General features: G+C 44.5%; 2 protein-coding genes and 1 pseudogene across 8 annotated transcripts; 2 read left to right on the top strand and 1 right to left on the bottom strand.

Annotated features, from left to right (window-relative positions):
* Positions 1 to 4,897: 4,897 nt before the first annotated feature.
* Positions 4,898 to 5,844, top strand: LOC128574538 (histone-lysine N-methyltransferase SETMAR-like; annotated as a pseudogene).
* Positions 5,845 to 25,665: 19,821 nt separating this feature from the next.
* On the bottom strand, positions 25,666 to 112,794 carry GGTA1 (glycoprotein alpha-galactosyltransferase 1 (inactive)). 6 transcript variants are annotated; one of them, XM_053564498.1, is made up of 7 exons: positions 112,689 to 112,794; positions 50,534 to 50,622; positions 46,554 to 46,589; positions 37,433 to 37,498; positions 36,812 to 36,928; positions 30,201 to 30,338; positions 25,666 to 26,513 (listed from the first exon to the last, which is right to left on the bottom strand). In XM_053564498.1, exons 2-7 carry the CDS (start codon positions 50,611 to 50,613, stop codon positions 25,820 to 25,822), a joined length of 1,131 nt encoding a protein of 376 aa, XP_053420473.1. In that variant the 5' UTR covers positions 50,614 to 50,622; positions 112,689 to 112,794; the 3' UTR covers positions 25,666 to 25,819. The 6 variants fall into 6 exon arrangements, with proteins under 6 accessions (XP_053420473.1, XP_053420498.1, XP_053420463.1 ...); XM_053564523.1 differs by lacking the exon at positions 112,689 to 112,794 and adding an exon at positions 112,360 to 112,533; XM_053564488.1 differs by lacking the exon at positions 112,689 to 112,794 and adding an exon at positions 112,190 to 112,532.
* Positions 112,795 to 128,435: 15,641 nt separating this feature from the next.
* On the top strand, positions 128,436 to 129,486 carry LOC128564116 (proteasome subunit alpha type-2-like). Of its 2 annotated transcripts, XM_053559717.1 has the most exons (2): positions 128,436 to 129,061; positions 129,242 to 129,486. In XM_053559717.1, the coding sequence occupies exons 1-2, from the start codon at positions 128,447 to 128,449 to the stop codon at positions 129,329 to 129,331; spliced, it is 705 nt and encodes a 234-aa protein (XP_053415692.1). In that variant the 5' UTR covers positions 128,436 to 128,446; the 3' UTR covers positions 129,332 to 129,486. The 2 variants fall into 2 exon arrangements, with proteins under 2 accessions (XP_053415692.1, XP_053415691.1); XM_053559716.1 differs by lacking the exon at positions 129,242 to 129,486 and having other exon boundaries at positions 128,436 to 129,077.
* The last annotated feature ends 14,693 nt before the right edge of the window (positions 129,487 to 144,179 follow it).

Raw genomic sequence — 144,179 nt, 5'->3', positions numbered from 1 at the left:
GTAGTCTACTATGGCAACAAGCTCACAGCTCACAGCAACCTCCAGCTCTTGGGCTTAGGCGATTCTCTTGCCTCAGCCTCCCTGTAGCTGGGATTACAGGTGCCTGGCCACACGCCCAGCTATTTTTTTGTTGTAGTTTGGTCAGGGCCAGGTTTGAACCCAACATCCTTGGTATATGGAGCCAGCACCCTACTCACTGAGCCACAGGCGCTGCCCATTTTTTTTTAGTTTTTTTAAAGAAAGGTTTTTTGAAATAACAGACAGACAGAAAAAAAAAATGAAAAACAAGAATTTAAAAAAATGAAGAAAACCTATAGAATTTATGAAATGTCATTGAGTGAGGGTGGCTCAGTGAGTAGGGCGCTGGCCCCGTATACCAAGGGTGGCGGGTTCAAACCCGGCCCTGGCCAACCTATAACAAAAAAATAGCTGGTGGCTCACGCCTGTAGTCCCAGCACTGTGGGAGGCTGAGGCGGGTGGATTGTCTGAGCTCAGAGATTCGAGAGCAGCAGTGAGCCAGAGTAAGACCCCGTCTCTACTAACAACATCAAAAACAGACTTTGTGGTGGCCGTCTGTAATCCCAGCTACTGGAGAGGCAATGGGAAAGAACAACGCCAGAGGAAGAAGAAAATGAACAAAAAAGGAAGAGTACTTCAAATGAAAAATGAACAAGCAAGCTGAAATAAAATAAAAAAAAATAGCCGGGTGTTGTGGCAGGCACCTGTAGTCCCAGCTACTTGGGAGGCTGAGGCAAAAGAATTCCCTAAGCCTAGGAACTAGAGGTTACTGTGATCTGTGTGATGCCACGGCACTCTACCGAGGGAGATAAAGTGAAACTCTGTCTCTACAAAAAAAAAAAAAAAACATGTTATTAAGTGAACAAATATTCATATTTTGGGCATTTCAGATAGAGAAGAGAAGGGAAAAGATAAGGAAAACATATTTAATGAATTCATATAAAACTTCCAAGCCTTTGGAGAGAGAACTACATCCAGGTACAGGAAGCTCAAAGGATTTCAAATAGATTCAACTCAAACAGGTTCTCTCCACATCACATATAGTCAAATTGTCAAAAGTCAAAAACAAAAAGAATTTTAAAAGCAGCAAGAAAAAAGCATCAAGTCGTATATAAGGGAATCTCCATTAGATTAACAGTGGATTTCTCATTAGAAACCTTATAGGCCAGGGAGAATGGGATGATACCTTCAAAGTACTAAAAGAAAAATACTACCAGTCAATAATAGTATACTCAGAAAAACTATCCTTTAGAAATGAACGAGAAATAAAAATATTTCACAGACAAGCAAAAAGTAAGGGAATTCATCATTACACCAGCCTTACAAGAAAAGTTCAAGACAGTCTTACATCTGGAAGTGAAAAGACGAAAAGCACCACTACTATGAAAACATGCCAAACTATAAAACTCATTGGCAGGGCTTATGCACAAAGGAAAAAGAGAAAGAAACCAAACCTTATAACTACAGGAAAACACCCAATCACAAAAATAAACAATAAGAGAAGTAGTAAGCAATGGAGGATATACAAAACAAACAGAAAACAATCAATAAAATGGCAGTAGTAAGTCTTTACCTATGAATAATAACCTTAAATGTAAATGGAGTACATTTCTCATTTAAAAGATATAGATTGGCTGAATGGATAAAAACAAGATCCATTTTATATGCTGTATGCAAGAAACTTGTAAGAACACACATAGACTGAAAAATTGAAAGCAAAGGGATGAAAAAAGATATTCCATGCAATCACAAACCAAAATGAGCAGAAGTAGCTGACAAAACAGATTTCAAGTCAAAAGTTGTATAAAGAGACAAAGAGGGACATTATATACTAATAAAGGGATCAATTCAGCAAGACAATATAAGAATTATAAATACATATGCACCCAGGTTGAGTGTGGTGTCTAACACCTGTAATCCTAACATTTTGGGAAGCCAAGACAGGAGGATTGAGGTCAGGAGGTGGAGACCAGCCTAAGAAAGGGTGTAACCCTGTCTTTACAAAAAAATAGGAAAATTAGCTTGGTGCAATGTCACACACCTGTAGTCCAGGTACTTAGAAGGCTAAGGAGGAATGATTGCTTGAGCCCAGGAGTTTGACTTGCAGTGAGCTATGATGATGCCACTGGACTCTAGATGGGGTGACAGAGCAAGAGTCTCTCTCTCCCTGTCTGTCTATCTATCTATCTATCTATCTATCTATCTATCTATCTATCTATCTATCTATCTATCTATCTATCATCTTTATACACATACACACAGAGGGTGCCAAAATTGTATCTACATTTTAAGAAAGGTAAAAACTGTATCAAATTTGTAATACTCAGTTATGCTTGACAACTACAATCGTAAGAGGTGCTCAATGTGACTTGTATTCATCTTTTGTTATTGGCATATATTGAGCATTACAATTTTAACTTAATATCCTCAACATCAGAGCACACAGATACATAAAGCAAATATTAGATATAAAAAGGAGAGATAGACTCCAGTACAAAAATCATTGGGGTTTTTAACACCTTACTCTCAGAATTGGACAAACTGGACAAAAAACATAGAAAACCAACAAAGAAATATTGGAATTAAATTGTGCCATAGACCAAATGGACCTAACAGACATTTATAGGACATTTTTATCTGACAGCTGCAGAACACACTTTCCTTTCATCAGCACATGGAATATTCTCTTGGACTTATCTCAGCCACCAAACAAGTCTCAACAAATTTAAAAAAATCAATATATTAGATAAAGCCTCACAGCATAATAGAATAAAACTAAAAATCAATAATAAGAGGAGATTTGGAGACTGTAAAAAATACATGGAATTTAAACAACATGCTCCTGAATGACCAACGGGTGAAAAAAATTATGAATTAAATTTTAAAAATTTATTGAAACAAATGAAAATAGAAACACAACATACCAAAACCAACAGAACACAGCAAAAGCAGTATTAAAAGGCAAGGTTATAGCAATAAATGCCAACATAAAAAAAAATTAGAAAGATTTCAAGTAAACAACCTAATAATGCACCTGAAGGAACTAGGAAAACCAGAATAAAATAAACCCCAAATTATTGGAGGGAAAGGAATAATAAAGAAAAAACCAGAAAGAAATGAAATTGAGCCAGGTGTGGTACCTTATGCCATTAATCCTAGCACTCTGGGAGGCTGAACGGGGTGGATTGCTTGAGCTCATGAGTTCAAAACCAGCCTGAGGAACAGCATCATTCATCTCTAAAAATAGCCAGTCATTGTGGCAGGCACTGTAGTCCTAGCTACTTGGGAGACTGAGGCAAGAGAATCACTTAAGCCTAAGAGTTTGAGGTTGCTGTGAGCTGTGACACCACAGTACTCTACTGAGAGTGACAAAGTGAGACTCTGTTTCAAAAAAAAAGAAGAGAAGAGAAATTGAGACAAAAAAACAAATTACCAATAAAACAAAAAGTTCCTTAAAAAGATAAATAAAATCAACAAACTATCATCTAGACTAAGAAAAAAGTAAGATCTGAATAAATAAAATCAGAAACAAAAAGGAGACATCACAAAGACACTACAGCATTACAAAGATAATTAGAGAGTACTATGAACAACTATAGGCTAGTAAATTTTAAATATAAAAGTCTGAACACAATAAGAAAATGCCATGAAGGCTATGTTAACCAGTTCATGAAAATATTTCAAACTGTATATAAAACCAGTACATTGTACCTCATGATTGCATTATTGTACACAGCTATGATTTAATAAAAAAAATAAAAAATTTAAAAAATTTAAAAACCTAGAAGGAATGGATAAATTCCTGTATACATCCAAACTATCAAGATTGAACTAGAAAGAAATAGAAAACCTGACTAGACCAATAACAAATAATGAGATTTAATCAAAAATAAAAAATATCTCAATAAAGACAAATCCAGGATTGGATTGGCTTCACCACTGCATTCTACCAAACATTTAAAGAATAATTATTACTAGCCCAGGCTCGGTGACTCATGCCTGTAATCCTAGTACTCTGGGTAGCTGAGTTGGGTGGATTGCTTGAGCTCAGGAGTTTGAGACTAGCCTGAGCAAGACCGAGACCTTGTCTCTAAATAGCCAGGCATTGTGGTGGGCACCTGTAGTTTCAGCTACTGGGGAAGCTGAGGCAAGAGGATTGCTCGAGGCAAGAGGATTGCTCGAGCCCAAGAGTTTGAGGTTGCTGTGAGCTATGATGCCATGGCACTCTACCAAGGGCATCAAAGTAAGACTGTCTCAAACAACAACAATAAGAATAACTAATAAAAATTTTTCTCAAACTGTACCAAAAATTGAAGCAGGGAGAATTTATCCTACCTCATTCTATGAGGCCAGCATAACACTGGTACCAAACCAAGGACACAAGAAGAAAACTACAGACCAATATTCTTCATGAATATAGATGCAAAAATCCTCAACTGATAAATTGAATTTAACAACAATATATAAATTTTTTAATCATCTATTGTGATAATTATGTAGTTTTTGTCCTTCTATATATATAGACAAAATATAATAATTTTTGTCTATATATAGAAGGACAAATTAACTATAATAATAATATATAATGACAAAAACTATGATTATCACAATAGATGCAGAAAAACTGATGAGATGCAGAAAAACTAATAAAATTCAACATTCCTTCATAACAAAACAATTGTCAATAAATTAGGTATAGAAGAAAAGTATCAGGTTGGTGCAAAAGTAATTGTGGTTTTTGCATTATTGAAATTTGCCATTTGACAATGGAATACATTGTTATAGAAATGTGATTGTTATACATCATTTTAATATGGATTTCTCACTTTTTTTGCTAATGATTTTTTACTTGCTGTTTATTTTATATGTATTTCAGAGTATGGAAATGATGTTAGACAAAAAGCAAATTCAAGCGATTTTCTTATTTGAGTCTAAAATGGGTCAGAAAGCAACAGAGGCAACTCACATCAATAATGCATTTGGCCGAGAAACTGCTAATAAATTTACAATGCAATGGTTGTTCAAGAAGTTTTGCCGAAGAGATGAGAGCCTTGAAGATGAGGAGAATAGTGGCCAGCCATCAGAAGTTGACAACAACCAACAATCATTGAAGTTGGTCCTCTGGCAACTACGTGAGAAGTTGCTGAAGAACTCGACATCCACCATTCTATGGTCACGAGGCATTTGAAGCAAATTGGAAAGGTAAAAAATCTTGATAAGGGGGTGTCTCATCAGCTGACCAAAAATTAGAACAATCATCATTTTCAAGTGTCATCATCCCTTAGTCTACACAGCAACAAACTATTTTTTGATCAGATTGTGACATGTGATGAAAAGTGGATTTAGGGCGGCACCTGTGGCTCAAGGAGTAGGGCGCTGGTCCCATATGCCAGAGGTGGCAGGTTCAAACCCAGCCCCGGCCAAAAACCACAAGAAAAAAAAAAAAGAAGAAGAAAAGTGGATTTAATACAACAACCCGGTGACAACCAGATCAATCAAGAAGAAACTCCAAAGCACTTTCCAAAGCCAAACTTGCACCCAAAAAAGGTCATGCTGTCTGGTGGTGCTGCTGATCTGATCCATTACAGCTTTCTGAATCCCAGTAAAACCATCACGTCTGAGAAGTATGCTCAGCAAATTGATGAGATGCACTGAAAACCACACCACCTGCAGCTGGCACTGGTCAACAGAAAGGGCCCAGTTCTCCACAACAACTCTTAACTGCTTGTCCTACAACCAGTGCTTCAAAAGTTTAATGAATTGGGCTGTAAAGTTTTGCCTCATTGGCCATATTCACCTGCCTCTTACCGACTGACTACCACTTCTTCAAGTATCTTGACAACTTCTTATAGGGAAGACACTTCCACAACTAGTGGGATGCAGAAAATGCTTTCTAAGAGTTCATCAAATCCTGAAGCACAGATTTTTATGCTACAGGAATCAACAAACTTATTTCTCGTATACATTGTGTTGATTGTAATGGTTCCATTTTGATTAATAAAGATATGTTTGAGCCTAGTTGTAATTATTTAAAATTCATGATCCAAAACCACAATTACTTTTGCATCAACCTACATCTCAACATAATAAAGGTCCTATAAACCCACAGCTAATATACTGAATGAGAAAAAGCTGAAAGCTTTTCTTCTAAGAACTGGAATGAGACAAGGATGCCCACTCACCACTCTTACTGAACACTGCAAGTCCTAGATTGAGCTATTAGGTAAGACCGAAAAAAGGGCAACAAAATTAGAAAAGAGGAAGTCAAATCAATCCTGTTTGCAGATGAGAAGAGGCTAAAGATTCCACCAACAATCTCTTAAAGCTGATAAAGAAATTCAGTAAAGTCACAGGATGCAAACAAACATACAAAAATCAGTAGCATTTCTATTTATGCAGAAAAAATTAGCTGAAAAGAAAATCAAGAAGGCATTCTCATTTACGATAGCTATAAAACAAGCAACCTTAGGAATAAATTTAGCCAAGGAGGGGAAAGATCGCTACCAGGAAAATTACAAAGCACTGATGAGAAAAACTGAAGAGGATATAAATAAATAAAAATCATCCCATGGTTACAGATCAGAAGAATTAATACTTTTAAAATGGCAATGTTGGGGCAGTGCCTGTGGCTCAGTGGGTAGGGTACTGGCCCTATATACCGAGGGTGGCAGGTTCGAACCCAGCCCCAGCCAAACTGTAACAAAAAATAGCCAGGCATTGTGGTGGGCACCTGTAGTTCCAGCTACTCGGGAGGCTGAGGCAAGAGACTCACCTAAGCCCAGGAGTTGGAGGTTGCTGTGAGCTGTGTTGCCATGCACTCTATGGAGGGCAATAAAGTGAGACTCTGTCTCTAAAAAAAAAAAAAAAAGTAAATAAATAAAATGGCAATGTTGGCTGGGCATGGTGGCTCATGCCTACATTAATCTACTCACCAAACCAAGAATTACTATCCAAAATATACAAGGAACTCAAACATCTTGACACATAAAATCTGATTTAAAAATGAGAAAACTGGCCTCTGGGAGGCCAAGGCAGGAGGATTACTTGAGGTCAAGAGTGAGATCCCATCTCTATGAAAAATAGAAAAATTAGCCAGGCATGGTAGTACACACCTGTAATCCCAGCTACTCAGAAGGCTGAGACAGGAGGATCACTTGAACCCAGGAGTTTGAGGTTGCAGTGAGCTAGGCTGAGGCCGTGGCTCCTAGCCCAGGTGACAAAGCAAGACTGTGTCTCAAAAAAGAAAAAAACCTGAGGAAAGTATCTGAATGATGTATCTCAAAAGAAGACATAAAAATAGTCACCAATATATGGGAGAAATACTCTCCATTATTAATCATCAGAGAAATGCAAACCAGAACCACAATGAGATACCAGCCATTGGCTATTAGGATGACTATTATCCAAAAGACAAAAAATAACAATTTCTGATGATGATACACAGAGGAGGGAATTATTACACATTGTAGGTGGGAATGTAAACTAGTACAGCTACTATGGAGAATAGTATGATGTTCCCTAAAAAAAAAAAACAAACAAACTACAAATAGAACTACCATATGATCCAGCAATCCCGCTCACAGGCATTTATCCAAAATTAATATATGAAAGAGACAGCTACACCCCCATGTTTATTGTAGCACTATTCACAATAGCTAAGATGGAGTCAGCCTGGGTGTCCAACAACAAATTAATGGATAAAGAAAATGTGGTATAGGGTGATGCCTGTGGCTCAAAGGAGTAGGGCGCCAGCCCCATATGCCGGAGGTGGCGGGTTCAAACCCAGCCCCGGCCAAAAACTGCAAAAAAAAAAAGTGGTATATATACACAATGGAATACTATTTAGCCATTAAAAAGTGAAGTCCTGTCCTTTATGGCAATACAGATGGAACTGGAGGATATAGTGAAATAGGCCAGAAACAAAAAGTTCAAGAGCACATATTCTCACTCATATGTGGAAGCTCAAGAAAGTTGGTCTCATGGAAGCAAAAAGTGGAACAGAGGATACTACAGACTGGGAGGGATATGGGGAGGGAGGGATAAGGAGAGATTTGTTAAAGGATGGAAAATTACAGCTAAAAAGGAGGAATGAATTAAAGTGTTCTAAAGCACTGTAGAAGGACTATAGTTGAGTATATTATATAGTTTTAAATAGAGGGAGGATATTGAGTGTTCCCTATTCAAAGAAATGATACATATTTGAGATAATGGATATGTGAATTACGCTGATCTCATCACTATAAATTATATGTATTGAAAAGTCACTATGATGTTTCATGGATATGTATAATCCTTTTATCTAGGATATCTAATTTATTGGTGTGTAATTGTCATATTATTCCTTTATCTCTGCTCCTATTTTTATTATTTACTATCTTTTGGATAATTGAAACAGAGAAAAGAAAATAGATTCAATGAAACCAAATTTGGGTTTTTGAAAAAAAAATCAACAAAATTGACTAACGTTAGCCAGCCTGGCCAAGAAAAAAAGAGATGACTCAAATTATTAAAATCAGAAATGGAAGCGGGGAAGTAAAACTATCTCTACTAGTAGATGATGTGATTTCATTTATAGAAAATTCTAACAAATCCATGGATCTTACAGAAATAAAAAAGATTATAAGGCTCGGCACCTGTGGCTCAAGGGGCTAAGGCGCCAGCCACATACACCTGAGCTGGCGGGTTCAAATCCAGCCTGGGCCCGCCAAGCATCAATGACGGCTGCAACCAAAAAAAAAATAGCTGGGTGTTGTGGTGGGTGCCTGTAGTCCCAGTTACTTGGGAGGCAGAGGCAGGAGAATCGCTTCAGCCCAGGAGTTGGAGGTTGCTGTGAGCTGTGATGCCACAGCACTCTACTCAGGGTGAGAGCTTGAGGCTCTGTCTCAAAAAAAAAAAAGATTCTAAGAGAATAATATGATAATTATACACCAATAAATTAGATATCCTAGATGAAATGGGACAATTCCCAGAAGTATACAAACTTTCTAAATTGGCTTAAGAGGAAATAGAAAATTTGAATAGATTTATAACAAGTAAAGAGACTGAAGTAGTAATCAAAAACCTTCCAAGAAAGAAAAGCCCAGAACCAGATGATCTTGCTGGTGAAATCTACCAAACATTTAAAGAAAAATTAACACCAATCATTCTTAAATAAAGTCTTTTAAAAATTAGAAGAGGGAGGAACACTTTCTAACTCATTATTTGAGGCCAACATTATCCCATTACCAAAGCTAGACAAAGACATCACAAGAAAATGAAACTACAGACTGATATCCCTTACAAATATAAATGGATAATCTCCAACAAAATATAGCAAACTGAATCCAGTAGCATATTAAAATCCCACCATTTTAATATTAATTACACAAATATTAATGACACAAATATTAATCAATGTAGAACACCATATTCATAGAATAAAGAACAAAACAATATGATCATCTCAGTTGATACAGAAAATACATTTGCCAAAATCCCATCCCCCTTCCTGACAAAAATATTCAACGAACTGGCAATAGAGGGGAACTTTTTCAACAAGATAAAAGGAATCTATGAAAAACAACTAACATTGTTCTTAATGTGAGTGACTGAGTTTTCCCTCTAAGCCCAGAATGAGATAAGGACGCTCACTTTTACCACTTCTATTCAACATTTTACTGGAAATTATAGCCAGAACAGTTAGACAAGAGAAAGAAAATACATCTGAATTAGAAAGAAAGAAGTAAAACTATCTCTGCTAGTAGATGATGTGATCTTATGTATAGAAAACTCTAACAAATCAACAAAAAATCTATTAGAGCTAATAGATATTTCAGGATACAAAATCGACATGTGAAAGTCCTGGGTTTCCTCCATATACTGGAAGTGAAAATTCCAAAAATAAAATTAATAATAGCTTTAAAAAGAATAAAAATGTAGGGAAAAATTTGACCAAAGAGGCACAGATTTGTATAATAAAAGCAAAACAAACAAACAAACAAACAAACAAAAAACCCCCATTATTGAAAGAAGTTAAAGACATGAATAAATGGAAAGACAGCCACATTCCTGGATGGCAGTGCACCACCAAAGTGATCTACAGGTTTAATATAATCCCTGCATGTAGTGGATTGAATAGTGTTTGCACAAATCCACCTAGAACTTTGGAATGTTACCTAATTTGGAAATGAGGTCTTTATAGATGTAATTAGTTAAGATGAGGTCATACTCAATTAGGGTGGCCCCTAATTCCAGTGATAATTGTCTTTATTAGATGACGAAAAAAGACACAGAGGAGAGATAGAGAAGAAGGCCATGTGAAGACAGAGGCGAAGTTAAACCTTGAAAATATGCTAAGCGAAAGAAGTCAGGGTATTCATGCATATGAAATGTCCAGAATAAGCAAATCTATAAATATGGAAAACAGATAAGTGTTTGCCAAGGACTGAGTGAATAAAGGAATGAGGAGTTACTGCTTAATGAATATAATGTTTCTTTTTGGTGTGTAAAGATGTTCTGAAATTAGATGGTCATGACAGTTGCACAATGTTGACAACAGACATACTAAAATCCACTGAACTGTACATTTTTGAATGGTTAAATGGTGAATTTTATGTTATGTGCATTTTACCTCAATTAAAGCAATAGTAAGGTACAGAGAGAAAATAATCCATAACATGAATAGCTGACAATTGGATTGTATCTAAAATATAGAGAGGACTCTTTCAAGTCTGTAAGACAGAGACAATCCAAACGGAAGAGAAAAACAGGAGATCGGAACTAACACTTTACAAAAGTGGATATCAAATGGCCAATATTCACGTAAAAAGGTGTTCCGCGTGGATGGTAATGAAAAAAAATGCAATGGGAATTGAATTTTCTCAGCACCCTATTAGGAATCTATTGAAATGATTAGTTTTCTCTTTTGTCCAGTTGTGATGAATCACAAAAGGAGTTGTGTGATACACCTTACTGATCTTGTTAGTGGGATGCTGTGCCCAAAATTAAGCCATCGTCTTTCATAACTAAACCCACAGTGGTACAATATATTCTGCTTGAATATTCTGGGGCTAGAACTCTGAAACCATGTTTCTCCTTTGCCAGCTGGAGGCTGGTAGACTCTGCCAAGAGAGGGCACCGAAGGACAATTACAAGGCTGGGGGAGGAAGAAACTTGCTCTTTTCCTGTTTTCTGTAAATTTCTTGTCTGCTTCCTGTTCCGCAAATTCCACCCCAGCAAATGCTTCTTCACCCAATGACAGAGGTCCATTCCCAGAGCAGCAGATGAATCTAATTTTTAGTTTTTCCAACATTTAAAAAACCAGGCTCGGGCGGCGCCTGTGGCTCAGTCGGTAAGGCGCCGGCCCCACATACCAAGGGTGGCGGGTTCAAACCCGGCCCCGGCTGAACTGCAACCAAAAAATAGCTGGGCATGGTGGCGGGCTCCTGTCGTCCCAGCTACTCGGGAGGCTGAGGCAAGAGAATCGCTTAAGCCCAGGAGTTGGAAGTTGCTGTGAGCTGTGTGAGGCCATGGCACTCTACCCGAAGGGCATAAAGTGACACTCTGTCTCTACAAAAAAAAAACAAAAAAAAAAACCAGGCTCAAGGTGTCTCTCCAGCTCCAAGAGGTCTCTACAGGGCTCACAGCCACCAGTACCAGTTCAGTGGAATCAAAGTTTAAGCTCCATGAGCTTCTTCTCTAATTTTCTAAAGTTTGACAATTCCAGTCTCTTCTGTTTGCGTCCTCAGTCTTAGAAGGAATAGTTAGTTCCTATAGTTACTTCCATGACCCCTTAAACTTAGTGTTCTCATTTCAGTCCTTTCATTACCTAGTTAATAACGTTAAACTGGTAATGGTTAACAATTCTCTGTTTAAATAATTGGTGTACTTTCTATGCCCTGGTTGGACTATGACAAATCTTATGAGATAAATCACGGGCTATTATTTGGTCCTGATCTGAACCTGGACACCTTTCAAAGTATCAATTAGGGGAATTCCTTGAAGCCTAGAGCCTTTGGGTGAAAGATATGTGGATAGAGGGAGAATACGAAGCAGAGAGGAAGGCTGTTGGACCATAAACAGGAAGTGCATGGACAGCCCACCTATCCTCCTGGGGCTTCAGTTCTCTCATTGGTGAAGTGAGGAGAATCAATCAAATCTATCTCAAATACATTCTCACACTTTTGGCCTGCCATCCTCTGGGTGAAACATTCCACCCTGAAATCTGGAGTGGGTTATGGCCCTGAGTTCCATCTCCTCCACTGTAATGCATGCCTGTGATGGTGAAGGGGGGTTGGCATGTCCAGCAGAGTAGATAATAAAATAGTCTGGGAAATGTCTAGTTAGAGTTCAGCAGCTTAGAGACGAGGATCTGAATAAAACTGGAAGTAATTGACAGTTGCTCCTGCAGATACTCCAAAATATTCTTTAATTGGTAGGTTAGTACTGCCTTGTCATTCAGCCTGATAACTTTCTTCCCTAGACAAAAAACTGCCTGTTTAATTGAAGCATGAAGCTGTTACCTTTTCACTTTTTGCCTTGTATAAACATTACCCCCAACTTTCTAAATAAATAGCCCCAAATGCTGGGCTTGAGATGACGCCTGTTAGCCTCATGAGGGGCTGGTACGGTGTTGTTTCTCATGGGTCAGAACTGTGTATGTGTGTAATTTTTGCAGCCTTTATCTCCCTTTGTCTGCCAGATCCCAGGCAGTTGGGTAAGGTTCCTGTTTAAGGAGGAACCCCTTTCCACTTGCAGCTTGGTTACAGGGTTGCTTCCCCATTCTTCTTGGACTATTGAGTTTATGCAATTTGAACTCCTATGAGAGGATGTGCATCCAGATGTCCTGGCCCAGGGGGTCTTGGCCAGTGCTTACTTTTTGAAATGTTGTAATCAAAGACCTATCTACTCTCCAACATTTGGAATGCCAGCAGTGATATTGTTGTCATCTATTAACATCTATGGATTAATTGCACACTTGCAAGATTTGGATTCTTACATGGGATAAAACCAGTCTGACAGCTGTAATTCTGGTTGATTTTTCTGAGACCTACAAAGAAAAAGAATGCAAATAGTCATATTATATCTGCTAGAGTTTGAAATCATTAAGTATTGAGTCATGAGCTTTATTATAACAAGATGCAAAATTAAAAATGAGAGAAGCAGTGAGAAAAATAATGACAAACATTGCTTCCAACTTAAACTTAACTCTCTGTGCTGCCCAGAAATATTTATGGGTTCCTGTAGTTCTAATTCTCATTCTTCTAATTCAGAGGGAAAATAGCAGCCATCAGATGAACACTCTCTAAACTTTCTGCAGCCTCTCCTGCAAACTTACCTATAGTGCCAGGATTTTTTCCTTCTTTCACACTTTACTTTCTGTCTAAGGTTAGGCTTAAATATCCTATTTTCTTAGCAACCTTAATCTGACATTTATTCTCGGAAGGATTTCTCCTAGCTCTTCTCTTTTATCACATGATGCTCTCTTCTGTCACCTTCCTGTGGCTTCAAAGTTTATGTACAACTTAGATTTCTTCCATGAACTTAAGGCTCAAATATACAACTGTGTTCTAAAGTTCTTTACTTGGTTTTTGCAGACACCACAAAATGAAGATGTTTCATTTTAGTCAACATCTCCCCCTAAAAGTGTCTGCTCTTAAATGGTACATTATCTTACTGAATCCACCTGGATGACCAAGGCAGAAAGAAACACGAGAGTCTTTCTATACTCAGAGCACTCTCTAAATCCTGATATCAAATCCATCATCAAATCCTGCTGGTGTTTTTACCTACAGAGCATCTCTCAAATCTATTATCTCCATTCTCTGCCACTCATGACTTCAAGTCACCATTGTCTCTTGTCTGAACTATTGGAATAGCCTCCTAATTGGTCTTATTGTTTGAATGCTTAAAAAAAAAAAAAAGACTTTGGAGTATAAAAAAATCTCGAAGGTTCACAAGCAAAAATAGACGATGTGTCTATGAATCTCCATAGTTCCATTATTCAGAATTAGCAAGGTGCTTCCCTCTCTGCCTGTCCTTACATTTGCTCCCTTTTAACCCACTCTCTATATTTCCACTCTGCTTTCAATGTGATGTTTCTTAAGCTTCGGTGTTGCCACATCTTTATCCTGTTTAACAGTGTTCGGTGGCTTCCTATTGTCCTGGGGATCATGTCCACATGTCTTGCATGGCCTGGGCCTTTACACTATTCCAACCACATCTCCTACCAAGCCCTTATCGTTATAATTTTCCAGGCTCACTGACCCTTTTTTTATTTCCTTAAGCATGCCGCAACTTCAACCAGCTAATTCAAATCTCATTTTATTTTTTTTATTTTTTATTTTTTTTGTAGAGACAGAGTCTCACTGTCCCGCCCTCAGGTAGAGTGCCGTGGCGTCACACGGCTCACAGCAACCTCTAACTCTTGGGCTTACGCGATTCTCTTGCCTCAGCCTCCCGAGTAGCTGGGACTACAGGCGCCCGCCACAACGCCCGGCTATTTTTTTGTTGCAGTTTGGCCGGGGCTGGGTTTGAACCCGCTACCCTCGGCATATGGGGCCGGCGCCCTACTCACTGAGCCACAGGCGCCGCCCTCAAATCTCATTTTAAATACCTCTTCCTAAAGGAAGTGTCCTCCACGCTGCCAGAGGAGGTTAGATTTACTGTATTAATATTTAATACTTGCTGAATACTTCCCTAAGTATTACCTGATTTAATCTACATAGCACCCATATGAGATTGGTAAAATTATTATCCCTGTTTTGCCAGATAAGGAAATGGAGGCACCAAGCCTCAGAAAAGAGAGTTGCTCTTCACTACACTATGTGGGTTCCCATGAGTAAAGGAAGAATTGAAGAACATATTTTAATATTAAATCTTGTATAATCTTTGGGAATATTTTCCTCCCAGGACAGTCTTTTTTTTTTTTTTTTTGAAGTAGTAGTAGGCTTCTATTTTTAATACCTATTATGCCACAAATTCATAGGGGAAAGGTTCCAGTAGCTCAGGGAGGTGCCTTGCCATTGAACGTGACAAAGCTTTGTATGACTATTATGCCATGAATTCCTGGGGAATAGGTTCCAGCACCTTGAATTACCTAGGGTTTCTTGGTTATTCTGTGTGCTATGCTGTACACCTATTATGCTATGAACTTATGGGGAATAAATAGGTTCCAGCATGGTTGGTTATCCTATGTGCTATGCTATATGCCTATTATGCCATGAATTGAATTCATAGGGAATGGGTTCCAGAAGCTCAGGCTCCTTTCCATTGGTTCTCACAAAGTGGGCTTCTCTGGGTGGCGCAGGCTGGCGCTTCAGTTGAACCCAGGTACCTTTCTCTTTGGCTTCCTTCTCTTTCTGATCATTTTCATTCATGCATTTCAGGAAGCTATCTCAGCTCTTAGAGTGCTTAATATGCTCAATACGAACATTAATCCCCTTGGCCAGAATCTTGCCCTTAACTTGTTTGTTTACAACAATGCCAACAGCATGCTGGGTAACATTGTAGACTCTTCCAGTTTTGTCATGGTTACATTTGTGTGGCATGCCTTTTTGAACAGTACCCATTCCCTTGACGTCTACAATATCACCTTTCTTGTTGTTTCGCGTGTATGTGGCCAAAGGAACAACTCCATGTTTTCTAAAAGGCCTAGAGAACATGTATAGGGCTCCTCTCCTCTTTCCCTTTGTGTTTGTCATTTTGGTGAATTACTGGAAGATGGCGTTTCCAGCCAAAAGGCCCAGGACAGCTTCTGATAGTATAATTTGTATAAGGCATGTGGATAATACAGTCTAAGGACATGTCTTTACTCCTCTTTATTTGCCCAGAGCTTTAAAAGACCCAAGGCTCCTGGGGGCTATGTCCCGGCTTCTCTAATTTGTTCCCTTTAACGATTTCTCACCCTTCTATCAGTGATGGGACTCTCCAGTCTACTCTGGCTTTGGTTCCTAGCACTCTGACCTGAAGCGGATTATCTCCAAACTATGTTTGTAAAATTGCTTTGCTTTACTCTGCCTGAAGGAATCAAGGACCCACAGACATTCTATTCCTTCCAACTGGTTTTGTTCTCAAAGTGTCACAACATACTTGAAAATAAAGACTTACCAGCAATGATACATCTTCCGTAGTTTCTGTGTGCTTAGGATAAATGAAGAACATTTTATTACTTTTAAATGTATATACAGGTTTTTCACATATAAGGTGACTAGAGCTAGAATCCATCAATCCATCCATTTTATTCCCTAATATTACCAAATATTTCTTGAACACATACTATGTGCCAGGAACATTGTTGGTTATAGGGACACAGTAATGAATATGATATGAAGCATTACAGTTTAGGATCTCATATGCTGTATCTTAAAAACAACAACGTCCACAACCTAATTCTTTGGGACCCAAAGAGAAGCTTAACATCCTTAGAAGAGTGAAATTTGCTAATTGCCAATGAGATCTTTTTACATGCCTCTAATTTGTAGGACAAATAACTACATGTAGTACCTAAAGTCATCCAATCAAGGAGGTTTCTTAAAGAAAATGCCATTTTAAAATGTCAGTTTCTCTATAACATTTACTAGCATTACACGGCCGCCGTTAACTACTGGCTTAATATTTCTTCTCCTCATTCATATGGGGCTACAAAAATTATCGTTAGCCACAATCCCACTAGAAACAAAGGATTTGGATATGGAAAATTGTGTTTTGCTGATGTATTTGGATTGATATATTTGGATGCTTATTTATTCAGGGGTTGAGCTCATCACCTTTTTGACATACCTTACCAAACATCAGAAAAAAAATTCATTAAGATTTTATAATTACCTGAAAGAATACTCCCTAGGCAAGGCCCATAGAGACAATAAAATCAATAATAATAGAATTATGTTTCTTTTGTATATCATTCTTTCCTGGGAGGAAAAATAAACAGAAGAAAGTAGATTAAATAAAAATGCAGTGTGTACAGAGTAAGTTGTGGTAAAGCCTGCTCTCTCTGTGACTTAAACTAGATGATTTAATAGTTACTGACTAGTAATTAAGAGACTGCTACTCTTTAGATGTCTCTATGAAAATAGAATGAGTCAGTGGTGGCACCTCGTTATATTTGAGCTAGCTGAAGAAAGTCCTAAGACATTAGGCTGCAAGAGATCTCACAACTTTCATTGGTCTTTTCTAAATTCCAAAGGGTTTTACCCACAGAAAAGAAATGTACAAATGCCACTTTCCAGCCTGAGTTACGGGGCTGGGGCTGCAGGTTGTCAGTAAAAAAGTATTTATGAAAATACTTACCTGGACTTTAAAGAGTTGTATCTGTATGAAGGAAGATGTTATTCTTAGTTACATGGTATTATGAAGTTGATCATTCCAAGAAAGATGATAAGATTGATAGCAGCATAAAATATATGTCCTTTATCAAAAGTATTTGAATATACCATTGATTCAGATCACAGACTGAAGGCTCAGCTGTAAATTTTAGGTTATCTGTGCACTGACCTTGGATTTTTTGCCATAAGGGTTACAAAACTCCTTTGTGTTATTGAATCTATGCTATTAAATTGTCTACGTGCAGAAAAGGAAGTGGATTTGGTTGAAAGTAAGGACAATATCTTACCTTTTGTTTTCATAAAATCACAAATGAATCTCATCTAGATCCTTCATTGGAGACTGTTAACATTATGGTATAGTAGTTTAAGGAGACATGTGGAGCCTCTCCTTATGTTTTCATAAGGGAAAAGGGAAGTTTTCCGGCAGGACATTTTGAGATTCTTGAAACATCACGAATCAGATACCCAGTAATTGTTCCATGACTCTCTAGCTTGTATGTTTATTATTTCAGCCTTCTGTGAATGACGATGTCATCAGATTCTCTTTTGATGATGAAATAACTAGATAGTTGCATTCATAGCAATGCATATGCCAGTAGCTTCTCTTTGTCATTACCAGGGGACTAGATTATGTCCTCTTTTTTAAGCTCCTTTTGTTTGGGGAGTTTTAAAAGCTTTATAATGAATTTTAAATTGAATTACAATTTATGTGAAATATTAATAAAACATAATTTAAGTGCATATTTTGTTGGGTTTGTTATACATGTATATATAAGTGTAACAACCACCTAAATTAAGACACAGAACACTTAGCTAGGTGTCGTGGTGTGCACTGTAGTCCCAGCTACTTGGGAGGCTGAGGCAGGAGAATCCTTTGGACCTAGAGGTTTGAGGTTGCTGTGAGCTATGTTGATGCCACTGCACTTTACCCTTTACCTGGGCCATAGAGTGAGACTGTCTCAACAAAAAATCAAATGCAAAAGCAAAAAAAAAAAAAAAATCAGAACATATCCATGACCCCAGTAATTTTCCTTAAGCCCCTTTTAGTCAATATTCTATCCCCCAGGAAACCACTATACCCCAGATGTTGAAAGTGATCAATAAGGAAAATATTTAAAGCCACTATTATGAAAATATTTAAGAATTTAATAGAAAAATTTATCTAAATGAATGAATGAGGCCAGGCACGGTGGCTCATACCTGTAATCCCAGCACTCTGGGAGGCCAAGGCTGGTAGATTGCTTGAGCTCAGGAGTTTGAGATCAGCATAAGCAAGAGTGAGACCTCCATCTCTACTAAAAACAGAAAAATTAGCGGGGCATTGTGGTGGTCCCTGTAGTTACAACTACTCGGGAGCCTGACACAGGAGGATCACTTGAGCCTAGGAGTTCGAGGTTGCTGTGAGCTATGATGCCACAGCACTCCACCCAGGGATACTGAGTAAGACTCTGTCTAAATAATGATAATAATAATCATGAATGATAGGAATTCTCAGCAAAGCAATGGAAGCTATAAAAACAATGAACATTTTAGAACTTTGGAAGTACCATATTTGGAATAAATATATTATTGGATGGATTTACAAACAGATTGAACTCTGCAGAAGAAGATGTCAGTGAAATGAAAGATAAATCAATATTAAGCATCCCATGTGAAAAATGAAAAAGAGAAGTGATTGATAAAATAAATAAAACCTCAGTGACCTAGGAGACAATATTAATCAATCTAACATGAGTGTAACTAGATTCCCAGAAATAGAGAGAAAATGTAGCAAAAATAAAATTTAAGAAAATTATAGCCAAAAATTTCCAAAATTTGCTTTAAAAGAAAGGTATAAGGTTTACAGATCCAAGAAGTTTAGCAAATCCCAAACATTAAAAATACAAAGAAAAGACTCTACCTAATAAATATTGTGACCTGGTTGTTTCCTCACATTAACCTGAAACAAAAAACAGAAAATTAAAAAAAAAAAAAATGAAGAAAACTATACCTAGGAAATCACAGGGCAAATTGCCATCACCTGGGGAACTTGTAAAACTCCCAATGTCCAGTTTTACCTCATGCCAGTTGAATCAGAATCTCTGAGTTGGGCCCCAGCCATCAATATTAGCTGCCCCAGTGACGTACAGCCAAGTCTGAGAGCCAGTGCTTCATGTCACTACCACCAAGAAAAAGGCATCTATGGGTGTCTTTGGATTTTGGAGGCAATATCTCACACGTGTGGGCATCCAGCTGCCTTCCATTTATCTGATAAATATAAAAGCAGTGAGCTTCCAGTGGGACCCAGGACAAGAGAAAGTTCTTTGACGGGTCCAGGTTATAGGCAAGTCACCTGGCCATGACCCTTATGACCAGCTGTATCTTACATAGTTCAGTGGGTCTGAAGTAGAATGGGATGGTGGATAAAGATTGGAATAAAAATATTACTGGATGGATTTACAAACAGATTGAAGAAGAAAATGTCAGTGAAATGTGAAGATAAATCAATATTAAGCATCCCATGTGAAGAAGGGAAAAGGAGGGAAAGAATTCGAAAAAATAGCCACGACGGAAAACTTACTGCAGAGGATCACTAATTCCAGAGCAAGAGAATGCCCTTTGAGCCGGTAACCATCATTTACCTCTTTTAAATAGCAGTTACTGTTAATATAATTCGCCCCCCTTCTTTCACTATTGACTGTAGTGTGTTGGGGTGTGCACTAAATTTACTATTTATTTAACAGATTGCAGAAGAGACAGATGAGTTAAAAGGCCAAAGGAGAAATGGTGGTTATCTGGAGAAGTAGATTCTAAGCAGGCTGGCCCTATGACCTTATCTGTGGATTCAGCCATCTCCTATTAGGAGAAGGGGCCAGGCTGGAGTAGTTTATAACATTTTGGGTCATGGGAGTATTTTAGATACATGGGAAGAAGTGATTGGCAGCCTGTGAGCCATAGTGGAAAGAGGTCGACACTTCTAGAAGGTGACTCACAACCATATATTGTCCTCTGAGAACTTCCCCATAGCATAATCACCCTCCAGTAAACCTCCAGCTAGGGCACAGCGGCTGAGAGCAGGCGTGAGAGGTGCTGTGCCATTTGGGTGTGCTTTCAATTTAGAGATCTGAAGGAAGAAACCCTGAGAGTGGAGCTAGCTGGAGCTGGGTCATATTAATGGCAGACTTCTGGGAGGAGTTCCTAATTGTCAGCTGTTGAGGCCCCTGAGCTTCCCTGCTTCCCTGGTTCTTGCTCATGGCCTGGCTGCAGTGGTATGCTGGCAAATTTTTAACAACTGACTTCTAAAACAAGAAGAAGAAGAAAAAAAAAAAGAAGCAAAAGAAAAAGAGCCCTCTTTACTAACTCTGGTGTAAATACTCCCATAGTCTGTTCCGGGCTAGTACAATGATGTCATTGAACAGGGAGTGGGGAAGAATTGCCCCTAAGCTCTGACAAGCCAGCTCTGACATGTTACTGCCTGCTTGTCAACTCTGCTTTGTATTCAGTGGAACTCTTCGGTAGTCTCCCAACATACTCCTTTTGTGTTTTAGACAGCTGGGGCTGAGTGGGTGGGGAGCAGGTTCTGCTCCTTGCAATTGAAAAATCTTTAAAGCACCTAATCACCTCTTATCCTGAACAGTTACAGCCCCAATTCACTAAAAGTATGTTCTAATTTTGGCTGATTTTTCACAGGTACACGTTTGAAATATTTATAGCCATTTTCCCTTATATGCAAAATTAATATCCATTTCTACAAATGGGCATAGTCTTCACTAGCTGCAGAAAATGCTTTAAATCTCAGCATTTGCTTAGGATAACAGGGTTATCTTTGAAAATTTCTGCCCTCTGGTGCCCAGGCCAAGGAACTACTTTTGTGTCACTTGTGAATGTTTTTTATTTGGATTTTCTTTATTTTGGATTAATTTGAGGGTACATACGATTATATGCCATTGTTTACATTAATATGGTACAGTCAGAGTTGTAGCTGTGTCCTTCACCTGGGAAGTGTGCCGTATACCTCATCCCCATTAGGGGAGAACTTACGGAGCTCCTTTCCCTCCTTTCTGAATTTAGTTGTGTTTTTTGTCATGTGGGCCTATAGTACATGGGATGCTTGATTTTTCATTCCTGTGATGTCTTACTTAGGAGGATATTCTCCAAATCCTTCCACGTAAATAAGAAAGATACAGAGTCTCGGGCGGTGCCTGTGGCTCAGCGGGTAGGGCGCCGGCCCCATGAAGCTGGAGGTGGTGGGTTCAAACCCGGCCCCGGCCAAACTGCAACAACAACAAAAAAATAGCCGGGCGTTGTGGTGGGTGCCTGTAGTCCCAGCTACTCGGGAGGCTGAGGCAAGAGAACCGCCTAAGCCCAGGAGTTGGAGGTTGCTGTGAGCTGTGTGACGCCACGGCACTCTACCAAGGGCGATAAAGTGAGACTCTGTCTGTACAAAAAAGAAAGAAAGAAAAGAAAGATACAGAGTCTCCATCTTTATATGGCTGAATAGGATTCCATGGTATACGTATACTGTGATAGGAAACGTGACCCTCAGGGCGTACTGCATTAATACCTCCACCCTTGTACGCTTCTTTAGTTTGAGCCTCAGCTCAGCCACATACTAAGTGGGTGGTTTAACCTTTCTGAACCTCACTTCCCTCATTTATAAAATGAGAGTAATAATGGTATACATATACCACAGTTTATTAATCTATCCATTAAAATACCCCAATATTATCTTTGAAGAAATTAAAGAAGTAGTTCTTCATGTTGTATGGAATCAAGAATTCTGAATAGCCAACGCTATTCTACAAAATGGGTGCAAATCTGGAGCTGTGAATGTTAACGGAGGACAAGGTGAGTTAGAGCTCTTGCCACCTGTCAAAGGACAGTTCCCAGGGTACAGGTGGCAGATGTCATGCGTATTGGTTCCCAGTGTTTCTTTCTCAATGAAGCCCAAGAGGACTTTACGCCAGAGTTTCTCAACCTCGGCACTAATGACATTTGAGCTAGATAATGCTTTATTGTGGGTGCTGTGCTGTGCATTGCAGGATGTTTTACAGCATCCCTGGGCTCTACTCATGAATTGCTAATACCCTTTCACCAGTTGTGACAACCAAAAATGCCTCCAGACACTCCATTGTCAAATGTCCCCAGCAGTAAGGAGGAGAGTGATTCCCAGGTTGAGAACCACTCTCTGTGCTGATGGAGCAAATGTATTCCATGTGTTGCTGCCCTTGAAACATCCTTGAACTTAGTAGGTTATGGCATGCTGAGTTGGAACCTAAGCCTGAACCCCAGGATGCAACTCCTGAGTTCTCATTCTATGTACGACAGGAGGAAAAGTTCCAGGTGCCAGATATTAAAACATCTGCTTTTTAATAGACAACACAGTTCACAATCAAAAACTGATTATTTAAAAAAAAAAGGCAATTCTTCTTCTTTTTTTTTTTTTTCTTTTTGAGACCAAGTCTCACTATGTTGCCCTTGGTAGAGGGCCTGGCATCACAGCTCACAGCAACCTCAAATTCCTGGGCTTGAGCGATTCTCTTGCATCAGCCTCCCAAGTAGGGACTATAGGCACTTGTCAAAACGCCCCGCTATTTTTTGGTTGCAGTTGTCATTTTTGTTTAGCAGGCCCAGGCCGGGCTCAAACCTGCCAGCTTCGGTGTACGTGGCTGGCACCCTAGCCTCTGAGTACAGGCACCTATCTAAGAAAAGCAATTCTTCTAAGGCATGATGAGAGTGGATGTTGAGGCCTGTGTGAATTCATTCCTTTAGTCAGTATTTGTTAAGCAGTACCTCTGAGATAGGTGATGTAGCAGGTGCTGGACACAATGCAAAGGCAGATTATGGTCTCACCTTTAAGGAACTAACTATCCTAGAGGGGTTCAATGGGGGATATTTTCCGTTATGAGTAAGAAAAAGCCCAAGAGAGGAAGGCGGAGGCACGGTTGTCCCTTCCACCTACACCGTCCGCCAGCAATAGCTCAGCGCACGCCTACAGTGCTTACATCAGCCTTCCACATACAAAGTAAAGAATGATAACCTAGTCTTTTATTCATTTTTTGCATGGTGCATTTTAACTTATTTAATGCATTTGGGGACAGGTTTGATGCGTAAAAAGTGGAAGACGGTACAGGCCTGGGAACATACCCAGTTGCTGACCTCTCTGATACGAAACGTGACCCTCAGTGCGTACTGTATTAACACCTCCGTCCTTGTGTGCTTCTTTGGTTTGAGCCTCAGCTCAGCCACTTACTAATTGGGTGGTTTAACCTTTCTGAACCTCACTTCCCTTATTTATAAAATGAGAGTAATAATTTACCATGAGGGAATCAAGTCCTGTTATAAATTCAAGGCATTTTACTAGATCAGCCCGGTCTCCTTTAAATTTTATATTATGAATATTCCTACTAGAAATCCAGACTTTCCCCTTGGCCCGATATATTCCCCAGAGTTCAGGATTAATTACTCCCAGATTTGGTTATAGCATTGTTTTCCTCCTCTGCCCTGGAGCCACACCCTGAGCTTCGGGGATAAACCAGTTCTCCTAATGATTCTTCCACTGGCAGTTAATTATCAGTGCATTGTGTTGGAAAGCTCCACGAAAGCATTTGTTACTTAAGAGTTGGAGACTCTCAAGCTTGTCCTCTTTGTGATCATGGACACATTTTCAGAAGAACATGAGAACTTTTCTGAGTCTAAACTTAAAATTCTATCACTGATCATTTTGAACATCTTTAGGAGAAAATGCACACTCCATGAGCAAACCCAAACGTACTGAGAAAATAATTTATTTAATTGTAAATCATGAATTTTATTTTTATAAAACATTTACGAAAACCCAGAAGAGACCTTAAATTTGTCCACTGGGAATGGAAATTTAAGTGAATTCGAAAAAAATCAAGAAATTCCCTCAAAAGCAAACGCCAGCCCTTTTCTTTAAACTTGTCTCATTTCTTTGGTTCAGGACTTAAACCTTTAAATGCTCAACTGCCGATGGAGTCTAAAACCATGTGAGTCATAGAGAAATTCTTAACTGATGTGTAGCTGCTTTTTCAAAGCCCAATCATTCCATTTTTCTTTTCTTTGGTTTGGTTATGTTGAATGTGAGAAATTTTGGCAAGAACTGAAGAGTAGGAGGCACAGTGAAGTGGTAGAGAAAAATACAAGTTTCATTTTCTCAAAGAAGCCCATTGCACTGTACATCAAGCCAGCGCAATGGCTTTTCAGATAAAATGCTTGATGAAAAAAATGACCCAAACTGGAACACGAGCAAAATTTAAAAATTTGTGAATATGTGAATGTTGCCCCTTAACTTCCTTTACATTATCTTGCTTTAAATAATATGTAGGATTTCACAGCTTCTCTTGAATGGTAAGCTGTTATGATTAGACTTCCCGTTGCTACCCCTCATTATAAAATCAATGAACCATTTGGTCAAGTACATCTGATTGTTACACGTCCACAGGGCACATGAACAGGTTACTTGACAGAGGGCTTTTTCTCCAGTCCACTCCCTCACATCAGCCCTCCAAGGTGGGGTATGATGGGCTGAGAAACCCTGAGGTTTAGATGAGCTGAATGGTGGAACTATCTGGTGAAGCCCACGTCCTGGAAACAGAATCCCTTGCAAGCCTTTCCAACCCACTTCAGGCCTTTGCCTTCTCTGACACCATCTATATCTCCTCACCAAGGATCTGAAGACACAAATTGCTGAGTCTGATAGACTGAATACAACTTGGACAAAACAAGAAGTGACTTCCATTCAAGTCCCTGCTCTCTACTGCCTCCCATTCAGCACCTGCATCCATGATGAAAACACCAACCCCAGGCCCTGTGTCCCAGCTGGGTGGCACTGCCCCTCAGAGATCAGCTCTTCTCTTCCACTCTCTACACGATTTCATGGCAAACTTACATTGAAGCTTTGTTTTCATGCCACACTGAGCACCCACTGGCTTCTTTGGGTTCCCTGGAGCTCTAATCATGAACCCCCATGATATCTCCTGGGAATTTCCCCCAATCTTTCACACAAGGAAGCCAAACATCCTGAATGAGGAAAAGACAGGAACTAAAAATGGCCTGAAGCAATCCATTGTTGGAGCCTTTTGAGGCTTGAGTTTTCCTGCTGTAAAGCAACTCTGGGTTGCTTTAGACCCCTCAAAAACAGAAAGAATTGGAAATCAAGGGGACGCTCCCCCCATACCGTATCTTGTTGCCAAACACTTCCCTTAGTGCCTTTTTCTCCAGCATGTTTTATGGCAAATGTAGAGTTTCTGCCTTTTTCTTTTTCTATCATGGGTCCTTTTTGATTCAGCTGATAGTATTTTCCCCAAACCCAGAATAGAGGAGAAATCACTGGGAACTTACATATAATTATCATACATTTCACTCACCCCTATTACAAGGCTCAAAGTTACAAGGAGGAATAGTATGTGTTTGTCATCTTGCTTTTTTGTTAGTATTTTTTATTAAGTTAAAATTAGGTGTTGCTTTTCGGAGACAAATATTGGCACAATTTGAAGTCAGACATTATTTCTAACCAAATTATATTCTTTTGTCTGCCAAGATACCTTGACAATTTTAATATCTGAAGGCAGGCCTATTTGGTAATCCCAGCAGTATTCTGGGGATAAGATTTTAGATGGTTTGTTGACAAGGAAATACTTATTTAGATGGCTTTCATCATGCCAATTAGCTTCTATGTCATTTTTCTTGTCCTGGAGGATTCCCTTAAAGCACTCCTGGGTGATATTGAGAACCCGAATGGGCGTTCCTCCAAAAATAGCCGCGTGGTAATAAAAATCCCCCTGGCCGAACGGGATGTATGCTGCTGACTTCTCACGCCTCTCGTAGGTAAATTCGTTAGGATCTGCCTTGTACCACCAGGCCTGCAGCTGAGCCACTGACTCACCCAAGGTCTCGACCCCAAAATTGTCTTGGAAGACCTGGTCCACGTCCATGCAGAAGAGGAAGTCAACCTCATGCTGGATGTGGGTCAAAATGTGCTCCCCGATGATCTTCATGCGCATCATACTGATGTCCTGCCACCTCTTCTCAGCCTTGATCTCAAATACTTCAAAGGAACGCAGAGGACCCAGCTCTAACAGAGGCATCCTGGAGACATTATTCACCATGATGTAAAATATAACCTTGTGGCCAACCATGAAGAACCTATCAGCAGACGCTATGAACTCCTCCAAGTAATACTCAAGGTACCTGAAACAAAGAAGAAAGGAAACACTTGACTTCTGGGATTCCTGAAGGAGACCCCATGCTATTGTAATCATGCTGTGTGTATTTTAGAGGAGGGAGGGGAATGATTTCTTCTTATCCCAGATGTGAGTTTTCATGTGCAGGGAGATCTGTTAGTTAATGCAGCACTCTGGGCTTCAGTTCACCACTCAGTCCCTCATCTGTGGTGGAGGAGGAATGACTTATCTGACTGTCAATTTTGGAACAGTAGCTGGGCATGCACAGCCCTGTCCCTCCTCTCCTCTTGCTCTTGGATACCAGCAAATCTAGGAGTATGTGTTCTCAACTGCTCTGGGCCTTGCAGGACGCTTAGAGGTACAAGCTCTGTTCCCGCATCCAAAGCCCTATAGTTCTAATGTTGTAGGTGCCTGGGTGCCTAAGTCTTTCTAATTCTGTTGTTCAGTATTTAGGGGGCCCAGGAACCCCAGATATAAGCCATATTCCCTACCAGCTTTAACTGTAATGAAGTTGATATTTATTACCATCTGCCTTACATACCCCTTTGTTTTGTTTATGGCTTGGTTCAGACTTTGGCCAAAGAGGGTGCTAGTTCTTGAGCCTCCCTCAAAAACCCCAACACATCCCCTACTGTTGCTACCACTGGACCAGACATAAGAGTGATATGTGACCCTTGGGTCCACCAGGGATGCATTCAGCCCAAACAGCAGTGTTCTCATATCCCCCTCTGTGATACGGAGAATGGGTTATGGGACACAGCTCTCCTTTCAAGTTACACACTCATCCTGTGAGCCTCCCAATAGCCATCCAAAATACCAATCCATTATTTACACACCATCATTATAAAATCCGGGCAAATCCTATAGTAAACAACCTTTGATTTAACCTTATTTTAACAGTATTTTGTCTTACAAAAAGACTTTTTTAAAACACAAATTTTAGATTCATAGCAAAATTGCACCAAAAGTATAGCAAGTTCACAAATACTTCCTGCCCCCACTCTTGCACTTCCCAGCATTGACGTTCCTGAACCCAGGTGGTACACTGGTTACAACTGATAAACCTACACTGACATGTCACTATTAGCCAAAGTCCATTTTTTACATCAGGGTACGCTCTTGGTGTTGTACATTCTCTGGGTTTCGATAAATGTATAATGGCATAAATCCAGCATTATAGTAGCATACAGGATAGTTCCCATGCCCTAAAAACCCTCTGTGCTCTGCTTATTCAGCCTTCCTTCCCTCACAACCCCTCACAGCCACTGATCTTTCACTGCCTCCATAGTTTTGCATTTTCCAGAATGTCACAGAGTTAGAAGCACACAGTATGCAGCACCTCCAGTCTGGCCTCTTTCACTTAATAATATGCATTTGAGATTTGTCCATGTCTTTTCATGGCTTGGTAGCTCATTTATTTTTAGCACTGAATAATATTCCATTGTACCACAGTTTATTTTTTCATTTACCTGCTGAAGGACATCTTGGCAATTAAGTGTTGGCAATGATGAATAATGCTTCTATAAACATCGAAGTGCAGATTTTTTGTGTGGATGTTTTTAACTAATTTAACCAAGGGGCATGGTTGTTGGATCACATGGTGAGAATATGCTTAGTTTTGTAAGAAGCTGCCAAATTGTCTTCCAGAGTGGCTGTTACCATTGTGCCTGCCCACCAGCAATGGATGAGAGTTCCTGTTGCTCCATGTTCTCGTCAGCATTTGAGGTTGTCAGTGTTCTGAATCTTAGCCATTCTAATAGGTGCATAGTAGTATTTTAACTATTTATCTATTCATTTAAAAGCCATTATAATGATGTCTTCTGCAAGTCCAAATTACAGTCTGTCTTATAAAGCCATGCTATGGAGATTACATAAAAAATAAAAAGAAATCAGATGGCTTAATACAATGCATCCAAACTTAAAACTCATGGGCAGTGACTATGGACTAAATTTAATTATTGACCACACTACTGGTCAATCATGATGTTTTGTAAGAATGACTGGTACTTCTCATCACTTTTTGTTAATGTTTGGATCTCTTTTCTTTGCTAACAGAATAAAATGCGCTTTTAATATTGGCAACTGGAAACCCAAGTGTTTGCAGTAATGATTCTTTAAAAGGAGGGAAAATATCTGAACAATACAAATTTGATATGGCTGTGGCTGATAATACTCTGGAACTTTAAGAAAAGTCTATTGTGCTCTGAATCTAGAAAAACAATACTAGGGTGTGTGGAGTTGCAGAGGAGAGTCATTGTGAGGTTTAACATTGTTCAGAGATTAAAGCACAGTAGTTGGCTCCATGCGTTGTTGCTTGAAAACAACCCAGACATCACACCTCCTAAGTCCAAATCCACTTGTAGGGATTTATTGCTGCTGAGTATAAACAGTCCTCTCTTGCCTCAGAGCTGAGAGCACAGAGCTTTCACCAGGATGTCCAATTTATAGTTTAGTTCTGCAGAGCTGCAGTTGGATGGTTGAAGCCATTGTGGGCAGTGGGCAACACCCTGCTCTTTTTGGAAACACCAGGATCAAATCAATCTGCAACGTGGCTGGCTTATCCCTTTTGTACCAAAGGATTATGTGAGCCAGGCATTGGCTCCCAACCCATACAGTGCAGATTCTTCTAGTAAAAAAATGTAAAAACTCCACTGTTACCCTTCTCTATTAGAGGTGCCACGGAGGCCCCTGGAATCAGCACATTCAGTGATGTTGGAACACGACTGGTATTGTTAACGACAGCATCAGTGATGACTCCTGGGCTCTGGGCTGGGACAGGGTATCTTTGGAGACTATCAGATCTTCGCGGAGCTCTCTTTTAGGTCCTACCTTGACAAAGTCCAAGCTCAACTCTCTTTGTATAAGGCAAAGGGATCAACTTTCCATGAGGCTTTTTCAAAAGAGATATAAGTGGAAAGGCCCAAAAGACAGGACAAAAACAAAACAAAACAATTTTTCTGTTTTGTTTTGGGGAAAAACAAACTGGAAAATGTTCCATAAAAGCAAAAATCGGTTCTATTTAACAACTACTATTACAGCTAGGACTTTCAAGTAAGAATGACTATAGTGGTTTTCTTCCATCATATGTTCCGAAAAGGGAGATGGAAACTGAAACTAGAAACCTATGCAACCTTTGGAAGAGGAAGTCCTGACCAGCTAAATCTCCCAGGGCCAAATCCTCCAGAAGGATGAGGTAGAAATGACCCAAAGAATCCATGGAAGATTGCTCATCTGTGTTCCAACATGGAAAATCACTGTGCTTAGGTCACTTTGTACAAGGTACATAGATTTTGCAATAAATCACTTTGTCCTTGGAGTGTAGTAGAAAGAATGATGCCTCCTGGGGTGTCTAGAAGTTGGCACTTGTGGAATTTCCAAAGGGAGCCATGGAGATCAGGAAGGCAGTGGTTGTGGATTTCCTGCTGACTCTGGCTTCTGGGTGTAGTGGGCATTTTTGCCTGCAGTGCAAGACCATCACTTTGAGGCAGGAATGGGTCCCCTCATCTACTACTGTTTTGCTCCCAGGCTTTTGGGGCATCAGCAGAAAGGAGACCGAAACCATCCTTCTTAAACAGTAGCCTATCTAATAACTCAGACAAGTCATGGACAGCCTTGCTGAGTCCAGGGGTTCCCTCACAAACATTTTGCAGTGGAACAGGAAAAAGTCAACGACAGTTTTATCAGTGACACCTACTTTCCGATAGCAAAAACGGTCAACCCCACGGTAATTTTCTGCCTGGCATAATAATTTTCTAAGATGGCGCTGTTGTAAGTGCCTTCCCACACAACCGGTGCCTTCCAGCTGGTCACTGTCACCACCTCCGGGCGTTTCCTGGTGATAAAATATAAAGCCCTCTGTTAGAACAGCTTTGTTAAGGCAGGGCAGAGATTGTTTAAGAAAAAACAGGTCAGCTGTAATCTGTAATCACTGTCCTGGAATCCTAACTGTAGCTTAACCCCATGCACTTGGCTGGGAGATGTGCATTTGCAGGTGCAGCATCTTCTGGGTGAGGGACAGGAGGCTTCCATGCAGGTGCCTCTGAGGGCTGTCTTGGGGGGCCCTGATGGGGATTTTTTTTTTTTTTTAATGAAACAGTCTTGCTCTGTTGCGTGGGCTAGAGCAGTGACATCCTCATAGCTCATCACAACCTGAAACTTCTGTTCAAGTGATCCTCTTGCCTCAGCCTCCCAAGTAGCTGGGAGTACAGGTCCATAAAACCATACTCAGCTAATAAATAGATTATATATTGCATTTTTAAAGAGACAGGGTCTCACTATCCTCCCATCTTGGCCTCCCAAATTGCTGGGATTACAGGCATGAGCCACTGTGCCCAGCCCCTGGGAATCTTACCTATACTCTCATACCCTCTTTTCCTCTCCTCCTGCTTTCTTGGTTCTCCTCCTACTTCTATATCCCTTTCCTTATCTCCCCAGCCCCATCCTAAGCTGCCAGCAGCATCTTTGGGTATTTTATCCCTGTGGGTGCCATCTGAGCCCAAGAAAACTTGATACAAGGGGATGAGAGAGTGATACTAGGCTAAAAGAGAAAAAAAATTTTTCAGTTTTCCTTTTGCCAGAAAGGAATATCTGAGTAGGAACCTGATTGTTGGCCAAAAAGGGCCCCTGACTAATTGGATCCTGGTGTTACCACCCATTTTACGAACAAGGATACAAAGGCTACCAGAAGGAAAAGGACCTGATAGAGGCCCAAGAAGGTCAAGGCTGCAACACAGGGCTGTGGCAAAAACCTTGTCCCCAGAACATGTTGCTCTTTCCTAGGAACACAAAAGGGTGGGGGTAGGGTAGGTTTTCTACACTCGGTGAACTTTAAAGGGACTTGGCCAGGCCAACACAAACACAGGAAGTGACATAGAACCAAGGACACAGCATAAAACCAACCCTGTGATGTGGGGTGCTCCAGGCGGCTGGAGTGATGGACTCTCAGCTCCAACCCCCATTTGCTTGAGAAGTGGCCACATTTCCCCCACTGGGAAGTGGAGACTGGCCCATGGTTGTTTAGATCCAAACTCCACTATGGGCCCAGCACCCTGCATGGCGTATTCTTACATTCCACTGGGGGAGCACCTCACTCAACTCTGTCCTAATCAGTGACTTCCTCCTGGCTGTGAAGCTGTGACCCTGGTGAGGCCATGGGGGCAGGGTTATCAGATATCTCAGCCAATGAGAACTTCCCTGGCCCTTACATAGTTGGCAGAGGGCTGGGTTTTCCTAGAACTGCCTCTACTCATCAGCAAAGCTAGGTGATGGGCATGTTTGGATCATCCCCAGCAGGGAATAGGAGTCTCAGGAGACTCTCCTCATGCCTCTTGTCCCTTGTCACCAAACTCTGCACCCTGTAGTTCTTGAGCTGACTCTGCCCTCCCCTCCCCGCCCTGGGGCGCTGCTTCTGGCCTGCTTCCTAGTGAATCCGCACAAGTGGAATCAGCCCCAGGTTGGTCCAGATGGCAGAGTGGAGAAACATGCTCGGGCTGCTCTCAAGGCCTGCCCTATCTTGTCTGGAGTCTCAAGCTCAGACCTGACTCTGCCCCCAGCGCTCCAGGTGTGTGTGGTGCATGGAGAATATGGCTGTCATCAGTTTCCTTCCAACACGAAGGAAGCTGCCATCTGTGCCAGGCACCGGGGTACACGCTTCTCATTTCCTTGCAACAACCCTGAGATGTATCATGTCCATTGTCGAGGCAACAGAACCAAGGCTCAGAGAAGCTCATTCATTAATTTGTCCACACAGCTAGCTGCTGCTAAGGACAAAGCAATGAGCACTTGCTATGGGGCCAGGCACTGTGTGAAGGGCTTGCGCTCCGAGGAAGGTACTATACTGATTCCTCTTTTTGGCAATGAAGAAACTGTAGCACAGAGACGTTAAGTAACTTGCCTGAGGTCACACAGCTAATAAGGGCTAAAGCTGGGATCTGAATCCAAATAGTCTGACTCTGGAGTATGCACTCTGAGCTGCCACCTATATTGCTCCTATATAGACACTTACTTGCTATGCTAATGAAGTGGGGGTTAAAAACCCAGGTTTTTCCTGATCTAAAGGTAACAGTATTTCCATTCAACTTAGCTGCTTTGGCATTTTCATCAGTGCAGACTGAGAAATGATGAAGATTTTTGTTGTTTTTAGAAGCTTACATGATATTTTTAATTTTATAAACCCCCAGCTCTGTTGAATAGCAGAATTTTAAACCAAAAATAACCTCATAAACACACCCACACCCAGAGCTTATACTTCAATAAGCAAACTTTCTAAGCTTAAACTATCTCATGTAAATGATCTCACCCCATCCACAGCAGTTTTAGTTTTCACCTGTCAAGGTTCTTTCATATAGTACAAGAGAACCTCCATAGTTGAGGTTCTCTCCGCATTGACCACCTCCTTAAGCTGACCTAATTTTCACAGACTGGACGTACACCACATGTAGCTGTCGGTACATGTTGGCCACCTCCGTATTTTGACCAGTTTGTTACAGTCCCTTGGGTGGTCAACTTACAGAGGTTCTGCTGTAGTTCTAACCCAGCCCACTATCTAAGGCTTGCAGCTACGCACCAGCTGGACATTTGGTCCACTTACTATGCACCAGAGGCTACGTACCTGACTTCCACTCTCTCATTGAATCTTTGCAACCCTTCTTTGAAGTGGGTGCTGTCATCACCCCACTTTACAAATATAGCAGGTGGGAGGAAAGACGAAGGAAATGAAGTCTTTTGCCATTTCGTTTACACAAAGGGCCAGATTAGGGTATTCAGTCCTTCCACCAGTCTTTCCCCTAGGTCCCTGCTCTGTACTGGGTTGTCTTGCTAAGCACTGACATCAGAGAAATGACACCCTGTCCTGCCCCTTGGGAATCTCACAGTCCCAACAGGTGGTCAGCCTGCTACACGCTCCTCTACTGCAAGAACACTCAGTCCACGTCTTCTAGAAAGAGGGAGTTGGAAAACTGGTGTTCAGTTTGGTTACTTGATGGGAAAGATTCCTTTGAGCAGGAAGAAAGCATAGCAATATTAAAAATTAATGTTTAATTAAAAATTAAAATGTTCTATTTACCAGCTGTTAATTATTCAATTCCACTGACAGTTCCAACATGTTGGTGCCCCTGGCCAAGAAGACAGACAATAGCCTGAAAACACAGGTAGAGGGGAGGAGATGGAGGGAGACGGAGGGAGGGAGGCTGAGACTGAGGTAAGTTTCCTGGATGAACCTCTGCGTCAAGGAGTCTTTGTTGCCCTCTCCCCCCTCTCCCCTCCTCTCTCTCTGTCTCTCGGTCTCTCCCTCTCTCTCTCCATCTCTCCCCGCCCCCCTTTCCTCTCGCTCTCTTTTCTCCCTTCTCTCTTCTCTCCTCCTTGGTGCTGCTCTGCAGCATCCCTCCCTCGCCAATAAAAACCTTTCGTACAAAAAAAAAGGAGTCTTTGTCATGAAAATCCATAAAACTCCCCCCAAAAGAGGGGTGATAGAGCAGCCCACACATGAGCAAAAGTTAGTCTTTGACCATGTCAACTGCCAGAGAGACCCAAGATCACAAAGGTGGGGCTCTAAAAGGAGAAAAAAATGCCAGGAAAGAGCTGCTCAGATGCCTGCCTTCTACACAGGGCAACCAACCGCAGGATGCCAACATTCACACTTCCTCCAGTGCAGGCCAAACACTTCTGGAAAAATAAAAGGGCCTCCATAACCAAAGCACACACCTCTCTAGGTTATTGGCAGCTTTTAAATTTTATGTATTTATTTATGGGTACATTGTGGTACCCAAAGGCTAGTTAGCGGAAGTAGTAAAGTTCTGTGAATCATGCAGTAGGTTAAAGAAAAAGATGTGACATTCATACAGCTCACTGCCTGAGCTCCTTCTAAGCGGCAGCATGTATGACCAGGATCCAGGGAAGAGCTGATGGTGACAGGAACAGGGATGGGGCTGCAGAGTGGAGAGAAGAGCATGATGTGGGAGGGATTTCAGAGGAGGAATTGGCCCAACATAACTAATGAATTAGATTGTAAAGGAGACAACAGAATAGGTCTCCTGGACTCGGGTTTGAGCCACTTACCAAAGTGGGAAATGAGAAGAATAAGGACGAGGTGTCCAGGCACAGTATCTCATGACTGTAATCGCAACACTTTGGGAGGCTGAGGCGGGAGGATCACTTGAACCAGGGAGTTTGAGACCCTACTTCTAAAAAAATAAAAATAAAAATAGCCAGGCATGGTGGTACATGCCTGTAGTCTCAGCAGCTCAAGAGGCTGAGGCGGGAGGATCACTTCAGCCCAGGAGTTTGAGGCTGCAGCGAGCCATGATTGTGACATTACATGCCAGCATGGGTGACAAAGACAAAGACTCTGTCTTACAAACAAAAAAGAATAAGGGTGTGTGGGATTGAGAAATCTATATGGGTCCCGTGAGACATGCAGAGATGTTAGATGTGCAGGCAGAGCCAAGTCAGGGCTCAGAAGAAACATCTGGGCTAAAGATATATACGTAGGAGACTCATTCTCTCACCAGTGGTATCTAATGTCATGAAAATGGATGAGAGCACATTGGGAAGGGGGTGTAAAAAGAAAAGAGAAGAGGCTGCTGGACTTAGCACCCAGAAACTCTAGTCCCTGATGGCTGGGAAGAGGGAACGACCTCCTTCAAGGAGACTGAGAAAGAGAATGGAGAAGTAGGAGGAAAATGAGGATGTGCTGTCGGGGAGAGGAGGGGCTCTCGATGCAGACGATCTCTTCATTTGTGAACAATATAGTGTCACAACATGTGTGCACAATATATTGCCATGTTTTAGGTAATTTGTAGAAAAGGATACATTATAGAAAATACGTTTTATTTGTTCATTATTTCCTCCAATCATTCATTTCTGCAAGAAATAGACTTTGGTGCCCTGAGAAGACTTAAATGTGGTGCTGCTTCAAACCAATAGTCTTTAAAAATCTGCTCGCCGTTCATTTGGAGGTGACGCCATGCGTGGGGAAGGCTGAAGAGAGCGAGAGCTGACAGCCGTGGTCTGTCCCTCTTCACCTCCAGGAATTCATCCCTGGCCCTGCCTTCCAGCCCCACTCGGCAAAGCACAAGTGTCACAGTAAGACTGCCCCACTCTCCTGAGAAGGCAGTAGGTGACCATCTCCGGCTCATGTAGCCTGCCCCTTGGGGATCTCATAACTCTAGGAATACTCTTCCTGCGTCTTTTGAGACCAGCTCCTAAACGCTGCTGTCAGACAGTTCTACGCTGGGTGTCCTCACCCAGGCCCTCACATCCTGCTTCTACCTATATTCTGATAAGTCTCATTCCACAATCCCAAAATACACCTCTGCCATGCTCATGGGCACCCTGTGACACTCTGCCCAGATGACCCATAGGCAGCTGAATCCATACGTACATTCTTCACCTCCTCCGAGGTCTGTGCCTGCACCTCAAGTCCCTTTCCTGATTACAGTCTCTCAGGCCTCGTAGTCAGCCTGGACAGTGCCCATGTCCTCACTCTCCAATCACATCCCTCCAGTTGCCTGGATCACTCACGCCTCCTTAACAATCTTGGCAAAAATTAGTTTTCCCTCTACTGCCCTTATGAGATCGTGAACTTCCCAAATCTAACCATATTGATGAACGTCTCCTGTGCCTAACACAATGCCTAACAGTGGCTTTTGACCATAATGCATAGTGAGAAATACATTTTCCATCACAACCAAATTATAAGCATATACACAAAACAAAAATTCCACTAAACAATACTTACTCTTACTTCATGGGATACCCTGTGATAGTCTATTCTATGTCAATGGTTTTTAAAAAGCTTGTTTGAATCCCTTAAGCTAGTTTCTGAATACATGAATGGCTAGTGACTTGCAGTTTGAGAAACAGCAGCTAACACATCATAAGTTTCAATAAACATTTGTTGTATACAGTACACTTGCTTAATGAATGAATTCATGGGCCCCATGAGAGTTTAATTATCATTCTCATTTTATAGTTAACTGAACTGCAGGGAGAATTTTTTTGCTATGACTCCAGATCCTTTCTACAATACTCTGTAGTCCATTTAGACTCCTTCTAGCCCTGATATTTTGTGGATCATCTTCTACCATTGGCCAATTGCTGTCAGAATCACTGTGTTGCCCGATCTATTTGATTCCAAATATCCAGATGTCAGTTTCTCATCTAAAGTTTATTGTTAAAGATCTAATGTACTAAAACTCCTTCTCCCACATCAGGTATGTTCTCAGTGGCGCTACTGTCTACACTGCCTCTGCCACCTCCTGCTAAATGACGGATTTACTGCACAGGGAGCCACACTGCTGTTCTTACTCAGGAGTAAACCAGTCCCATAGCTGAAGCTCTTCTCTGTCATCTTTCTCTCTTTGTTTCTTTTCTCTTCCTTTTTCTTTGTCTATGTCTTCTTCCTCTTCTTGGTAAATGTGGGTCCTAGTACAAAGAGAAAGCCAGCTGGGTAAGACAAGGAAGGCAGTCTCTGGTGGTGAAGAGCTCATGAAAAGGTGTTCTGAGGCAGATCACACCCACATGCACAAAGTCACAGGCTGGAGACAAGCTCCAGACACTAAATGTTATTCAAAAAGGCACACTTTTGATAAAAAGGTACAGTAGCCCCTTAGGGATCTTCTCACCCTTCCAAGTCAGTGCATTTAGCAATTTCATGACTCAGTAGTCTTTAGGTTATTTCAGGGGGGTGAGGGAGACTTGACACCATGTTAGTTTACGATTGTCTTTCTTGCGATCTAAACTTTAGCTCAAGCCTCAGGCCCAAGTTAACTGGAAAACAAAACAAAACTTAAATATCCTAGTGCCATCCACAAAACAGATTCATATATTATTTCAATAAGCAAGAAAGATGAGTGACTGAGAGGTCATGAACATGGAACCACTTTATGAGGACTCTCCACGAGCAAACACAGACCGCTGTCCGATTACCCATTGTTAAACCAGCTGGGAAACCACCAACCCATCGGAGCTCTGCCGTCACCAACTTCAGGGTTCCTAAGAAATGAAAAAGATCACAAACATTTTTAGAAAATGAGGCCATCTTCGAACTCTTTTAGAGATCATTTAAAACTAAAACAAAGTTTTAAACTGCCAATTCATAAAACAGAAGTGAAGTACTGTAGCTGAAAGGACAGATCTGAAGCTCCGTGGTCTCCCCTCCCTCGGACAGCCACCGGACCTCAGCTCATACTGGAGCCTGAGCTGGGGGATGAGGGGGGAAGAGGGTGAGTGAGACTTGACGGGGTTAATAACTAAATCCAACTCCTGGATCTGCCACTTATTATTTGTGTGACAGTGATAGGACATTTTCCCTGTCTGGATTTTCACTTTATCCCCTGAAAAATGTAGCTAATCATAGTAAACCTACCAGGAAAGTACTTTTGAACACTGAATGAAACAGTATACATAAAACAGTTTTGTAATTTGGAAATTACTATAACAAGTTATAGTTTTAATGAAAAACCAGTGCACACTTCCAAGAATCATCTCTTTTGCTAAGTAGCAGAACTCGGGTTGCTAATAAAGGTCAGCCTGAGAAAAATTCAAGTTGTCCACAGGTCAGCAGTAACAGCCTCAGAAATCTGAGGGTCACTGAACAAGAAGTTCAGAAAACGGATTTGGAGCAAGATGGTGGCCGAGTAATAGCTTCTGTGCAACTGGGCAGGGTGAGATTGGGGAGAGAAGACTCCAGATACTCTGGCTTGTGGGTTTTGCCCAGAAACATCCCTCTGGAGATGCAGGGAGACAGTGAGAGACTTCTGGACACCAGGAGGAGGACAAAAGCAGTGGAGAAGTGGTAAGTGGTTGCATTTGTTTGGTCCGCAGCTGTACCTACAACAGCAGTGAGATTGCAGACAGGGAAGGCCTTCCCTGTGGGTTGTTTTATTTTTTTGGACTTGGGCACTCAGTTGAATTACCTTGGGAGAACTTCGGTGAGATGATTCTGGGTGCCTTTTTTTTTTTTTTTTTTGAGACAGAGTCTTACTATGTTGCCCCTCAGTAAGGTGCTGTAGCGTACAGCTCACAGCAACCTCCAACTCTTGGGCTTAAGTGATTCTCTTGCTTCAGCCTCCCAAGTTGCTGGGACTACAGGCACCCACCATAATGCCTGGCTCTTTTTTGTTGCAGTTGTCATTGTTATTTTAGCAGGCCCAGGCCAGGTTTGAGCCCGCCAACCTCGGTATATGTGGCTGGTACCATAACCACTGAGCTACAGGCAGCAAACCCAAGATTGCAGGTGACTTTAAGTGTTGTCCAGGGCCCAAGACTGAGCTGCTGGGCTGGAATGGAGCTATCATTGTTTGGCTGTGGGCCATGCACAGCCATTGTGGGAAAGCTGCCCTATAAGCTCTGCCCTTAGGGTCTCAGAGTGAGGCCCCGGCTGAAAGACCTTGGGCAAGTGATCTAGTGACTTTGAACAGTGCCGAAGGCTGGGACTGAGACTGAGGGGAAGAGTGGAACTTTCAATGTTTGGCAGTAGGAGAGCTGCCTTGCAGCCTCAGCCCTCAGGGGCATAGACAGAGACTGGTTTTGGCACACCTGATAAGCAGGCGGTTGCCTGCTCTCTCTTTCAGGAGAGATCTCAGCAACACATGCTTTCCCAGGAAAGTCTCTGCTTAGCCAAGATTAATGGTTCAAAATGTCTTTTAAACGGGCTGAAGAGAGAATCAGGATCTCAGCCCTGTGGGGTTTGAGGGCAAAGAAGTCAGCAGAGGCCTCCAGTCTCCATCTCATAAAGCTGTATCAGCATTGTGATAAGCACCTCATACTCCAGATCACCTGTTGCCCAGACAATATTCAATAAGATATATACACTGCTTTGTTTTTGGATTTTTTTCTTGTCCTTTTTTTTATTATTTCAACTTTCCCCCCTAGATTTTTCATTTTTTTCATTCTTCATTTTTCTAGTGTAAATATAATTTTCCATTGTTGCCTTCTTTAATAATAAGAACTTCATTTTTGCCAGTGTTTCTGCCCATTATGTGGTTCCCCCCCCCAATTTTATCCTGTAAAGTTTTCTGCTTGTTTGTTTTGGTTTGATTTATAGTATTTTTGTTTTACCTCTCTATTTGGTAGAGGTGGAATACCGTGTCTTCTCAGGCTGGCAAAGAGCTGCTGACCTCAAGGGAACCACCCTACCCAGCACCCCTGGGGCGGGGGGGGTTAAGTTGTGGGTCAAAGTACCCTACTATATACCTTTATTACTCCTGTCTCTCTCCCTCTTTCTGTGCCTTTCTTCTGTTTGTCAATATTCCCTTTTACTCACTCCCTCTCCTCTCTCTTTTTTCTTTTTTTAAATCTTTTTACCCTTCTTGTTCTTCAATCTTCTCGTCCTTTTAGTTCTATACCAAAAGGACGCATCAAAACCTTAGGTCAGAGGCATTATAACTTAAAGACCAAGAGGAAGTGAAAGGAAAATTAGGGCAAGCAAACAGATGAAAGAAAACACTCATGAAAAAGAAACAGCAGAAAAATTCTGGCAACATGAAAAACCAGTCCAGAGAAACTTCCCCATGGGAAGTTTCTGCAGAGGATTCCACCTATAGAGAAATGTTAGAAATGTTAGAAGGGGGATTTAAAATACAGGTGATGAAACAATGAAGGAAACTGCTGAGAAAGTGGAAAATAATCAAAAGGAAATCCAAAAGCAGAATCAAATAACAGGTGAACAAACAATATGAAGAATATGGAAAGGATATGGCAGAGCTGAAGGAACTGAAGCAGTCAATTAAGGAACTTAAAGATGCAGTAGGAAGTATCAATAACAGATTAGACCATGCAGAAGAAAGAATCTCAGAGGTAGAGGACAAAGCTCTTGAGATAACTCAGATAGTTAAAGAGGTAGAAAAAAAAGGGAGAGAAAGCAGAACATTCACTGACAGAATTATGGGACTTCATGAAGCATTCAAACATAAGAGTTATAGGAAGGAAAGAAGGAAGGAAAGAAGAATGCCCAGAGGAATGGAAGCCATACTAGAGAATATTATGAATGAAAACTTCCCAAACATCACCAAAGATTCTGACACACTCCTTTCAGAGGGATATTGGACCTCAGGTTGCCTCAACTCAAATAGAGCTTCTCCAAGACACATTGTGATAAATCTGAACAAAGTCAAGACAAAAGAAAAGATTCTGCAAGCTGCCAGGAGTAAGTGCCAATTGACCTACAGGGGCAAATCAATCAGGGTGACTGTAGACTTCTCTAATGAAACTTTTCAAGCCAGAAGAAATGGTCATCTACCTTTAATCTACTTAAGCAAAACAATTTCCAGCCCGGAATTCTATATCCTGCTAAGCTAAGCTTTAAAATAGACAGAGAAATCAAATCTTTTGCTGATATGCAAACACTGAGGAAATTTACCACAAGACCAGCTCTACAGGAAATACTTCAACCTGTTCTACACGCTGACCATCACAATGGACCACCAGCAAAGTAAGCACACAGAAATTAAAGGATAGAACCTAGATTCCACAATGATGCAAAAGATAAAACTAAGCAATGAACTTCCAGAAAATAAGATGCCTAGAACACTACCACACTTATCAATTATCTCAATAAATGTTAATGGCTTGAATTCCCTACTGAAGAGGCATAGACTGGCTGATTAGATTAAAAACTCAAGCCATCCATTTGCTGTCTGCAGGAAACACAACTAGCTTCAAAAGATAAATAAAACTCAGAGTTAAGAGTTGGAAGACAATTTTTCAGGCAAACAGAATTCAGAAGAAAAGAGGGGTTGCAATCTTATTTCCAGATACAAGTGGATTTAAAGCAACTAAGTCAAAAATACAAAGATGGACACTTCACATTGGTCAAGGGAAAAATACAACAAGAAGACATTTCAATTCTAAATATTTATGCCCCCAACTTAAATGCTCCCAAATTCTTGAAACAGACCTTACTCAGTCTGAGCAATATGATAAGCCATAACACCATAATAACAGGGGAATTTAATACTCCTCTTACAGAGCTGGATAGATCCTCTAAACAGAAATTAAACAAGGATATAAGGGACTTAAACGAGACCCTAGAACAACTGTGCTTGATAGACGTGTATAGAATGCTCCATCCCAAAGCCAGAGAATATACATTCTTCTCATCGCCCCATGGAACATTCTCCAAAATTGATCATATCCTAGGACACAAAACAAACCTCACCAGAATCAAAAGATTTGAAATTTTACCTTGTATCTTCTCAGACCACAAGGCATTAAAGATAGAACTCCAACTCCAACAAAAATGTTCAACCCCACACAAAGGCATGGAAATTAAACAACCTTATGCTGAATGACAGTTGGGTGCAGGAAGAAATAAAAGACGAAATCATTAACTTCCTTGAGCATAACAACAATGAATACACAAGTTACCAAAACCTGTGTGATACAGCAAAAGCAGTCCTGAGGGGCAAATTTATTGCTTTAGATGCCAACATACAAAAAACGGAAAGAGAATGCATCAACAAACTCCCAAGCCATCTATGGAATTGGAAAAGAAGAACAATCTAAGCCTAAACCCAGCAGAAGAAAAGAAATATCTAAAATTAAATCAGAGATTAATGAAATTGAAAACAAAAGAATCATTCAGAAAAATAACGAAACAAAAAGTTGGGTTTTTTTGAAAAAATAAATAAAATCAATAAACCTGTGGCCAGATTAACTAGAAACAGAAAAGTAAAATCTCTAATAACCTCAATCAGAAATCATAAAGAAAAAATAACAACAGATGACACAGAAATACAAGAGATCATCTCTGAGTAGTACTAGAAACTCTACGTCCTGAAATTTGACAATGTGGAGGAAAGGGATCAATACCTGGAATCACACTCTCTCCCTAGACTTAACAAAGAAGAAATAGATCTCTTGAACAGAATGATTTCAAGAACTGAGATAGAAGAAACAATAAGAAAATCTCACAACAACAACAAAAAAAGCCCTGGTCCAGATGGCTTCACACCAGAATTCTATCAAACCTTGAAAGAAGAGCTTATATCCACACTGCAGAAATTATTCCAAAAAATTGAGAAGGAAGAAATCTTTCTTAACCTGTTCTATGAAGCAAACATTACCCTGATATCAAAACCAGGAAACGACCCAACTAACAAGGAGAATTTCAGACAAATTTCACTCATGAATATAGTTAGAAAAATTCTCAATAAAATTATAGCTTATAGCTACATGTTTAAAAAAATCACTCATTATAATCATGTAGGTTTCATCCCAGGGATGCAAGTCTGGTTTAACATACGCAAGTCCATAAATATTATTCACTATATCAACAGAAGCAAACATAAAGACCATATGATCCTCTCAATAGATGCAGAAAAAGCATTCAATAAAATCCAGCATCTTTTTCCAATTATAACATTGAAGAGTATAGGCATAGATGTAGGACATTTCTTGAACTGACTGAAGCTATCTATGACAAACCCACAGCTAATATTTTACTGAATGAAGTAAAACTGAAAGCTTTTCCACTTAGAACTGGAACCAGACAAGGTTGTCCTCTATTGCCACTACTATTCAACATAGTGCTGGAAGTTCTAGCCAATATAATCAGGCAAGAGAAGGAAATAAAGGGCATCCAGATGGGAGCAGAGGAGGTCAAACTCTCCCTCTTTGCTGATGATATGATCTTATACTTAGAGAACCTAAAGACTCAACCACAAGACTCCTGGAAGTCATCACAAAATACAGTAATGTCTCAGGATATAAAATCAATGTCCACAAGTTAATAGCATTTGTATAAGCCAATAACAGCCAAGATGAGAGGCTAGTTAAGGACACAACCCCCTTCACATAGCTGCAAAGAAAATGAAATACCTAGGAATATACCTAACAAAAGAGGTGAAGGACCTCTATAAAAAAAATTACAATACCCTAAGAAAAGAAATAGCAGAGGATATTAACAAATAGAAGAACATACCATGCTCATGGCTGAGAAGAATCAACATTGTTAAAGCAACTGCTTCCCAAAGCAATCTACAGATTCAATGCCATCCCTATTAAAATACCAATATCATACTTTCAAGACTTGGAAAAAATAGTTCTTTGTTTTGTATGGAACCAGGAAAAAAAACCATATAGCTAAGGCAGTCCTTAGTAATAAAAACAAAGCCAGGGGCATCAGCATACCAGACCTTAGGCTGTACTACAAGGCCAAAGTGGTCAAAACAGCATAGTACTGGCACAAAAATAGAGATATAGACATTTGGAATCAAATAGAAAAACCAGGAAATGAAACTAACATCTTACAGCTACCTAATCTTTGATAAACCAAACAAGAATATACACTGGGAGAAAGAATCCCTATTCAATAAATGGTGCTGGGAGAACTGGATATCCACATGTAAAAGACTGAAACTGGACCTGCACCTTTCTCCACTCACAAAAATTGATTCAAGATGGATAAAAGACCTAAATTTAAGGCACAAAAGGATAAAAATTCTCAAAGAAAGCATAGGAAAAACACTTAAAGAGATCAGCCTGGGGAAAGACTTTATGGAGAGACTTCCATGGCAATTGCAACAACAATAAAAATAAACATATGGGACTTAATTAAACTGAAAAGCTTCTCTACAGCTAAGGAGACTATAACCAAAGCAAATAGACAACCTACACCGTGGGAAAGGATATTTGCATATTTTGAATCAGACAAAAGCTTGATAACTAGGATCTATAGAGAACTCAAATTAATCCACAAGAAAAGACAACAATCCCATATATCAATGGGCAAGAGAGATGAATAGAACTTTCTCCAAAGAAGACAGACGCATGGCTTACATATGAAAAAATGTTCATCATCCCTAATTATTAGAGAAATGCATGTCAAAACCACCCTGAGATACCATCTAACCCCAGTGAGAATGGCCCACATCACAAAATCTCAAAACTGCAGATGCTGGCTTGGATGTGGAGAGGAGGGAACACTTTTATACTGCTGGTGGGACTGCAAACTAATGCAACCTTTTTAGAAGGAAGTATGGAGAACCCTCAAAGAACTCAAGCTAGACCTCCCATTTGATCCTGCAATCCCATTACAGGGCATCTACCCAGAAGGAAAAAAATCCTTTTACCATAAGGACACTTACACTAGACTGTTTATCGCAGCTCAATTTACAATCGCCTAAATATGGAAATGCCCACCAACCCAGGAACGGATTAACAAGCTGTGGTATGTGTACACCATGGAATACTATTCAGCTATTAAAAAAGATGGAGACTTTACATCCTTTGTATTAACCTGGATGGAAGTGAAACACATTATTCTTAGTTAAAGCATCACAAGAATGGAGAAACAAGAATCCTATGTACTCAATTCTCATATGAGGACAGTTGATGACCTAGTACACTGTGGGGAGTAGGGGAAGGGGAGAACAGAGAGAGGGAAGGAGGGAGGGGTGGGGTGAGTGACGTGCATGACACATCTTTTGGGGGTGGGACACAATTATAAGAGGGACTTTACCTAACAAATGCAATCAATGTAACCCTTGATGAATCCCCAACAATAAAAAAAAAAAAAAGAAGAAGAAGAAGTAAAGAAAACTGTAATTAAAGGCCACTTTTTTTTTTTTTTGTAGAGACAGAGTCTCACTTTATGGCCCTCGGTAGAGTGCCGTGGCATCACACAGCTCACAGCAACCTCCAACTCCTGGGCTTAAGCAATTCTCTTGCCTCAGCCTCCTGAGTAGCTGGGACTACAGGCGCCCGCCACAACGCCCGGCTATTTTTTTTTTTTTGTTGCAGTTCGGCAGGGGCCGGGTTTGAACCTGCCACCCTCGTATATGGGGCCAGCACCTTACTGACTGAGCCACAGGTGCCGCCCTTAAAGGCCACTTTTAACCACCTTCTTGAGAAAGTTTCCACGCTCTCTCACTGCCAGGAGTCTGTTCAAGTTGGGAAACTCCTGGAGAAGGCAGAAAGAGGGGGAAGCCGGGGGATATGACGTCCTTCAGTTGGACAGATAAGGTGGTGGGGTAATTCATGAACAGACATACTGGTATTAAGAAACCTGTTTTAAAGCCCATCTGCTCTCAGAAGCATTTGTGATAGCTTACAATAAGCAGAGAAACAACACAAGAATAAAAGACTCAAAGGGAGCAGAAACATTCATTTAGTCACCCAAGTATGTGTCTTCACATGATCTGGGTCATCCCAAAGGAAGGTTTTACCTTTATCTCCATTTACAGCTGAGACATTGGCTGAGTAGGTTCGAGCAAGTTGCCGAGGTGCTGGGGCATGTAAGCAGAGAAGCCCGGATTTAAAACCCAGGGGATAGATTCCATCAGAAACAAAGGCTGGGCAAGTACAAGCAGTTAAGTACAATACTTTGCACTGAGCTTCCTGGCAATCAAGTCCAATAAGAAGGGAAAGGTTTACACGGCTCTCATTTTCTTTCCGGAAAATAATAATTAAAAAAGATAAACACTAGTAGAGCAAGAAACTCAAACTTTTTTCCTGGTTCTTATTCTTTTTTTTTTTTTTTTTTGAGACAGAGTTTCACTATGTTGCTCTCAGTAGAGTGCTGTGGCATCACAGCTCACAGTAACCTCAAACTCTTGGGCTTAAGCCATTCTCTTGCCTCAGCCTCCCAAGTAGCTGGGACTACAGGAGCCCACCATAATGCCCAGCTATTTTATTGTTGTAGTTGTCATTGTTGTTTGATAGGCCTGGGCAAACCCGCCAGCCTGGGTGTATGTGGCTGGCGCCCTAGCCACTGAGCTATAGGCACCGAGCCCCTGGTTCTTATTCTCAGAGCACTTTATTGCCTGGGTCTTTAGATAACATATACAGGGCGGAAGAATGGACGGATGCAAGATAGTACTGTTCCCCAAATGACACCACTTAAAGAGACCCTGATGAGAACAGAGAGCAAAATGTAAGTGGTGGAGCTCTACAGACACGTCTGGGGGCTGAAGGAGTACAGCCCAAGTCCCTACGACCTACCCACCTCGCCCCAACTTTGGCCTGAGCACTGTGGCTGACGTGTGGGGAATGGAGTTGAGGGGGCAGGAGTGGACGTGAGGCAGTCACTGGGACACGGAGCACTTACTTTGAGCGGTATATCCACAAGAAAGAGCCTTCTGAGCTAAAAGCAAATAAGAAATAAAAACATACCATGTTACTTTTAATTCTGAGAAAGGCTATTTTTATTTTTTAACCATTATCCTTGAACCCCAGGCTGAGCTGAGAGCCTGGGTTTTAGTTACTTCCAGGTTTTCACCTTCCTTTGAGACATAACCAAAGATAGCAGAAGACTGGGGGTTTCCACTTGCAGAAACTTCAGAAGATCAAGAAGATAGGAGTCTCTGGAGGATCTCAAATTGTGATTTTTTTTTAAAAAAAGAAGACAATTCCCTGTTGCCCAAGGTGGCATCACTGAGGGAGAGACGTTCCATAGATGGGTCCTCTTTTGCCACCTACTGAGGTGCTTGGTAATGACGGAGGCCCTGGAGGGTGGAGACATCATCCTCTAGCAATTGCTCACCTAGGATTTATCTTCCCCGGAAAATAAGGCCTCAATTGCAGAGCCTAAAGCCACACCTGGCTCGGAGCCTTCTATAGAGCAGAAGGCATTGTTTTGACTAAGGAAAACAGTGAGACTTCCTTAAAGCACCAGCAAGTGCTGCCACCCAGTACTCAGAACCCCAGCTGGCACTCAGGGCATGAATTTGCAGATCCACGTTTACCAATCCCTCTTCCTCCTTTCCCCCCTCCTTTCCTAGAACCCTTCACCATTGTGATGGTCACAGCAATAGCTACAGTGAAGTGGCATTTTAACATGCATTCATCCTTCCAGGCACAGTTCAAATGCCACCCTCCTGTGCCTTGCCTGATATGATTCTATGCCTGGCATGGTAGGTGCTCAATAAATATTTATGAATGAATGCAAAAAAAAAAAAATAAAGGATTCTCCTCCAAGCCAAATATAGTCTTTGCCTCCTTGAACTATCTCAGCCCTCTTGTCTACCTCTGATACCCTTCATCTCCTTTTACCCTGGGTTATGTATACACACACCCTGTCACGCCCCAGGCCCCTTCTAGATCATAACATCTTCGGGAGAAGAGTTCTATTTAGTTCATGTTGTATCCCTCAGAGCACTCAGTTCAAGGAGACAAGGACAATGATGCAGAAGATCTGAGTTCTAATCAGAACAGACATAAATTTACTATTAAGTCACTTCATCTATTCAGTCTCCATTTTGTCACTTAAAAAAAATGGTAGCCCTTGACGAAAGGAAAGGTTACATAGTAGGTCAGAGAATGAGCTGCAGTCAGATGGCTGGGACCCAAATCTTCCTGAAAATAAGAGTTTGAGCATTAATTAGCTCAACATTTCTGAGACCACATGTTTTCATCAAGAACCTTGGATAATACCCACTTGGCAGGGCCATCATAAGAATTGGAAGTAATGCAGATCATAGGTCCTGCACTTGCAAACACTCACTAACCAGTAAGTGTTGTCTTCATAATCACCATTATTATTTCAATTATAACTTTTAAGGTTTCCTGTAGCTCTAACACTCTAAGATTTGTTTTCAATCCAGCTTCAAATCAAATGCTGTCCTGGATGACATTCTTTTAAGGTGCTTCACTCACAGCAGTTCTATTTACTAAAAGTTGACATGTTTGATGTAGTTATTTTTAAATCCCTTTTATCTCAGGGCTGCCCACCTGTCTCAGGTCAGTATCCTCAGCTCACCTCAAGCCATGGTATGGCCAGATCATAACGTGGTAAAAGTGCTCCCTTTGAAGCCTCCTGCAGATGTTCAAGTGGATTCCACACATCAGAGAAGAATGTGGCCGGAGTCTGGGTGCCAGACTATGTCCTGAAGAGCAGCCAGAACCTGCCCTGGCCACTGTGTAGGGAAAGTATGCCCGGCACTGAAAAACAATCCTCTTTCCTAGTGGCCAGTGCCAAAACACACATTTGGGCCTTTGGCTCCCATATTTTAATTTTGTGAACCTCCAAAATTAGCAAAGCACAACTCTGGCTACAATTCAAAACATCAAAGTTATCCAATCACATGTTCAGACTCGGAGCTTGAAGGTTATCCAAATAAGCATTCTGACTCTACCCAGGATCCTTGAAGGGCATTTGTTCTTCTGGGGGTTGGAGTTTTTCAACTGCTAGAGATCTTCCTTCCATTGTCAAAATCCCCTCTCCTGTTTTGTCCTCTGGAGCAAATGATGAGGATGGGGGTGATAATGATGATGACTCTTATGGAAGAATATTTGTATTCCCTCCTCCCAATTCATATGTTGGAGCCCTACTCCCACTTCCTATGTTGAAGTGCGATGGTATTTGGAGCTGGGGCCTTTGAGAGGTAATCAGGTTTAGATGAGATCATGAGGGTGGGATGCCCCTGATGGAAGTAGTGTCCCTTCAGAAGAGGAAGAGACCCTAACTCACTCTCCCTCCATCATGTGTGGATGCAGCGAGGAGGTTGCCATCTGCCATCCAGGAAGAGCCCTTGCTGGGGAACTGAATGGGCTAGCACTTTGACCTTGGACTCCCTTGCCTCTATATGAGAAATAAACTCCTATTGTTTAAGCCATGGAGTATGTGGCATTTTGTGATAGCAGCCTGAGCTGATTACGAGAATAGTGACAGTTAAAATTTACTGAGTGCTTATTAAATCTATTGTTCCAAATGCTTTATACAAGAATTTATTTAATCCTCCCAATAATTCTATTAGGCAGGCACCATTATTATCCCCATTTTTAAAGAGAGGAAACTAATGAACAGAGTGGCTGGGTAACTTGCCCAAGGTCACAGAGGAAGTAAGTGGCAGCCCAGCTCTAAAGTGTGGTCAGGGTATGTCCTCAGCCCTCAAGTGCCTATGGAAGCCCTGGGGCCTCCGCACCCCACTCTGAGTCATCTCTTCTTTGGACTCAATGCCCTCAGTTTCCTCAATTCAAAAGACCTAGTTTTCAGATCCTTTAAGTTTGGTCACAGTCTAGCTTGTCATGTTTCTCCTTACAATGAGTGCTCAGAATGAAACAAGAGAACATTCCCGAAGTGCTTAGATCTGGCTCCTGTGTTCTGGAGATACCTTCTGTTATTGACTTAACTAAAAGGGCAGTTCCTTTTTTAGTAGCCAAGACAGTCCTGCTGGCTCATTAAATTTTAGAATTTAAGAATTGAAAGAGAAATTCAAATGTTAATCCAGAACACCATCCTGAACTTGAGGGCCACTGAAACACTTCACCATGAAAATACAAATGGTGTTGAGAAGGCTGTGTACAATTCAATTGTATAGTAGTCTTTTCGAAACTGAGAGCTAAGCTTTTCCAGTGTCTCTTGAGTCAAAGCCATCATACATTTCTGTAGCTGCTTGTGGAGACTTCTTTCTGTCAAAAGCCTCTTCCAACTCGAATCTCCAAGGCATTGTAGTTTCAAAAAGCACAGAGGCAGCTCAGATATTTGAGATAAAGCCACAGATGAATTTCAAAACTCAGAAATCTTTAATATATTTTGTTTTCCAGAGTTAAACAAGAATAACACCCAAAAGTTTTAGCCAGGCACAAATGAATCACCAGCAACTCAGTGTATATTTTGCAACAAAATTCAACAACTTGAATTGCTCCTTTAAACTCTGCAAATATTTTAGGACTGCAAAATTTAGGGTGGACTTCTCATGAAATTCCTGTCCACAAATTTCCTAAGGTAATTCTGCATTTGACTATACAAATTATTTAAAAGTACATTTTGGGAAAAACAACAACAACAAAAAAATTACATTTTGGGCTTAATTTGACCTCACTCTATTTGAATCTAGCCTACCAGTACAAAAACTAAGACACAGGAACACGGCAGGAAGGAAGATAAATAACCAAAAGTTATTATATAGGGGAGCTCTCATGATTTTAAAGATAGTCTAGGGCTCAAGGATTGGGAAGAGTAGAATCCCTTATTTATGGTTTGAATTAATCCTAATTTGAACTCAGACTGGTGACTTGGCTGATACCAATAGAACAGGGTCAAAGCAGTACTTTCATCAATATCATTTCATCATGTTTCATAATTACCTGTTGATATATTCCCAAAACACAACAATCACAGTTGAGGCAACCAGCATTGACAGAATTACTTTTCCTTTGACATTCATTATTTTCTCCTAGGAAAAAAGAAAAGAGGGAAAAGTAGGTTACATAAATGAAATCTAGAGCAACATATGGTCATAAAGGAATACTTCTGCCAATATTCTGTCTAAAGGGATACACTTAGGAATATTTAACTAGAGGTGAGAAATGTAGTCTACCTTAAATCGCATAGGCCTGCAGTGGCAAGTCAGACCAATCCGGTTAACAGAGGAGGCTGCTTGTGTTGGGAAGGCTGCTAAGGCCACACTGGGGCTCAAAGGGAAAGTGTCCAGACCCACTATGGGTGGAGAAGGGTGAGGGAGTAACTGTAAATGGTTCCTAGTTGCCTCCTTAGTCAGATGGCCCCACCTTTTGGCACATGGCTACAGGGAGCCACTCTGTTCCCCAGCTCCATGTCCTGGCTGTGCTAACTACACATCCCCTGCTGGGGGTAGTGACCCTGAGTTTACAATCCAGGCCTCACCTATTTCCCAATCCACCCAGTTTAGCCTCACTACACTCACAAGCATGCCAGCAGTTAGCGCACAATAGGTGCACAGATGCTTCTTCCTGGAAGGGGTGTTGTGTGGAGAACAACAGCTGGGAAGTGCTTTAGTGCAGGTGGTCAGGGAAGGCTCTCTGTGCAGGTATGATTAGGGCAAGTGCCAAGGGATGAAGAGAGAGAGGAAAGGATAAAAAGCAGCGTGAGAAGGTATGAGAATATTTCAGGATCAGCATTTACAACAGGACAACAGGAGGAAAAGCTCATATTTAAAAAACAAGAAAACCTGAATGAGAAAAAAGTACCAAAGTTGTCTCACCTCGTACTGTTTGGACCACAGGAGGGGCAGTGGTAGACAAGGGGATAGTGGGCAGGGGCAGACAGAGCCACAGAAGGCACAGAAGGGATGAGGAGGAGCCACCACAGCCTCGGAAGCTGGGGGATAAGTGACCCCACTTCACTCAGAGACATCTGTCTGCACACTGGGGTGTGCAGGGTGGGTAAGAGTTCAACAGCAGAGCGGGGAGGCCCAAAAGAATGGGTGGCCATGTTGTGTGTATGTAGGGGGATGTGTAGGTGTCTATTTCTTTTCTTTTTTTGAGACGGGATCTTGCTTCATTGCCCAAGTTAGAGTGCAGAGGTGTCTCTAAACTCCTAGATGGAGATGACTAGTAGGCAAGGGGACATTTAAGTCCGGAGTTCAACAGAGAGATGTGGGCTAGACATGTAATAGGAAGAGTTGTACCCATTTGGAAGGAAATGAATGAGGCTATCAGGGAAAGAAAGAAGAGAGAGAGAAAAAAGAAATAAGGTGGCCCTGGGCTGAAGCCTGAAAATGATGACATTGAGAGGGAGGACAGAGGAGGGGATGAGGGGAAGAAGCCCAGGAGGTAGGGGTGAAAACCAAGACTGAGGACATCTGGAAGCTAAGAGGAATCAGCGGCCAGCCATGCACCAAATGTTGTTGCTTTTATAAAGCTGCCTCCCACCCCCGCCCAGCCAGTAGCTGAATCTCCCTTCTTTCCTCGGGCTCCTCCACCACTCCAGTCACATTGCTACACACGTTGATTTTGGAGATGGCTCACAAAGTAACATCCCATATGGCCCTGTCTCCTGTACCAGTTAGTCCGTGAGCTTCCCGGAGGCGGGAGCCTTGCCTTGCCTTTTTACTCAACCTTGAATCCCCACTTCCTCACATAGGACAGATGAGGTCCTCAATAAAAGTGTGGTGAATGTATGAAATCAAATGAGATTGACACTGAAATCTGTCCCTTCTGGGGAGAGGCCATTTTCCAATTCTTTTCAAAGAGATTTCTTAGATGATTCCAGTCTCAGATCTTGTGTGCTCCATCACCTTTATTATTAAATTCAGATAAAGAACAGAAAGAACAGAATTTTCAGCCAAGGCACTCTAGTCCTCCTTTCTTAGAAAGTAAGCTTGTGTAAAAACAAAAAAGCCAGGGCTGAACTCAATATTACAGGCCAACCTCCAGCTTTCATACATCTCTGATGGGGAATATACAAGAGACCTCCAGGAAGACGGACCTGCTGGGCCCCAGCCTCCGGCTCAGGCTTCTTGCCTGTAAACTATGCGAGCTGCCGCGTACAGCCCAGGGGCCCAGGGGCCACTGCAAACTCCAAAAATGCAGGTGGCTGTAGGCCACTCAGCCTCACTGCTGGAAAAAGTCACTAGAAGTCTGCATTGGTGGCACCAGCATTGAGTGGCTAGTCCAGGATCTAGCTGCCAAAAGATCTCAGCCCAAGGCTGTGGCCCCCTGTGCTAATGTTTTCATTGCCAGAGGAGTGTGGATAGTGGTGAGCCAGGGGCCTTGGAGTGAGGTGAGAGAGTATAGTCTCAACTTTGACACACAGATCTAAGGAACCCGGGCAGTGGTCCTCATCATAACTCCAAAGAGTTTGGAAAACAAACACCCTTTATTTATTTATTTTTTTTTTTGTAGAGACAGAGTCTCACTTTATGGCCCTTGGTAGAGTGCCGTGGCATCACAGCTCACAGCAACCTCCAACTCCTGGACTTAGGCAATTCTCTTGCCTCACCCTCCCAAGTAGCTGGGACTATGGGCGCCCACCACAACGCCCAGCTATTTTTTTGTTGCAGTTCACCAGGGCCAGGTTTGAACCTACCACCCTTGGTATATGGGGCCAGCGCCCTACTCACTGAGCCACAGGCACCACCCTATTTTTTTAGGTCTCTCTCTGTCACCCAGGCTGGAGTGCAGTGGATAACTGTAACTACAAACTCCTGGATTCAAAAGATCCTCCCACCTCAGCCACCCAAGTAGCTGAGACTACAGGTACATGCCACTATCCCCAACTAATTTTCATATATTTTGTAGAGACAGGGTCTCACCGTGTTGCCCAGGCTAGTCTCAAACTCCTGGCCTCAAACAATCCTCCTACCTTGGCCTCCCAAAGTTCTGGGATTACAGGCACGAGCCACCACGCCTGGCCTCCAAACACCTTTTTGTCATTCATTTGGCATCATGATCCTGACATGAGGCCAGCTATATGTATGATCTTTACCCAACTGCGTGTGACTGAATCTTTGTGTGGATATTGCTGTATTTTATTATGGGGTGCTGCTTCACTGAGGAAGCTGTGTAATATATGATTTATAATCCACATCCAAAAAACTCTGACCCTAGAGTTTCAGATAAGAGATTGTGGAACCTCTACTGGATCTCATTAAATGGATTACCTCATCTTTAAAATGGGATTAAAAATAGTGATGATTACAGAGATGACGCCCATGAAATACTTACTGCTGTTTCTGGCATAGTATAAGTGCTCCAAAAAAAAAAAAAAAAAATTCTGCTAGTTCTTATCACTGGTATCCATAAAATAGTCTGTTGGGAGGATAGCACAGTACCTGGTACTTAGCAAGTGCTCAAAACAGATTTGAAGGAAAGGAGGGAGGGATTTGGAATATAAGAACATGTTACACAATCAAGTGCAAATAAATGCAAATGCGGTACTGACTCTACGGGTTTACCCATCTGTTCTGTGCCGCAGCCTCACGAAACCCTCCTCGGAAGTGGGATGTGACTTTGATTTTCTTTGATCAAGCCCCAGGCGCTGCCACAGCCCCTTCTGTACATGGAGCAGACAACTGTGCGGCTGGCAGGCTGAGTGTCCGCAGCTTTCCCAGCCCCACCTGCTGAGGAGCAAATGCAAATTGTCTCCCAGCACAAGGACACGGGAGAAAAGAAAACTCTCATGGTGGAAAAACGTGAGCATTTTCTGGGACTTAAGTCAGGGAAAGCCCACATCAGACACACTTCCTAATCCCCTCCTGGAATATGCAGGTGTTTGATTTTCTTTTTTTTTAATTTCAGAAATTAGCATTGGAGGCAACTTTTAAAGCCCATTTCTTTCTGAACTTTGTAGATGGCTTGAATCTGCTTGCGTTTTTGCTGTAATCATTCTTGTTTGAGACTTACAATTAGAAGCTGTCCAAATGAGCCAATTTTGCATCGTTTAGCAAAGCATTAGAAGTGGGTGGAGAAGTGATTCCTGGAATCTGGAATCCAAGTCTCCAGGGAAGGAGGGGTTGGCAGCGTGGTCAACAGGTCTTTTAAAACACTTTTGTTTTTCTCTCTAGATAAAAACTGAGGCATTTGGCAACCAATGTGGTATAAAGTGCTTCTCTTATGTCTTTGTCTCAGAATTTTTAAAAATTTTTTAAATTCAGAAGATGGGTGGTTGACTATCTTATCCACCAATCAGAAATGTGAATGTATCCCAATCAAAGCACCAACAACTTTGAAGAACTTAAAAAAAATAGTACTTTGTTTCATACGGAACCAGAAAAAAACCCTGAATAGCCAGTGCAATTCTAAGAAATAAAAACAAATCCGAACGCATCATGTTATCAGACTTCAGGTTATACTATGAGTCTACAGTGATCAAAACAGCATGGTACTGGCACAAAAATAGAAATATAGATCTATGGAACAGAATAGAGAACCTAGAGATGAAACCAGCTACATTTCACCATCTGATCTTCAATAAACCAAACAAAAGCATACACTGGGAAAAGAATCCCTATTGAATAAATAGTGCTGGGAGAACTGGTTAGTCACACGTAGAAGACTAAAACTGGACTGGCACCTCTTACCACTTACAAAAATTGATTCCTGCTAGATAAAAGACTTAAATTTAAACCATAAAATGATAAAAATTCTAGAAGAAAATGTGAGGAAAACTCTTCATGATATCAGCTTGGGAAAAGATTTTATGAAGAAGACCCCTTTGGCAATTGCAGCAATACCAAAAATAAATAAATGGGACATGATCAAGCTAGAAAGCTCCTGCACAGCTAAGGGTACAACAACTAAAGCAAACAGACAACCTTCGGAATAGAAGATATCTGCATACTACAAATCTGACAAAGGGCTGATACTTAGAATCTACAGAGAACTCAAACTAATCAACGAGAAAACAGCAAACAATCCCATCTATCACTGGGTAACAGACAGAGACAGAACCTTCTCCCAAGAAGACAGATGAACAATCAACGAACACATGAAAATATGCTTATCATCCCTAATCATCAGAGAAGTACAAATCAAAATCATGTTGAAATGTCACCTAACCCCAGTGAGAACAGCCCACATCACAAAGTCCCAAAGCTGCAGATGCTGGTGTGGATGTGGACAGAAGGGAAAACTTTCACACTGTTGGTGGAAACTGCAAACTAATATAGCCTCTTTGGAAAGAAGTATGGAGAATCCTCAAAGACCTAAAAGTAAACTTTCCATTTGAAACTGCAATCTCATTGCTAGGTATCAACCCAGAAGAAAAAAAAGCATTTTACCATAAGGACATTTGCACGAGAATGTTTATTGCAGCTCAATTCATAATCGCCAAGAGGTAAAATCAACCCAAGTGCCCATCAGTACATGAATGGATTAATAAACTGTCCTATATGTATACCATGGAGTACTATTCAGCCATAAAAAAGATAGAGACTTTACATCTTTTATATTAATCTGGATAGAGTTGAAGAACATTGTTCTTGTAAAGTACCCCAAGAATGGAAAAGCATGTATCCTATTTACTCAATACTAGTATGAAACCAATAGATAAATGACTACATGCCCACACAAGAGAAAATTCAAGTGGGGAGATCAGAGGAGGGAGATGGGAGAGAGGAGGAGAAAGGGGGATTGGTAAGCTGTCCCCTAATTTGCACAATGTAAGAGCATACAGCACAGCCCCTGAGTGAAGGGCTCTACTACAACGTGAACTTTATATGACAAACACAAATGATGTAACCTAATCATTTGTACCCTCAAATAAATGTGAAATTTTTAAAAAAAGAAATGTGGATTTGTTTCTAAATTTCCCTTTTAAGGGGCAGAGTCCAGAATTAGCACCTGCCAAGTACGAACGCCCTGTCTCAAGTGGGAGAGTAGAACCCCGAAGTCCCTTGAGCCCCATCCCTCAGAGGACTGGCCAGCCCTAGTTCTGGAGCCCTCCCACCCTCTCTCAGGCTCTCTGCCTTAACTCATCCTTTGGACCCACGAGGGCTGCTCCCAGGCCACCCCCAGGACTCAGTTAACAAGATCTCAGCCCCTGCACTGAAATGAGACCTCTCACACTACACGCCCAGAACGTGTACAGATTGCACTAAAGATGCAGAGGCATTTTGAAAGGTTGGGTCATGCTGTAAAGTCTGTCATTTCTCCCTCTCTCCACCCCCACCCTCCTCTTCTTCCACTTCTATTTCTCTGGAGTATCAGCCACGTTTTTCCATGTGGCCCATAAATTATTGCTTCCCTCCCCACCTCCAACCCATCACAAAACAACTCACCCACCTTCAAAGAATCTCACGGTTCCACTCCAGCTGGCCAAAGTCAAGGTATGCCTTCCAAACAAAATTCCTCTCCAAAAGGAATCCTAGTGGGCCCTGTTTTCTCTATCTCATACCAGAGGAAAAGGTGAACCTCTCAGTTGAATAGCCATATACTCAGAGGCCATTATCTTAGAGAGGAGGAAACCAGGCAGGAGAAGAGCAGTGGCTTCCTCCTCCCCACTGGCTTAAGAGCCCCCTCTGCCAGAGATCCTCCACCAGGTCCCCTGAGCCCATCCCTTCCTCCCCAGGGTACCCCAACTTGAGCATTAATCGCTCTGGGGCTATTGAGATGAGTCTGGATTGCACAGGCCCTGGCACTCAGAAGTTGCACCATAAGTGTTCTGGGGTGAAGAAATGAGTAAGGAGAGCCCTGAGGAGCCCCGTTCATTCTCTGCTGTAGATTCATCAACAAACATGGGCCAGGCTACTGCACACCAGATGGCTTTTGAAACCGGAGCTACTTCAGTAAATAAGACCACCATGGCGCTCCCATTCTACTGGGAGTCCAGAGAGATTCAACAAAATAGAAAATTTCAAGCAGGGACACATGACAAAGAAGGAGAGGGGAAGGGGAAAGGTGTAGGGTTTAACTGGGTGTTAATGACCTTGGGCAAGACTCCAGTCCTTAGTCCTGCATGGCCTTGAGTATAAATGGGAGTGTCTAGATCCAGCATTGTAGGTTAAAAATTAGGCTAGTGATGAGGACTCTGAAATCAGCACAGCCACAGATGTATACCTTGGACAAGTTAACTCCCTAACAGATACTCCAACATCCTTCTCACAGGGTTCGGGGAAGGACAAAAGCAGAACCTATCTATAAGCACACTGTGTCCGACAGTCACTAAATGCTCCACAAATGGCAGCTTTCATAATGATGATGCTTTTTAATGGGATTCAGAAAGGCTTGGTTCAGAGCTCAGTCCTGAGAGCAGAGCTGTGATTTCACCTGCGAGAGGACTCTCTGTCCTCTCTGGCAGTGCCTTCCAGAACAGTCAGGGGGGAGCCCACAGCCCCACTGCATGTTGTGATAAAGTAGCTCTATTCGGCTCTTCCCTCTGGAAAAGGGCTGCCTGGGCCCTAACCAGCCCGGCTACTCCTCCTATTTGCCCTTGAGGCTGGGCACTAATACTGGGCAAGGAAGAGGCTAGGTCTTACAGCAGCCCTGGGGTCGGCCCCAGCGCTGCCATAGAGCTGCAACGTTCTAAGTAGGGTCACAAATTTCTCCAGCCTCTGTGTCTGAGAAACAAATCCTCTGGCTCTAACTTTCCCCAACAGGTTTTCCTGATTGACTCAGGGCATGATGATAAATCTACCATGGGGCTGGAAACCACATTTTTTAAGAGGTTTCCACATAGAGGTCATCCTGCTGCAGCTCCCAGTGGGGGGATTTTTTATCATATTTGGAGTATTTATCGGTCTTTGTTACTTGTTATACAATCCCTTCTCATATTCTGACTATTAACTTGTGTAACTAATGTTACATTTGCAACACTGCATTCTTTTTCTTAAAGATGGCCCCCCAGATGGAATCAGCTTCAAGCCTTGCAATGCTTATATACTCCTAGACAGAGCCAGGCCAGGCCCTGGGCTAAACATTTTTTCAGCAGTCTTTCAATTAAGCCTCACAACAACCCTGTGGAAGTTGCTCTATTATAATCCCCATTTTACAGATGTGGAAACAGAGGCTCAGAAAGGTTAAGTAACTTGCCCAGTGTCACACAGTGTAAACTGGCAGAGCTAGGATTCAGATCCAGGGAGTCCGCTTCTGGTACTGCCTCTTTTAACCACTCTGTTGCTTTAAGATTCATGCAGGCACCTGCACAAGCTAATATTTCCTTTGGATCAGCTAGTGAGAACTGGCTCAAATCTTTCCAGGTGCCTCCTGTGTGCCTAGAGTGGGGTGTCCTTAACTCACATCTCGTCTATTTCTCACTAATGGTCAGTGCAGTGGCCTTAGCTTGGCTTTTCAGCTGAGTACACTTAGCTTTAGCAAAGGGGAGTCGCTTGCCTGAGATCACTGGATACACCCAGAAGAGGTGGTGCCAGATTTTAAATACAGATCCTACCTAGCCTCTGTCTCTCAGGCCCAGCCCTTGGCTCAAAGAGGGAGAGTGCCTTATCCCGAAACTTCTCTAGATTGGCGGATGTGATAGGGAAATGCTCCCCACAACTAGCTGGGCGTTGTGGCGGGCGCCTGTAGTCCCAGCTACTCGGGAGGCTGAGGCAAGAGAATCGCTTAAGCCCAGGAGTTGGAGGTTGCTGTGAGCTGTGTGAGGCCACGGCACTCTACCGAGGGCCATAAAGTGAGACTCTGTCTCTACAAAAAAAAAAAAAAAAGAAATGCTCCCCACAGGGAGAAACAAAGATATTAAAATTCTTGGGGGGACGCAGTGCATAGAAAGCTGTCTCCAGTTTCTTCAGTTATGTTTCTCTTTATAAGGGTCAGCGTAAACACAGACTCCAGGAAATAAAGACGGGTCTCAGACTAAATAGAGGCAAACTGGCTCTCCAGCTATCACAAACGCAACGGCCTGTGCTCTGAGGTACATCTTGTAGTGCCTTTTCTCAAATCTCTTTTCCAGAAATCTAAAGCCCAGATCCAGCCAGCTTTACCTTGCTGCCTGGCTCAGAAATTATGTACAAGGATTTTCCCAAGGGAACCAAAGTAAGGTAAGTGGATTGTGCAGCGATCCTAAGAGAGGGCTCTGCACCCACTCAGGGCTTCCCCCGGGCCCCAAGCGCCGCCCCACTCCTGCATTATCACCTTAAATCCTTCAGAGAAAACTTCAGGCCCCAGCTGGCCGCAGCCCTGGGAAGTCCTGCCAAGGGCACCAAAATAAAGCAGAACTTACAGCGAAGCCCCTGAGCCAGCATCCTGCCAGCTCCCGCTTCCAGATCCACTTTGTCCACTTCCAAAAGGACTGAGGGACTGGCAGGAGGTTAGGGGGAGAGTGAGGACCCTCTCCCAGGTGGGTCCATGCTGCAGCCTGCTAAGTTTCCCCAGTGACCCCCGCATAGCCAAAGCAAATCATTTTAACGTTTCACATACCTCATCATCTGCTTCGTTCATTCCAGAGTAAAAGGCACAACAACAAAGTTCTACTGAGCTCCCTTCTCCAGGAGGAGGCAGGGCTCAGAGGAAAGGAAGGTACTGTTTTCCAACTCTTGTCAAAGGAATAAACAGCTGTTTCAGGAAGAGGGGGGCAGACAGATCCCGTAGCAGCCAGGGGCTTTGTTCCTCACAGGCCCTGGGAAATGGGCTGTTTATCAGGCCTGTTGACTCAGAGTGACATGCCAAGGCAGAAACTTTCCTCCCTGGGCCCACGAACAGCCCAGCCTCCTCGCCAAGCGAAACCACAGTCCAGACTGGGCCTGGTATGGAGGAGGGAGGGCCACCACCCATCCCTGAGAGGGACACACAGGCTGCCCACGTCACCCACTGCTAGGCAAAAATGGGAACTATTCTACACCCAAGCAACTTCAAGTGACTGCTCCCAGGAACAGCCAATGGAGAATAAGACACACACACTCACACACACAAAGGGCTCTTGAGAGTCCTCGAGACTCCTGTGGAAATTCTACCCAAATGTTCCTCTGAGTTAAGCCCTTCCTTTGCATCCTTTATTTAGGCTTCGGAAGTTGCTCTGTTTGGTCTGAACATTGTATTTTCATAGAATGCCATGAGATCTCCCACATCGCAGACCACACTACAAGAGCTTCAAAAGGTCACCGAGGCTCAACCCTGCTCTCCGGCTGAAGAATGCTTAACCCTTCCCACACCCATGTCCAGCTCCCAAAATAGAATCTTTCATCTGGACGTGACCTTTGGGCAATGGATTTTCAAGCGTCAAAACAGCTAAAACTTTTTCAAGAAAGCAAATACAGTCATTCTCAGAATACCCACCACAAAAAAGCAGAGCATGCACAGTGCTTTGGCTGAAGTGTGGAAATGACACTCCAAGCCCCCACCTCCAGGGACTACAGTCTGGAAGCCCCGAACTAAGCAGACCAACCCTAGACAGGAAGGAAGCAAGAACTGGCCCCTAGGTTGCTCGGGATGCCTAATCCAGCCTGTTCCTCCTATTCCCCAGAAGGAAATGTCACGGCTTCCTCCTTTTGAGGGCATGAGTTAGTTGGCCACAAAATTTAGGGTCTGGAAGTTCTTCCTAACATCTTTCTTAAATCCTTCCTGCCAATATCCACAAATCTGCACCAATGCATACCTTATGACCCCATCAATCTGCTCCCAGATCTATACCCCAAAGAAAGCGTGTGCCAGTTCACCAAGAGACATGTGCCAGGACGTTCACACACACCTCTAACAAGACACTCCCATTCATCATCAGAACACGTTGAGTTGTTGCCTGGTCCCACTATGGGATTCTATCTATACCTGTGAGAATGAACCAAGTGGCAGCAAATCGTGTCAATAAGGACAAATCTCACACATGTAGCACTTAGCAAAAGAAGCTTGGCATAAAAGGATACACCCTCGGCTCGGTACCCACAGCTCAGTGAGTAGAGCACTAGCCATGTACACCAGGCTGGCAGGTTTGAGCCTGGCCCGGGCCTGCTAAACAACAAAGACAACTGCAACCAAAAAATAGCCGGGTGTTGTGGCAGGGGCCTATAGTTCCAGCTACTTGGGAGGCTGAGGCAAGAGAATAGCTTAAGCCAAAGAGTTTGAGGTTGCTGTTAGCTGTGACGCCATAGCACTCTACTGAAGGTGACACAGTGAGACTCTGTCTCCAAAAAAAAAAAAAAAATACACCCTGAATGAACCCATTTATTTAGTTTAAAATGATGCAAAACTAACTTATGGTGGCAGAGGTCAGGATGGTGGCTTCCCTGAGATGGGGGACAGAGAAAGGGCCCAAGGAAGTTCCCGGGTGGCTGGCTGGGTTCTGTTTCTTGAGCAGGGTAGTGGTTCCATGTGTGTGTCCACTTTCTGAAAATGCATCACAAACGTGGCTTTTCCACTTCCCGCTGGAAGTCGCGCTCTCCCCCAGCCAAGGACCACGACAGAACCTCCCTTTTCCTTCCCGTGGGTTCCACCACCCAGTCCCAGGCACCACAAAGCACTGCAAGAGGGGCTAAGGATATTCTTTTACTTTAAACTATCCAGAAATCTAGACCTATGGTTAATGGGGTAAGGGAAAGAAAACAGAGTCTGAAACCTGAAGAGCTAGGCTGAGATGAACGGGTCCTCTCTAGGGCCAGCACTGCTGACAGGTCACGTGGGCCTCCCACTTCAGTTTACAAAGCAGTCTCTGTCCTTTACCTCAGTGGAGCCCCATGCTCGCCCAGAAAGTGGTTGGGAAAAGCCCTTCACCACCACTGGAAGGGCTTATAGGTGTGGTTGTTCTTATAGGTGAACATAGAGAGGCTCTGAGAGCCCCAGTGACTCCTTCAAGGTCACTTTCTCTGGCAGGTCCACGGCTGCCCTGCCTGCCTGGTGTTTCCAGGGAACACACAGCAATCGGCAGAAGAATCAGGCTCCAGGCTGGTTAACCACAGCTTGGCAGACCTGGGGGACAGGCGATGGAGCTTCTGGAGAATTTAAGCATGACCCTCTCCTCTTCCTCCTTCCCTGACACATGTTCACTTTCTGATGCTCCAAAGGAGCACAGGTTTGGGGTCATTCTTTGGTTGAAAGGCAGAGAACCGTGACAAATGAGCCTCTGGCTTCTGAGTCCAGCTGATCAAAGCGGTCCAGAGGCTGCCCAGGAAAGAGCGTGGCATGATGTCGGCCCAAAGTCGACTACTCTCATCCTTCCAGCCCTGACAGTGGGTGATCTGTCAGACAGTGGCGTTCAGTACTTGTCCCTCACGGTCAGAGACTCAGTGCTATGCTAGAGGTGACTGCAGCCAGGTGGAGGGAGCCCCGGCTTTGTGTCCCAGATCACTTCCTCCTGGGAAACATGTCAGTTACGATTCCCACCCTGAACTTGGCACAGTGGCACAGGCCTGTAATCCAAACTCCTCAGGAGGCTGAAGCAGGAGATTTCTTGAGCCCAAGAGTTCAAATCCAACCTGAGCCGCATAGTGAGATTCCATCTCTTAAAAACAAAACAAACGAAAATCTCCCACAAAAGATCCTCACCCTGTTTGCCTCGTGCAGGTGTGAAGATTAGGTGTTCTTGGCAAGGAACACTACACTGAGGATGCAGGCTGTCATTGTTTGTTTAATTCTAATAAGTTTAGGGTGGTTACGGAAGACATTCTTGCCAGTGCTTGCAGGTGAGGGAGCAGTTTGCTCTGTGTAATGGGGGTAAGGGTGGTTGGGGGGCTGCAAAGGATGGTGATTATGAGCATAAACTCTGGGGCTGGGCTGCCTGGGTCTGAGGCCTGGTTCTGCCCCCTATGCTATGCAATTCTGGGCAACAGATTGAATTTGTCTGTACCTCTGTTTTCTACAGGTGTAAAATGGGAATAATAGTGCTTGGAAGGCAGCCAGCAGATGGTAGATGCTATATACATGATACTCATTGCTGCAAGAATTAAAGGAGATTCTCTTTGAAAAGGACTCAGCGTGTGTCTCAAATCGCTCCATAATTGTTAGTCTCTGGTGTTCACAGTTGGCATTCACTGAGTCAAGCATTTGTGTATCAAATATGCATTTGGACCATATCAGTCCTGGAAGAGTGGGAAGGGAGGAAGAAGGGGAGGTCTCTGGCATGATGTTTCCACAACCGCTAAGAATTGCCACAGACTCATGAGTACAGCTGAGACGATCTTGGTGAAGGCTTATCTGATAAAAGACTACAGGCAGGAGACTTTGTACCGCAAGTCTGCCTCCTTAAGAGGACAGTCAATCTGGGCTGGAAAAATGGAATCATCATAACTGTTTGCAAGCAACACACAGCAGGCCTCTTATACCTGGTCACATTCATACTCCTCTGCTGCCTGCTTGGCCCAGGTCAAGGTCAAAATCAGATCTTTTTAGAGCCTTAAATATTTATAGATCTGCCTCTGTCCCACCCAGCTCCAGGACAGACTGTGCCAAAGCCTTGCTAGAAAACTGCCCCCACTCCATGGCAGTCAGCTTCCACCCAGAGCTTTGGCCACCCTCCCTCTCACAGGGACATCCCTCCCTGGGGCTTAGACTCTTTCTAGACAAGGAAGAAGCTGGCCTTGTTGGTTCCTCAGGAGGTATCAGGAGCTCCCACCAACGAGCAAGGCCCCAGGCTGCTTAAGCCCAGACACAGCTGGGTGGAACATTTTCCAGCCAAGGAACATCTGTTCTCCTCCCGCCCTCCCTGGGTTCTTCCCAACACTTCCTCAGGCTGATGAGCCCAGATGGAGGTGAGGAAGAGACACCTGCCTTCTCTGATCTGATCTAGAGTGCTGTCCTCACCCTTCTAGAGACTTCACCCCTCCCAGAAGCCCTGTAGCCCAGCCCTCTGCCTCACAGCAGAGCTGCATCTGAAACTGCTGAGCTCAGTTCCCTGAAGGCCACACTCACACCCTGTTCAGAGCTTACCGCTGTAGACTTTTTTCATACAACCCTAGAAGGTAAGTGGGGCAAAGATTATTGTCCCAAGTTACAGGAAGGAAACTAAAGATCAGCTAAGAATCTCAGAGAGTTGTAGGGTTTGAGTCATCAACCCCTGAATGGAAGACAAGCGTGGGGTCTTCCTATGACCCCATCTCACCTTAACCTCTTCTACCCCTGGTGGTGGAGAAATGAGGCTAAGCTGGGATGCCAACAGACAGGTACAAGGCAGGGGCTGTGATGTCACTAGGACACAAACACTATCTGAGTGGGGACTCATCTTGCCATCTCATCCACTACTGGGTTTTCCCAGTACCTGACACCTGCTAGATCAGCGGTTCTCAACCTGTGGGTCGTGACCCACAGGAACTGTATTAAAGGGCTACAGCATTAGCAAGGTTGAGAACCACTGTGCTAGATGCTTAACAGATATTTATTGAATGAATGTTGAGCAAAAGGCTCCAGGGGCCAAGCAGGCAGCAGAGGGGTATGAATGTGACCAGGCATAAGGCAAGGAGATTGAATAATGGGGTCTGTGGTAAACAGGGGAAATTCAGCCAAAATCAGGTCAAAATCAGATCTTTTTAGAGCCTTAAATATTTATAGATAAAGCTCTGAATATTAACACGCATGATGGACAACTTCCTGTATTAGAAAAAGAACAGACTAAACCTAAAGGACAACACAAGAGGACCATGTCGTTCCACTTTCAGACAAGTTCGTTTAGAGAGAAAGAATACGCCTGGCTCATTTTAGGAGGTGACTGCATCCACACAAGCACAGCACAGGAAAGGAAACTTACAGGCCATTTTCATTTGGGAATATGCATAAAATCAGATTTTTTTTTTTAAGAGACTCACTTTGTCACCCTTGGTAGAGTGCCGTGGCATAACAGCTCACAGCAACCTCCAGCTCTTGGGCTTAGGCGAGTCTCTTGCCTCAGCCTCCTGAGTAGCTGGGACCACAGGCGCCCACCACAATGCCTGGCTATTTTTTTGTTGCTCTTGTTGCAGTTTGGCCGGGGCTGGGTTTGAACCTGCCACCCTCGGTATATGGGGCTGACGCTCTACTCACGGAGCCACAGGCGCTGCCCATAAAAATCAACTTTCAAACCAAACATTACTTATCTGATTATAGAATGTGGTATGTTGGCCACAGGGGACTTCTTTTTCAGAGAAATAGTTTTGTACTATAAGGAAAAAGCATTATGACTACATCCTGTTCTGCTACTGCTGGCCGGTGGCATGTGGGCATGTGGACATGTGTCCTCCCCTCTTCTGCATCTCCATTTTGCTCGTCAGTGAAGTGCAAGGTCCCTTCTGGCTCTACTGTCCTGTCTGGACCCGAGCCTGGCTACAGCTGTGAATAAGGCTCCCAGAGGAGTCTCACTGGGGGACTCTCAAAAGCCTTCATGCAGCCTTCCAAGTTCAATGCCACTTCCACAACTGCAACTACTTCCCACAGCACCTGTGCAGGGATCGGGGATCATGTCACAGTGCATCTCAGAGAGAACAGGTTGCACTGTGTGTGGCCAGTATGTCCTCTGATGAAAGTTCTCGAGGGCAGAAGTAGTGTCCCTGGTGGTCCTCACATGGGGTCTGGTACAGAGGAGGTGCTGAGGAATGGCAGACAGGTGGCAGATGGACTGATGGATGGTAGGTTAGGTTCCTAAGGCTAGTGCAACAAGTCACCCAAAATTGGGTAGACACAAGTGCAGAGTTGAAAGCCCAGGTGAGCATAGAAGTTGTTCCTGAGAAAGAGGAAAGTGGATGGAATCTTTAGAGCACCTCTCTCTGACCAGGATTTTCCGGAGAGGGATTCAATAGGAGGTGTGGGATATAAACATGAAGGAGAGCGATGCCTCCTGGGAGGACTCTGCACGAGGGGCCTGTGTGCTATCCAAGAGAAATGCAGCTGCTCATGCCCACACTTGGCTCCGGAGAGTACCAACGTGGGAGGGGATGAGATTGCCCTGGACAGGGTAGGGCATGGAGATGAAGAGAGGGCCCCTAGGATGGCTGGCACCAGGGAACTCACTGGAAGCACAGGGCCAAATGCCAGATTGCAGCAGGTGGAGGAAAAGATGTCAGGTAAGGATGTGACATCAGTCAGCATGAGGGCCTCCAGCAAGAGGCTTGTCTGGGGCCATGTGGTGGCTCACACCTGTCATCCTAACACTCTGGGAGGCCGATGTGGCTGGAGCCCTTGAGCTCAGTTCCAGACCAGCCTGAGCAAGAGTGAGACTCCATATCTACCAAAAAGAGGAAAACTAGCCAGATATTATGGCAGGCACCTGTAGCCCCAGCTACTTTGGAAGACTGAGGGAAGAGGATAACTTAAGCTTGAGAGTTTGAAGTTGCTGTGAGCTATGATCCCACAGCACTCTACCCAAGGCAACAGAGTCAGACTCTGTCTCAAGAAAAAGAAAAAGAGTTGGAGCCAGGGTTGTAGCTGTAAACTACAGAGATCCTGGAAAGAGGGAAATGCTCCCTGAGTACGATGCAGACAACAGGCAGAGCCAGGCCACAGGAGCCTAGAGGGAGGACAGTTGTTGAAGGGCACCCCCGGGGAGCGAGTGGGGAGGCACAGGTGCGGAAGGAGATAGGGATGGCGGGTTGGTGCTAAGTTCAGGGGCAAAGAGGAAGTTGAAAAGTTCTAACTCAAAGCACTTGCAGTGTGGATGGCACAAGCAGGAGAAGATGAGGGCAGAAGATTATCTGAAATCTACATTCCAGCCCAGAGGAGCTTAGGGACTCCTACAATGGTTAGGCAAAGGGCATTCCATCATTTCCTTGGCAGAAGGATCACTCAGCTGTACGTGAGCGTGGGTGGGAGGAGAGTCTCCAGCCAAGGTGCTGTGTCTGATGTCCAAGTGAAAAAGTAAAGACCTAAACCAATGGGAATGAGCTGGAAGATAAGAAAGCAGTGGTTCAAGAGAAACGAAGGAAGTGGCATCTTTTACATTTCGGGGGTATTTGTATGAATGCAAAGTTACCTTGTATGTTTTGAACCAATGTGAGAGTAACCTGCACTCAGTAAATATTAGTACACCAGAAAACATGCCTGTTACAGGGCTTGGCACTTAAATGTTTAATAAATGTTAGCTACTTTTAAAATGGATGGCAATAAGGTCGGGCGTGGTGGCTCACGCCTGTAATCCTAGCACTCTGGCAGGCCAAGGCAGGTGTATTGCTTGAGCTCAGGCGTTCAAGACCAGAGTAAGACTCTAAAAATAGCCGGGTGTTGTGGTGCGTGGGTGCCTGTAGTCCCAGCTACTTGGGAGGCTGAGGCAGGAGGATTACCTGAGGTTGCTGTGAGCTATGGCGCTCTACCCAAGACGAGAGTGAGTCTCGAAAAAAAAAAAAAAGGATGGCAATGGTAACAATGATAGTGAGCGGGCAGCGCCTACGGCTCAAGGAGTAGGGCGCTGGTCCCATATGCATATGCTGGAGGTGGCGGGTTCAAACCCAGCCCGGGGCAAAAACCACAAAAAAAAAAAAAAAAATGATAGTGAGCAAAGGGGAGGAAGGGGAAAAGACAGGGAGCAGACAGCTGGCACTGTGAGTGTCACCCAGGAGCTGGTGGAAATGTAGACCTTCGGGCACCACTACAGCCCGGCTGAGTTGGAAAGTCCCGGTGGGTTCCAGGAATCTGTGTGGGAAGCAGGTGTCCGGGTGACCCGATGCCCAGTGCAGCCTATAAGCTCCGTTCTGTGCCCCATCCTCATTGCTCTCCGACTTATTTCTGGAAGGAAGAAGCCACAGACAGGTATCTGTGTAAGGGGATGACAAGGAGCCACACAGCTGTCTGAGAATTCCAAGAGGTGCCAGCAAATGTGGGAGCAGCGTAAACCCCTCACTACACTGGGTCTGGGAACCAGGAACTCAAATTCTGTGTTCCCAGCTCTACGCCCATCTCCAGGCAGCTCCTGCCAGGTTAATTCCACCCCCTCTCTGTTGGACAAAAGGCCAGACTAGTGTCTCTCACTCTGCGCTTGCACCCCAGATCTGGAGGTTCATGGACTCCAGGTGAAGACTCCCTGCATTGGGCACATGGGCAACTCCAGAGACCAGAGTCAGGAGGGCGTGTCGCAGCCCTTGGCTGGAGGAGAGGTGTTCTGGGAAAAGGAGGCTGGAACCAGCAGGTGCGCCTAGTCCTGGCTTTATCTGGCTGCGGTCGGAACTGCTGAGAGTCAAGTTCTAAAGACGCCTTCTTTCTCCCTCAGCCGAGTTGGGAGGCCCCAGCAGCAGCTAGGAGACTTTTCATGTGGAGAGAAATGAAGGTTTTTCAGCTGTCCTCGGCTTGTTTCTTGTCCTCCTTCCCAGAAGCAGACATCATCTCTCAAGGGGTCAATTCTCAATCCCAGTCTTATTCCCCCAAGCAGGTCCCTAGCTGGACACAGTCAGATGGTCTTCCAGGTAACGGGAGAGGAATCCATAAATCACTATCATCCCTGGGGGTTCAGTCGCTCAGGCTTTCACGCCAGGGGCAATCCAGCGGTAATCCATCTCTCAGGGTCCTCCTGGCTCAGCCTTGGTCCCAAAAGTGGCTACCCCATTTATGGCATCCATGCAGACAGCCTCTGCTTGGAGTCTTCTAGTGATGGGGAACTCACCACCTCCCCCGACGGCCTATTTCATCTCTGGAGTATTGTGATTATAAAAGGTATCTTTTCAGTGTGGAGCTGAGCTCAGCCTTCCAGGATGTAATTAATAATATTAATAATAAAGGCTACCATTTGCACACATACACGATCTCATCTCATCCTTTCTACAGTCAGTGAACACCCTCCCCATTTCCCAGACAGAGAAATCAAGGACCAGAGGTGTAGTAATACAGACAGGATCAGAGAGAGTATGAGCTCTACCCATCCACGTTAATGGTGCCCTTCCCTTTGAACATGACATCTCATCCTCAGAGACAGGGCTCACCGGTGTCTCCTCCCCAAGCAAACCAATAACTTCCCTGGCACATTTCAGGAAAGCTTTGCCCACTAGCACTTACTGCATCAATGCACATTTCAAAGGCATTTACCCCCAGTACCTGCGACTGTGCCTGGGAGTGGGCCAAACACAGAATGAGTGAGACCCACTCCCTGTCTCCTGTCTGGTCTGGTGAGAGGAACATGTCTGCACACAGGTCCCAAGCGCATCTGCAGACCCAGCGCCTGCCAAAGAGCACCCAGACTGGCTTGGCACAGGTGGGCATGCCACAGATGCCCGCAGAGGAAGTTACTGTTCCTCTCCGCCTGAGGCCCCATCTCCTGCTGCTTTATTTTGTTTTATTTTTTACCACTCTCCTACTTTTGCTTTTTGCCCCTTCCCAGCCACCCCTCCTGGGGAAAGTAGTTTCTGCTCCCACTTTCCATATCTAAAGAGCGGGGCTCAGCCAAATTCCTGTAAAACCAGGGCGACCCCATGAATCGCTTTCCCAGGACAGTTCTGATTTGTACATTCTGTGGAGCAGCTAACAGGTTAATTATTTTAGTCCCCCTTTACTTTCAAAAATCCAGAGAATAAATCTAGAGAATAATCGCAGTGTCGAACACTGTGAAAATGGCTAATAAAATAGAATGTAATGAAGTCCTCTTCAAGAACCCTTCCAGCTTGGACCGTCCAGGACTCAGGACTTGTTTTTAATCCGACTAGTTCCTTAGGTTACTCTCAAGCATCCAGAGTCATTCCTGTGACTGCTCAGAGGTGGCAGAAGCCCAATTCCTCCTGATGCCCTTACTTTACCCTCTCCCCAGGGGCCTCTATGGCTGTGAGGGCTCTGCCGGCTCCTCCTCCATGCAGACTCCCATCCTCCAGCTCCCACCTGCCCTAAGCAGCTCCACCACAGTGCCTTGTTTATGCCTTGCTTGTCTTGGTTAGGACTGCTCTAAATTGGTTGGCTGCCTCATTCACTACTCATAAAGGGAGAAAGGGGGGAAAAAAAGGCTGGTAAACTAAAAAGAAGTTGTTGCATCACCAGGGGGTATTCTGAGTCTGCAATTTTACTGGAAAATTCTGAGAACTTTTCTCCTTCATTAGATTTTCTTGAGTCTCATGTAATAAATTGAAGTATAAAAGGCTTTCCAAGAATTAATCTCTATTGATGAGATTCCAGAAACCGTAGCAGGAAGCTTAAAAACAAAAACAAACAAAAAATCCAACTAACTCTTAACTCAGGCCACCACGGAGTTTTTCTTTGCCCATTCTTGGAAGGAGACAGCCCTATTCAAATCCCAGATCCCCTAATGTCTTCTATTTCTTTTTTTTTTTTTTTGGTTTATGTTTTAAATAGAACAGGGTCTTGCTCTGTCACCCAGGCTGGAAGGCAGTGACATGGTCATAGCTCGCTGCGGCCTTGAAGTCCTAGGCTCAAGTGATCTTCCCATCTCCGCCTCTTGAGCTGCTTGGATTATAGGCGTCAACCACCATGCCTGACATAGCTCCACTAATATCTTGCTGTATCATCCTGGGTTAAATCATTTCACCCTTTCTGAGCCTCATTTTATGCAGCTGTAAAAGAAAGATAATAATTCTGTACTTCTGGAGTTCTCAAAGGGATCTGCAATACCATCTATAAAGTTCCTGAAGGGTACTTAGGAAAAGGCAACTTGTATTATTATCACTGGTGCCTGAGCAACAAGCATTATCTCCAGTTCCTCGTGTGGCCAGGAGTTAGAGCCTGCATTTGAGTGACACAGGCCTGGGCAGGGATTAACTGCATAACGTTGGGCTGGTCACTTGAGCCTTCTGAGACTTGATTTCTCTCATCTGTAAAGTGAAGATAAAGTACCTCTTTTTGCTCCTTGTAAATGACATGGTACACCTAAAATGCTTGGCACCATGCCAAGTATTGGAGCACGTGCCCAACACATGGTAACTATTCAATTCCCATTAACAGTTATTCCCAAACCCTCCCCCGCCCAGGCTCCAGCACCACCTGCTCTGTGTGCCCCCATTCCTATGTCCTGGAAACAGCCAGACTTCCTTTGATGGGGCTTTGCAGTTCCCAGAACATTTTTGAAACTTCTTCTTCTGGAGCTTCCCCCACAGCCTGTAGGACAGGGTCATGCTGCTCTCCCCACTGTGCAGAGAGGGGACTGACACCCATGGGTCTGGTGACTTGCCCAGGGCGATTCAGCTGGGACTGGCAGCTGGGTTTGGGTGATGTCCAGGGACTCTTTCTGACCTCCTCATGCCCTGTAAGAAGTCTGCCAGTCAGTGATTCGGTCAGATTAGAAAGAGTTGTGTGTTCATTTGTTCACACATGAGATAAAAACTTATTCGGTACCAGTACTAACAACTACTACAGTTATCAATGGTGATAACAAGATACAGCCTCTCTCTCATACAGCTCGCTGTCTAGTGGGAAACTGAGCCCAGAATACAGCCATCGTGCTACCAATTGCGTTATTCAGCTAAGGTAAGTGGCCTGTGACGGCTGACAAATCCCCTCCCCCGCCCCATTCAGTAACCCCTTCACTGAGCTCCCTGGACCTCCAGAGGGCTCAGAGAGCAATCCCACATGGCACAGTGAGTGTGGCTGTAGGAACACCCCCACTGCCCTGGCTCACTCTCCTCTCAAGCGTGCCCCCCATCTCAAGCGTATCTTCTGAGCTGCATGATTTTACAAAAGGGGAAAACTGAGGCACTGCAGAGGGCAAAGATTTACCCAGGGCCACTGGGTAATGAAGTGGTACTCAGGTGTCCAACATCTCTCTCTGGGACAAGGGGCCTCTTCACCACAGCACAGGAAATGGAAGTGCCCAGGCAAGGGGCTGGGGGAGAGTAGGGCACTGCCAACTGTCTTCTTCCTGAATGTCCTCTTCTGCACTGGAGAAAACCCCAGCCACCCTGGCAGAGGTGGCCCCAGCACCATCCCCTCCTCCACCACTGCTTTTGAATGATGCCACTGTCGGGGCCTTCTGACACTACTGGAAAAGAGACAGCATCAGGAAGGCCTGAGATAAGTGAGGCAGTAAATTCAGAAAGGACATCTCTCACTCAACACAAACACGAAATAGCTCAGAAACAGAGCAGAAGCTCCTGACACGAGCTCCACTTACGAAGCATCAGATGGGCCTGTTCTGCACCTGATGTGCCCTCCATGATGCCCGCTCTGCTTCTGCCTTCCTCTGCGTTTTGCACCCTTACTTTCCTATGGCTCTCAGCAGGCAGCATCCCCGTGTTACTTCTTTCTTCCACGACGCTGGCAGCTTTGTGCCCCTCTCCGTTCCTCTGCTCAGCTCTAGGGGCTGAGAAGAGGCTTTGGGGGTTTTCTTCTCTGGGTGTGGCCTCCTTGTACTACAATGAAAAGCCTACAAGATGCTCTGGACCAGGCTAGGTGCCTCAGCTGGCTGAGCTGATGTCAGTAAGCTGGGCACAAGAGGGATCGTCCAACCTGGGGTACTTATTTGTGTTGTTCTACCAAATATTTCCTGTTTTCCACCTTCACGGTAGGATTTAATTTCTTGGCCTCCTGGGGTCAGTTTGGGCAGGACCCATGAGTAGTCCAACTGGTAAGATGGGAGTGGGCCTAGGCATTTAATTCCATGCAAGATTTTCTGGGCCTTTCTTCCTCAATGCTGGACATTCGAGAAAGTTAATGCTCCATCAGACTGGCTCCTTGAACAAGGAGCAGAGCCCCCAGGAGATCCAAGATGCTCATGTTAATTGGAGTAAGACGTGAACCTTTAGGCCAGACCAGGCCTGGTGACTCATGCCTGTAATCCTGGGTTCTGGGAGGCTGAGGCTGGAGGATTGCTTGAGCTCAGGCTGCAGTGAGCAGTCTGGGCAGGCAACAGAACAAGAGTGTCTCCATAACAAAAAGAGAAAGAGAGAAGTGGGTGGTAAAAGAAACAATGGATGTGTGATTTCACCGGCTGATCTTGGCAGGAAAGGGAGTGGAACATCCCGGTGAAGTAGATTCTACAATTCTCTCCACTGTACAGAGAGGTGACATCTTTTGTCCAAGCTCAGGCAGCTAAGGGGCAAAGCCAGAGCCAGTCCAAGTCTGGGTGACACAAAAGCTTAATCCACTACACTCTATTCTTCCAACCAGAAGCAACTTTACTCTTTCTGTTCTTTTTTTCTTTCTTTCTTTTTTTTTTGAGACAGAATCTCGCTCTGCTACCCAAGCTAGAATGCTGTGGCATCAGCCTAACTCACAGCAACGTCAAAATCCTGGGTTCAAGTGATCCTCCTGCCTCAGCCTCCTGAGTAGCTAGGACTACAGGCATCCACTATGATGCCCAGTTAATTTTTCTATTTTTGTAGAGATGGGCTCTCAATCTTATTCAGGCTGGCCTGGAACTCCTCAGCTCAGGCGGTCCTCCCATCTTGGCCTCCCAGAGTGCTAGGATTACAGGCATGAGCCACCACGCCCAGCCAACTTCATTCTTTCTAAACTTCCTTTGGCCCTTTGCTGAGCTTCTCTTCTGCATCTTTTACTTCTGTCTTCAATTACATCATTTATATACGTCCTTCCTCCCATTCCAGATTGTAAACATCTTTTTTTTTTTTTTTTTTGAGACAGTCTCACTTTGTCACCCTGGGTAGAGTGCCGTGGCATCACAGCTCACAGCAACCTCAAACTCTTGGGCTCAAGTGATCTTCTTGCTTCTGCCTCCCGAGTAGCTGGGACTACAAGGCGTATGCATCGCCACAGTTGGCCAATTTTGTATTTTTAGTTTTTGTAGCGATGAGTGTTGCTAAGCTACCCAGGTTGGTCTCAAACTCCTGTGTTCAAGTGATCCTCTTGCCTCAACCTCCCTCATGCCACTGCACTCCGGCCTGGGCCACAGCACATAAAGCTTGAGATCCTGTCTCAAAAAGAGTTAATAAATGATAAAAAAAAAAAAACAAAACCCACTCTCAGGGGTGGTCTATAGGTTTCCCCGGCCACCAAAGACGTTTATGGCACAAGAAAGGATGAGAACCTCAGTGGAGGCACAGCCAGGACTCGAGAGCCAGGATTTGTCCCACATGTATCTCATAGAATCCAGTGCCCAGCAAACGGTAAAGGATTCTTATGCCATCTTTGTGCAAGGGTGGGGAGTGATTAACAGCTACTTTAGCCTGGCTACACATCATAACTACCTTTGATTTCAGCAGCATGAGCCTATTTACAACATTCATTATAATAATAAACAAGTACCTCATTTCCCCAATAAAAAAAAAAATCAATTTTTAGCATCGTGTACGCTAATTGGAAAATTATCATTTGGTGATCACAAAATGGGGTGACAGGGAAAGCTGGTAGCAGCCACCTCTAGATATGATGCTGGCTGACCCCCAACCCAGAGCGGGCATCATGGTGGGCACATCGGCTGACCAACTCCCCTCCCCCAGATGCTTTCTGAGCACCGGCTCAACAGAAGCAGCACTCACAGGATAGATATTCACAGTGTATATGCAGAGGTTTTACAAAATCAGTTACTGGCATCCCAAGAGGTATACCACATCACAAACCAGGGAGCCCTCTCTGGAATTCACTAACCCCCTAGGCTGGGGACAGGCCATTGTAGGATGCAGTGCTCCCTACCCATGTAGGTGGTCAATGCCCAGGGTTGAGCCTGGGGCCCCTTCAGGTACCTTGTGAGTAATACGAACGTCTATACTTTGCTGCCCCTCCCTGGGCTCCTGTTTTCTTATCCAGTATGAGGGTGGTACTAGATTCAGATCTAGCCAATAAGTGATTACAAAGGACCTACCAAGCGCCCGGCACATGGAGAACACAGAGATCCTACAAATCCCTCATCTCTCTCCTAAAGCACATTTTAATGGGTGGGGGTCTAGGCCTGAACACAATAAACTGTTATGTGGAACTGAAATAAAGAAATGGGAGTAGAGATAGACGTTCCATATTCTGGAAGGAGTAAGCCATCCTGCATGAGGCTGTGCAGATAGCTTCACAGAGGAAGTGTGACATTTGGGCAGGAGTCACGCCCTAGGGGAAGGCACCCAGGGTTGAGGGTCAGCGTCTGCAAGTGCAGGAGGCTGGGCCAGGGGCACCCCACTGGGCCAGTGTGGACTGCAGAGCCACACTGCAGAGCCAGGGTTTCCAGTCCTGGTCCATCCCACACCTATGGCTTTGGAGTCCAGAAGGAAGAGTCCTGGACACCTGGCATTTTAACACGTTCCCTAAGTGATTCTCATATAGAGGCAGTGGGTGCTCTGTGTAGAGAAAAATGAATGAATGAGTTTAAAAAAAAAAAAAAAAAACTTGATCTCAGGCAAGTTTTTTCTCCCTCAAGATGTCCACGCCTTCTTTAAAACAAAGGTGCTGGGGCGGCGCCTGTGGCTCAGTGAGTAGGGCGCTGGCCCCATATGCCGAGGGTGGCGAGTTCAAACCCAGCCCCGGCCAAACTGCATCAAAAAAATAGCCGGGCGTTGTGGCGGGCGCCTGTAGTCCCAGCTGCTCGGGAGGCTGAGGCAAGAGAATCGCGTAGGCCCAAGAGTTGGAGGTTGCTGTGAGCCGTGTGACGCCACGGCACTCTACCTGAGGGCGGTACAGTGAGACTCTGTCTCTACAAAAAAACAAAAACAAAAAACAAAGGTGCTGGAGCAGAGCACGCGCAGGATGCGTTGGTGGTGACCCTGGTGGCTGCTGCACCTATACTGCCCAGCACCTGCCATTCAGTCCCCGGTGCCCACCTCCTGCCCCCAGAGCACCGCTGTGAAGTTTAAATTCTATTTTGGAACATGGTGGACCACAGATACCAGCTGCCAGATTATCCCAGAAACAAGAAAAAGCTTTAGATGAAAAAGAAAAAACAAACACAGACTGGGTATAATTCAGAGGGAAAAGTGCCAGAACCTGCCAGGGAATCCACAGGAACAAGGTGCAGGAGCAGAACACAAAGGAAGAAGGTATTAGCAAGGGCTCGACCGCCAGGAGGCCTGGAGTCTGAGAAGGGTGGATGGGTGGTTTAATTCTCCCTCCCCACATCCCAGGTGTCAGTGGGCTCCGGAGTTGCTGGGGAGCCCTTCCCCTCACACAAGCCCCAAAGTGACTGCCACCAGTGAGCTAGGAGCTTCCTGAACACAAAAGACCAGGCTGCCAGTGCCCTGGGGATCACTCCGGTCACTGCAGACCTAGCTCAGATGGCAGTGCTATCTTGCTTCTCCAACCCGGGGCTTTGGCACCTCAGTTTTTGTCTTGGCTCATTTCCACACAAACATTTCCCAACTCCTGCCATTCTAAGTGGGCTGCCTTCTGGAGAGAGGAACAGAGATGACCAGAGTGCAAGCTTTCCCCCATTCAGACCCTTTTCCTCCCCTTCCTTGCCCCAGCTGCAGCTGCTTAGAGATGATTGAGTCAAGTTTTGAGAGAACTGCATTTCCCCTCTGTTGGTACCTGTGCCACTCCAGGCTTCCAAGAGAGTAAGGCTCAGGCCTTTCCAGACTCTTTTTCTCCCTTCCCCTTCCCCCACCTGCAACTGCTGACAGGGACAATTGAGCCACCACACGGAAGCTTCCACAGACAGTGAAGCGCAGGCCTTCCCTTTAGGGGTCCTGCAGTAGACTGAAGGGTGCTCACACTGTGAGCTCCCCGCCCAACCGCCCTCCCTGACGCTGCTTGCCAGTGACCCCATGAAAGCGGGGCTCGCCTCAACGCGGAGGGACATTGAACCTGCACCTGCACTCCATGAGCAACCTTGGACCAGCTTGCTTCTCCCTGGCATGGTCAGGGATTGATCTGCAGGCCAGATCCCACATTCTACACCCCCAGGTCTCAATTTCATCGCTCAGGGGCTGGGGGACATTGTGAGTTAGTCTCAGGAGGTGAGGGTGCCCACATGGGCAGGTGGAGGCGGGCTGCAGTGCGGGTCCCAGGGCATCCCTCCCCCCACGGGCAGGCTATGCTCTCAGCTCAGGCCGGGAATCTCCCCGCCCACATCACAGTCAGTTGTGGGGCGCTCCGCAGGCCTGAGGTCCCCGCAGATATCAGGGAAAACCCGGGAGCACGGAGGGTGGAGAGACGTGAGGCCCGCCCCGGACTTCTGAACTGTGCCTCTCAGAGGGAGCGTGTACACAGCAGACTTTCTGGCGCGGTGAGGCCACGTTGCCCCTCCTGTCCCTGGTGGCTTTGCCTGGGAGCTGGGAGCAGATACTGCGGAAGCAGATACTGGGCCAGCCTTCCTGAGCCTCAGGGCAAGCTCGCCCGCCGCCCACGTGGGTGTGGCAGAGAATTGGGACTCACCTGAAGTTCCATGTCTCCACCTACCACCCAGGATACTCACTGCTTCTCCTGAGGAAACAGCCAGTCACAGGACCCACAAACACCACCACACCTTGAGCTTTCCGACAGGCTCCTCCTACTGATGGGAAGGTCAGGCTGCAGGCAAGGCCTCCGTCAGCATTTACTGACTATGTCGTACCGGCTGTAGTTGAGTCTCACCCCGGGTCTCAGAGATTAAAGTGGGTATGCCACTATCTATTCCAAACAAAATCAAAAAATAAGAAGCAACAGCTGCTCCAGATGAAAAGGAATGAGAGACAGAACTCTGGAATCATGAAAAATCAGAGTGGGCTCGGCGCCTGTAGCTCAAGCAACTAAGGCGCCAGCCGTGGGGGTTCGAATCCGGCCCGGGCCTGCCAAACAACACTGACAACTACAACCAAAAAATAGCCGGGCGTTGTGGTGAGCGCCTGTAGTCTCAGCTACTAAGGAGGCTGAGGCAAGAGATTCACTTAAGTCAGGCATTGGAGGTTGCTGTGAGCTGTGACACCAGGGCACTTTACCCAGGGTGACAGCTTGAGGCTCTGTCTCAAAAAAAAAAAAAAAAAGAAAGAAAAAGAAAAAGAAAAATCAGAGTGAAAGGATACTCCCAAAAGAAAACAATAAATCCATACCAATGGAAACCAAGCAAAACACACTGTTGAAATGACTGACAAAGGGATTTCAAATATGGCTTTGAAGAAGGCTTAATGAAATACAAGAGAAAAGGGCAGTGCCTGTACTCAGTGGGTAGGGCTGCGGCCACATAAACCCAGGCTGGCAGGTTCAAACCCAGCCTGAGCCAGCTAAAATCAACAGTGACGACTACAACAACAAAAAAAATTAATTAATTAATTAATTAATTTAAAAAATACAAGAGAGGCTTGGCGCCTGTGGCTCAAGCTGCTAAGGTGCCAGCCACATACACCTGAGCTGGTGGTTTGAATCCAGCCTGAGTCCGCCAAACAACAATGACTGCTGCAATCAAAAAAATAGCAGGGCGTTTTGGCAGGCACCTGTAGTCCCAGGTACTTGGGAGGCGGAGGCAGGAGAATTGCTTGAGCCCAGGAACTGGAGGTTGCTGTGAGGTGTGATGCTACAGCACTCTACCCAGGGTGACAAAGTGAGACTCTGTCTCAAAAAAAAACAAACAAACAGGGCGGCGCCTGCAGCTCAAAGGGGTGGGGCGCTGGCCCCATATGCCGGAGGTGGCGGGTTCAAACCCAGCCCTGGCCAAAAACTGCAAAAAAAAAAAAAAAAAAAAAAAACAAGAGAAAATAGAAACCGAGCAGAAAAAAGCCACAAAAACAAAGCAGGAAATGAATGAAAAATTCATTAAAGATACCAAATTATTTTTAAAAAATCAATCGGAGCTTCTGAAAATGAATCGTTTATTCAAGAAAATACAAAATACAATGGAAAGCCTTAAGAATAGGTTAGATCAAGCATAAGAAAGAATCTCAGAGCTGGAAAACAACACCTTTGAATTAAACAAGTACGGCAAAGAGAAAGAATAAAGAAATAACAGGAACAAATAAACTATAAAAAATATGGGATTATATAAAGAGACCTTACATAAGAATCATAAGCATCAGGGCAGTGCCTATGGCTCAAAGGAGTAGGGTGCTGGGCCCATATACCGGAGGTGGTGGGTTCAAACCCAGCCCTGGCCAAAAATTGCAAAAAAAAAAAAAAAAAAGAATCATAAGCATCCCTGAGGGTGAAGAAGAAACTACATAAGGGCTGGAAAACCTATTTGAGGGAATATTTAAGTAAAATTTCCCAGGTCTTGCTAGAATCTGGACTTCTAGGTACTAGAAGCTCAGGGGACTCCTGGGATATTTGTTGCCAAGAGACAATCACCGTGATATACAGTCATCAGACTGGCCGAAGTTAACACTAAACAGGAACTCTTATAGGAGGTGAAAGCCTTGGGTAACTGACAAAGGAAAAACCATCAGACTACTACAGACTTCTCAACTGAGACCTTATAAGCCAGAAAGGGCTACACCCCCATTCTCAGTTTTCCCAAACAGAATAATGGCCAGCCTAGAATTTCATATCCTGCAAAACTAAGTTTCTTAGATGAGAAAAAAAAATAAAGACTTTCTCAGATGAGCAAATGCTGAGGGAATTTGTCAAGACCAGACCTGGCCTTCAGGAAATACTCACCTCTACATTATATAGTGATCAGCACAATAGACAGCCAGGCGTGTAAAACCATCCAAAAGCTAAAGTTCAGGTGGCTTATGTCTCAAAGGTAAAATAAAGTGTAAAGTTCTACTCAACAGGATGAACAGAAATCCACACCACTTACCAGTTCTTTCAATAAATGTAAATAGATTGAACTCTCCTCTTAAGAGACATAGGCTGGCTGAATGGATAAAAAAAAATACAACCCAAGTGTTTTCTGTCTCCAGGAAGTGCATCTAATCCCACAAGACACATTCAGACTCAAAGTGAAGGGTTGGAAAGCAATATTCCATGCAAAAGCAAACCAAAAGAAAGCTGCTGTAGCTATTCTCATATCAGAGGTAACACAGACTTCAAAGCAACAAAAGTAAAGAAAAAGATGGTCATTATAAAATGGTAATGTGAACAATTCAAAAAGAAGACATAACAATTCTAAATATATACGCACCTAACACAGGAACACCCACATTTATAAAGCAAACCCTACTAGATCTGAACAAAGTGATTAACTAGCAATATCATAATGGCCAGGAACTTTAACACCTCACTGACAGAACTGGACAAATCCTCCAAGCAGAAAATAAAGAAACATGGGACTCAAATGATATTTTAATGCAGGGCCTAACAGACATTTACAGAATAATCTACCCCAAACTACTGACTATATATTCTTCTCATCAGCACACGGAATATCTCCAAGAATGATCACATCATAGGCCACAAAACATGTCTCCACAAATTAAAAAAAATAAAAATTATGCCATGTATCTTCTCAGACTACAGTGGAATAAAATTAGAAATCAACTTCAACAGATTCAACTTCAACAATTCTACACAAAGTCATGGAAATTAAACAACCTACTGCTGAATGATTATTGGGTCGAGGAGGAAATTAAGATATAAATCTAAAGATTCTTTGAACTAAATGACAAAAGGGACATAAGTTATCAAAATCTGTGCGATTCAACAAAATCAGTCCTAAGAGGAAAACCCATAGCCTTAAATGCCTGCATAAAAACAAAACAAAACAGAAAGATTGCAAATCAACAATTGAATGAATTATCTAAAGGAATTAGAAAAGGAAGACCCCAAATCATTTTACAACAAAGATATTTTCACCAGAATGTTTATTGCAGCCCAATTCATAATTGCCAAGTCATGGAAGAAGCCCAAGTGCTCATCGATCCATGAATGGATTAATAAGCTATGGTATGTGTAGAACACGGAATATTATGCAGTCATAAAAAAGATGGAGACTTTATCTCTTTTATGTTTACATGGATGGAGCTGGAACATATTCTTCTTAGTAAAGTATCTCAAGAATGGAAGAAAAAGTATCCAATGTATTGGATTAGTATTATGTATTAAGTACATAAGTATTACGTATTAAGTATTACGAAACCAATATATTATCACCCACACTTTCGTACGAATGATAAAACACAACTATAGCCCAGGATGAAGGAGGGAAGAGGAGGGGAGAAAGGAGACCGGGTGGAGGGAGGGTAATCGGTGGGACCTCACCTATGGTGCATGTTGCAAGGGTACATGTCAAATCTATTAAGAGTAGAGTATAAATGTCTTAACAATAATTAAGTAAGCGAGGTGAAGGCTGAATTAAACAGTTTGATGTAAGCATTCCAGATTGTATATAAAATCAGCACATTGTACCCCATAAATGCATGAATGTACATAGTTAGGATTTAATAAAAAAATTATTAAGAGAAAAAAATAAAAAGAAAAGAAAAGGAAGAGCAAACCAATTCCAAACCCAGCAGAAGAAAAGAAATAACTAAGGTCAGAGCAGAACTAAATGAAATTGATAACAAAATAATTATACAGACAATTAATGAAACAAAAAGTTGATTCTTTGAACAGATAAACAAAATCAACTAATCTCTAGCTAGATTAACCAAAATCAGAAAAGAAAGGACCCTAATCTCAATCAGAAATGAAAAAGGAGATATTACAACTAATCCCACAGAATACTTTTTAAAATCTCTGTGCACATAAACTGGAAAACACTGAGGAAATGGATGAATTTTTGGAAACACACAACCTCCTTAGGCTCAGTAGGGAGAAATAGATCTCATAAGCAGAACAATATCAAGTAATCAAATTGAAGCAACAATAAAAACGCTTCCAATGGAAAAAATTCCAGATCAGATGTTTCGCAGGCCAAATTTTATCAGGCCTGCAAAAAGGAACTGTTACCTACACTGCAGAAATTATTTTATAACATCAAGAAGGAAGGAATCTTCCCCAACTCATTTTATAGAGTCAGTATCAGCTGGATACCAAAGCTAGGAAAGGATGCAGCAAAAAAAGAAAACTATAGACCAATGTCCTTTATGAACATGACCACAAAAATTATGAATAAAATTCTAGCAAAACAAATTCAGCAGCATAGCAAAAAAATAATCCACCACAACCAAGTGGGCTTCATTCCAGGGATGCAATGAAGTAACTATGAGTTACTAAGGAAGAAAATCTCAGAGGATGGTTTAACATACACAAATCTATAAACGTGATTCACTACATAAACAGAGGCAAAAACAAAGACTATATGATCATCTCAATAGATGAAAACATTTGACACAATTCAGCAGTGCCCTTTTATGATAAGAACTCTTAATAAAATAGGTACAGATGGAACATACTGCAAAATTATAAAAACCATATATGACAAAAACCATGGCCAACATCATGCTGAATGGGGAAAATTTGAAGGCATTCCCACTGAGATATGGAATTAGATAAGGTTGCCCATTGTCATAACTTCTGTTCAACATAGTGCTGGAAGTCCTAGCCAGAGAAGTCAGACAAGAGAAGGAAATTATAATGGTATTCAATTACAGAAATTATGTAGTATGGATCAATAAAGATAATACAAAAAAAAAAAAAGAGAAGGAAATCAAGGGTATTCATATGGGGACAGAAGAGGTCAAACTATTACTCTTTGCTGATGATATAATCTTATATCTATTAAGACTCCAAAGATTCTGCCAAGAGACTCCTGGAACTGGTAAGTTCGGCAGAGTCTCAGGATACTAAATCAATGTACACAAATCAATAACATTCCTATACACCAACAGTAATCAAGCAGAGAATCAAAGACTCAATACCTTTCACAAGAGCAACAAAGAAAACAAAAATCCTAGGAATATATTTAACCAAGGAGGTAAAAGACCTGAGTTACTAAGGAAGGAAATCTCAGAAGATGTAAACAAATGGAAAAGTATATTATGCTTATGCATCTGCAGAATCAACATTGTTAAAATGTCTGTACTACCCAAAGTGAGCTACATAATCAGTATAATCCTTATTAAAATACCGACATCATTTTTTGCAGACCTAGAAAAAAAATTCTACCCTTTGTAAGGAACCAAAAAAGAGCCCAAATAGCCAAAGCAACCTCATACAAAAAAAACAAATTGGGAGAAATCACTTTATCAGACTTCAAGCTTTACTACAAGGCTATAGTAACCAAAACAGCATGGTACCAGCGCAGAACAGAGACATGAACTAATAGATCAAAACAGAAAACCCAGATATAAAAACCATCCTCATATTGCCATCTGATCTTTGACAAAGCAGACAATAACATACACTGGGGAAAAGAATCCTTATTCAATAAATGGTGCTGGGGAAACTAGACAGACACACACAAAATTTAATTCATAATGGATAACTGACATATACCTAAGGCATGAAACCATATGAATCCTAGAAGATAACATTGGAAAAACTCTTGGAGACATCAGCCTAGGAAAATAATTTATGAAGAAGACCCCAAAGGCAATCAGACCAACCACAAAAATTAACAAATGGGACCTGATTAAAATTAAAATGTTTCTGCACAGCCAAGGAAACGATAAATAGAGTGAATAGACAACCCACAGAATGGAAGGAAATATTTGCATACTGGTGGGGCTGATGACCAGAATCCATAAAGTGGGGCTGATGACCAGAATCCATAAAGAACTTAAGCAAATCAGCAAGAAAAAAAAATCAAACAACCCCATTAAAAAGTGGGCAAAAGACATAAACAGCTTTTCAAAAGAAGATAGACTAACAGCCAATGAACATGTTCAACATCTCTAATCTTTGGGGAAATGAAAATCGAAATCACAATGAGGTTATCACTGAACTCCAGTGAGAATGGCTTTTATCAAAAAATCCCCAAACAACAGATTCTGGCTCAGATGTGGAGCAAAAGTATACTCTGTTCATGGGATTGCAAACTACTATAACCTTTATGGAAAGTTGAAGCCCCAAACCTCCCTGAAGTCTCTCTGAGACCACCACAAGGAGATAGGAAGCTAGGTAGTAGGGTTCAAGGAACTAAAAGTAGACTTACCATTTGATCCAGCAATACTACTAATAGGTATTTATCCAAAGGGGCGGGGGGGGGTGTTTTATCAAAAAAAGACATGTGCACTAGGATGTTTATTGTAGCATAATTCACAATCACAAAGATGTGGAACCAACACAAGTGCCCATCAATACATGAGTGGATTAATAAAAAAAAGTGGTATATATGTGTGTGTGTGTGTGTGTATATATATATATATATATATAAAATGAAGTACTACTTAGCCACTAAAAATGGTGAACTCCTTTTGTAACAACCTGGATGGAACTGGAGACCATACATGTAGATGAAGTTTTGCAAGAATGGAAAAACAAACACCACATGTACTCATTGGTTAATTGGCACTAATTGGTCAATGCCGGTGCGCGCATTTGGCAATAAAACTCAAGGGAAAGCAAGCAGGTGGTGGGGGGCAGCAGGGGAGGGGTAAATTCACACCTGTTGGCTACAATGCTTCTGGATGAAGGGCTCACTTACAACTTTAATTCAAAGCAATGCACGTAACCAAAACATCTATACCCCTGTAATATCCTGAAATTTAAAAAATAATGAAATAAAATAAATAAAGGTGCTGGACCAGGCTGGTGCTTTTCAAAGTGTATCCTAAAGAACCCCCCAAACCTCCCTGAAATCTCTCAAAGACCACCACAAGGAGACAGGAGGCCCAAAAAGCAGGATTCTAATCCACCACCCAGCCACCCCTCTTTACAGCACCTCTCTTTTTATCTGTTTTTTATTTTTATTTTTTTGAGACAGAGTCTCACTTTGTCACCCTCGGTGGAGTGCTATGGCGTCACAGCTCACAGCAACCTCCAGGTCTTGGGCTTAGGTAATTCTCTTGCCTCAGCTTCCTGAGTAGCTGGGACTACAGCCACCACAATGCCTGGCTATTTTTTTGTTGCAGTTTGGCCGGGGCCGGGTTCAAACCTGCAACCCTTGGTATATGGGGCCGCCGCCCTACTCACTGAGCCACAGGCGCCACCTTTTGTCTGTTTTTTATTATGTTCTGTGTGTCCATGTGTTACTTTCTTTGACATAGGGTCCCTTGGCTAAAAATAAATCTTAGAAATATTTATTTACTTATTTGTATTTTTTATTTTTTGTGAGACAGAGGGTCCTACTCTGTTGCCCAGGATAGAGTACAGTGGTGTCATCATAGCTCACTGCAACCTTCATTGCTGAGCTCAAGTGATCCCCCCCCCCTTCAGCCTCCTAAGTAGCTGGGACCACAGGTACACACCATCACACTTAACTAATTTTTGTATTTTCTGTAGTGATGGGGTCTCACTGTGTTGTTCAGTCTAGTCTCAAACCCCTGGTCTCAAGCAATCCTCCCACTTTGGCCTCCCAAATTGCTAGGATTATAGATGAGAGCCATGGTGCCCAGCCTAAAAAGAACTCTTAAAACCACTGAATTAGGTCAGGTGTGGTAGCCCACACCTGTAATCCTAGCAATCTGGAAGGCCAAGGTGGGTAGATTTCTTGAGCTCAGAAGTTTGAGACCAGCCTGAGCAAGAACTAAAAAGTAGCTGGTGTTGTGGTGGGCACCTGTAGTCCCAGCTACTTGGAAGGCTGAGGCAAGTGGATGGCTTGAGACGAAGAGTTTGAGGTTGCTGTGAGCTATGGCACCACAGCACTCTACTAAGGATGACAAAGTGAGACTCTGTCTCAAAAAAACAAAAACAAAAACACTCCACCGAACTGGATGATCTCCAAGAACGAGACTATTTACCCAAAGCAACTTATTTTATCATGATAATTTAAATCTTTTGCTGTGGTTCAAAAAACATTAAGAGGAAAAAAAAAATGTGGCATGACAATGCAGTTGTTACATTTTGCAACAACCTGGATGGAACTGGAGACTGTTCTTATAAGTGAAGTTTTACAAGAATGGAAAAACAAATACCACATGTACTCACTGTTAAATCGGAGCTAATCAGTCAACAGTGTTTTGGAGAATTGTTATTAAAATGAATAATTAATTGAGAAAGTAAGATATACAATTATGCATTGACCTCAACTATGGGAATGAGACATCAAAAATACTGGACAATAGCCAGGCGTTGTGGCGGGCGCCTGTAGTCCCAGCTACTCGGGAGGCTGAGGCAAGAGAATCGCTTAAGCCCAGGAGTTGGAGGTTGCTGTGAGCCGTGTGATGCCACGGCACTCCACTGAGGGCGATAAAGTGAGACTCAGTCTCCACAAAAAAAAAAAAAAAAAAAAAAAAAATACTGGACAAGTATAGCATTTCTTCAAAATATGACACATAGAATTGTCATACGATCAAGCAAGCTTACTTCTAGTTGCATTCCCAGAAAAATGGAAATCAGGGACTCAAACAGGTGTGTGTACATCAGTGTTTAAGCAGCATTATTCACAATGGTCAAAAGGTAGAAATGACAGATGAATGGATAAACAAAACCTGGTATATACATGCAATGGAAAAGTATTCACCCTTAAAGAGAAAGGAAATTCTGACACATGCTACAGCCTGGATGAAACTTGAAGACATCATGTTAACTGAAACAAGCCAGACACAAAAAAGGACAAGTATTGTATCCATGTATATGAGGAACCTAAAAGAGTCAAGTTCATAAAAACTGTTAAGTAGAACTGTGGTTACTGGGGAATGCGGGAAGGGAGGAATGGGAAGTTATTGCTTCACTGGTATAGGGTTTCTGTTTGGAACGATGGACAAGTTCTTGAGATGGATAGTAGTGATGGTTGCACAAGGTTGAAAGTGTATCCTAAAGAACCCCCTTAACACTTAACACTTAACACTACCGTATTGTACACTCAAAAAAAAAAAAAGATTTAAGATGGCCAGACGTGGTGGCTTATGGAATCCTAGCTCTCTGAAAGGCCGAAGCAAAAGGATCCCTTGAGCACAAGAGCAGCCTGAGCAAGAAGAGACCCCACCTGTACTAAAAATAGAAAAGATCAAGTGTGTGTGTGGTGCACACCTGTCATCCCAGCAACTTGGGAGGCTGAGGCAAGAGGATGGCTTCAATGCAGGAGTTTGAGGTTGCTGTGAGCCAGGCTGAGGCCATGGCACTCTAGCCTAGATGACAGAGTGAGACTCTATCTAAATCTTAAAAAAAAGAAAAAAGGTTAAAGTGGCAAATTTTATGTTTTGTCTGTTTTACCACAAATAAAAAAATAATACTGGCCATAACTAGATTGTGTCTGTAAGTCTCCATCTCCGTGCAGGGGGGTTGCTGAGAGTGTTCTGTTTATCCTTCCTACCTCTCTGCATTTTTCCAATGTTCTACAGTGAGAATGTATTACTTTTGTAACCAGACAGAAAGTTAAGTAAATAAATCTGATGGTTCCCTGACACGCTCTCAAAATGCACTGTTGCTTTTATGTAAATGTGATACTTTCTGTACTGGAAGAAAGGAGCCAAGTTCAAGGTTGCCAAGTGAAGTTACACACCAACCCGCTCAGTCAAAATAAATTGACATGCAGAGTGGTCTTCTCTTCTAACATTACTTGTTCTCATCTATGTTAAAGTAAATTTCAAATGAAAACGGAACCAAAATAAAGCTAATCAGCCTTCCCAGAAAACATTTGGCTTGGACAAGCTCAAACAAAAACTGAAGAGAAAAAGAGAAGTGGAGACACCAGGTGTTTTTTCAAGACATTAACTTGCTGATGCTGGGAAAGGAACCTTGTCGGTGAATTTCTGTTCCTTCTGCTTCTGGAAAACATTCTTGTGTAGAATGGAATGCCAAATCTAGAAGAGGCCCACCATCTATATTTATTGCAAATCCATTTCCTCTAACACTCCCCACCTCAGATAAATGTTGAACAAATGTTAAAAAGAGTATTGGTTTGAAGGGCAGCCAACCTGTCTGCCTGCCAGGGTGTCCTTGGTCCCAGGCCACGTGAGTCCACCTTCCCTGGCTCCTGAACCCTCTGCTCAGGGTAGCTCAAAGCCAGATAGGCCAGAATGAGCGAAGCCTCCAGAAGGGATCTGAGGGGTGCCCCCTTCATGAGACAGTGTCCTCAGACAGTCTCTGTCAGAGTTTTAAGTGTCCCGAACTAACCAGTGGGAAGAGGGACATAACTTGTGCTTCTTGCAGAGTTGTGCTTATTAAGTGTTGTCCCATGAAATATGTGTCTTCCCAGGGCAGGGGCAGGGGGTGTTGTCCAAATGTAGTTAGCACAAGGTGGGAGTTTATGGGATGACAGTAAAGCAGTGAGTGGAGACAAGGCCCCTCAGAACTGGGGCTCAGCGTGGGCCCTGGGGGAGCCACAGGAGGGGGAGGGCAGCAGCCCCTCCCCCCCAGCTCCAGCCTCTAGGTTGGCCAGCACACAAAGACCTCTGGCTAAGTCTGTGTGAGATCAGCAGAGCAGGACCCTGGGCTTTATTTTACAGATGAAGACACAGAGGCTCAAAGAAGTTAACTGTCTTGTCCAAAGTCACAGTTGGGAAATAGCCAATTTTAGGGTTTTCTAAAATGACTCCCTTGAGGGAGGAGAGGGCGGCTGTGTTTCAGCCTTGCTGCTTCCCACTCTGTGTGCTTACTTCTTGCCGCCTTCCTAAGAAAAAAAAAAAAAGGGAAAAAGAAGAAAGATTCTTTGAGGCACTAAACTAGATGGGTTTCCCAATTCCAGACTCCAGTTTTCTCATCTCTAAAACAAGCAAGTGACAAGATTTGTCCTTTTGCCCTTCTCTCTTCCCCTTTCGTCCTTACCCTCCTGGTTTCAGCTAACAGGTCACTTCCCAAGGGAGATATTCCCTGTGTTACTGGCTCTGTAACTCCAAGTTCTTTCCTTCAGGGCACTGACATTCTTAGACCCACATGTGATGAGACTGACAGATGCCCCACACTAGACCATAAACCCCCCGCTAGACAGCACCTGGCAGAGGTGGCGTTCAGTGGTGTTTGTCATAGGTAGATACAGAACTGAGGTTCTTCTCAGGGCTCTGCCCAGATCTGTGCAATTAAGGTCCCTCCCCTGTCCATCCCCACCTTCCCCTCCAATTGTCATCTATGGAACATGGGGAGTGGGCCTGAGGAGGTACATCTCAGACTTCAGCCAGCTCACCCATTCTAGGGTTTTATAATCAAAAAAAGAAAACTCCCCAAACAATTTGTGATTCTGAGGCCCTAGATGAAGTAGAACAGGTTCTTCCATTCCCTGGGCCTCAGTTTCCCTGTCCACAAAATGAAGGTTCAGGCTCACTCTGCTAGGCTCCTTGCGCCTCCGACTGGAATTCAGTAAGGAAGGCTCTGCCCAACATGCCCCCTCGCCCTTCACCTAAAGCTCCACTTGGGACCAGGGCACAAACAGGAAATGGGACACAGCAGAGGTAAGCAGCCCAGCTCTCTGTGGCATGGGCAGGCTGACAGGAGACCAAAGAGTTTTGGAACTTTCCAGTGAAAGCCAGGACCAGGCGCTCCAAGACCTTTCTCACACGGTGTGGGAGGAGGACATTGTTCCTATCTGCTGGGCCCCCAATGCCACCCCCAACCCTGCTCTACTCATAGGCGGCCCCACAGCACAGAAGGAGCAGTCTCGGGAAGTTACATAGTGACTAAGGACTGGAGAGTACCAGGTGGGGCGCAGAGAGCTCAGAGACAGGAGTCAGTACTCCTGGGCTCCAGTCTGGCCCATGTGACCTCAGGGAATTCCCCACCCACTCTGTCTTGGGGTTTCTCCCTCTGTGGAGTGAGGGGGCTGCCGTGATGAAAGGCACCACTCATTGCCTGTGTCTCAATCTCAAATCTCTCCCGTGCCATGTGGCCTAGGAGATTTCTTCATCTTTCTGTGCCTCAGTTTCCTCACTTATAAAACTGGAACAATAATAATCCCCACCACCAGGGGTTTCTGGTCCAGGCTCCTAAAAAGCACCTAGAACAGCATCTGGAATGAGTAAAAAATGCCCAGTAAACATGAGCTATTATTGTGTTATTACTTGTTTAATCTGGTTTCTAGGTCTTTCCCTTTCCCAGTTTGCCCATTTGTACAAGGGGCAAGCAGAGCCCAGAGAGGCCCCGGACCCCTGCAGGCTATGCCCAAGCCCCACCACTCAGAGAAGGCAAATCACTATCAGTCTGAGCCACGTACAGTAGGAAAAGGAACTCTGGAGGAAAAGGCAGAAAACCCCATTAAGCTGCCCCAAAGCAGATGGATTTGGGAGCACCTTGATTCAGCAGCACAGAGTTCCCTGCTCATTCTCAGCTCGTCCTGGAGAGGACAGTGAGATGCAGCAGAAGACACTGTTGGTCCTTTTTGCCTCTAATCCTACCGCTGCCCCTGAACCTCATGCATAAAGAGGAGGCTGGACTCAGTCATCTCAGCTCCCAGAAAAATGAGTGACTCAGCCTGGCAGGCATCTGGAGGCAGGGGAGGTGTAGGTGGCGCCACCTCCCTCTGTTATTCCAAGGGAATGTCCAGAATGCTGCCTGAGCCCCCCATGTTCTCACCTACTGAGTCAGGATCCTCAGACACCTGCTTCTCCAGCCACCATGAGAAAGAAAGGCAGCCAAGGGCAGCTGGGGAGGCTTCCCAGCACAGTGACTCTCTGGGTGGCGCCTGTGGATGAGTATCAGTCCACAGAGGACTAGAAATAATGGAAGAACTGTGCCAAGACATAAAGTATGGTACAAAGACAGGCAGCATCATGGCTCTGCCTCCTGTGGGTGGGGAATCCATGTGGCTGCAGTGGGCTCTGTGTTCAAGGTGGAGTTCTGGGTCTCTACCTTGTTGGAGCACCTCCTCAGGCAACTTTCCTCCTTGACCCTAAAACATTTTACCCAGAAGCACAGGCAGTGGGATCACAGCGTCTGCTAGCACTGAGGGACAGGGCCTTTTTGCATAGTAAGAGAGCTGGCTGGGTCTCGGTGTTTGAAAAGCTGTCCCCAGAGGAAAGAAATAAAACCAACAGTCCTAAGAACTAGTGCACTAGCACCCAGGTTGCACCCTCCTTGAAGACTTAGCTGAGGATTCTTCGACCACAGCCAGTCTGCCTTTACAGACTTTTTCCCCCTCTCTTTTTTCTTTTAATAGATTTAGTGGCTACAAATTGAATTCTGTGACATGTATACACAGAATATGACCCAAAAAAGTATACACATTTTAAGGAAGGAAAAAACTGTATTAAAATTGTAATACTCAGGGTGGCCTCTGTGGCTCAGTGAGTAGGGCGCTGGCCCCATATACTGAGGGTGGCGAGTTCAAACCCGTCCCTGGCCAAACTGCAACAAAAAAATAACTGGGCGTTGTGGTGGGCGCCTGTAGTCCCAGCTAATCGTGAGGCTGAGGCAAGAGAATCGCCTAAGCCCAGGAGTTGGAGGTTGCTGTGAGCTGTGACACCATGGTACTCTACCGAGGGCGACAAAATGAGACTCTGTCTCTACAAAAAAAAAAAAAAAAGATGGGCTTCTAAGGTTTTTCCCATGCCACCAGCTTTGGGGTGACTATGGCCTCCTTCCATGAGGATGCTCGGCCTAAAAAAAATATTTTAAAAATTGTAATACTCAATATATACTGATACCCAAGATGACTACAAGTCACATTGAGCACCTTTTAGGTCAAAAGTGACTTGAGTATCACAATTTTAATACAGTGTTTTCCTGTCTTAAAATATGTATACATTTTTTTGGTACCCTCTGTATTGTACAGTTGGGAAGTCTGGGTATTCAGTATAGCCATCATCGCCCATATAGTGTACATTGTACCCCATAGGTAGGCACAGACTTTTTATAGCTAAGGGGAATCTTGGGAGTCTCTGCTCAAACCCTTTTCTTTTACAGATAAAGAAACAGAGGCTCAAGGATAAATGGACCTTATTGCACAGGTAGGAGTCTGAGGGTGCTGTGGGCTATATAACGCCACAGCACTCTACCGAGGGGGACAAAGTGAGACTCTATCTCAGCTAAATAAATAAATAAATAATTATATTCCTGTGGTTATTTATATCTACTGCATTTAAGCATAGTGGAAAATACTATACAACAATGTACTGCTGAGGTGTCTATTCCCAGATCCAAGGGATAGCCTGAAATTGGCCATAGCGGAAATAATTACACGATGGAAATCGGAAAATACCACATGCCAGGCAGGGCGTCAGTTTTCAAGGAGCTGGTCATGAAACATTCACTAGCATGACACTACCCAGGCCTTCTCTGTTAGCAGGAAGCTACATTCTTTCAGCGGGAGGGGAGAAGGGCAGAGTATGCAGGCTGTAGCCATTTCTCCTGGGGATGTGTGTATGTGGAAGGGTGTGTGGGGGGGATGTGTGTGTGAGGGGAGTGTCCCTAGTCATGTGGGTGTGAATATTCCTCTTCCTCTATAAAGGCTTCAGCAGTGAGGCAAGTCTTGGATTCCTAAGTAAATCTGTCTGCTCCTGGAAAAGAACCACTTTCTTAAATAGTATTTGAAGGGTCTACAAGGGTCTGGAAGATCATGACATATTCATTTGTTTGTTTATTCGTTTTCGGTGAATTAAATCCCAGTTAAACTATCTTGAGGAGGTAAACATTTAAAGGAACCTTGGCCAGGTGCCATGGCTCACACCTATAATCCCAGAACTTTGAGAGGCTGAGAGGGGAAGATTGTTTGATGCTGGGAGTTTGAGACTGCAGTGAGATGATTGCACCACCGCACTGCAGACTAGGTAATAGAGTGAGACCTTGCCTTAAAATAATGATGATGATGATGATGATGATGATAAATTTTAAAAAGTAAAGGAACCTGCAGAACATCTTTATGTATAAAAATGTCAGCTGGGTGCAGAGGCTCCTGCCTATAATCCAAGTACTTTGGGAAGCTGAAACAGGAGGCTTGATGCCAAGAATTGGAGGTTGCAGTGAGCTATTATAGCAGCTCTGCACTAGAGCCCGGGTGAGAGAGTAAGATCCTTTCTCTAAAGAAAAAAATGTGCATAGTCACGTCTGAATTTCTCTAGGTTATGTTGGGCCTCCTTCCTTTGAGGACATAACCATTGTGATAACAGCAGAGTGATGGCTATGACTTCTACTAATAATGATAACAGCACTGCCATTCAACAGTACCCTATGCCAGGCAGTAGGCACTTATTTCTAAAATCCAAACTTAGCCCATTTTATACAAGAGGATGCTGAGGTTCAATAACTTGCTCAAGGCCAGGCTGCCCCTCTGAAAGTTCCCCCAAAGACTTTCTCTCTCTCAGCTGTGGCCCTGTCCTCTACAGGTCAGCAGATTCTGTGGCACTACAAGGTCCTCATCTCTGGTTGGATTTCATTGGTTGTTCTCTCAGCCTGAAACACACTTGTTTAGCAGCAGCTCCACTGCTGCCACCACCACTAGAGCAGAATGGGCCAAATGCTCCCAAGTCCATTCATCTCACCTGGCATGCAGGAGAGTGCCCAAGGCCTAGCTGGCTAGTGGCTTCGCATCCTAGGGAAGCCAGATGCTAGAGAAAGGCTTCTCACAGTAACTCCAGCCACAAACGAGCTAGAATTAGCCCTTATGCAAGATCCTAACTGTGTTTTTTGCCTGCCTTTTACTGGTTCTGGCCAGTTTGGTTTTCCAGCTTTCTCAGGGATACTGTCTGCAACAAAAATATCCTTCCGAGGCATTCCTCTTCTGACCTGCAGAGGTCAATCTGCCTCTGTTCCTCTGTTGCTTACAACCATGATCTCTGACCTGCATAAGTGATACTCAATATATCAGCCCTAAACTTTTTTTTTTGAGACAGAGCCTAAAGCTGTTGCCCTGGGTAGAGTGCTGTGACATCACAGCTCACAGCCACCTCCAACTCCTGGGCTCAAGCGATTCTCCTTCCTCCACCTCTCAAGTAGCTGGGACTACAGGTGCCCGTCACAACACCTGGCTATTTTTTGGTTACAGCCGTCATTTGTTTGGCGGGCCCGGGCTGGATTCGAACCCTCCAGCTCAGGTGTATGTGGCTGGCGCCTTAGCTGCTTGAGCCACAGGCACCAAGCCCAGCCCTAAACATTTATCCAGCTCTTCCCATGTTGAATTTTCATGCCATGGGAATGAATTCTGAAACATTCAATTAGATTTGTACATAGAAATATAAATTCTCCCTTCCTTTGCTTGGCTCCGGCTAACATGAAAATAGAGTTTATGACACAAAATGCCAATCCATAGTAAGCCAGAAATTTAGGCAACCACAACAAACTGAGTCCTGGTCCTTGCTCTGGGGGAGCCAAGTACCCCTTAAAAGAAACCTGCCTCTGATTTTGAAAGCATCTTGGCTGTTCTCACAGATACCAGGCAAATTCTTCTTGAGGACAGCTGTCCTGCCACTCAAGAGCTTGTGGTTTCTCTGCACAGGAAAAACGCAGGCAGCTGCTTCTCTGCAGCAGGTGCTGCCAACCCCAACGACACCTTTGCCCCAGGCTCCCTCCCTTGTCTGTTCCCCTGCAGCCACCAGGGCTGTCTGGATTTCAGAACAGCCAGAGGAACAGCAGAATGATGGATTTAACTGGTTTTCCCTCAGCCTGAAACGCACTTCCTCTTCATCCTTTAACTCCTGCAGGGTCCGCTATAAAGGTCATTTCCTCAGGGAGGGATTCCCTGCACACCCTGCACCTCTCCCTCATGGCTCCCCCAACTGTCTCCCAAGCTAAATTACGGCCCCTGCATGGGCAGCGATTGTGACCATCTTGTTCACTGCTACACGTTGGGTATCAGCCCAGTCCTTAGTAGGCGCTCAGTAGATTCTGGATGAATTAATAAATGAATGAATGGATTTGTGGTGGCTCCAGGAATGTTTAATGAATATCTGATTCACAGCACAAGTTTCTGGAACAGGTGCACCTTCCAGAATCTCAGTTCCTGGAGCCAAAATCTTGGAATTCCTCTGTGGGCAATGACTATATCTCCTTTACAGGTTTTGGTTTGAACATCCATTTCCTGTGGGCTTTTTTTTTTTTTTTAAGAATTTAAACAAATACTTTATTAAGGAAAAACTGGCAAAATTATTTTAAAAGCTCTCAAAAATACCCAATTTAATCTGATATTGTTCAGTATCATGCGTCAGTTTCCTTGTCTGTAAAAGGTGGTAATTTCAGGTGTAGCATTTCTGATGAGTTATGAATTGGTAAGGGAAAAAAGTAGACAGATGCACACACACGTAAAATAGTTTCTAATTTATGTAGCCAAGGACAATGGAATTTGTCAAAAGTAGGGGTGGCCTTCTGGGCAGGGGCTAAATTCAGTGCCTTGAAAATGAGGTTCCAGTTCATGTTTCTCCCCGTGACACTTAAGTACAGAATATCCACCTAACAGAAATTATTAGAGTCAAGAAGGCATGGAGGATTAGCTAGCCCAAGCACTTCTTTTTAAAAATGAGAAATCCTAGGCTCAGGTAAAGTGACACACAGGGTCACTCAGTTGTCCTGTGGAGAGCCAGGAGTCAAAGTCTGGCCTTCAGATCCTCCCTTGCCTGGCTTCCCCTCGCCACAGCACTCCACCATTTACACAATGGTGCCAAGATGCCCATCCTTTGTGTCATGTGGTGAGCATGTACCACAGTTTATCCAGCAGGAGGTGCATGTCTGGTTTTAATGCAAAACATGCTCACTCTGTGGGATGTGGGCTTTTTGCCTGGGGTCTTTTGTTCTGTTTTGTTTCGGTTTTTTTTTTTTTTTTTTTTTGAGACAAAGTCTCATTCTGTTGCCCTGGGTAAAGTGCCATGGTGTCATAGTTCCCAGCAACCTCAAACTCTTGGGCTCAAGCGATCCTCTTGCTTCAGCTTCCCGAGTAGCTGGGACTACAGGTGTCTGACAAAACATCAGGCCAGTTTTTCTGTTTTTGGTAGAGATAGGGTCTCACTCTTGCTCAGGCTGGTCTTAAACTCCTGAGCTCAGGCAATCCACCTGCCTCGGCCTCTCAGGGTGCTGGGATTATAGGCATGAGCTACCATGCCTGGCCATGCTCTTTTGTTTGTTTGCTAGATTTGGGACTTCTGGCATTTGGCTGACAGGGAAACTGAGGCTCCCCCAGCACCCTGGGACAGCTGGCAGCACCAGCACCAGGTGGGATCTAACACCTCCCTTTTATCCCTGATGTCTCACTTTTCAGTGCTCCACCCCTAAGGGGAGCCAACCAGAGAGCCTTAAAAGCAAGGCTCAGAAGATGAGAGTGCCCACACTGAGATGGATGAAAAGATTCTGATTAAGGTTGGGGACCCACAGCTCAGTGATTAGTGTGCCGGTCCCAGGCACCAAGAGTAGCGGGCTCAAACCTGACCTGGGCCTGCTTAACAACAACAGCAAAAAGATTTTGATTAAGAATGGGAGACCCGGCGGCGCCTGTGGCTCAAGGAGTAAGGCGCCGGTCCCATATGCCGGAGGTGGCAGGTTCAAACCTAGCCCCGGCCAAAAAAAAAAAAAAAAAGAATGGGAGACCCCTCAGGAGGTGCCTGTGGCTCAGTGAGTAGGGCACCGGCCCCGTATACCGAGGGTGGTGGGTTCGAACCTGACCCTGGCCAAACTGCCACAAAAAATAAATAAATAAATAAATAAATAAATAAAACCTCCACCACAACGCCCAAGTGTTGTGGCTGGCGCCTGTAGTCCCAGCTACTCGGGAGGCTGAGGCAAGAGAATCGCCTAAGCCCAAGAGCTGGAGGTTGCTGTGAGCTGTGATGCCACAGCATTCTACTGAGGGGGACAAAGTGACTCTGTCTCAAAAAAAAAAAAAAAAAAGAACGGGAGACCATTCTTCCATAAAGTTTTGCAAGAATGGAAAAACAAATACCATATGTACTGAGTAATAAATTGGACTAATCAAACACCCATATGCACATTTGGTAATAAAATTCAAAGGAAAACAAGCAGGTGAGAAGGGGCAGACGGGAGGGGTAAATTTATAGCTAACGGGTACAATGCACATTATTGGGGTGAGAAGCACACTTATAACTTTGACTCCAAATGTACAAAAGGAATTCATGTAACCCAAACATTTGTACCCCCGTATAAAAAAATAAAAATATTAAATAATTAAAAAAAAAAACTGATCGTAAGACCTGGCCTCTCTCTAGCATCAGCCTCGTCCAGCTGCTTCTTTTCACTCTGTCTGATTTCAGTCTGAGGGATACCAAGGAGGAACTCTCCTCTGCACCCCAGCCACAGCTTCTGAGCCACCTTCATTCTCCTGCCTGTGCCTATTGGGGGCTCCAAGCCATGCTATGTTGGGAGTCAGGACCTGGCTTTCGTGCCTCAGTTCTGCCAGTAAATTCTTGAGAGGTTTTCACCAAGAGATTAAAACTCTAAGTGTCAGGTCACCCATATGTAAAACAGGAAATAATTTCTGCTCTGCCAACTTCACAGGGCTTTTGTGAGGGTTGAATGAAATGAGTATATACCTGGTCTCACTTCTCAAACTGTGGACCAGTGTAAAGAACTATTCCTTTTTTTTTTTTTTATAGAAGGGGCCTCACTAGGTTGCCCAAGTTGGTTTTAAACTCCTGGCCTCAAGTGATCCTCCTGCCTTGGCCCCCAGCCTCTCAAAATGCTGAGATTCCAGGCCTGAGCCACCATGCCCAACCTCAGAGAACTTTAATCATAATTCCTTGATTATTTTTCCATTTTCCTCAGGGTCTTGCTGTCAACCCACTGTCAGCTGATCTCTTCCAGGGCCTGTTCTCTCCACCTGACCTCTCTACACAATTCAACCCTCTGGACCTCATCTTCATGGAAACCCTCTCCTCCTTCGGCTCCCAGACTCGCTCTCTCTGGAATCTCCTCCATCTCAGATCACTCACTATCTAAGTTACATCCTGGCCCAAGTGGCAGCTCCATGCTTATTCCTGCTATTCACACCTGCCAGCCACACGTGACTTTGGAGAGGAGCCACAGGACACACATGCCCACCTCCAAGTCCCTTGTAGCTGTCTGCCTGAGGTTTCTCTGTGACACAAAAATGTGAGCACAGGGCATTAGATCTCCACCCCACTACTGTCATTGCCTCTGCCTTATGAGACTCTGTTTGGCCATAAAAATTATCATAATGGCTGGGGGAGCCCAAGTCTGGGAAACTCCCACAGCCAAGTCTGAATGCCTGTAATGGAGTGTGGTTTGGACAAACTGAGCAGATTGGCTGGAGATTTAGATAATATATTTTTACTTCCTCTTTTTAGAACTGAAAGGATTTTTAGAAATAATTCTGGCTTAAGTATAAATGATGACACCTTTGCCTTCAGCCCATGGACCAATCTGCACCATTCTTTGACTTCCCTAACTAACCCAGTTGGCCTCCCTCTCAGGAGCAAAAATGAAGCTCTGTCAGCAGACTTTTTGGGTGCCACTGAGGATGCAGACTGAGGCAGCAGCCTTCAGAGGCCACACTGAACTCCCAGGGTGCACCGAGGAGAGAGCCCTATGGCCATGGCCATGAGGACACTGTGCTGTGCTTTCTGGCTCCAGAAGCTCACAATGGAGGAAGGGAGAAATGATGACATGTAACAGAAGGTAGCTGCAGGGTGTGGGGTGGGGGATGTGAGTGTCTGATTCCTCAGAGGTAACGTGACGGAGACTGGCTTCACAGAGGGCTGTGTCTTGACAGATGAGCAGGGATCTGCAGGTGGATTTGGGAAGGTGTGGGAAGGACATTCCCAGCAGAGACATCAGCAAGGGAAATAGCTCCAGGCATAAAACCAGGAGTTTCAGGACTTGAAGCAGTTACCTGAGATTGGAGCGGAGGTTCTGAAAGGGAAGGGTGATGGGGGTGAAGAGACACTGTCAAGAATTAGAAAGCAGCTCTGGCAGGACCTTGCCTGTCATGTAAAGGTCTATGTGCTTTATCCTGAGGTCAGTGGAAAGCCTAAGAATGATCCAAAAACCCAATCACTTTGGTGTCTAGGAAAGAAGGCTTTAGGTACAGGGACAGAATGCATAGGAGAGAACAAGATTCGAGCAGACACCAGGGAGGGTATTAATAGCTGGGGGCCAGGCTAGAGGGGCACGCCTGAGCTAAGGCAAGGACAGTGGGTTGAAATTAGGACTATTGGGGAAGCTGGTAGAGAGGTAGGATCAACCAAACCAGGTCATAGATTTGATGGTGGGAGAGGGGTGGGAGATGACACTTAGAGGAACCATATATACAATGGTAGAGACTAGAAGGGCATTGCCATGTTTGAGCAATTGTACCCAAGAGATGAGCATTAGGTTGAGATGTGTGTCACAGAGTTATTAACAAACATTTGGACTATTGTTCCAAAGTATCCAATACACTGCCAATAGGTACAGTCTATATCTCTGCTTAGTTAACTTTGAACTTGACCTTATGACTGAATGTGGAAAGCAGGTAGAAGTGACAGTGTGCCAGTTCAGAGCAGAGGCTTTAAGAGTCATCATGCCATCTTTTTCTTGCTCCAGCACTTGCCATGACTGTAACATATACCAGATAGAAGTGGCTCAGGTCCAGGAATGAGAAGACACTGGAGAAATCTGGCTGGCACCTAAAGCAGAGCCAGAAAACCATGCAGCCACAACTGCCCTGTAGCTGACATGTTATGTGAACAATAAACAGACCTTTGTGATCAAAAGCTAAGATTTGTGTGTTGTTTGTTATGCAGCAAAAGCTAATGCACATTGTGACATGAGAAATGTAGATTGTGAAGAACCTTTCATGCCATGATAAGGAGCTATGAGCAATGTGGAATCAATAGGGATTGTCTGAATTGAGGAATCTTCTCATTTTCAATCACTCACATTCTATGGCCAAGGTAGATGTATTCATCTTTCAAAGTCATCCCTCCTCTTTGCCTCCTGTTTCTCCTAGCAACTTGTTCTATATACCACCCTTTTATTCTCCTGGACTGAATCCTTTCCCTAATCCTATACCTCATTAGTCTTTTTCTTCCCCAAGTTTCTTCCTTCATCTTGTCTCCCTATAGCAATAGTTCAATCTCTCTCCCAACCTTCTCAAATAAACTTCTTAAAAGAGTTGACTTTAGGATGGAGGAGCAAGATGGCAGCTAAGTAACAGCTTCCCTGCAACTGGGTACCGTGAGTCTGGAGCGATAAGACTCCAGGCATCCCTGGCTGGTGGGATCTGCCTATAATCATCCCTTTGAGGATACAGGGAGTCAGAGAGAGACTTCTGGACCCCAAGAGGAGGACAAAAACAGTGCAAAACTGGCAAGTGTTTGCGTGTGTTCGATCGGTCTAATCCCGCCGGCAGCTGTAAGTACAGCAGCAGCGAGACTGCAAACCGGAAAGATCTTACCTGTGAACTGTTTTGGTGTTGTTGGCTTGGCACTCAGTTGAACTGCCTTGGGAGAGCTTGAGCAGGAGTGCAGAGAACTTTGGGCACAGTCTAGGGCCCCAGACTGAGCCACTGAGCCAGATGGGGCAAATAGTGTTCGGCTATGGGCCACAGGGAGCCATTGTGAGAGAACTGCCCTGGCAAGCTCCGCCCTCACGGTCACAGAGAAGGATCGGGTGGGAGCTACTAACTTAGTGACTGAGCAGCCTAAAGGTGGGGACTGAGCCACCTTACAGCCTTAACTCTCAGGGGCACAGTGAGACTCGTTTTGGCCCACTGGGTAACTGGATAGCCACTTCAGCAGTGATCCCAGCAACAATCACTGTCCTGAGAAACCTTCTGCTTAGCCAAATTTAGAAGTTTAAAGTGCCTTTTAAGAGGGCTGAGGAGAGATTTAGGGTCTCCACCCTGTGGGGTTTGAGAAATCAGCAAAGGCCTCCAGTTGTATTAGCATTGTGATTAACATCTCATACCCCAGAAGACAACCTATTGCCCAGACAATATTCAACAAGATATATATACTGCTTCGTTTTTGGTTGGTTTTTTTTGTTTGTTTGTTTTTTGTTTATTTTGTTGTTGTTTTGTTTTTAATTACAACCTTTTCCGTACAGATTTTTTCTTTTCTTTCTCCATTTTTCTAGTTTAAATACAATTTCCCATTGCTGCCCTTTTCAATAATTAGAACTTCATTTTTGCTAGTGTTTCTACCCCTATTATTTTGTTTTTCACCCAATTTTATCTCGTAAAGTTTTCTATTTGCTTGTTTTGGTTTGATTTATAACATTTTTGTCTTTCCTCTCTACGTGGTGGAGGTGGGGAACTGTGTCCAATGAGGTTAGCAAAGAGCTGCTGACCTCAAGGGAACCCCCCCAACCCAGCACCCCCAGAGGTTGGGGATATTTTTAAGGTTGGGTCAAAGTACACTACTGTACATCGATACTGCTCCTGTCTCCCTCTTTCTGTGCCTCTCTTCTTTTTGTCAATATTCCCTTTTACCCACCCCCTCTCCTTTCTCTATTTTCTTTTCATTCTTTCTTTCTTTTTCTTTTATCCCTTCATGCTCTTCAACCTTCTCATCCTTCTGGTCCTATACAAAAAGGACTCATCAAAACCTTAGTCCACAGGCAAGGGAACTTAAAGAGCAAGAGGAAGTGAAAGGAAAATTAGGGCAAGGAAACAGATAAAAGAAATCACTCATGAGGAAGAATCAGCAGAAAACCCCTGGCAACATGAAGAACCAGTCCAGAGCAACCCCTCCTAGGGACCAAGAGGTAGCTACTGTAGAGAATTCCACCTATAAAGAAATGTTAGGAATGACATAAAGGGGATTTAGAACACATATGATGAAAACAATGAAGGAAATGATGGAAACAATGGAGGAAACTGCTAATAAAGTTGAAAATAACCAAAAGGAAATTAAAAAACAGAATCAAATAAGAGATGAATGATATAGAAGAATATAGAAAGAATATAGCGGAGCTGAAGGAACTGAAGCAGTCAATTAGGGAACTTAAAGATGCAATGGAAAGTATCAGCAACAGGTTAGACCATGCAGAAGAAAGAATTTCGGAGGTAGAGGACAAAGTTCTTGAGATAACTCAGATAGTTAAAGAGGCAGAAAAGAAGAGAGAGAGAAAGCAGAACGTTCACTGTCAGAATTATGGGACTTTATGAAGAGTTCCAACATACAAGTTATAGGAATCCCAGAAGGGGAAGAAGACTGCCCCAGAGGAATGGAAGCCATACTAGAGAATACTATAAATGAAAATTTCCCAAATTTAGGACGGCGCCTGTGGCTCAGTGAGCAGGGCGCTGGCCCCATATACCGAGGGTGGCGGGTTCAAACCCAGCCCCAGCCAAACTGCAACAAAAAAATAGCCGGGCATTGTGGTGAGCACCTATAGTCCCAGCTACTCAGGAGGCTGAGGCAGAAGAATTGCCTAAGCCCAGGAGTTGGAGGTTGCTATGAGCTGTGTGACGCCACGGCACTCTACCGAGGGCAATAAAGTGAAACTCTGTCTCTACAAAAAAAAGAAAAAAGAAAAAGAAAATTTCCCAAATATCACCAAAGATTCTGACACACTGCTTTCAGAAGGATATCGGACCCCAGGTCACCTCAACTATAACCGAGCTTCTCCAAGACACATTGCGATGAACCTGTCCAAAGTCAAGAGAAAAGAAAAGATTCTGCAAGCTGCTAGGAGTAAGCACCAGTTGACCTACAGGGCAAATCCATCAGAGTGACTGCAGACTTCTCTAATGAAACTTTCCAAGCACGAAGACAATGGTCATCTACGTTTAATCTACTTAAACAGAACAATTTCCAGCCCAGAATTCTGTACCCTGCTAAGCTAAGCTTTAAAATTGATGGAGAAATCAAATCATTTACGGATATATAAACATTGAGGAAATTCGCCACAACAAGACCAGCTCTACAGGAAATACTTCAACCTGGTCTACACACTGACCATCACAATGGATCAACAGCAAAGTAAGAACTCAGAAATTAAAGTATAGAACCTAACTTCCACACTGATGCAAAAGATAAAACTCAGCAATGGTCTCTCACAAAATAAGATGAATAGAATACTACCACACTTATCAATTATCTCAATAAATGTTAATGGCTTGAATTCCCCAATGAAGAGACATAGATTGGCTGACTGGATTAAAAAACACAAGCCATCCATTTGCTGTCTGCAAGAAACACACCTGGTTTCAAAAGACAAATTAAAACTCTGAGTCAAGGGTTGGAAGACAATTTTTCAGGCAAATGGAATTCAGAAGAAAAGAGGAGTTGCAATCTTATTTTCAGATACATGTGGATTTAAAGCAACTAAAGTCAAAAAAGACAAAGATGGTCACTTTATATTAGTCATGGGAAAAATACAACAAGAAGACGTTTCAATTCTAAATATTTATGCACCCAATTTAAATGCTCCCAGATTCTTGAAACAGACCTTACTCAGTGTGAGCAATATGATATCTGATAATACCATAATAACAGGGGACTTTAACACTCCTCTTACAGAGCTGGACAGATCCTCTAAACAGAAATTAAACAAAGATAGAAGAGATTTAAATGAGACCCCAGAACAACTGTGCTTGATAGACGCATATAGAACACTCCACCCCAAAGATAAAGAATATACATTCTTCTCATCACCCCATGGAACACCCTCCAAAATTGATTATATCCTGGGGGCACAAAACAAATATCAACAGATAAAAAGAACTGAAATTTTACCTTGTATCTTCTCAGACCATAAGGCACTAAAGGTGGAACTCAACTCTAACAAAAACGTTCGACCCATGGGAGCGGCGCCTGTGACTCAGCGGGTAGGGCACCGGTCCCATATGCCGGAGGTGGTGGGTTCAAACCCAGCCCCGGCCAAAAAAAAACAAAAACGTTCCACCCCACACAAAGGCATGGAAATTAAACAACCTTCTGTTGAATGACAGATGGGTGCAGAAAGAAATAAAACAGGAAATAATTAACTTCCTTGAACATTACAACAATGAATACACAAGCTACCAAAACCTGTGGGATACTGCAAAAGCAGTTTTGAGAGGAAAATTAATGGCTTTACATGCCTAAATTCGAAAAACAGAAAGAGAGTGCATCAACAAACTCACAAGCCATCTTACGGAATTGGAAAAAGAAGAACAATCTAAGCCTAAACCCAGAAGAAGAAAAGAAATATCCAAAATCAAATCAGAGATCAATGAAATTGAAAACAAAAGAACCATTCAGAAAATTAATGAAACAAGGAGTTGGTTTTTTGAAAAAATTAATAAAATAGATAAACCATTGGCCAGACTAACTAGAAATAGAAAAGTAAAATCTCTAGTAAACTCAATCAGAAATGATAAAGGGGAAATAACTGATCACACAGAGATACAAGAGACCATCTCTGAATAATACCAGAAATTCTATGCCCAAAAATTTGACAATGTGAAGGAAATGGATCAATATTTGGAATCACACCCTCTCCCTAGACTTAGCCAGGAAGAAATAGAGCTCCTGAACAGACCAATTTCAAGCACTGAGATTAAAGAAACAATAAAAAAACTTCCAATCAAAAAATGCCCTGGTCCAGATGGCTTCACACCAGAATTCTATCAAACCTTCAAGGAAGAGCTTATTCCTGTACTGCAGAAATTATTCCAAAAAGTTGAGGAGGAAGGAATCTTCCCCCAACACGTTCTATGAAGCAAACATCACCCTGATACCAAAACCAGGAAAAGACCCAACCAAAAAGGAGAATTTCAGACCAATTTCACTCATGAGTATAGATGCAAAAATTCTCAACAAAATCCTAGCCAATAGATTACAGCTTATCATCAAAAAAGTCATACATCATGATCAAGTAGGTTTCATCCCAGGGATGCAAGGCTGGTTTAACATACCTTGCTTGCAAGTATGTACCATGCAAGTCCATAAACGTTATCCACCACATTAACAGAGGCAAAAATAAAGATCATATGATCCTCTCAATAGATGCAGAAAAAGCATTAGATAAAATCCAGCATCCTTTTCTAATTAGAACACTGAAGAGTATAGGCATACGTGGCACATTTCTAAAACTGATTGAAGCTATCTATGACAAACCCACAGCTAATATTTTACTGAATGGAGTAAAACTGAAAGCTTTTCCTCTTAGAACTAGAACGAGACAAGGTTGTCCTCCATCACCTTTACTATTCAACATAGTGCTGGAAGTTCTAGCCAATACAATTAGTCAAGACAAGGAAATAAAGGGAATGCAAATGGGAGCAGAGGAGGTCAAACTCTTCCTCTTTGCTGACAACATGATCTTATACTTAGAGAATCCCAAACACTCAACCACAAGACTCCTAGAAGTCATCAAAAAATACAGTAATGTTTCAGGATATAAAATCAATGTCCACAAGTCAGTAGCCTTTGTATACACCAATAACAGTCAAGAGGAGAAGCTAATTAAGGACACAACTCCCTTCACCATAGTTTCAAAGAAAATGAAGTACCTAGGAATATACCTAATGAAGGAGGTGAAGGACCTCTATTAAAAAAATTATGAAATCCGGGCGGTGCCTGTGGCTCAGTCGTTAGAGCGCCGGCCCCATATTCCGAGGGTGGTGGGTTCAAACCCGGCCCCGGCTGAACTGCAACTAAAAAATAGCCGGGCGTTGTGGCGGGCGCCTGTGGTCCCAGCTGCTTGGGAGGCTGAGGCAGGAGAATCGCTTAAGCCCAGGAGTTGGAGGTTGCTGTGAGCTGTGTGATGCTATGGCACTCTACCGAGGGCCATAAAGTGAGACTCTGTCTCTACAAAAAAAAAAAAAAAAAAAAAAAATTATGAAATCCTCAGAAAGGAAATAGCAGAGTATATTAACAAATGGAAGAACATACCATGCTCGTGGATGGGAAGAATCAACATTGTTAAAATGTTTATACTTCCCAAAGCAATCTACCTATTCAATGCCATTCCTATCAAAGTACCTACATCGTACTTTCAAGATTTGGAAAAAATGATTCTGCATTTTGTATGGAACCAGAAAAAAAACCCATATAGCTAAAGCAGTTCTTAGTAACAAAAATAAATCTGGGGGCATCACCATACCAGATTTTAGTCTGTACTACAAAGCCATAGTGCTCAAGACAGCATGGTACTGGCACAAAAATAGAGGCATAGACACTTGGAATCGAATAGAAAACTAGCAAATGAAACTAACATCTTACAACCACCTAATCTTTAATAAACCAAACAAGAACATACCTTGGGGGAAAGACTTTCTATTAAATAAATGGTGTTGGGAGAACTGGATATCCACATGTAAAAGACTGAAACTGGACCCACACCTTTTCCCACTCACAAAAATTGATTCGAGATGGATAAAGGACTTAAATTTAAGGCATGAAACAATAAAACTCCTCAAAGAAAGCATAGGAAAAACACTGGAAGATATTGGCCTGGGGAAAGACTTCATGAAGAAGACTCCCGTGGCAATTGCAACAACAACAAAAAAAACAAATGGGACTTCATTAAACTGAAAAGCTTCTGTACAGCTAAGGAGACAACAACCAAAGCAAATAGACAACCTACACAATGGAAAAGGATATTTGCATATTTTCAATCCGACAAAAGCTTGATAACTAGGATCTATAGAGAACTCAAATTAATCCACATGAAAAAACCCAACAATCCCATATATCAATGGTCAAGAGACATGAATAGAACCTTCTCTAAAGACGACAGACGAATGGCTAACAAACACATGAAAAAATGTTCATCATCCCTAATTATTAGAGAAATGCATGTCAAAACCACCCTGAGATACCATCTAACCCCAGTGAGAATGGCCCACATCACAAAATCTCAAAACTGCAGATGCCGGCGTGGATGTGGAGAGAAGGGAACACTTTTACACTGCTGGTGGGACTGCAAACTAGTACAACCTTTCTGGAAGGAAGTATGGAGAAACCTCACAGCACTCAAGCTAGACCTCCCATTTGATCCTGCAATCCCATTACTGGGCATCTACCCAGAAGGAAAAAAATCCTTTTATCATAAGGACACTTGTACTAGACTGTTTATTGCAGCTCAATTTACAATCGCCAAAATGTGGAAACAGCCTAAATGCCCACCAATCCAGGAATGGATTAACAAGCTGTGGTATATGTATACCATGGAATACTATTCAGCCATTAAAATATGGAGACTTTGCGGAGCCTGTGACTCAGTGAGCAGGGCGCTGGCCCCATATACCGAGGGTGGCGAGTTCAAACCCAGCTCCGGCCAAACTGCAACAAAAAAATAGCTGGGCGTTGTGGTGGGCGCCGATAGTCCCAGCTACTCGGGAGGCTGAGGCAGGAGAATCGGCTAAGCCCAGGAGTTGGAGGTTGCTGTGAGCTGTGTGAGGCCACGGCATTCTACCTAGGGCAATAAAGTTAAACTCTGTCTCTACAAAAAAAAAATGGAGACTTTACATCCTTCGTATTAACCTGGATGGCAGTGGAAGACATTATTCTTAGTAAAGCATCACAAGAATGGAGGAGCATGAATCCTATGTACTCAATTTTGATATAAGGACAATTAATGACAATTAAGGTCATGGGGGGGTGGGGGAAGGGGAGAGCAGAGAGAGAAAGAAGGAGGGAGTGGTGGGGAAAGGAAGAGCAGAGAGAGGAAAGGAGGGAGCGGGGTGGGCCCTTGGTGCATGCCACACCTTTTGGGGGCAAGACACGATTGCAAGAGGGACTTTACCTAACAAATGTAATCGGTGTAACCTGGCTTATTGTACCTTCAATGAATCCCCAACAATAAAAAAAAAATAATAATAAAAATAAAAAGAATAAAAAAAGAGTTGACTTTACTCACTGTGTCTATGTCTCCCCCTCATCCACTGGCAATCTAGCTTGCTAGCCTCCACTCCACCAAAACTGCTCTCATTATATTTCAGTAATCTCCTAATTGCCCAATGCAACTACCTCCCATCCCAAACATTCCTCTTTCCTTATTCAACTACTGGAATCATCTTCCATTTGGTGACCCATGACAGAAAGCCACCATGAGATAATTCTCACCTGGAGTCATTGAGTTTGCAGTGCCTTTGAGATATCCAAAAAGAGATGCCCCATGGGCAGTTAGACATGTGGATTGGGAGCTCAGAATTGGAGAATGGTATAGAAGTGGCATTTTAAAGCCATGAACATAATGGATTTGCCCAACATGTAGAATACAAGCCTCAGGTCGTTTTTTTTTTTTTGGAGACAGAAACTCACTTTGTCACCCTCAGTAGAACGTCATGGCATCAAGTTCACAGCAACCTCAAACTCATGGCTCAAGTGATTCTCTTGCCTCGGCCTCTCTAGTAACTGGTACTACAGGTGCCCACCATGACACCCAGCTATTTTTAGAGACGGGATTTCACTCTTGCTCAGGCTGGTCTTAAACTCCTGAGCTCAAGCAATACATCCGCCTCGGCCTCCCAGAGTGCTAGGATTATAAGCATGAGCCACTGTGCCTGGTCTCAAGTCCCAGGTCTTTAAATCTTGGGTAAAAATCTCCTAAGCTCAGAAATCCCTATTCTTAATTTCAATATTACAACCACCATTTGGTTTTTTTCTTTCCCAAGTCATGGCCCATAGCGGTCTCCACATTACCAACGTATTTCATATTCTGTCCCACTCATGTTGTCTTTTCCCAAAACTCTTAATATTCAATTATAGATCAGGTAAGGTGGTTCATGTCTGTAATCCTAGCACTCTGAGAGGCCAAGGCAGGAGGAGCCCTTGAGCTCAGAAGTTCAAGACCAGCCTAAGCAAGAGTAAGATTCATATCTAATAAAAATAGAAAAATTAGCCAGACATTGTGGCAGGTGCCTATGGTCCCAGCTACTTACTAAGGAGGCTGAGGAAAGAGGAGTGCTTAAGCCCAGGAGTCTTGAGGTTGCTGAGAGTGAGGCTAATGCTATGAAACTCTAGCCTGGTCAACAGAGTGAAACTCTGTCTCCAAAAAAAAAAAAAAGAGGATGGCGCCTGTGGCTCAAAGGAGTAGGGCGCCGGCCCCATATGCCAGAGGTGGCAGGTTCAAATCCAACCCCGGCCAGAAACTGCAAAAAAAAAAAAAAAAAAAAGATTCAATCATTAAAAGATAGAAAGTAAAAATCACAATAAGACACCATTACAAGTCACTGCAATGGCTAAAATCAAAAAGACTGACAATTCCAAATATTGTCAAGGAAGTAGAATAATCCTAATTCTCATACATTGCTGTGGGAGTATAAAACAGTAAATCTTACAACCTAGCAATTTCACTCCTAGGTAGACACAAATGTTCACAAAAGACTTGTACGAGAATGTTGACATAATAGCCCACAGCAGGAAATAACCCAAAACAACAAGAGAAGAGACAAACTGTGGTATATCCATGCAATGGAATGCAACTCAACACTAACAAAGAACAAATTACTCATATCCAGAATGACACAAATGAATCTCAAAACCGTTCCGTGGAATGAAACAAGCCAGGCATGAAAGAATACATACAGTAGGATTCCATTCACATGAAGTGTATAAACAGACAAAATTAATCAGCAATGATACAATCAGATAATGGTTGCCTGGAGGGAAAATTAATCGGAAATGGGAACTTCCTCGGGTTATGCAAACATTTTCTGCTGCATTTGGGTGGAGGTGGGGGTTACAAAGGTATAAACAACTATCAAAACTCATTGAACCAAACACTTAAGATTTTAGGATTGTATTGTATGAAAATTGTACTTCAATTAAAAATTAGAAAACTAAAATAATTTATAGATGTCTACAAAACAAACCTAAAATAGAAAGTATGGGGCAGAAACCACATTCATTTCAAATAAAATTGTATTTATATTATGAATATATCTATTCAAATGCTCAGTCCTCTACTTAATGCCACCCTCCATCAGCCATTTTCCCATCACCTTTGCCTGGGTCTCCATAATGTGACATCTGTCCATTAGCTATTTTTTAGCCATCATGAGAGATGATGTAATAGAAAGAGCACAAGCTTTAGAGCCAGAAAGAACAGCATTTAATTCCCAGTTGCCATTTAATAACTGAGTACTGGTGAGTTGCTCAACCTCTCTGAGCTTTCATTTCTTCTCTTTTTTTTTGAAACAGAGTCTTCCGTAGAATGCAGTGGTGTCACAGCTCACAGCAACCTCAAACTCTGGGGCTCAAGCCATTCTCTTATCTCAGCCTCCCAAGTAGCTGGATTACAGGCCCCCACCACAATGCCTGGCTATTTTCTTGTTGCTGTTGTCATTGTTGTTTAGCTGGCCTGGGCCAGGCTCAAACCACCAGCATCGATGAATGTGGCTGGCGCCATAACCACTGTGCTATGGATGCTTAGCCTGAGCTTTCATTTTCTTAACTGTAAAATGGGTTAGTGATCCATGGCCTACCTGGTAGGGTGGGGAACCTAATTCTTTTTGACCTCAACTCAGTAAAACTCAGTCTCAACATTGTCACACTAGAAGGCCCGAAAGTGCTCAGAGGATTACTCACAGGCTGCTTCTCCCAGAAGAGTAGGTATAGGTGAGCTGGGTGCTAAGAGCTGGTGAAATGGCCGCTCACAGCCCCACCGTGGCCTGAGAAAGGCCACTGTCACCTGTGTGATTTAGAGGCAGCTTTCCAGATGACCTGGCCCAAGTCACTCTGTATATCTCTCAGCCTCAGCTAGTCCACCGAAAATAACCAGATCAGACTGGATCTGAGGAATCTGATATATATCTATATTTAAAAAACCTCTGGGGTTTCCCAATGGGCAGAGGAAATTAAGGAAGAACTGAACTGGGTCTCTCTGAAATAAGGTAGGGGAGGGTCCAGGCCCTCCTCCACCACGACGGCCCTTGCGCCAGGACACTAGGCCTCCCAGCCCACAGTCTGAAGTCGCCTGGTCAAGTAATCCCTAGGGACTCTCACCTCTGCCTCATTCATTCAGTGAGCACTTGTTACTGGCAACAGAGAGAACGCAGATCTGCACCCTCCCCCGCATCTGGCAGGGGCCGAAGGTGCACCCAGAAATAACTCCAGAGTAGAAAGTGCTTAGTGTGGCCAAAGAAGCACAGAAGCACAACAGCCCCCGCGCCCCTCAGCTTCCGCAGTGCACTTTGCCTTTTCTTACTGAGAGCCTGGGAGCAGGTCTCCCGCGGCATCCTTTCTTCCCGGCCCTGGAGAAAACTGAAGCTCTGTCTGGGAAAGTGTCTCCTGGCTGGGAAGCGGCCACGCCAAGGCTCCAACCGGCACCTCCCGCCTCCGGGGACACACCTACTCCCAGGTAAACAGGGGAGGCAGCGAGGCCTGCTGTTCCTGAGCCAGGAGTGCAGATGACGAGCAAAGCCACAGAACAGCCGCCTGGGTCTCGGTTCCTTCCTGGGGGGAGGAGGGGCGCGCCCCTCCCTCCCGCCCGCCCGCCACCGAGGGAAGATGGGGACTCCGTCTCTGCTTTCTCTCCACGCTCGCTGACATTGTTTTCCCCTTTACTGTTTCTTGGACGCTTCTCAGGAGTTTGTGCAATCATTCGGTTGCGCTGTACCATTTTCGAAGGTGGATGGTGTCCCTCTCAGGCAGGGGCGGGGTGGCTTGAAAAGTCCAAGGAACCCTTTGCCTCCCAATGCAGCAGGCAAGTTAGCTGCCAAAGTTAGTGTCTGAAACTTTCCCCGCGCTGGTTTTCTGGCTTGGTCTTGGACTCTGGAACATCTTCCTCCCATGCCCGCTCCCCAGGGTTCCTGCGCCCTAACTTCACCCTTCCCTCGCCAGCTCTTCATTCCCAGAGGAACCCCCTTCCCACTCTGTCCTGGGCAAGAGCCATCCCTCGGTCCTTTCTCACACATGGAGACAAACCCCTCACTCCTTTTGAGATTCGTTCGGTCGCCCCCTGAGTCTCCCCTCTCCTGACACGACCACCCTGAGAACCCTGGTGGTGGACCTCGGCTCACAGACTCTCTGGAAGGCTGGACAGAGGCAGCGACGGGCACAGGACGGGGACAGAGACAGGGTCAGATCTGGGCACAGAGGTGGTGACAAGAACAAAAGCAGTGACACAGGTGGGCAGAAACAGGGCTGGGCCGGAGCAGGGGCCCGCCGGGTCCCCCAGCCATCTCCGCCCCTGCACGGAGCCCCCAGCCCCATCACCCCCCACTTGGTTCGCGGCCTGGAGAGGGCTCGACCGGCGCCCCGCGGGACCCACCTGATCCGCAGGACGCGGGCGCGGAGGGCAAGCGCGCGGCCAGCGGCTCCGGGGCAGGACCGCGCCTCGCTCCGGGCCCCAGCGGCGCCCTCAGCTGCGCGAACCGCCGCTGTGCTGCCTCCGCCGGGGCCAGGTCGGGCGGGGCGTGCCGAAGCGGGGTGTGCCGTTACCTTCCTGCCTGTGGGCCGGCGGCCCGGCGCCTGCTCCGGGGGCCGCAGGCAGCGGGCAGGGGTGTGAGGGAACCGGGGAGCGCTGGACAGCGGGAGGCGCGCTCCCCGCTCCGCCGGCCGCTGGCTGTCGGTGCCGAGCCGGTCCCCGCCCCGGACACAGCTGGGAGGCCGGCCGCGCGGGTGCGTGAGAGTGCTTGTGTGTGTCGCGGGAGGCGGGTATTTGTTTCATTTTCACTCAAGCAGAAAAAAGCCTGAAACCAGCAAAAAAGAGAGAGAGAGAGAAAGAAAAGAAAAGAAAATCCCTGGGGTGGATGCTGGGCCTCTTTTACCTTCTCCAGCCTGCACGTGGTGGGGGTGGAGGAGATGGGGGCCTTGAAGGACTGGCTGGGGTCTGTCACCCAGTGCTGCAGAGTCCCTCGGTGCCCTGGCGCAGGGCCCAGCCCTGGGGCCGCTGAGAGCCTGGGAGGTCTGCTCCATCCTTTGTTTCCGGGGAAGGAAGAGCACAAATACAGACAACGAGAGGCCAGCAGGATCCAGTCGCTCTTGCCAGAGGCCCCCAGGTCCCCAGCTCCGGAAGCGAGGGGCTGTTCATCCGGCACTTAGCACAGGAGCGTTGAGCCGGCCCTGCTCGCTTCACCGCCTCAGTGATCTTTGAGTCCAGAGTTTCTCGGCTGTCTGACAATTCTCTGCTAGAAGGAACCCCCCCCGTAAATTCTATTTCAGTGTTTGGGGCTTCTGTGCCCCAATTCACTTCTGATGAGCTGCACCTCCTGAGGCCCTGAGTTTGTTACCAAGAGGTAACCAAAAAAAGATTACAATCCAGTTTGGATTATAGTCTCATTCCCTGGCTTCTAAGGATCTCCTTTACACTGGAAAAGTCAAAACTGCCTTTTGCTAGGATCATTTGCTGCCATAGTGCCATTTTCATAGACTAAGAAATTAACTTTTTAAATAATTGAATATATTGGAACTGTAATCTGACTTCCGGAAAAATGGCACAGAGCACTGGCATGATGCATAATTTTAACTGTCTCATGCTAATGAGAAAGGAACAGTGGCTTGATTTAATACTGGAAGGACACCTACGGGTGAGCCAGGTCACAGCACAGAATTTGGGAGAATGGAGTTTCCTGGTGAGTCCAGCGGAAGGAGTAAGGTTGGAGAGAATGAATGGCCAGCCCCACACTGGAATGAGGCACTCTACCACAATGGGCCTTTTGCTAGAGGATAAATTGGCCCATTATTGTCTTCCGGGACCGCACTTGTAATAGTTCATTAGTAGTGAGCATCACAGCAAATATGCAGTGAGTGATGTTAGGCTAAGTGCGCTACTTCCCACTTTTCATTATTGCATGACAAGAATGAGAATGCATTGTTTAATTTGCTCAGCCCATCAAACTGGATTATAATCTTTTTTCCTTTTTTTTGAAACAAAGTCTCACTGTCGCCCTCAGTAGAGTGCTATAATATCATAGCTCACAGCAACCTCAAACTCTTGGGCTCAAGCCATTCTCTTGCCTCAGCCTCCCAAGTAGCTGGGACTACAGGCGCCTGCCACAAAGCCTGGCTATTTTTAGAGACGGGGTCTTGCTCTAGCTCAGGCTGGTCTCCAACCAGTGAGCTCAGGGAATCCACCTACCTCGGGCTCCCAGAGTGCTAGGATTACAAGCATGAGCCTCTGCTCCCAGCCCAATTTTTTTTCCTTTTTTAAAGAAAACAGTGATAGTGACTTTGATAGTAGCTCAAATGATGACCCATCATACTCAAAGTCAAAAAAAGATGACTTACCTCTATAGACCATATAAAGGGGAAAGGGGGGGAGAACAGACAATAACATACAAAGGAAGCAGAAAACACTCCCAAACACTGCTCTGCTGTGATGAAACCCAATGTTAATGAGGTTTAATCTGTCTCTTGATTTCATGTTATTAATTTGAATTATTTTATTGTTTTGTGGTTGTGTTTGTATTTAGCTTAAAGATTTGTTTTGGTTTTATGGTTTGTAGAGCTATGAGCATGAAAAGTTCAGGCTTAATCCTAAGTTTATACATGCCTGTTTCAGTAAAAATAAAATAATAGTAATGTAAGTTGACACTGTAGGTCTGTTAAGATTTTCTTTTTCCCCCTTCTAAGCAAAGCCATCAAGTTCTCAAAGTCAAAGGAGCAATTCTGCTGACTGAATGTTTGAGCAGGAAACACTTTAAAGATGCGTGCATCGGGTTTGGGGGTTAAAGTTCTAGATGTAAGGCCTTAGATGAGTCATTCTTCTCTGAGACTCATTTGCCTCACATGCAAAATGGAGGTAAAATGACTAGTTCACAAAAGTAGTATCGAAATTAGGGCTTTGGAGCCATCGGAGCATTATAGGTATGCGAGGCTGAATAATGCATGGAGAGGTGTGGGTCAGGTAAACCCTTAGGGACAGACTTTGCTTTATGTACTTTTTATTTACATAAATGCACTTTCTCCTCAGCCTACCCTGTGAGGTAGATACTAATCATATCTTTTTTCCAGAAGAAAAAGTAGAGGAACAGGAAAGAAGTCGCATAACTTTATTTGCCATCCATCTGGATATGGCCAGATGCCCCAGGAACACCTTCCTTTTACATCTCTTCCTTTCTTGCAACTAACATTTATTGTCAGCCTGTGTCCTACATGCTAAGGACACCAAGCATCATAGCCCTGGAGGCGTTTGCAGCATAGTAGGAAACAGAGAGCAAACCAAAGGTCACTCAATTCATTCTTTCAGGGCAGTTGTGATGGGGTTCTGAGGGAGAGGTACAGGGTGCAGAGGATCTTGGTGATAAGAAGACTGAACCCGGAAGGGGGAATTGACCAGGTAGAGAGTGGTGCAAGCAGAGTCACATCAAAAGTCCTGAGGTGGGAGAGACAGTGCTCCTGAGTATGAGGGAAACATCAACATCACGGAGATGGCAATTCTCAAATCAACTGTACATGCAAAACATATCCCCATGTATTTCTTGTGAAACTTAATGAACTGCTTCTAAAATTCATAAGAAAGAGCAAAGGGGCTGGGTGCGGTGGCTCATGCCTGTAATCCTAGCACTCTGGGAGGCCAAGGCGGGTGGATTGCTTGACCAGCCTGAGCAAAAGCGAGACTCTGTCTCTATTAAAAATGAAAAATCTGAGGCAAGAGGATTGCTTGAGCCCAAGTGTTTGAGGTTGCTGTGAGCTACTCTGATGCCCCTGTACCCTGCCCTAGGAGACAGGGTAAGACTCTGTCTCAAAAAAAAAAAATCAGTGTAACCTAATTCTTTGTACCCTCCATGAATCCCAAACAATAAAAAATAAATTTTAAAAAAGAAAGTTTTGACGAGACAGGGAGGGGTGGATTGTGAACTTGCTCAACCAGATATCAAGGCTGAGCACCATGGCTCTCATCTGTAGTACTCAGGAGGCAGAGGCAGGAGGATCACTTGTGCCAGGAGTTTGAGGTACAATCACTACTACTGTGCCACTACACTCTAGCCTGGGTAGCAGAGCAAGAGCTTGTCTCAAAAACAACAACAAAAACCCAGTACCACGAAGCTGTACCAATTAAAACATTGTCGTGTTAGTGACAAGATGGATTCTTAGATGAATGGATCGGGTAAGGAGCCTAGCTAGATAGAGACCCACACATGTGGAAACTCCAGTGTATGACAGGGGAGGAACCACAGACCAGTGGACGATAAAGCATTCTGTTCACAAAATGTCATTGGGCCTCAAAGAATGGAAAGGAAGTATACAAACAAAAACAAGTACGAGAATGTCTGTGGCATCACGCTCCACAATAACCAACAAGTGGAAACAACCCAAATGCCTGTCAATTGAGGAACAGGAAAAGGAAGTGTGGTACATTCATGCTATGAAACATTAGTCAGCATCAAAAGGGATGAAGTACTGGGTCAGCGCCTACGGCTCAAAGGGGTAGGGCGCTGGCCCCATATGCCAGAGGTGGCGGGTTCAAACCCAGCCCCAGCCAAAAAAAAGAAAAAAAGAGGATGAAATACTGATTCATGCTGCGACATGGATGAACCTTGGGAACAAGATGTTAACAAAAGAACCCAGATACAAGAGGCCATAAATTGTGTAATTCCATTTATATAAAACATCCAAATAAGCAAATTCATAGCAACAGAATGCAGGTAAGTGGTCACCAGGGGCTGGGGAGAGGAGGAGAGGGAAAGAAAGTGACTGCCTAATAGGTACAGTGTTTCCTTTGGAGGTGATGGATAATGTTCTGGAACAAGATGGTGAAGGTTACACAACTTCGTGCATGCTCTAAATGCCACTTGTGTCTTGAAAATAGCCTAACCATTTTAAATGTGAATTTTACCAGTTTTAACAAATGTTGCTGGTCAGTTGGCCATCCAAACCAAAATAATAAGATCAGATTCCTAATCTCTAACACACATACAGAGCATATAATAGATGGATGAAAGACTTAAAGGAAAAGAGACACTTTAAAACTTTTAGAGGAAGATATCTTTATACCTCGGAACAGGTGTGTATTTAAACACATGCATACACATACACAAAGCAATCAACAAAAAAAAATGGATACATTTGACTATATTAAAATGCTAAACATACAGAAAAGATACCTCCACAAACTAAAAGATAAACTCAGAGGTTGAGAGAAGATATTTCTGACCTAGATAACCAAGAAAAGATGGATACTCAGAATCTATAAGGAATTTCCTGCAAAATAAATAGGGGGAAACAAATATTTGTCCCCATTTTTGCACCTGACTCTTTAGTGCGGTGGTTCTCAACCTTCCTAATGCCATGGCCCTCTGATACAGTTCCTGTGGGTCGTGACCCACAGGTTGAGAACGATGCTTTAGTGCAAAAGAGACTCTTTTCTGGGTGAAATGGCATTGGGTCAGGGTCCCCGAATGTGCCCCTCATGGCACTTGTCACAACTACAGGAACATGACATTTTACTTGGCAGCATGTATCACAAGTCAGTGGCACCTACACCTGACTTGACATTCCCAGGACATAGCCTGTACCTGGCACACAGGAAAAATGAAATAAAGGCATGCTGATGAGCTAGATAGAGGAATGGACAATGTAAAAATGGACAGTGTACAAATAAAGGTCACACAATAGGTTACTTCTATGCCTGCCTCATCTAAGTGGGGAGCCCCTCGAGGACAGGGGCATGTCTGGCTCCTTCTGTTCAGCCCACTGTGGTAGACCCTGCCCTGTGGTTTGGATAACCACTGCTTGCCTTGCCTGCACTTCTGCTTCCCCAGGCATTTCACAGCCAGCCTCCATCCTCTGTCATCTGTCCTCTCTACTCTAAACAAGGCCCCCTTCTAAGGCCCATTTCTTCCTCAGATTCTCCATGTCAGAAACACGGAGGTGAGGGAGCCTCTAGCATGCAAGGTTGGGAATGCACATCCAGAAGGTTCTTGGCAAAGAAAATTCCCTCCTCACAACCTTGGTGGGGAAGAGAAATGTCCATGTGCCCACAGTCAGAGAAGCCCTGTGCAGAGATACAGGTTGAAGGGAATGCGGAAGCTTCCACGGAACCAGAAAAACACACAGCTCTGAAGCCCTGAGGGCCGGTCCCAGCCTCCTGCCCTTGATTTACAGATGAGGAAATGAGATCCAGATGGGGAAGGAACTGCCACGAAATCACAAACTTGGAGTTTTCAGAGCTAGGATTCATTCCCCAAACTCTCTCACCGGCTCCTCAGCCCCAGGAAGGTGGTGAAACTCCCCAGTCTGGAGGGCAAGGTGTTTCCCAGAAGCTACCAGGTGTGGTTAGTCAGGAAAAGCAGAAGGGAATGTGAGAGCAGAGTCTTGGATGAAGAGGGACGGGCAGAAAGCACATGGGAGGGCGCACCCGGCAGGGAGGAGCGGGTATACCAAGGCTCGGGAAGGCAGTGAGGTCCCTGCAGGACGGACAAGAGGGGCCAGCTGAGGAGTCATTACAGAGAGGCTTGGAAGAGCAAGACCAGGATACACATTGTGCCCTTTCCCCAGAGAGCAGCCCCTGGAGGATCCCTTACAAGGGAATGTGACATGGTGGAGATTGTGTTTGAGGTTTTCTCACCCTGACATCGTCACCACCGAAAAATGAAGTCACAAGGGGCCTGGAATCCTAGCACGCTGGGAGGTGGAGGCGGGAGGAGCCCTTGAGCTCAGGAGTTCAAGACCAGCCTGAGCAAGAGCGAGCCCAGTCTCTACTACAAATAGAAAAACTTGTCAGGCGTGGTGGCATGCACGGGTAGTTCCATCTGCTTGGGAGGCTGAGGCAAGAGGATCGCTAGAACCCAGGAGTTTCAGATTGCTGTGACCTATAATGATACCCTGGTACTCTAGCCTGGGGCAAGACAGCAAGAGTCTGTCTCAAAAAAATAAATAAATAAAAGGAATAAGACTTTGTCATGAAACAGTCCAGACGTATAAAGTTTACACCAAAAGCTTTCCTCTACTTAAGTGGATTACTTTTAATGACTTGTTTTTTAAGGTTGGGGGAAACAAACCTTTAAAACTTGTGGAATGCAATTTTGTAAATTTTGGTCGCATAGGTAAAAACTTTTACTTCAGCTGGTAGAATCCTTTGGCTGTGGGAGCGCTGACAGTTTTTTTTAAAATGAGCCCAAAAGCATAAAAATACTCGGCTTTCTTTCTGTTGCTGCCTTTTAATTAGATATATGTAAATGCCAGAGGTGGAATTTAATATCCACCTCTGGAAAACAAAGGACTGCCAAGTACATAACCAAGTAAAAAGATAGGATATTTATTCCCCTGGAGAAAATAATTTTACCAGAGTTTGGTTGGGGTCAGTAAAAGACAAAGAAGTTGAGGGGCTAGACAGTCCCTCGTGGTGTTTATTGTCAAGCCAGAAAGGAAACAGCTCTGATGCCAGCCCCAGGCCAGAAAACTTGTCTCCCTCTGCTTTTCTTTCCTTCTTCCTTCTCTCCCTTCCTTCCCTCTTTCTCGCCTCTCCTCCCATATTTTTCATCAGATCCTTTTGTTTTGATGCTATCATCCTAGCTCACAGCAACCTCAAACTCCTGGGCTCAAGTGGTCCTCCTGCCTGGGCTCCCAAGTAGCTGGCTCCCAAGTACTGGTGCATGCCAGTGCCTGCAGCTAATTTTTCTATTTTTAGTAGAGTTGCTTAGGCTGGTCTTGAACTCCTCAGCTCAAAGGCTCCTCCTGCCTTGGCCTCCCAGAGTGTTAGGATTACAGGGGGGAGCCACTGCTCGCAGCCAAGAATGTCTTATTCTATTTTTAAAAATTAAGTACATCGATAAAACTTAAAAGCACAAATTTTAAAAAGCTCATATACCAGGTCCTCTGAAGAATTTGAATGCTATCCTCTGGGGCTTAGAAATAAAATCTGTATCTAATAGAATAAACCTGGGATCAGCCTGGATTCAAATTTTGTCCTTCAAATTCCCCTGCTGTGTGATCTTGGAAGGAAAAAAAAATAACCTCTCTGAGCCTCGGTTATCTGTAAAATGGGAATAATTACTTCTACCTCTCAGAGATTTATAAAAGTAAAAATAAGATAATGTGTTTTGTAAAAGGGGCTGTAAATAGCCCATGTGAGCTCCTATCTTTGAATTCTTCAGTCACTAAATCTTGCAGGAGTGGGTGTGTCTCCCTTTCTCTTTCTTTAGGTCCTTGCACAAAGGCCATCTTGGAGGACTTAGCATCCCCCCAGACCACCCCACTTGGATGGCACCCCACCCCCACGTCCCTTTACCTACCTGGCTTTATTTTTCCCCACAGTGCTTGGGAGCCAACATTTTGCTATGGATTTACGTGTCTATTATCTGTCTCCACGGGAAGGGACTTCTCATCCTTCATGGCACCCTCAGCTCTCTGCCACTCAAATATATATTTATATACTTGTTAAAGCAACAATTGGACGTATGAGCCCCTCACTTCCACCTGGAAGGCCTTTGGTGATCTTTCTGACATGGTCAAATCTTCCTATTAGGTGCTTTTGAATGTCCATGAATGAATGAGTAAATGAATAAGCAAATGAAGTGAGGATGTGAGGCTTGAAGTGGTGTCCTGGGACAATGAAGTTTAAGCTATTTTGAGGTAGGTCCTTGGTTTCTTGTAGCGGACAACTTCCCAAAAGATATGTGTTCTGGCCAGAAATATGGGTCCTGTCCAGCAGCCTTGGATCTCAATTATGACAATGGATGCTATTGCTGGTGTGGCCTAGCCTCTGGGTCTCGGGACAACAGCTCCCATTACCTGAGCACTTACTTGGAGTCAGTTCATGGTCATTTGTCACTGATATCAGCCGGGCCCTCAAGGCACCTTAGATCAGCACCAAAATAGAACTTGTGGCTGGAACAGTGGCTCATGCCTCCCTAGCACTCTGGGAGGCTGAGGTAGGTGGATTGCTTGAGCTCACGAGTTCAAGACCAACCTGAGCAAGACCAAGACCCTGTCTCTACTAAAAATAGAAAAACTAGCCAGGCATTATAGCAGGCACCTATAGTATCAGCTACTTAGAGGCTGAAGCAAGAAGATGGCTGAAAGGTTACAGAGCCAAAGATGAAAGATTTCCAGGCAGGAGACAAAAGGAAAAATGGGAGGCCTGGTTTGTGTAATTAAAATGACTTTATTCCACCTGGGTGCAGGATAGAAGATTTTCTTCCTGGTCCAGGAAGAAATCCACACGTGGGTAATGATGAATGGGAAGGGAGGAGGTTTAAAGGTCAGGAAAGTGGGGGTTGGGACATTCCCTTTCCTAGGTTGGACATCTGTTGTAAGGGTGGGGGCTGGCCCATTTACCTTTCCCAGGTGGGACATCAGTGGCGTAGGGTAGGGGGTTGATTCTTTTAGGTGGGTCCACCCTATTTGAGTGGGATTTGAGCTTATCATCCCAATCTTTTTTGTCTGTTATAAGGAGGTGAGATGATGGGTGTGGTATCTCTTTGACTACTTCCTATGGGGAAAGGGGGAAGGGGCTGCATTGGGCTGCCTGTAAAGAGAATGGGGGGAGGGGAATGGGGTAAGGGAGTGGCATTTACAGGAACTCTGGCTTTTTCAGCCTGAGCTGTTTGGTATCCAGTAAGGTGAGGATATGAGGAGTTGTTTTGGGGTGACTATCTGGTAAATAACTCAAGACATGAGGCAGAGGGCTACTGATTCAAAAATGAGAATGAGAAAAAAATCATAATTAGTGACTTTATCAGACAATAACCAATGAGGAAGATGGACAGTGAGAAGTGGGAACCAGTTGGAGTTGACAAGGCCACCAGCAAACATGAGAGGACATCTAATACCCCTTACCAAGATCTCTGCCTGGTTTTTGAGCATTTTACAAGGTGGAAGCACGGAGGAAGTTGCCCCCATGTTTGTTAGAAAAGAGAAAAGATGGCCTTACCTTCTATAAGCAAAAATACCTAGAGTACAGTTTTCCAGGATGAAGTCTAGGAGGCATTCTGATTTTCCAGGGGTCATGAGTCTTTTGCAGGTAGGCTCAGGAGGGAATTTCAGCCACATTCTGAGAGGTCTGAACTGAATCTTCAGAAAGACTGGAGCAGCCAGACCTCTGCGGGCTGGACATCGTTTGGGGAGGGGGTTGGATTTGAGGCACTGCTTCACCCAGAACCCTGGTTTGCTGCACTTGAAGCACAATCCTAAAGAAGACTATTTTTTCAGAATGCCTGAGTGTTAAGAACTGGGTTTTGCTTAATGGGGGAAGCCAACACTGGAGCTTTGAGAGGCATTGCCACACCTTGAAGGTCAGAGCAATGAGATCTCGCTCGGAGGTCGGAGGGCCCTGGGGGAAATCCTGCCATTTTTTCCCACCACGAGCAACAGAGAGAGGGCAGATGGGTGGCAGTGGAGAGAGAGGGTTGGGGTATTGTTTAAGGGAAGGATATAGACGTGGGGGTTGGAGGGCAATAAGAATGGATGACTGATGGGAGGTTATAGACGGAAGAGTGGTATCCCACACAGAGAAACTTCCCTGGTGTTCTGATCGAGAGAATGGAAGGATTGTAAGAAGGGAGCTGGGGAGGAGCAGCAGAGGCTGAGGAAGGGTATCAGGAGAAACAGTGTTACCCGAACCAGGAGATCTGAGAGGGTTCACAGGATGAACACAGGGAAGGAATGTTTCAGAGTATGAGAAATGCCTGGATATAAGGGATCTCATTTTTTTTTTTCTTTTTTTTTTGTAGAGACAGAGTCTCACTTTATGGCCCTCGGTAGAGTGCCGTGGCCTCACACAGCTCACGGCAACTTCCAACTCCTGGGCTTAGGCAATTCTCTTGCCTCAGCCTCCCGAGTAGCTGGGACTACAGGCGCCCGCCACAACGCCCAGCTATTTAGGGATCTCATTTTTGACAGTAATAATTGAGATCAGTGAGAACTGAGAGATTGAAGGGGCCATGTTGAGGCCACTGTCAAGTTTGTATGTGGGTCAAGCAGTATTATAGAAAAAAATAATGAGATCTTTTGGTTTGAGGTCAGGATAGAGCTTTAGAGGCTTGAGATTAGTCAAAAGGCAGTTTAGAGGTGAAGGGGGAATGTGTGACTCTGAAGGCAAAAGGCAGCTTAAGGGGAAGCAAGGGGGAATCTGTGACTTTAGAAGTGCCCATATCGAAAATAGGAGGTAAAAAATAAGATTAAAAGGAAAATGTAGGAGGAGGAAGAAAGTCAGACTGGCCACAAAAACTGGTGATCCAGGCCTCCAGGAGAGCACTGGACGGGTGAGCTTGCCTCACGGAACTACTGAAAATGGTCCAGCCCACAGTAGGGAAATGAACTGATGAGAAGCCTGGCTCAGCGGGACTCCCCGCATTATGACTTTGGGCAAAAGAGGGCCTGGCCACTGCACGTGACCTTAACCAGCTGGATGGGTCTAGGCACACAATAGGGCATCAGAGGGGTGAGGCTGGGGAACCAGCTGGAGCCCAGGCCTACAAGACGACACCCCCCAAACATGAGGCACTGGGTGGGCAGGCGAGCCTGACTCGCTGGGGTGGCTGGGTGGCTGGGGTCAGGGAAGCGAGGACTCCATGTGTGAAACCAGCTGGGAAAAAAAAATGGGAGAGAAAGAAGAGGAAAATCTGGGGCTGGAATCAGGGAGAGGTGTCCAAGTGTGAAATCAGCCGGGGAAAAAAGTGGAAGAGAAGAAAGTAAGAGGCCCAGAGATGGAGGGAGAGGGGACAAGGAAGTTAAAAGTAGAGGATGGGAAGAGAAGTTTCAAAACATTTAGAAAGGAGTTCTAGATGAAAAAGCTCACCATTAGATGGATGAAGTTTCAGCAGGGTCGGAGAGGTTTGCCGTTTTCTTTCATCTCACCAGCAGAAGGGTGCCCTTAGCTGGGTCCGATGGGATATACTTCTGCTCTCCAAAGGGGCTTCTCCCCATCCCAGGTTCGGCACCAAATGAAAAGTTATGGAGCCGGCTCGGCGCCTGTGGCTCAAGTGGCTAAGGCGCCAGCCACATACATCTCAGCTGGTGGGTTCAAATCCAGCCCAGCCTGCCAAACAACAATGATGGCTGCAACCAAAAAATAGCCGGGCGTTGTGGTGGGCGCCTATAGTCCCAGCTACTTGGGAGGCAGAGACAGGAGACTTGCTTGAGCCCAGGAGTTTGAGGTTGCTGTGAGCTATGAGGCCATAGCACTCTAACCAGGGCAACAGCTTGAGGCTCTGTCTCAAAAAAAAAAAAAAAGAAAAGTTATGGAGCCAAAGATGAAAGATTATTCCGAGGAGTGAGACGAAAGGAAACTGGAGGCCCGGTTTGTGCAATTAAAATGGTTTTATTCCACCTGGGTACAGATGGAGTAAGATTTCCAACCCAGCTGGGAAGAAATCCACATGTGGGTAATGGTGAAAGGGAGTTTTAAAGGTCAGGAAGGTGGGGACATTCCCTTTCCTGGGTTGGACATGTTGTAAGGATGGGGGTTGGCCCTTTTACCTTTCCCAGGTGGGACATCCGGTGGGGTAGGGTAGGGTGTTGACCCATTCCGCTTTCTTAGGTGGGACATCCGGTGGGAGAGGGGTTGGAGGGTGATTGTTTTAGGCGGGTCCACCCTATTTGGGCGGGTTTTGATCTTATCAATGGCTTGAACCCAAGAGTTTGAGTTGCTGTGAGTTATGCCATTGTACTCTATCCAGAGTGACAGAGTAAGACTCTGTCTCAAATAAAAATAAAATAGAAGTTGCTCGAGGGGCGGCGCCTGTGGCTCAGTCGGTAAGGCGCCGGGCCCACATACCGAGGGTGGCGGGTTCAAACCCGGCCCCGGCTGAACTGCAACCAAAAAATAGCTGGGCATGGTGGCGGGCTCCTGTCGTCCCAGCTACTCGGGAGGCTGAGGCAAGAGAATCGCTTAAGCCCAGGAGTTGGAAGTTGCTGTGAGCTGTGTGATGCCATGGCACTCTACCCGAAGGGCATAAAGTGACACTCTGTCTCTACACAAAAAAAAAAGAAGTTGCTCGAATACCACCCTGCCCTGGCTTTTGTTTGTGAGAAGTATGTACTAACTAAGTCTGACTTTGCTCAAGGCGATTCTGCCAGAGGGTAAGAGGCTGGTGTCTTTGAGTAAAGGAGAGGGAAAGAGAGCAGAGGGGTGGGGTGAGAGAGAGTCCCCCAGACTCTCCAGAGTCTGGGGTTCTGTGAGTAGTGGAGGCTGGTGCATTGTTCCATTGCAATGTCCCAGAAGACGGCAGGACTTTTCTGTGTCCCTAGGAATCTGGAACAGAAATCGGGGCTCACGATGTTAGACCACCACCCCAACTTTGCCAAATAGCAACTGAGTTTCCCTTCAGCCTTTGGGAAAACAAGGTGATGCATCTGGATAGCTGAGTCTGCAGAGCAGAGGGGTGGAGTCACCATATGCATCAGTCACTTCCATCTTATAGGTACAGACCCTGAGCCTTGGGAGGGGGAGGTTAAGCTCAGCTCCTGAAGGTCAGAGGTGGAACTTGAAGCTGAGGTTGCTGCATCATAATTTTTTATTATAAATCAATGCCTTATAATTGTATAATTTTGTGGGCTACAAAATGATGTTATGATTTATAAATACACTGTGAAATAATTAAATCAAGCTTGTTGGCATATCCATCAGTTTAAATACTCAACATTTTTGTAATGAGAACATTGGAAGCTGACTCTCTTGGCAATTCTGAAATGTGCAATACTTTATTACTAACTACATTCCCCACATGGTACACAAGAACTCAGAAAAGGCCTTTACTCCTTTTGTCTAAATGAGATTTTGTACCTTTTGACCGTCACCTACCGGCTGCCTCCACCCCCACTCCCACCCCAGTCCCTCACTCCCCCGCCCCTGCCTCTGTAACCACAGTTCTACTCTCTGCTTCTATGAGTTCAGTTGCTTTAGATGCCACATTCCATTGTGTGAGAACACGCAGTGTTTGTCTGTCTGTGCCTGGCTTATTTCACTTAGCATATTGTTCTCCAATTCCACCCATGTTGTCACAAATGATAGAATTTTCTTCTTTTCTTTTTTTTTTTTGTAGAGACAGAGTCTCACTGTACCGCCCTCTGGTAGACTGCCGTGGCATCACACGGCTCACAGCAACCTCTAACTCTTGGGCCTACGCGATTCTCTTGCCTCAGCCTCCCGAGCAGCTGGGACTACAGGCGCCCGCCACAACACCCGGCTATTTTTTTGTTGCAGTTTGGCCGGGGCTGGGTTTGAACCCGTCACCCTTGGCATATGGGGCTGGCGCCCTACTCACTGAGCCACAGGCGCCACCCAAATTTTCTTCTTTTCTAAGGCTGAATAGTATTCAATTGTGTATATACCACATTTTTTTCCTTTTTTTTTTTTTAAGAGACAGGTTCTCACTCTGTCACCCAGACTGGAGTGCTGTTGCATGATCACAGCTCACAGCAATCTCAAACTTTTAGGCTGAAGTGATCCTCCCACCCCAGCCTCCCCAGTAGTTGGAACTACAGGTGTATGTGCCACCACACCCAGCTATTTCTTATTTTTTGTCAAGATGGGGGTCTCACTATGTTACCAAAGCTGATCTCAAATTCCTGACCTCAATCCTCCTACCTCAGCCTCCCAAAGTGCTTGGATTATAGCCACCAGCACATCTGGCCTTATGCCACATTTTCTTTATCCATTCATCTACTAGTGGACTCTTAGAATCACCTTAGGTTGGGCGGCGCCTGTGGCTCAGTTGGTGAGGCGCCGGCCCCATGTACCAAGGGTGGCGGGTTCAAACCTGGCCCCGGCTGAACTGCAACCAAAAAAAAAAGAATCACCTTAGGTTGATTCCATAATTTGGTCATTGGTATAGTGCTGCATCACTGGTTTTTCTTTAAGAGATGGAGTTCCACTTTGGTACCCAGGCTGGAGTGCAGTGGTGTGGTCTTTGATCACAATAGCCTTGAACTCCTAGGCTCAAGAGATCTTCCCACCTCAGACTCCCAAGCAGTTGGGATTACAGGCTTGTGTCACCATGCTGGGTTAATTTAAAACAATTTTTTTTTTTTTTGTAGAGTCTTGATAGGTTGCCTAGGCTGGTCTCAAACTCCTGGCCTCAAACAATCTTATTGCTTTGACTTCCCAAAGCTACTGGGATTACAGACACAAGCTGCCATGCCTGGCCTGAGTCACTGTTTTAATCCTCACAACAACGAGGCCAGAATGCTACTATGATTGTCTCTATTTTACAGAGGAAACTGATACTCGGGGTTAATTTGCTGAGGGTCAGTGCACTGGTAAATGGTGGTTGAGATTTGAACTGAGACTTACCTGATTCAAAAACTCTGAACTAACTATCTTAGGTTCATCTGCTAGGGTCTTCCTTCCTCAGCATCCCTGTCCTTGTGAATACCTACTCTGTGCTCAACTGTTGACTCAAGTCAGGTTTTGTTTTATGTTTATTTTTTTTTTTTTTTTTTTTTTTTTTAATTTGGCCGGGGCTGGGTTTGAACCTGCCACCTCCGGCATATGGGACCGGCGCCCTACCCGCTGAGCCACAGGCACCGCCCTTGTTTTATGTTTAAATGAAGCAGCACGATGCTCCTTGCACCTGAGAGCAGATTCACACCCCCCCACACATACATCTTAAAGTCCAGGGGACACACCTGTGTGTCTAACTATTATCACTGCACAGAGGAGGAAACTGAGGTCTAAAGGAACGTGATTTTCCCAAGTTGTACAGAGCTGGCTTCACCTGGGCCTGCAGCACCCCCAAAGCCGTGAAGGAGCTGGCCACAGCTTGCCTCTGCTCATGCCCACCCTGCCCCATCCTCTCTCCTTCTGGGACAGTTTTGATGAGGGCTCTCCATCCAGATCCTAGTGGAATTGTCTGGTCCTGAGTAGCTACAGGTCTTGTTTTCTACACAGTGGCCTGTGCCATGGTGCCAGGGCCATATTTCACCACAGCTTACACCTTGACAGCTGGGAAGTACTCCCTGGTTGGGTGGAGGGGGAGGCTGGGCAGAGTGGCAGACAGCAGATGTGGGTGATGCTGACTGCTCAGAGGCAGGTGTTGGGGAACCCTCCCCTGTACCAGGGTGGCCTCTGGGCCTGAAGCTAGACATCCCCAAACAGTGGAAGGGTAAAAATAGTGATCTTTTGCACAAATTAAGTTCTTCTCCCGGGAATATCATCCACAATGCATATTACTTTGGCCCATTGCAATGCCACTGACCCAGAACCATCAGGTATGAGGCCCTTGCATGTATGAATTTTTAACTTTCTAAGTGATCCTGATTCACACACTCTCATCATACGGTCTCAGGGTTGAACAGAACCTTGATATACAGGGTTGACATAAAGTTCGTGTGCAATTTAAAATAGTTTGACATGGTAAATTGCACATGAACTTTATGTACACCCTGTATCATCTGTTTTCTCCCCAATCTGAAACTTGAATCCTTTTTATAAGATTCCTAGAGTGTGGGAACCATATCCATTTATGTCCTTGGACACACTTACTGCCACCCCCAAAGTGTCTACTCCCTCTCAGGCAGCTCTGATACTTTTCAAGTCCTTCCAAGTGTCATGCACTCTTGGTGAGCATGTAACTCAGTCAGAGATATCCGAAGTAGAATTTGGGAGTCTCTATTAAAAGTCCTAGTGCCTCTCCGGGTAAAGATGGAGGAGCGCGGGTACAGCTTTTCGCTGACAACATTCAGCCCATCTGGTAAACTTGTTCAGATTGAATATGCATTGGCTGCTGTAGCTGGAGGAGCCCCTTCAGTGGGAATTAAAGCTGCAAATGGTGTGGTATTAGCAACTGAGAAGAAACAGAAATCCATTCTGTATGATGAACGAAGTGTACACAAAACGGAACCAATTACCAAGCACATAGGTTTGGTGTACAGCGGCATGGGCCCAGATTACAGAGTGCTTGTGCATAGAGCTCGAAAACTAGCTCAGCAGTACTATCTTGTTTACCAGGAACCCATTCCCACAGCTCAGCTGGGACAGAGAGTAGCTTCTGTGATACAGAAATATACCCAATCAGGTGGTGTTCGTCCATTTGGAGTTTCTTTACTTATTTGTGGTTGGAATGAGGGACGACCATATTTATTTCAGTCAGACCCATCTGGAGCATACTTTGCCTGGAAAGCCACAGCGATGGGAAAGAACTACGTAAATGGGAAAACTTTCCATGAGAAAAGCTATAATGAAGATCTGGAACTTGAAGATGCTATTCATACAGCTATCTTAACCCTAAAGGAAAGCTTTGAAGGGCAAATGACAGAGATAACATAGAAGTTGGAATCTCCTGTAGTCCCAGCGCTGTGGGAGGCCGAGGCAGGTGGATTGCCTGAGCTCAGAGGTTCAAAACCCATATGAGCAGCAGTCAGCCAGAGTAAGACCCCGTCTCTACTAACAACATCAAAAAAAAACAGCCAGCACCGCAGGAGAAAGAAGAAAATCAACAACAAAAAAGAAGTTGGAATCTGCAAGGAAGCTGGATTTAGGAGGCTTACTCCAACTGAAGTTAAGGATTACTTGGCTGCCATAGCATAATAATGAAATGACTGAGCAACCTGGAATTTCAGATAATCTATCTACTTAAATACGTTTTGTTTTGCAGATTTTTTGCATACTTACTTCTACATGGTTTAAACCAACTGATGTTTTTAAAATGACACTTATAAATCATAATAAACCATTAAACCCAACTTCTAGCCTTTAAAAAATAAATAAAAGTCCTAGTGCCCTGGCCTTTGTCTCTGCCATCCCACTCCTCTGTCCCATGCTTCCCACCATGCACAGGGGTGTGTCTGCTAGGATGCTCCTCGCAACGGTGTCTGAAATCTCGTGTTCATCAGTAGGGACCAGCAATGTAAATGCCGCTACATCTATTTAGCAGAGTATTATATAGAACCAGGAATAAGAACGTGTCTGATTTATAGTATTGATGCAGAAAGTTAAGGATGAGATACAGTTCAGTGGGGGGAAAAAAGACACAGAGTATGAAAAAAAAGACACAGATAAACCCATTTTTACAGCATATCCATAGCAAAAAATCAGAAAAGAATTGGAGGGGAAAGGAAACTTTTCCTCTTACTTTTTTTTTTTTTGAGACAGGTTCTCACTATGTTGCCCAATAGAGTGGCATAGTGTCACAGCTCACAGAAACTTCAAACTCTTGGGCTTAAGCGATTCTCCTGCCTCAGCCTCCCAAGTAGCTGGGACTACAGGCACCCACCACAATGCCCAGCTATTTTTTCGTTGCAGTTGTGATTGCTGTTTAGCTGGCCCAGGCTGGGTTCGAACCCACCAACTTCAGTGTATATGGCTGACGCCGTAACCACTGTGCTACAGGTACCAAGCCTTTTCATCATACTTTATAAATTTCTTTTTTTTCTGTACACTTCTTTTATATGTTTATATTATATATAATATATATTATATAACTTTTCGTGTACACACATATATATGTATATATATAGTACTTCTTTTATATATAGATAGATATAGTGTCTGTGTGTGAGAGAGAGAGAGAGAGAGACAGACAGAGTCTCACTCCATTGCCTAGGCTATAGTGCTGTGGCACCGTCATAGCTCACAGCAACCACAAACTCCAGGGCTCAAGCAATCCTCTTGTCTCAGCCTCCTGAGTAGCTGAGACTATAGGCACCTGCCACAACACCTGACTAGTTCTTTTATTTTTAGTAGAGACAGGGTCTTGTTCTCACTCAGGCTGATCTCCAACTCCTGAGCTCAAGCAATCCATCTACCTCAGCTTCCTGGATTACTAGGATTACATGCATGAGCGACCTTGTCTAGCCTTCTTTAATGTTTTTTTTTTATTAAAAATCAACTAAAAAACCTTCTCTTTTTTTTTTTTTTTGGCAGTTTCTGGCTGGGGCTGGATTTGAACCCACCACCTCTGGCATATGGGGCCAGTGCCCTACCCCTTTGAGCCAAGGGTGCCACCCCTAAAAAACCTTCTTTAGAAAAGTATTGGGCGGCGCCTGTGGCTCAGTCGGTAAGGCGCTAGCCCCATATACCGAGGGTGACGGGTTCAAACCCGGCCCTGGCCAAACTGCAACCAAAAAATAGCCGGGCATTGTGGCAGGCGCCTGTAGTCCCAGCTACTCGGGAGGCTGAGACAAGACAATCGCTTAAGCCCAGGAGTTGGAGGTTGCTGTGAGCTGTGTGAGGCCACGGCACTCTACCGAGGGCCATAAAGTGAGACCCTGTCTCTACAAAAAAAAAAACAACAAAAAAAGAAAAGTATTCAAGCCAATTACAGTGGCTTACACCTATAATCCTAGCACTCTGGGAGGCCAAGATGAGGAGGGTCCTTTGAGCTCAGGAGTTTGAGACCAGCCTGAGCAACAATGAAATTTCATCTCTACTAAAAACCGAAAAATTAGCAGAGCGTGGTAGGGGCCGTCTATAGTTCCAGTTACTCGGGAGGCTGAGACAAGAGGATCACTTGAACCTAGGAGTTTGAAGTTGCAGTGAGCTAGGCTGAGGCCATGTCACCCCTTCCCAGGTGACAGAGTGAGACTGTGTCCCCCAAAAAACAAAGTCAAGAAAGTGCCTGTGGCTCAAAGGAGTACGGTGCCAGCTCCATATACCGGAGGTGGCAGGTTCAAACCCAGCCCCCGCCAAAAACCACAAAAAAAAAAAAAAAGAAAGAAAGTCAACAGGGCGGCGCCTGTGGCTCAGTGAGCAGGGCGCCAGCCCCATATACCGAGGGTTGTGGGTTCAAACCCAGTCCCGGCCAAACTGCAACAAAAAAAAAGCCGGGCGTTGTGGCGGGCGCCTGTAGTCCCAGCTGCTCGGGAGGCTGAGGCAGGAGAATCATCTAAGCCCAGGAGTTGGAGGTTGCTGTGAGCTGTGTGAGGCCACAGCACTCTACCGAGGGCAATAAAGTAAAACTCTGTCTCTACAAAAAAAAAAAAAAAGAAAGAAAGTCAACAAAATCTATTCAAATCAGAGTCTGTTGGTCCCAGCCTTTGACCTACGGGCTGTCAAGAGACGATCTGCTGAGGGCCTGGTTTGGTTTTCTGAGTAATAACCTTGTCAGGAGGCCCCTGCTCCAGGGCTCTGTGTCCCCCACCAGACACCTCACAGTTCCCTGGTGTTTCACCTGTCTGACCATTACTGAGACCCTCGAGCTACACAGCTGGCTCCCCGGAGCCTACCATGTTTCTGGAGGCAGAATTCACAGCCTGGAGGACCCCAGAGTTACCACCAGCAGCTCCAGTAAGGGAGAACATCCTCAATTCTAACTAAATCAGACTCCTATCCTGCCTCGGCCTTTCCAGCTGGGGTTTTGAACACAACACTGCCCCTCTGGGACCCCAGAGTCCATCTCAGGAGGAGCCAATGAGATCAGACGTGGGCGGCATCTGGTCGTTTAGGACAGCAGAGATTATTATCAGAACACTGAGGAATGACCCTTTGACAGTGGAATGTCAGGAATTGAAACAGGTATTTGGGAAGATCCAAGAAGTAGATGGACATTCTGGGCCATCTCCAACCACAGCTGCTGGCAACAATCGACTTTTCATGCCCAAGAATCCAGTTCTGTGTCTTGCCTTCTTGTCCATCTAGATTTATAGTCAAATCCTTCAAACTTTGGGTTCCAGTATGGATTTCACTCTTTTTTCCCCCAGAAGGTCGTTAGCACCTGGTGCTGCCCTCGGTCAAGGGATATCAGCTTGAACAGAAAAGGGTTAGAGCAATGCAAGGCGGGAAAGAAATATAGGCCCACAGATTTCCATGTTGAATTTCTTAAAAATGTCACACAGTGCTGAAGCCTCCCATCCTCTGAGACAGATGGGGGAGCACAGTAGAGAAGGGAAGGGAGGAAGGATGTCGGAGCGGGGTGCAGGAAGAGGCCACCCAGACTTCTCTGGGAACAATGCCCTTCCAACATCCTCTATTACTGAGAAGCCAAACTGAGTGTGTGGCTGGAGCACAGTCAGGCCTATGGGTCTGTTTTTCCACCTCTGTGCATGTGTGCGCATGCGTGCACATACGCAGATGTGTTTGTGACTGTGTGCACGCTTGAGTGTTGATCTCTGAATGTGCAGACGTGTTTGACTTAATGTAATGCAACTGAATGATGTGTGCAGTGTGTGTTTGTGCGTGTGCTTGAGGGAATCTGCGTATTTATGCACATGTGAGTATTTATTCCTATATGCCTGTTTGTGCCTTGTGGTGGGAGTGGGACATGGACGGATGTGTGTTGTGTACATCTGTGCACACAGGTGTCCTGGGGCCACTGCAGCATGAGTGCATGTTTCAGCATGTGGGGTTGAGTGTGAAGGTGCAGGTGCTTGTGTGGATTTGAGAGCTTGTCTGCAAGGGCAGTGCCTGAGCACATCTCTGGGGTGTGGCTGTGAAAATGTGTGCACGTGTGCCTTACGCAGGTGCACTCTGAGGGTATGTGTATGTGTCTGGTTACCTGCGTGTGTAGAAAGCAGGGTGGTTCTGGATTTGTTTGCCCCACCTCAAGTCAGGAAATGCCTGTGGTTTGTATGATCTGCCAATTCCCCTTTCACTTCTGTGGGGGCCTAAGGACCACTGGCAGCTGTAACCATTCTCACCCACCTGGTTATTTCTGCTTCCTTTGTGGGAAGCGTGACAGGGGCATGTTTGCAAGAGCTCACCTGAAGTCCACGTGCCCTGATGCTGAGGGTCTGGAGGAAATTACTATGGCTGTGGCTCCAAGGAGGGATCCCCTGTCTGTCTCCCACCACTGCACTCCCAGGGCAAGGCCCCCTCCCTGACAGGGGAGCCTCAGCCCCTACAGGAGGAAAGGACAGTGCAAGAGATTGTGGAAAGCAGACAAGTTGGGTTCAAGTCTCTGCCCTTGGGCATTCTAAGAGGCTTTGGACATATCATGGAATGAGACTCATGATACCAAAGTTGACCCATCTCACCAGTGAGCCCGAATTGAAACCTATGTGTAGTGGATGCTGCCAGGGCACACCCAGCTCTCCTGAACCCCAGCAGGTGCACCTGTCTCCAGCTTCTGCGACTAGTCACTTCGAAGGTCACAGCCGCCTCCTTTTTTTTTGAGACAGAATCTCACTTCGTCACCCTTAGTAGAGTGTTGTGCTGTCACAGCAACCTCTAACTCTTGGGCTTAAGCGATTCTCTTGCCTGAGCTTCCCCCGTAGCTAGGACCACAGGCACCTGCCACTATACCCAGTTTTCTTTTGTTGCAGTTGTCATTGCTGTTTTAGTTGGCTGGGGCCGGGTTTGAATCCATCGCCCTCGGCATATGGGGCCGGTGCCCTATCCACTGAGCCACAGCTGCCTCCTTCTAAAGGGCATGTCCTTAGTTGCATGGAAGTCACTTTGCCCAGAGCACCCAGCAACCAATGCTTGCTGGCTGACATGGGCCATAGAAAGTTAATGCTCTTATCTCAAGATGGAGCCAGCTCTGTGATACAGTTCACATTGGAGAGCTCCTCACGGTGTCAAGCTAAGCTAATACCAGCCAAGACCATGCATTGTCCCACCTTGCAGCCCTCAGCCCTCTTGTCCAGAGAACATGCCCCTAATAAATCACTTTCACAAGAAGCCCCTCTCAAGCTCTGCTCCTGGGAACCTAGCCTGAGTTGACAAGCGAGCACTTTCACCAGCTCCATCTTGCTTCGTACACACTGTGCCTCCATGAGTTGGGGGTAAGTTCATTTTGTCCACTGGACTTCAGTAGAGGACGTAATGGAGAATAAAGTGCACAGGGCGAATTAAGAGCCCAAACATCAACTTAAGCCTCTCAGACAACGTGAGCCTCTGAAGGCTGTTTCTGGGAGTTTTCCTCCGCCCTCCCACTTGGGGGCTTTGAGGGAACCTGAGGCCAAGCACTATGGCTCATCTCCATAATCCTAGTGCTTTGGGAGGCTGAGGTGGGAGGACCGCTTGGTGCCAGGAGTTTGAGACCAACTGGGCAATATATTGAGACCTTTATCTCTTTTTTTTTTTTTTTTTGTAGAGACAGAGTCTCACTGTACCGCCCTTGGTAGAGTGCCGTGGCGTCACACGGCTCACAGCAATCTCTAACTCTTGGGCTTACGTGATTCTCTTGCCTCAGCCTCCCGAGCAGCTGGGACTACAGGCGCGCACCACAACGCCTGGCTAGAGACCTTTATCTCAATTGAAAAAAAAAAAGAAAAGAAATTGTACAAAAAAAAACTTTTTAAAAAATTAGCTGGGTATGATGGCACACTCCTGAAGTCCCAGCTACATGGGAGGCTGAGGTGAGAGAATCTGTTGAACCCAGAAGTTGTACTCCAGCCTACGTGACAAAATAAGATCCTGTCTCTTAAAAAAAAAAAAAAAAAAAAAAAGAAGGAAGCTGAAATATCTGGGATGTTCGTCTGATGCTTCTCTCCCCTCTAGACAAATGTTCCCTCCAGGCAAATGTCCGGTTTGTATTTGGATGTTTCTCAATGATGGAGGGTTCACTTTCACCAAAAAGGTACCTTCCACTTTAGACAGTGTAAACAGGTTTCCCTGTGTTCATTTAGCAAATACTCTTTAAGCACCTACTGTGTGCCAGGCACTGTGCTAAACTCTGAGAATGCCAGTCTGGTGGAGAGAAGCAACAGGAGACACCGTAGAAATAAAACCCACGCCCCTGAAGAGTGTTGGGAGGGGATCACAGGGTGCCTTGAGGGCCTCCGGTGGGGGAAATTTAGACTGGCTTAGGGAGGACAGGGAGGAGGACAGGGAGGGCTTTCCTGGGGACCTGAGACCGAGCCAGCATCTGAAGGACGAATAGAGGGGAAGTTGGTAAATAAAGAGGGGGCTGCATGTGCAAAGGCCTGAGGCGGCCGGAAAGGAGCATGGCCTGTGTGGGGCACTGACAGGAAAACCACAGGAGGGCTGCGAAGATAGGCGGGAGGAGAATCATGCGGCAGGATGCTTGGGTGGGGACAGGCGCAAACAGCAGTCACCCCAAGGGCAGTGGATGCTGGAGAAGGCTCCTCCTCATTCTAGATAACCAGGGCCTCCTAGTCCAATTCTTCTTGTGACAAAGAAGACATGACTTCTTCTTCACAGGACTCCTCCCGTGGTTGCAACATTTCTTCACTCTTGGGGATTCTTCTAGGCCCTCTGGCAGGCCCCTGGCCCCTCTCCTCCCACCACCCCCGGTGAATTCAGAACACATTTGAGAGTCTCAAGAAGACACAGTTAGAAGCGACTCTGGTCACCACAAGCTGCATCAACACCCAGAGTCTTATCCACAGGGCCCGGGAACAGAAATGTTAGTTTCCAGAAGTCAGAAGAACCCACCAAGGAATCTGGGGATCCCCTCTTGGGCACCCTGGCTACCTCACCACTTCTTACTTCCCACTTCAGGCCTGGGTTTAAATTCACATAGTGGGGCCCACCCTGGCCCTGCTCTGGAGTTTCTGGTTTCTCAGAGGAGGAAGAGGCAGCTACAGAGGCTGATGGGAAATGAGGCCCTTTGGAAGCAAGTATGGGTGTGGAGGGCTAGCAGGGGAATCCCCGGTTCTTCTGCTCTGCCTTCTCTCTGTGCTCGCTTCCTGCCCATGGCCCCCACACTCCCAGCATGCCTTGCAATCAAACCTGCTAGACAATGAAGTTTGGCTGATGACTAAGGTTTGGTAACTTCTCAGATGATATGGTCTGTTTCAAACCCCTTATACACATGCACCACATATGCACACACAGAGACAAACACGAATGCCAGATACAGTCACACTTAGATCATGCCACAAACGCATGTGCACAGGCACGTACTCTTAGAATTATAGTTGGCAAACCTGATCAAACCTTGTCACCAGAATTACAGGAGAAGCCTGTAAAATGCAGATTCCTAGGCTTTATCCAAAGGATAAAGAGAGAGAGCTTTGTAGCCCTCTTCCCCCATGGATCTGGATATTGATTCAGACTACGTTCACGTGGGGCCCAGGAATCAGCACGACAAGAAGTTGTGTAAGAGTAAAGACTCTCCCAAAGACATCAAGGACCTAATCCCCAGAGCCTGTGAGTGTGTTATATTGATAGTATGTTACATGCCAAAAGGGAATTGTAGTGGTAGGTGGAATTAAGGTTGCTAATTAGCAGGCCTTAAAAAGAAAATTTTAAGCTGAGTGCAGTCGCTTACACCTATAATCCTAGCACGCTGGGAGACTGAGGTGGGTGGATAGCTTGAGCTCATGAGTTCAAGACCAGCCTGAGCAAGAGCGAGACCCTGTCTCTACTAAAAATAGAAAAATTGAGGCAAGAGGATCACTTGAAACCAAGAGTTGGAGGTTGCTGTGAGCTATGATGCTACGGCACTCCACCCAGGGCAACAGCTTGAGACTCTGTCTCAAAAAAAAAAAGAAGCTGGGCGGTGCCTGTGGCTCAGTGAGCAGGGCACTGGCCCCATATACTTAGGGTGGCGGGTTCAAACCCAGCCCCGGCCAAACTGCAACAACAACAAAAAAAAAATAGCCGGGCATTGTGGCGGGTGCCTGTAGTCCCAGCTACTCAGGAGGCTGAGGCAGGAGAATCGCCTAGGCCCAGGAGTTGGAGGTTGCTGTGAGCTGTGTGACGCCACGGCACTCTACCAAGGGTGACAAAATAAGACTCTGTCTCTCAAAAAAAAAAAAAAAAGAAAGAAAAGAAAAATTTTAAGTTCTGAATTATCTGGATCCAATGAACTAAAAGTTTGTATCCACCTAAAATTCATGTGATGAAACCTTGAGCTCCAATGTGATGGTACTATGAGGTGGCACCTTTGGAAAGTAATTAGGCCATGAGGATGGAGCCCTCGTGTATGGCATTAGAGCCCCTATAAAAGGGACCTCAGAGAGCTTGCTAGCCCTCTTCCTGCCATAGGAGCATACAAGGAGAAATCAGCAGTCTGCAATCCAGCGACACCTTTCAGAACTTCAGTATGCTGGCACTGTTGTCACAGACTTCAAATTGATTTCTCTGGTTAATAAGCCACCCAGGCTATAGTATTGTGTTGTAGCAGCCCAAACAGATGAAGATACTGGGTAAGCCCAAGACAAGAGTCTTTTTTTTATTTTTTTATTTTTTTTTGACAAGAGTCTTTAAAAGTGCAGGGTGAAGGCAGAAGAGGAGTCTGAGAAGGAAGCATAGGTTGCAGTGATGGGATGCAAGGACTCAGCCCACTGTTCCTAGCTTTAAAGACGGAAGGAGGGCACGAGCCAAGGGATGCCGGCAGCTTCCAGAAGCTGGAAAAAGCAAGGAGGCAGACTCTACCCTGGCTCTTCCAGAGAGGAACATGCACATCTTCTTTAAATTGTGGGAATTTAGCCTGCTGACACTTTGCTTTTAGCCCAGAGAGGCCCATGGTAGACCTTTGACATCAGACCTATAAGATAATAAACTTGCCTATAAGATAATAAATAAGCCACTGGGTGTTTGGTCATTGTTATAGCAGTAATTGGAAACTAAAACACCTGGCCCTGACAATTCTGGTGCAATAGTCCTGGAACCCGTGGGCTTCCCTGGCCAGCCAGCCTCTGCTGTAACAATGGCCTCTGTAGCCCAGGGGAGAGCAGGCATTGGGGAAAAGCCCTCTGGTTTTGTAGGCACTCCTATAGGGACTCCTGAATGGATAAAGATGCTTCCCTGGACTGCCTACCTTCTCTTAGAGCACTGTCCACACGAACTAATGCTGTTAGGTATTGATAAAGACCTTGCCCTGAACATTCCAGGGATGTGTTCATGAATGAGCACAAAGGACTGAACTTTGGAGGGACTTACAGGCAGGAGAGACAGGAGTGGGAACAACTTGGGAATCGAAAACAATTAAGATCCAGAATAATGAAGCGGGAGCAGCAGGACCCAAGACCGTGGCGCTGAATGAACAAGAGACCTCCCTATCTTGTCATAAAGCACATGGCCTGCCTTGGGACAGGGATGGTTGGCATCCCAGCCTGATCACGCAGCAGCTCTGTGACCGGGCAGCTGCTTCCCTTCCTGGGGCTAGGATTCCCCACATTAAAAGGACGTCTCCCTCTCTCAGTCTTCTTCCTTCTGCCTCTAACGCAGGGGACATAGGAAACAGATGGGGCTTTCCTGTCAGGTACTCTTCTATAGCCATCTCTAAGCACCTACTGTGTGCTGGGCCCTGGCTGGAGTTGCCACACACATATTTTCAGTTATCCTGCGAAACACCCTAAGCAGTTAAGAGAAAGAGGCCAGACACAGAGAACAGATAACTCTATGATTCCTTATATGAGGTACCTAGAATAGGCAAAGTCATAGAGGTAAAAAATAGCACAGTAGTTGCAGGGGCTGGGGGACAATGGGAAGTTGGTATCAAACAGGTGCAGAGTTTCTGTCTGTGATGATGAAAAAGTTCTAGAGATGGTGGTGGTGGTTGCAAACAACGTAAATGTACTTCGTGCTACTAAATTGTGCAGTTAAAAATGATTACAGTGATAAATTCTGTTGTGCATATTGGACCACAACAAAAAAATTCAAAGCACCCTAAAAGCAAAGATGATTCTAATTTCCAGATGAGGAAACTGAGGCTCAAAGAGGTTAAATTGACTTGCCCAACGTCTTGTAGTGGAGAAGAGAGGAGTTGGAATTTGAATCCAGGTTTGACTCCAAATCCAGGGTCTCCTTTTCCCTCTATCTTTCCTCCCTTCTTGGGAGAAGACCCTACAGCAGGTGCAGCAGAGGGGGTGGTGGAGGCACAAGGCCAGTAGTTCTCAGAAGAGCATTTCCGAGAACACGAGGAATGGGCTTGGCGCTGAGGCAGAGAGCAGGCCACCCCCACCCCCACCATTTGGTTGCTTCTCTGGGTTTCCCTTGACAACCTTTGCTTTCCGTGATGACATTGGAAAAGCTGGCCCAGGAGACTTGCAAACCAGAAGCCTCTTTCCAGGGAGGAGAAATTGTAGACATCCAACTGCTCTGTTTGTAGCAACGGTCACTAGAGAACCCTTGGCCTCCCTGTTGATCCTTACCCCAGAGGGAGGCAGCAGGAGGGAGGTCAAATGGCCCCGGAGTCACACGACAAACCAGCAGAGGTTTCAAGGACTGGCACCCTTCAGGATCCAGTGTTGGCCAGGCTGTCACCCTTCTTCCAGGTGTCAGAGGCTGGCCCAGAGAGAAGCCCTCAGAGACCCAGGTTCTGACCCTGCCTGGAATAGCCTAGAATACAGAGGGACAGGTGGCTGCAGAGCAGGAAACAGGAGCCCAGGGAAGGTTCGATCCCTCCCAGGGGCCCTTAGGGTTGGTGGGGGGAAGCCAACTGGGGCTAATTATCTATTGCTATGCAAAATATTACCCCTCAAATTTAGTGACTTAATAACAACTGTTAATCATGTCATTGTTTCTGGGGTCAGAAATCCTGCTTCAGTTTATCCAGGTGCCTCTGGCCCAAGGTATAGGCTGGAGCTGCCAACAAGGAGGACCCATTTCCAAGCTCATGCAGGTGGCCACTGGTAGGATTCATTTCCTCATCAGCTGCAGGACTGAAGGGCTTAGTGCCTCACAGGTGGCTGGTCAGAGGCCCTAGTCCATGCCTTACCATGTGGGCCTCTCCACAGAGCAGCTCGAGTCTCTCGAGCAGAGCGGATGCACGAGAGACAGAGAGAGAGAGAAACTCAAGTCACATTTGATTTCTACAATAACAGGTGTTCAACGTGACTTGTATTCATCTTTTGTTATCGGTCTATCTTGAGTATCACAGTTTTAATACAGGTTTTCTTTATTTAAAATATGTATACATTTTTGGCACCCTCTGCAGTTGCACCACAGATCTAGCCAGCCCTAAACAACACAGGATTTGGTTTCACTAAATCTTTGGAAACTTGCTACACATAGTATTGCATTGTCTGCCTTCTGCTGTGTGTCCTTTCCCCCTAATGTTATAGTTCTAAGGTTCGGCTTGCTGCTGTCGCTGGCTTCGGTTTCTTCATCTTCACCATCATATAACAGTTGCTTGTTTGGACAAAAACTGGGTGTATACATTGTGATATGTTCTTTTAGTTTTTTTCCCCTTGGTACGTAACATAATCAGTAAATCCTTCTGGAGAAGGGCTACTTGTATGCTCTTCCTTCTTTGTTTGGTGTTAAGCTGTAATTGGTACCTAGATAATTTTCTTGATTGATTGATTGATTGCTGGTCCTGAGACAGAGCCTGGGGTCTGCTGGTCTGCAGCAATGCTACCACCTAGTCACCTAACTGGCTGTCCACTAGCTGTCTCATGGGCCATGTGCTCACTATTTCCTGGAGGGCTCTGGCAGTGAGAAAAATGTTTCCATAGGTTGAGGAGGAATCTGCTCTCCTGTCTTTCTCCTTTGAGTTCAGATTCCTTCCCCCAGTGCTATGGGCCATGGGTAACTACGACAGTCCTGGCAGAAGAGAGAATGGTTCTCCCCTACCCCCAGCACAAGACAGGGTTCTAGTTCTCCACCCAAGTTGTTGCTGTTCCTTCACCAGCTCACTGTCATGTGGGGATAGCCCTGTGTTCCCAGGTCTTACCAACTGTGGCTATAGATAATGTCTAAATGGCAGTTAGCTGCAATAACACCTGTTCCCACAGGAACTCTAGTCTCAAGGAGTGTGACAAAAATCACTCCGTATCATGACCATGGCTCAGTGCTGGCACTGCTGCGGGCTATGTAGGAGACACATCATCTTATAGTCATCCCCTCTGCTGCTCAGGGGTTCTGCCACCAAGATTTAGCCTGTAGGGCTGCCACCTCCACCCAAAGACCTCACAGTACTGCCACAGCTTGGCAGGTATCACCAAAAGAGAAGATTGTGGGTTCAGATCTCCCAGGAAGCTCCTCAGCCTCCATGTAAATCAGCAGGTACCCAAAGCATGGGGCAGGGTGGAGACTGTTACCTAACCGGACACACGTACAAAGGTGTCTCAATCCCATGTATGGCCATCCAGGACCCCCAGGACACAGGGATGATGGTCTTCCAGCTCCCATTCCCTGCCAATTAACAGCTCCACCCATACCTTTAGATGAATAAAGACAAGAGAATTAGAAAATGATTTTGAAACCTTTGTCTGTTTCATATAAGGCTCTAGGAGTTTTTTGTCCTCTTGTGATACCGAAGAAGGCAGCATTTCAAGTCAATTCAGGAGCAACTGCTGTATACTAAGCCCTGGGTGGGGAAGTAGATAAAAAACATGGTTTAGGGAAATCAGATTCAGACTGAGGAAGGCAGGGCACAGTAGCTCACACCTGTAATCCCCTAGCATCTTGGAGGCTGTGGTGGGTGGATTGCTTGAGCTCAGGAGTTTGATACCAGCCTGAGCAAGAGTGAGAGCCCGTGTCTAATAAAAATAGAAAAACTAGCTGGGTGTTGTGGTGGGCACCTGTAGTCCCAGCTACTTAGGAGGCTGAGGCAAGAAAATTGTTCCAGCCCAAGAGTTAGAGGTTGCTGTGAGCTATGGTGCCACAGCACTCTACCCAGGGGGCAGAGTGAGACTCTGTCTCTAAAAACAAACAATCCCTGGGGCGGCGCCTGTGGCTCAGTGAGTAGGGCGCCAGCCCCATATGCCAAGGGTGGCGGGTTCAAACCCGGCCCGGGCCAAACTGCAACCAAAAAATAGCCGGGTGTTGTGGCGGGCGCCTGTAGTCCCAGCTACTCGGGAGGCTGAGGCAAGAGAATCGCTTAAGCACAGGAGTTGGAGGTTGCTGTGAGCTGCGTGAGGCCACAGCACTCTACCAAGGGCCATAAAGTGAGACTCTGTCTCTACAAAAAAAATAATAAATAAATAAAAACAAACAATCCAAGGAAATATACTCTTTGTCCAGGTCTCTTATGGCTCTAATCACTTTCTGCTTTGCAGTTTCTTCAAGTAAGAGGCATAACTTACACATTCCTAGGAATCCCTGGGGACCTAGCCCAGGACTTGGCTCATAATAAACACATAGTCATAGAAACGAAGAAAAAGAAAAATCGGGGCCTGACCATGTCACTTCCCTTCTCAACAAACTTTAATGTTTTTTTTTTTTTTTTTTTTTGAGACAGAGTCTTTGCTCTGCTGTCTGGGCTAGAGTGCCATGGTGTCAGCCTACCTCACAGCAACCTCCAAGCTCCTCATGGTTCAAGCCATCCTCCTGCCTCAGCCTCCCCAGTAGCTGGGACTACAGGCCCATGTCACCATGCTCAGCTAATTTTCCTATTTTTAGTAGAGACAGGGTCTCACGCTTGCTCAGGCTGATCTCCAACTCCTGAGCTCAAGTAATCCTCCCGCTTTGGGCTCCCAGAGTGTTAGAATTACAGGTGTGAACCATCAAGCCTGGTCCCTTTAATGTTTTAATGGCTTCTCATTGGGCGGCGCCTGTGGCTCAAGGAGTAGGGCACTGGTCCCATATGCTGGAGGTGGCGGATTCAAACCTAGCCCTGGCCAAAAACCAAAAAAAAAAAAAAAAACCTCATTAATGGCTCGTCATTATCTGCCCTCTGTTGTTCCAGCCCCATCTCTCTTTGAGAGCAGGTCTCACTCTGTCACCTAGAGTGCAGTGGCTGGCATCATCATAGCTCACGGCAGCCTCAAATTCCTGGGCTCAAGAAATCCTCCTGCCTCAGCCTCCCAAGTATCTGAGACTACATGTGCCACCCCGCCATGGCTGGTGAATCTTTTGTTTAAATTTTGGCAGAGACGGGGTCTCACTATGTTGCCCAGGGTTATCCTCATTTCTTACTGTGTACTCCCTTGTACCGGGTTCTCCAGCGCCTATGTGACTCAGTGTTTCAGTTGGAGAAGCAGAACCTTAGGATTGACAGACACCCGGCTGCATTATAGGCAGCTGACTGTACACAATCATAGCTGACCGTAAGCTGATCGCTTACACAGCTGTGGTTTCTCCATCCAGTGCTGGGTCAGAGGCCAGCAAGGCAGGCAACTGGACAAAGTGGACGAGAACAGGGCTGACTGGAAGCCCTGGGAACAAACTGGGTCTCACACTGGTCTCTCATTGTGTCTGAGCTGCAGCTTCCACCACAGGGTTGACCTGCAGGAGAAACTGGAGTCTTTGTTGAAGAAAGTGACCCAAGAGATGCAGAAACTGAATGAGAGGACCCAGCTGCCATGTCCCTCCCCAAACATGATGGCACAAGTGAGCTGCATCAGAGTCTCTCTCCACTAAACTGGCACAAACCCATGTGGTATTTCATCTCTACTTTCCAATCTCACACAGATTTTTCTTATGGCCAACCCCCACCCTAAGGAAATTCCAGGAAATATGTTGCAGCTGAGCAAAATTTGACCCGACACTCTCTTCCTCAGCCTGTTTCCTTTGCCTAACATGTACTTCCCCATTCTCCTCCTGAAAGAAGCCTACTCATCCATCAGGGCCCTGCCCAGCTGCATCTTCATCCCTCCAGTCTCTCCTGTCATCCCTGGGCAGACTTAGCCCCCCCACCATG

This window comes from Nycticebus coucang, chromosome 2, assembly GCF_027406575.1.
Source record: "Nycticebus coucang isolate mNycCou1 chromosome 2, mNycCou1.pri, whole genome shotgun sequence".
Lineage (NCBI taxonomy): Eukaryota > Metazoa > Chordata > Mammalia > Primates > Lorisidae > Nycticebus > Nycticebus coucang.
Note: the sequence above shows the minus strand (reverse complement) of the source record. Positions and strands in the feature narration are given on the sequence as shown.

Coding starts and splice junctions, on each gene's coding strand:
- GGTA1 (XM_053564481.1), bottom strand. CDS start 60,037: ATGAACGAAGCAGATGATGAG. Junction 36,929..37,432: donor CCCAGCTGGTTTAACAATGG/GTAATCGGACAG, acceptor TCTTTGTACTAG/GACCCACATTTACCAAGAAG. Junction 30,339..36,811: donor TGGGACTGGTTTACTCCTGA/GTAAGAACAGCA, acceptor TTTTATCACCAG/GAAACGCCCGGAGGTGGTGA.
- LOC128564116 (XM_053559717.1), top strand. CDS start 128,447: ATGGAGGAGCGCGGGTACAGCTTTTCGCTGACAACATTCAGCCCATCT. Junction 129,062..129,241: donor TTGAAGGGCAAATGACAGAG/ATAACATAGAAG, acceptor AAGAAAATCAAC/AACAAAAAAGAAGTTGGAAT.